The sequence below is a fragment of the Ammospiza nelsoni genome, chromosome Z, assembly GCF_027579445.1.
Source record: "Ammospiza nelsoni isolate bAmmNel1 chromosome Z, bAmmNel1.pri, whole genome shotgun sequence".
NCBI lineage: Eukaryota > Metazoa > Chordata > Aves > Passeriformes > Passerellidae > Ammospiza > Ammospiza nelsoni.
This window is the reverse complement of record NC_080669.1, coordinates 3,575,032-3,719,210: the sequence shown is the minus strand read 5'-3', so window position 1 is coordinate 3,719,210 and position 144,179 is coordinate 3,575,032. Positions and strand designations below refer to the sequence as shown.

General features: G+C 39.7%; 2 protein-coding genes across 2 annotated transcripts; one reads left to right on the top strand and one right to left on the bottom strand.

The window, feature by feature from the left end:
* Positions 1-80,783: 80,783 nt before the first annotated feature.
* On the top strand, positions 80,784-137,597 carry SLC12A2 (solute carrier family 12 member 2). The gene is made up of 27 exons (XM_059491830.1): positions 80,784-81,508; positions 97,497-97,616; positions 98,685-98,760; positions 99,293-99,388; positions 101,009-101,148; positions 101,902-102,012; positions 106,970-107,078; positions 107,486-107,613; positions 107,701-107,785; positions 111,733-111,887; positions 116,617-116,724; positions 117,325-117,448; positions 118,680-118,781; positions 119,875-120,030; positions 120,777-120,876; positions 121,681-121,792; positions 123,998-124,138; positions 124,336-124,442; positions 126,182-126,261; positions 127,573-127,710; positions 128,407-128,454; positions 129,943-130,065; positions 130,262-130,373; positions 130,901-130,987; positions 132,806-132,941; positions 133,640-133,707; positions 134,446-137,597. The coding sequence occupies exons 1-27, from the start codon at positions 81,008-81,010 to the stop codon at positions 134,579-134,581; spliced, it is 3,399 nt and encodes a 1,132-aa protein (XP_059347813.1). The 5' UTR covers positions 80,784-81,007; the 3' UTR covers positions 134,582-137,597.
* Positions 103,214-104,079, bottom strand: LOC132086234 (RCC1 and BTB domain-containing protein 1-like). The gene is given in 2 exon segments (XM_059491719.1): positions 103,214-103,464; positions 103,467-104,079. Coding segments are annotated over 2 exon segments (864 nt in total).
* Positions 137,598-144,179: the final 6,582 nt, after the last annotated feature.

The following is a 144,179-nucleotide window of genomic DNA, read 5'->3' as shown; positions in this document are numbered from 1 at the left end:
CACTTCACCTGGATATGAGGGTTTTATTTGACAGGGCAAAGACAAAAGGGCAGGATCTCTGACAATACCACCAGAATGAGAAAAGCTGTTCTCATAGCCTCTCCTGGGACCACAGATTACAACTGCTGTATTTGATATAGCAATCAAATATATCTGACATAGCCTGCACCACAGCTGAGCAAACAGTGAACAAAGTGAGAAGCCGGAAATCTTTATCAAGCAGCAGCTTTAGCCACAGCTTGGTTCTGCCCATGCCAGGAAGGAAGATGGTGGAAGAAAACAATTTCCCAGATATTGCTGCCACAGGTTTTGACATAAAATTAATTGCTGTGCAGATACAGTGATGCCTAAGCCAATTTCTCTGTGACTCCATATAGGATATATATTGATTTGTGTAAATGTGGGCACTTCACCTATGGCACCCACATTACAATGAAAAGCTAGAACTAAGCTCTGTTTTTGGAGGAGACTGCAGGAGAGTATGGTAAAGCAGGTGTGAGCTTTACAAAGTGTTGGGGTGCCTGAAAAATATTTTTATCTGTAACACCAAATATAGAGAGATTCTGAATTTCTGAATTTAACTTTGCGGTCATTATTCTAAGCAAACCAAGCCAGATCTAACATCTCATGTGAGTGAGTTGATATGCACAGGACATCATCCCAGCTGCTTCCTTCGTGGTGGCAAGGATGCTTTGGTTCATCTCAGTCAGGTTCCTGCAGTGCTGCTGCAATATCTGACACTCTGTTCCTAAGCACTGCTTTTTCTGTGAGGTTTCTCTTTGATAGACACTTAACAGCATTGACAGGATCCCTGAAACCCTTCAAAAGCAACAAAATCATAGGAGGCAGCCTGAACTGATCCCATGGTGTAACAGCACATGTGAGGGATTAAAAAAAAACAAAACAAACAAAAAAATCAAACTGTAACATTTCAGGGAAAATCTTGATCCTGATCCGGTTGAAATCATTAAGGCTTTTCTGCAGATGTCACTTGGAGGTAATTTGATACCAGGAAGAGATACTTAGAAGGTTAAAAAAAAAAAAAAATAGTTCTCCAACTAAATAATGTGTCCCCTTTTATTCCCCTATTTTTTCTTGTGTTCCTTAATCCTTGTTCTCTAAGTCCTATTGTATAATTATCATCTACTCAATTTTTGTCTGTTGCCCTTTTTTCAGTCGAGATTACCATAACTTTGTGAATTATTTACTTGAGAATTCTTGTTTTCTATTCCCAAAACAAAATAATTCCATATGCTTTGAGCACAACTTCGTACCAGAGTTAAAAGTGTACAGGAGCTTGCATAGGGTATTTTTAATAGTGTTTTGTCAACACTACTAGGATTGAAACCTTCTATTGCAAGCAAAAATATGTTTGTTCAACTTACAGATATCTTTTTATGTGTAGTTTATATTAAACACATTCAGGGCTTTTCCATGACTTTTGACTTTAGCGTGAGTGTGGCCTCTTTGCTGTTTGAGACCATAAAAACTTTTCTGTTTTTGCCAGCAGGACAAAGAACCAATATCTCCTCTACTCTGGCTTGTGCATTCATGTCATCTGAAGAATGCAAGTTCCATCAAATCAAACTGTTTACCTTCTTAAAGTGCTACACTGTGCTAAAGTGGCTTTACTGGTTAGTGTGTGCAATTACCTGTGATCTCTGCTAACTTAAAGGAAAAAGCAAAGAATCTATCCCCCATGCATTCCAGAAAAAAATATCCAAAAATGACTCAGCACTCTTCCATTTGAAACTCTGTTGGCTGCTGTTCCTTTTTTAGGAACAGGAATTTCTTTAGAAATCAGGAATAAATTGGATCAAAGCCCTTTTTTTATTTGTGACATTAGACTAAAACTCTGCCACTCACAAATTATTATGTGTCTTCATCCGTGCTTACTGTATTTAAAAATCGCATTCAAACTTTTGTCAGTAGTCAGAAATCTGAAATGAAATTGTGAGGGAAATGAGTAAAATGGTAGTTTCTATGCCATTCTGCTGTATTCACCATGATTAAGGACAGACAGAGCTGTACCTTTATGGAAGGTTTGGGGAAGCTGTTCTACATTTACATGGTTAAGGCTTTTGTTATGTAACATTCATAAAAATTTGTGGTTTTCTGCTGTCCCAAGACCATTCTAAGATGGTTCTTTGTCACAGCAAAGCACTGCAATCCTTCCACTACTCTATTTCACACAGTGCACTCATCACGACAAAACAAACCCAAATAACATGGAAGTTCTTAATTAGCCACATTAATAATAAAATCTAGGTGTCACTGAGAGGCTGCTTTAGGTGTGTCTTATTTGTCAGTCTGATGAGGAGCTAGATTTTGAATTCTTTGAGCCACAAAAAATCTTTAAAATGTGATGTAGATGGGAAAGGGTTACAGAGACTGTTGATATCCAACCCTTCTGCTCCTAAAAATTTAATCACTGTGAAGGAATTAGGTGAGGCTCGAAGAACTTGTTTGGCTGCAAAGTGTCATCAACACAGCCTGAATTGTTGCTTTTTTGTGCTGGACACAGACAGAAGCAGAGGGAGATGAAATCTTTCATTAGAACAGGAATGCATATAATTATGCAACAGCTTCTGTCAGTGACCTGACCTTTTCAGCTTGGTTTCTGTCTTCAGGTCAAAAGGTATTAGAAGTTTTCAACCTGTACATTAATGTGCCATTTTGTACTCATAGTGGGTCTTCGTGCTCTTTGCCCTCTGGATAATTAATGTGGTGTCCTGGCTCTGGTCTGTGAGCACAGGGAGTTTGAGTAAAAAACTGAATAAAAAATGATAGCTCTGGAGCTGGTCACAGTTTATTATGAACTGAAAAGATTAATTTATAGCCATTTTCTGTCCTTCCTGCTTAAAAAATCAAAGTGAACATAAAAGGAAAAAAAATAACCAACCAACCAACTAACCAACCAATAACAGCAACCTAACAAAAAACCAAACGAACAATCAGAAAGCCGAAAAAGCAACAATGAAAAACAAAACAAAAGCAACAAAACGCAAAACAAAACAAAAAACCCAACAAAACGAAAAGCCCCTCACCAAACAAACAAACAAACACAAGAAAAGAAGGTAAACGGTAACAATAATTATTATATATAGTATATATGTGGTATAGATTAAACCGTATGTGAACTGGTTCTGTTTTTTTTTTTCCCTCAGTTCATCATTCACTGAATTATTTCTTAACATTTTTTTTCAGCAAACAAATTCAATGCTTTTTGGTTGTCTGAGTAAAACAGATTCATGGATTCACGGTGGTTATACCACCTCTTTCTATCTCAAGAGTTGAATTTTTTGACACAACAGCCTCTCCAATGAGGTTTCAATTAACTTGAGCCACATTCATATCCCTCAACCAGTACAAAAATGAAATTATGAGTCTACTGATGAAGGACTTTGTGTTTTTTGGAAAAAAACCACCAACTCTCTCATCAGTATAAGAAGTTTAAAAGTGAATCTTGCTAGTGATGTCACAGTAATGGCCTGGAAGGACTGATTTACATGTTAAAAATGCACTCAAAATATTTTGCTAAGGGAAAATAATATGTTTTGCTGCCTGTAGGCTCTAAATCTGTGTAAATCACTGGAGAAAAGAGGAACCACCTTGAGCGCTAAAATTTTGGAGGCCTTGATTCTTGCTCACTACCTTTGGGAAATACACAATTCCACAACAAATTCAGTAGGAATTTCCCTTTTTTCTGAAGAGTTGTAGAAGTGGCTCAAATATGTTACTGCAGCACAGAAGACAAATTGCCAGAAGCAGGAGAAATATTAACTGTGCTAGTATTTGCAAAGATGCACTAGGTGCATTCTCGTAATACATATTATCTGGTTTTTTGTAGTTCTTACTATCAACTACATTCCTACCCAGCGTTACTCTTGGTTTCAGCAATTTCTGTCATTTACACTGTCATTTAATCAATTAATCTACTACATTTATTCCTGCTTAATGACTGTTTTGCTAGTGCTTAGTGCTTGCCCAAAATGATATTGCTTCTTCACTGTAAAACCTTTAAAATTGGTGCCAAGTTTAATGTGCTGCATGATTCAACCTTTGCTTCATCTCCTCATTCTCCTTCTCCCATTGTACACCTGTAAACGAAATCAATAAATCATCAGTTTCAAGATCTGGCCATTAAAAAAAAAATAAAATTGAAGGACAACATGTATTTCTACAATTATAGTTGCAGTTGCAATTCACAGTTCCCTTCTGGCAGGCTGGTGAGGACCTAAATGACAGATTTCTTGGTTATTTTTCTTCCAAGAAAAAGTGAGGCATCTTGCCATAGTTGCCCCCAAAAGCACGGATCTTAGGTGCCCAGTTTTTATCTCATGTAATATCACATCCTGTTCCTTTTTCATGCCACAAGACTGCATTTGCTTCAGAAATACCACATTTTCTTTGCTTTTGCTGAAAAGCTGGAACATCAGCAATGTTTTATTGGGCTGAAAGGAGAGCTGAATATTTGCTGAGGATCATTTCACAGACTTTCCACCAGTACAGAGGTCTTCTTCCAAGCTTAAGAATTGAACTTCACATCTGGGTGCGAAGGATGAAACAGGTTTTAAAACACTTGACTAAACCAGGTCTAGTCTAAATTGTGCATTCAGCTGTTCCCTGCTCCACTAAACAGCTGCTTAGCCCTGAAATGTTGCTGCCTAATTTCTTAGTTACTTCTTTCTGCCTTTATTGGGGGAATAAAATACTTTTTCGATAATTCTGCAGCCTCAAAATTGAGTCTTCAACCTCAGACTTACCACAGGAAGGCCTGGAAGCTGCCAGGTATTGACATTTTAAATATTCAACTGTGTTGTCCACAAAGCTCTTCTGCTGTAATCACTGTCCTGAATGGCGGTTCCTTCATCAAGCTTCTGATTCCACACACAGGAAATTAAAGTCATGACCATGTGCCACTGCTGTGGGAGAGAAAATTTAACATAGACTCCTGTCAGAAATGGATGATGGGAGAGAATCTTCCAGGGTCTTTGTGTGCCATAAAATCTGCACATGTGACATGTATTTAAACATTTCCATGGTGTTCAAGGTGTGCCTGGGAGAGAGGGAAAATTGTTTTCTTTCTTCATTGAAAGATAAATGTTTGTTTGTGCCACTTTCTGAATCGCTCACCCTCCAGGATCACCGCTGGCACAAAATAATGCGGGAAGCAAACTGGCTGCCCGAGGAGTTAAACACACAAAGAGCAGCAATTCCTTGTGCACTCTGCAGAAGTTTACCTCACTTGATAAATAAATAAATATATATATTATCAGTATTTAAAGTATGAAAGTCTGTTTGCTTTCTTCATTGTGAATAAGTGCAAGAAAACTCAGAAAAATCCATGCAAAATCAATTGCAAATATTGCTTTTATATATTTATTTTAAATACTGATTGTGTATATATTTATTTATCAAGTGAGGTAAAATTCTGCAGAGTGCACCTGGAATTGCTGCGTTTAACTCCTCGGGCAGCCAGTTTGCTTCCCGCATTATTTTGTGCCAGCAGTGATCCTGGAGGGTGAGCGATTCAGAAAGTGCCACAAACACAAAATCAATGTCAGAATGACAGAACTGTCAGGGCTGGAAATTACCTCTAGGACCACCAAGCCCAACCATTAACCCAGCACAGCTGTGTCCACCTGTCCCCAGGTGCCACATCCACACATTTGGGGTTTTTTTCGATTTCCAGGGATCATCATCCCAACGCTTCCCCTGGCAGCCTCTCCCAATGCCTCACCATCATTTCAGTGAAGAAATTGCTCCTAGTGTCCAGTCTAAACCTCCCCTGGCACAGGGCAAAGTCATTTCTTCTCATTCTGCTTCCACTCTCCTGCCAGGGAGCTGTAAAGAACCAAAATCACCCCTGAGCTTCCTTTTCTACATGTCAGATAATGGGGTATTGAGGAAGAAAAGGGCTCAAGGCTTGCCAGGTGTGATGCTGCCATTTTGCACTCCCCAGAACACATTAGAAACACAGGATGCCTTTCTTTGTCCTGGTTATCACAAGATATTTTGCTTTTTGCTACACACACCTTCAGAAACCTCAGAAAATATTTTTCCCTAAGTGGAATGTTGACTTTGGAAAGAACCAGAGAGGGAGTATCCATTAAAACTCTCTGCAATTTAGAGCTATATTTGTATTTCTAATTGTGCTAAATTCTTGGCTAATAAAATAATTATGAAAATACAGCATACTCAAACATACTCTTGAATTAAATTACATAAGTAAACACACATTCATTATTACTTAATTTTCTTGTTTATCCAGTCGAACTCATCAGATAGCTTACAAAGACAAGACAAACAGAAAGCAGACTATATGGTGTAGACTTTACTTTCTTTTTTTTAACCTAAAAATATTTATATAATTACTCCTGGCTAAATTGGCACTAAATGTTTTTACCTTTCATCATTTTAAATTAACAGCAAGCATCTTGAATTTAAATTAATTTGAATAAATTTTTAAAAATTACTCTAAAGCTCTTAAAAATTAACAGTGAAAAAAGTGAAGTAAAACAGCATCAAAACAGAAATTTAAATGGATGAAAATTTCCCATACATGCAGGAAAATGTTTACTTGACAGTGTCAGACATAGATGACATCTCAAGCATGTATTGCAACACTCAGTGAAGAAGAAAACATTTAATACAGTCATTTCATGGTTTTTAATGTGACAATTCTAACTGCTATGGCTTTTATGCTTATGTAATTTCTTTTTCATCAGACACCCTCATATGAAGGCTACCTCACCTAAATAACCTCCTAATTAATGTCCTGTATTAATTAGATGGTAATTGAAGCACTTATTCTGAGTCATCTTTAGAATGCTAACAGCAACAGCTTTTCTTTTTGTCTTTATTTGTAGTTTTTTCAATAGAAAGTCCTTCAAGGTGAATATGCAGTTCTGGGGTTTTCCTCTCTGCTTGCCATCATTTTTCCAGTGCATCAGAAAACAACTCTGCTGACACAGAAATTACAGCAAGGGAGGTGGAAGAGCAAATGAGATTTATTTGGGAAACTTCTTGAAAGTGACAGAGACAAGTCCTGCTAAAAAAAAAAATCATAATCCATTCCATAGCATTTGTTCCTCACAGCGAATCACTCTGAATGCAAAAAGAGCTGGAGAGGCCAGGAAAACTTTTCCACAAGGACAAAATGTCCTCACAGAGATTCTGCAGCCGGGAAAGAAAAGTCTCTCACTTCCTCCTCATGTGCACACCCCCATCAAGAAGCTTCTCATTAATCCTGATCTTGATGCTGATTTACCACAGAAACTTCAGTCAGGACCTGGTGTGCCCAGTTTGCAGCAAATGGCATCTTCAGTTGGCTGACAGCTCACATTTCATTGAAACCCTCTTCAGCTGAGGAACATCCACATTTTAAAACAGACCACTGGACTTTAAAATACACTTTACAGATTTTATCCCCATCATTTTCAAAGTGGACCAAGCTAACTTAAAAGTTTCTAGTACTGCAACTTTAACAAAAGGGGGAAAGCCTCCTTATCACTTGCTGCTTATCAGGGTAAGGATCTAAGATTTGGGATTTGGCCTCATTTTCTTGATTTTCAACCCTAAATAGTGCTGATCCTTTCTAACAACTACAAAAAAAATGTCAGATGTTTGAATATATAAGCATGTAATAATTAGTTTTAAGGATTTGGTCTACAAAGCAGGTTAGATAAATAATACTTTTCATAACTGAGACCTCTCTCTTTTATTTTTTTTTTGCATGTGTAATAAGATGTGACAGGTCCTGACAGCTGAGTGGAAAAACGTCTTTAAAGTTAACACAAAAAAAAAGAATGAAAAGGGAAAATAACATCTGTGTGTTTCTGTGAATGGAATTTAAGCTGGTATGGGAAAGGATTCTATGGTGCTTGTGATGTTTTCTTTGGCTGCCATCGCAGAAAATATTTCAGTGGTGAAACCAAAGGTTAAATGCAACCGGCAGGAAGTTATAAAGGTGAATTGCATAAGATGTTTCTGAATAACAGGAGTGTACAGCTCCAGCTATTGCTTCTGTTCAGAGTGCTTGGAAGCATTGTACAGTAGTAGGAGTATAAAAAATGCAAATTTTAGGGCTTAGGGTGATAAGTTTTTCGGCTTGAGATGGTACACATTTACAGGATTTAATTCAATTAATAAATCAAATGTTATATAACACACTTACAGTATTATAATTATAAATAGAATAAACAATATAATTGTAATACACTATATAATTGTAATTATAATATAATTAATATAATATAATATAATATAATATAATATAATATAATATAATATAATATAATATAATATAATTAAAATAATATAAATTATAGCATTTCATCAGCTATAACAGTGAATTATTATATGCTGCTTTTTCTTTTGCTAGACCTTCTTTTGAGTTCCTGCTGTTGAAGCAGTTTGGGAAGAAATGAAGGGAACTTGTATATGGCTATTACACTTGTTTGGAAGAGTAGAATGACGTGGCAAAGTGAATTTATTGACACTTCTGTACCTCTGCAGTTTCCATGGTGAACACACAGCACTGCTGCTGCTTCTCAGCTTTCTGCCCAAACCATTCTAGAGTTCACCTGCCACTAATTTAACCACTCAGCTTTTGAGATGTGAGCAGTGCTTCTAAAACACCCAGAATCGTTGCTTTTATTAATGCAATTATGTGAATTCAGATGGGAGGCTTTCCTTCCAACATGCCCATAGGCAGAGTACCCAGTGAGCTGAGACTTTTGATATTTCATGTACATTAAATACCAAACTGGGCATATTCCATGCAGCTGTCTCCAGCACATGTGATATTTCTGGGGGTGACCAAGGTGACAAGCAGTGCAAGGATGAAAAGCCACGTCTCTGAGCCTGTGAGAGGGGGTATTAAGCTTGCATGACAAGGTAATTTTAAAAATAAATGAGATCCAGGAGTCACACTGGTCACAAGGAATGCCTTTCAACACTGTGAAAAGCAAAATTGCACGTGCTGAGGTGTGTGACAGCTATTCAACACCTTAAAGGAGTAAGGGAATATTTTCCCACTGAAATTGGTGGAGAGAGGTCTATCAAGCAGATTCAGTTTATTTCCTGGCCATCTGCAAACATAAATAAAGAAATAAATTATCACCACATACTAGATGATATTTACTGGAGGTGGTTTTAACTCTCTAAAAATTTTAAACATTTGGCATCATTCTGACTACCATAGGCAGCTTCTCTCCGTTGTCTTTAACACCTTTTCGGTGCTAAGATTTTGCAGCTCTTCCAGCAGAAGAGTGAGAGAATCCTTCTTAGCATGACGGATCACACTGAAATTAGACTGAGATTAATGAGGTGTAACCGTGCAGAGATCACATTTCCTATAGCATTTTTCTTCCAAATACAAGGCCCACTGGGTTTTCTACTTGGCCCTGAGTCTAACAGGGTCCTAGCAAATTTTGGACATCACTTTAAAATGAGTAAGCACAAGAAAACTCAAAAAAATCCGTGCAAAATCAATTGCAAATACTGCTTTTACGTTTTTATTTTAAATACTGATTTTTTATATATTTATTTGTCATATCTTAGATTTTATATAAATATCAAAACCTGCTAAGACATGGTTTTCACACAACTGTTGGTTCAAGTGCACCATAACTTTAAATATCCTTTGATATATAAATTGATCTGTAGATGTAGTTATAGATCATGGCACATACAATGAAATAATTCTCAATATTAAGTCATTGGGCGTTTTTTCCCCCTACTAATTTTCACGTTCTATATGTGCAAATCATTGAGATGAATTTGCCCAGCTTTGTTCAGAGCTGGATTTGTCAACAGCCACTAACTAGAAGAGTTGTTTATTAAGTATTTGCCACAAAGCACATTGCTTACATAGCACAGTGTGGCATATGAAAATATATTTTAACTAACCAAACAGAACTGGTATTTATCACATCATGTATTTGGCATACAAATAATATCTAAAATGGTTTTATTGTCTACTATAATTACAAGGCGTTGTTCTTTACTGTGTTTTATCCCATTATCAACTGACAACTGCCTTTTAGTTTTATATAAAATAATAGCTCGTTTTACCATGTGAAGCTGTGAAAATGCACATTTTTTTCATTTAGCTCTGGAGGCATTGTCAGGGAGAATGGCTTTCAAGCTGTTCATTAAATAGATGATGCTTATTATTACTTCTAATCTGGACCACAGCAACACAGGGAATTAGTTTAAAGCAGCACCTAGCAACCTAATTTTTAGAACCACTCACTAAATTCCTCTTACATTAGCAGGAAGAGTACTTTTTACTACTGCTGACCATGGAGAAGTGGTAATTATATTGCTGCACTTCAGCCCATCCATCATCTGGACACTCTGCAAATGAGTCTCTTTGAGCCCATGTGTAACACCACCAGCTCTAGGTTTGGGTTTTGTTTGTGTTTGCTGTTTGTATGTTTGGTGTTTTTTCCCCAATTTGCTAAGTTGGTCCAACGTATTGCAGAATCCAAACAGAATTATTTCTTCTGCAGAACTTTTCATCTCAGGAAATATAATTTTTGTACTTAGATATTTACCTTTTCTTCATTGAAGCCAGGCTGTTGCAGAGCAGCTCTCTAGCAGAGACTCCCAAACTTGACAACACCAATAATAATAATTTCATAGGAGCCTCACTGTTTCTGGGAATGAAACTGCCTCTCTTTTTCTTAAAAACAACATCCACCCCACTCATAGGATGATTTGGGGAATCTGTGAAAGACTTTGCTTCTCTGGGCATCTCTTCTGTAAGATATTCTGCCAAAAAGATGCACAGGACTGGAGCTTGTTTTGAGAACTTGTAATAACAGATAAAGGATGATTGAGAATGATTCTGATACTCAAAGGCTTTGGTTTAAAATGGATGGAGGCAGATGCATGAAAATCGAGGTGTCTGATAAGAAGAAATCATATTTCTCACAGAGGTGCTGGCCTGTGTGGAATTATTGCTTGTGCTTTGCTCGCCTGTTTGCAGTGAAAAAAACCAAAAGATAAGGAATTGCCAGCCATGCAGCTCTGGGGCCTGAACCATCCCCAAGGATAATACAAAATAATTCCAGACACAGAAACAGCCAGAGGATTCAGGGGCAGGACAGAAAAAAGCTGTGAAAATACAGGCCTCCAATGAAATTAAATAAGAAAATTAAGTATACAGAGTCTACATGGGACTGAGGGAAAAAGAAGCGAAATTACAAGCAATTTTAAAGAGAAACTGAAGAAGGAAGACCAGGAATTTGAACCTGGTGAGCAAAACAAGACATGTCCAGTCCTTGACTGGAATTCAGCATTCCTCTCCAGGTGTTATATTTTCTGATGTTGCTGCCTGAAGCTGTCTGACATGCAATTTATAAAACAGCTAGGAGTTCTATCTTACCACCACAGTAAATTAAAATTTAGCTGACAGCTAAGAGCCACCTGGTTGTTGCATTTCTGCCTCCATCCATTTTAAACCAAAGCCTTTGAGTATCAGAATCATTCTCAATCATCCTTTATCTGTTATTACAAGTTCTCAAAACAAGCTCCAGTCCTGTGCATCTTTTGTTCCTTTAGGGTTCTTATATGTTATTTTTCTGTACTATATCTAGTCCTGTTGACAGCTGATACAGTTTTTTGCAGTGAAATTCACCTTCAATTCAGATGAATTGAATTAGGATTTTGCATTTTCCAGCTATGGATTTCATAATTATCTGGTAATTCCAGATGCATAAGCAAAAGCAGAAATTTGGAGTGTTTTGGGGGGAGGGGTGGGGGGAATGAACCAGTCTGCTTTTCCAAATTTACATTGCAATCTTTTGGTGTCTGTAAGGAAAAATATTTAAGAATAACATTGCTCACTGTGTTTTTAAGACATTTCGCTGTCAGGCCTTGAAATTATTCCAAAGTTTTCCATGAATTTCCTCACCTGTGAAGCTGTGTTGAATCTCACTAAGTGCCCAGAAACCTGTACCTGTGTGCTTCTCTATCTTGCCATTTGTGTGTTCATTTTTGTGGGGTTGTTTTTGTTTTTGGTTGGTTGGGGTTTTGGGTGTTTTTTTTTTTTTCTTTTTTCTTTTTTAAAGAAATCAAAATGTGGGAAAAAAAAAAAAACTGAGAACATGTCATCAGTGAGAGAGCTGAGCAGAGAACTGGCCTTGCCATCCTGCAGCCAAAGGTAAGGCCTCTGCGGCGGGAAGCAAACCCCTAGAGGTCACTGTAATCATAAACATTCACAGAAAAGATCCAGATTTGAGTAATGCCACGATTAGAACGAGCCATTTACAGCAAGGAGCTCGCAGTCAGATCTCGGGCCTGTCCCGAAGCGACCCCTCCGAAGCCAAGGAGGTCACAGGCCGTGGTTTGGCAGCACAGGCCATCCCTCCACAGCACCAAATTGTCAGAATTCCCAGGGCAGGGCTGGGGCTTGGCCTTGGTGTGGAGGGGAAGGCAGGCTGGCTGGGGAGAGGGAAAACAGAAAACAAGTGAGGAAGGAGAAGAAGCTGTGCTTGTCACAGGGGCTTGGGGAAGATGGCAAAGTTTGCTGAGCACAATGGGCCAGCAATGCATGTTACAGGAGTGAAGGCCTCATATCAGTGGCAGCTGCAGAGCAGACACTGTTTGGTCTGTGGATTGCAAACACTGACTCCAAAGAGGCTTTCTCATACATTAAATGGGAACAGATCACTTGGAAGTGATCATTCAACAAAAGAGAATTAAAAACTCCTGAAGCTCGTAACAAATGCTACAGCAAGGCTGAAATAAATGTTAGATGATCTGTCCAAAACAGAAAAAAAAATATGTTTCACAGCGTAAACTGAATTGTTCAAAGTCTCATTTTAATTTATAAACATTCCACACTACATATGGTTGAGAAGCAGTTGCTGATGCTGTGCACTAATCTTGAACATGTTGATGGAAACAAAATCCTGTTGATACCTGTACTCAGTGACTGTATCTGTGAAACCCAGATTAATTCACCACCAACCAATCCACTCTGACATGAAACAGAAGCACCTCTGCAGATGTCACAGGGGCTGTATCTAATTATGCAGCAGTTTATTTGGAGCTCTGGCTTGTACCTGGCTCTCTAAGGATCCACAACATAATTGTATTTATACCCAGGGGAATGTGCTATAATTTGAAAGCCAAGAGAAGAAAGTATGTGGCATAGAGGTGCTGGGAGATCACTGGTTTCATGTTTATGCTTTGCAGAACATGTAAAATTCATACAGACAATTTTCCAGTATAGTGAAGCCTTTAAAGGGTGTGTCCTTCATCAACAAAGCATAAAGCTGTTGGTTTTTTTTTTTTTTTCTGGTGCTGACAAGTGATGGAATACACAGACAGGTCTTGATTCAAGTTGCTGAACAAAACTCCCCCATGCCATTTGAGACACTGGAGCATTTGCAGAGTCCTGTCAGATATGATACCCCAGGAAAGCAAGGATTTCTGGATGTGCATGTGAATGCCAGTGAGGAATCCTAGGGTATCCCAAATGTCACTGGCTGCATTTGTTTGGACAACTGAATCAGACTTCCACTGCTCATACATTCCCTTAACACTGATGCTCGCTGGCAGCATATGAATTAATTAATTTTTGTCCCTTGTGTTGGTATGGACTTTTCTTATTACCTCATTACAGTAGTTCTTTGTGTTAACTTCATTAAGTTTTCAACACGACTTCTGAAAACAATGAAAATTCCAAAACAAATTGTATAAGATCTTAGATAACAATGGCTTCAAAAGAGAGCATTAATCAAGACCTAGCCCCTGGTGCCTGAATAACATTCAAAAGGAAACAACACTGTTTGTTTTGCCTTTTTTTTTTTTCCTTGATTCAGACTGTCCAAACTGAACTGAAGCCTGGGGCAAAATGAGCTGAAAGGGGAAAAAATGGAAACTTGAGTTTTAAAACAAAAGCGTGGGGGGGGGAAAGGAAGAAGGAAATAAAAAGAATATATATGTAATGCAATATTTCAATCAAAAGGAGCAAGAAGGCCCACATCAGATCCCATCCCAGCTTTACATGGAATTCTGGAGGATTGTGCTGATCCAACTGAGAGCAGAACTGGCCCAGTGCATGATTCTGGAAAAGCCACTGAATTTGCCTCAGAGGTATTTTTTAAATATAAAATTTTAAAATAGCCTAATGTCTGGTTTTGGAAAGTATAAATTAAAGGAAACTTTTGTGTTTTGAAACTTCCTGTCCTCTTTCTCATGTTTTGTGATTGAAATTACTCTTGTTATGACAAGACACTTGTTTCAAAAGCAACTCCACATGATTTCTATAACGGAGGCTCAACACTTTAACCAAGGGAATAAACAGCTAGAAAGAAGGCAATAAAACTGAAGAGACTGAAATTATTACTTAATAGGGGTAGAGGGCCCTTTCTATATACAGACATTTATGCAGGGCAACAGTGATTATTTTAGATCCTCTGTCTGGGCTGCCTGGTGAAATGGAATGAAAGACATTGATTAAAATCTTTAATTCTTCACTCGGAATTTGAGTTATCAAAGAGCACAAAGAATCTTTTTTAATATCTGCCTGTAAACAGCTACTGTGTGCTACTAGCTAATAAACTACAGGGTGCTTGCTGATAACCATTATATACAAAAGAAATATAACATAATATAAAAAATAAGCATAAAACATAATAATATTACAACAACCGTAGATATTTTAAAATATATAGGCTTTTTTCACAGACTCTTTTAAATCTTGTACAGAGCTTACAGAGCTTCCCTCTATCAAAAAAACCTTTTTTTTTTTAACGAGAGCTAGCATTATCTTGACTCTACCTTTTTTTTTTAATAATTATTACTGTATATAACAATTATTTTTTTTGTATATATATAATTGCCCCATTCTATTAGGAGAGGATCTAGACGAAAGCATGCAAGTAAAATGGTACCAAAAACTGATCCCAATGAGCCACAAATTTCATTTGGGACAAGGATCTACCAGGCATCTCTTCTGCCCTCAACCCAGCTCGCTCTTAGTTAAATAATGTAGAAACTGTAGAGGCTTCATCATGGAGAATCTGCATTCATAGTGCTTTTCCTGCAGTACTGCTGCAGCATCAGTAATTCATTAGCCACATTGGGTAGGCTGGTATTTTGTTTCATATTTGTCTGTATCTACACCTTGGAGGACTGGCAAATCTGACAACAGCATCAGCAATCTAAAGCACTTTTCTCCCTCATCTCAGCACTGATGTTCTGCTTAGAAAGAACAGCAGAATTTCAGGAGTTCCCCACTGAGGATTTGCCATGTCCCTTCACTGCAGCCACAGAAAATATTTGGAGAGAAAAAAGAAGAATTCAAGACAGAAGAATTTGCTGAATACTCTCAAACAGAGATGTGTTTGCACTGTCAGTTTGCACAAACCTCTTTCCACTTCTTTTGAGAGGAAAGATGGAGCTCTCCCTTGAGCATAAGTGGAACAATTGGTTCAAATAACATTTATTTAGTAGTACAACTATAGAGGCCCTGACGCTGCAAGAATATGAGGCAGAGCAAACTTTGTGAGGTAGTGTATTCCATTAGGCCAGCCCTTCAGTACATTTAGAAAAATACAACAAACTTGTGAGCACACAAGGCTTTCTGCAGGTTTGAAACTGCAGTCTTGACTCGAGCTCTTTCCTGTGTCCATGAATTGTCCTTAAGCCACACTGAGCCAGGCCTTGAATTTTAGAATATTTGTATGTTCCCTACCTATTCTGTTTAACTATCATTCCATGACTGGTTATGAAGGGTTTTCTGTCTAAAACACAGACTTTATTTTGATATATAGTCAAAATAAAGCCCAGAAGCGTCATTATATACTTGAAGATGCTTAGTTGAGGTTTTGGTTTGGGATTTCTGTTCTTTGCTTTATTAGGAGGGTTTGTTGGTTGGTTTTTGGTATTTGTGGGTTTGTGGTGTTTGTTACCTTTCCCTTTCCCTTTCCTTTCCTTTCCATTTTTTCTGATTTTTCCCTTGGGACTTCCACAGAGTTGGATAGTGTTATAAACGGCTTCCGCTTGGGTTCAGTGTTAATTGGTTCAAGGATAAAAATCTCATCTCTTAATTATTTACAATATTGTGCAGATATTTACCTGGACAGAAAGCTCAGGCAGAAGGGAGGACTGACTGCTCAGCTCAGAGTCCTGAGGTACCTTTAAAGATTAATAATTTGGACAAGCAGAATTCCCTCAGCCCCTGAACTGGAATGCTGGATGGTGCTGTGGGGTTTTTTTTGCCCCCTCTCAGATTTCTTTTTGCTGAGGCAATCCTGCTTGTCTTATACCTGTTGTAAGGCAGAAATTCTTCACACAGGCTCAAAATCCCTGAAGTGATAATTATGCTCTTACAATGACTGCAAACAGCTGTTGAAATAGGAGAAAGAAGAGGTGAGGGTGCATGACATATAAGATTCTAGAGCTTGCTATTCCTCAGATTCCCTTGGAGCAGAAGAAATGTTACAGCCCTGGGTTTTTGGGTTTTTAGGGGTTTTTTTGTTTGTTTTTTTCCCCTTTCTTGTCTTTTTTTTTCTTTTTTTTTTTTTTTTTTAATAGAAGCTGAATTTCTCATTCTTGTTTTTTCAGTTTTTTAGGAGCTCTCCCAGAGGAAAGGCGTGGGCTGCACAAATCCCCATCTGCCCCAGCTGTGATAACCTTCCTGCAGACACAGGACCAGAGCTGGGGACCAGGGGAAGGCATTTGAAATCCTGTCAAGCCAGAATTAAGCTGCCAAGCTCCAGAATTAAGCTGCAATCTTGTCCATCGAGGAGCTAGACAGCAGTGCAGGAAACTGGGATCCAGTTTGGGTCTCAGTTTCCATCAGATATTGGGATGAGGAGGGAGAAGCTGATTCCCGCACCTGGAAAGACAGCAAATGTGGAAGATAGAAGACACAAGTCTCCTCTCTCCAAAATATTACTTTCTTTGGGGGGAAAAAACCCCAAAAAACAAAACAAAACAACCAAACATGCAACTACAAAAAGAAATCCACCAAAACCCCCACAAAAATCAGAAACAAAAGGAAAAAAAATGAAACAAAACAAAAGAAAAAACCACAAAAACAAAAAAACCCCACCTCAAAAACTAAAAAGCAAACAAAAAAAAAACCCCAAAGGCAAACCACCCCAACCCACTTCATATTTACTACCGAAATAAAGTTTCAAAAGTTCAGATAGCATCCAAGTGCCTATTACTATAGAGTCTGATGAAGTAAAGTGGGGTTTAAGTCACTCCTATTCAGAAGTACAAAATTGTTATGAACATCTTTTGCTACCTCTATTTTCTTGATGCTGAAAATGAAGCAGAGTGTGACTGCTTCATGTAAGTCTCAAGTCCATAATTTGAGTAGGCAGGGCAGGGTTTGGAGTTTCAGTTGACAGATGCTCAAAAATCTGAGATCTGAGTTAAAAACTTGACAAGGACAGAATCTTGTTAAGATTTTTCAGGGTTTTCTATCTTCATGTGAAGCGGGAAAGAAATTTTTTTCATGTCTGTTCCCATTTTATCAAAAAATAATAGGTTACCTTTCTCTTCTTTGAGCTTTAAATCAATCCTCTGCCTTTTGGATTGAGCCCTCTTCAGGCTGGCTTTCATTTCAAAAGGTCTGCTATTCTTTTTTAAATTCAATTCCAATCTTGAAAATATTCCAATCAGTGTAATAGGTAGATCACACCAACATCTGAAACTGTTCTCTTTCACTGAAGAAGAAGAAAGCAGCATGATTTTATTAGCTTTATAATTTATTGAATTTCACAAATTATTCCAAGGTAATTCTGTTGGGAAGAAAGGAGAAATTAGATAATGTCCTTGTAGAATTGGCACAAGAAAGAATTGATGAAAATCCTCAGTTCTGTCTGCCACCTAAGTAAATAATCACAATTTTTTCCCTGTTTGGACATTTTAGATCTAGAAGTCACATGTGAAAATAGATTTTTTTTTTAATGGAAGAACTGTATAGATTTTGATGTAATTTAGGTGTCTGGCTATCTTCCCACTTGCTTTGTTGAAGAAAGAATAGACAGACAGGTGTAGTGCTTTTGAGGTAAATGAGGTTGTAACTGAAGTAGGTGAAGTTGAACCACAACAATGTGGTTCTTGGCCTGTGGTAACCATAACAGATAATAATGTAAAAGCTGATAGAATCATGTATTTTTACCTTTGGTGCCTGATAAATGCCAAGAACAATTATTCTTAGAACCCTATAAGATTGCCAGATACAGACAGGACAATTAATTTTTTTTTATTCCATAAAAAAAAAGGAGAGAAAGGTTTTTATAATAAAATAAAGAAGGAGATTTTGAGAGAAATTATGATCTAAGTAAACTTAGGGAACTGTCTGTCTAAATCTCAATATCTCAGCAGTAAAATAGACAAATAATTGTGAATTTCATGTTTTGTTTTTTTTAATGAAACAGGCATCTAACTAAAGAGGTCTCAACATAACCTTGTTTTGGTAGAGAAATGGGCTAAAAAGAATCACAGCGTCACTTGAATAAGCAGTGTCAGTTTGAACTTGTATTTGAAGATGGTAATTGAAAAATATGGGCTCAGAAATCCTATATCCAAAGTCCCGGACTCACTGCAGGATTCAGGAACAGTTTAAATGGAGCTGTGAAATGCAAACACTAAAAGACAGTGGTCATATTACTGATATTATAAATCTTCTGTTCATATCTGGCAATCAGGATTTATTTTGAGCCAGCAAAATCTGGCCCTGATTAGCTGAACCAATTTTGAGACTTTGGAAAGGATTAAATGTATTTTCCTTCTGACAAAGACCGATGATACCTCACCCAACCCAAATTCAAGAGAGAGATAAGCAAAGAGGTGAGAAGAGGAAAGATGGAGGGATTTGAGCAGGCCTGAGGCAAAGAGGCCCTGGGGGCATTTAGGCCTGGCATATATTAATTAGTTTTTGAACAAAGAAGAGCCCTGGGAAAGGGGCATGGCAGTGTTGTAAATCACTGTGGGTGTGACTTAGCAAGACATGTCTCTATTTTCCACGTATTTTAGTGGCATTTAAACAGATGCTTCTCTGTTTTCTTCAGCACTGGCAGTTTCCTAAAACAGGGACTTTGGTTCCTTTACTTTAGGAACATTTGAGGAAGAAGGTAGCAAGTTCATTTGTTACAGAAAACATTCACCTCTTGTCACAGACATGTTTTCTGAAAAATCCTTTCCTTGGGGTTTTTCCTCCTGAGAAGCTGAGAGGGCTCAGGAACAAAATGCAAACAATGGTTATCTGCTGCTGTGAATGCAACAGGTGCATCTGTGATTGGTCTCATGTGGCTGTTTCTGATTAATGGCCAATCACAGTCAGCTGGCTTGGAGAGAGAGTCTGAGCCACAAACCTTTGTTATCATTCTTTCTTTTTCTATTCTTAGCTAGCCTTCTGATGAAATCCGCTCTTCTGTTCTTTTAGTAAAGTCTTAATGTAATATATATCCTAAAATAATAAATCAAGCCTTCTGAAACATGGAGTCAGATCCTCGTCTGTCCCTCATCCTCAGACCCCTGTGAACACCGTCACAACCTCTGAGAAAGGAAAGGAAAAAGCAAACTTCCTCCTGACATTGAGCAAAGGGCTTAAATAGCTGTTTCATGAACATTTGCTCCAGGAGTCCTGGGCTGCATTTCTTTAGGAAGGGCTGCCTTGACCTTTAGAAGTTCTCCCAAGCTGAGCTGTGAACACCTTGTCCCTAGAGGCAGCCAGCGGGAAATTTCTGGAGCAGGGAGGAGTCTGGGGTGGGTAGGTGATATGGGGACAGCCTTTGCATCAACAGGAAAAACATTTTATCAAGAAAGATATTTTTCTGAATGTTTTTGAATTCTGTGTGGAATTCTGTATTTAGTTTGTTGGTCAAAAATCACAGAGACATGGAATGGTTTGGGTGGGAAAGGACCTGAAAATCCTATCTTGTCCAAGGCCTTCCACCAGACTTTGGTTTCTCCAAGCCATGGCCTTGAACCAGGCCAGGCAAGGCTTAAAAGTAACCTGAATGTGGTAAAGAAATAATTCTTGTTGCTCTCAAAATGGAGAGTTGGCAAGTTCTCAGAAATTCCCCTTGCCTGGCTTTCCTGAGTGAACTTGTGGGTACTGAAGATCCTTCAGGTATCCTGCTCAGGCCCGAACTTGAGGAAAAATAACAGTCTTATCAAGCAAAAATACTTAAGGGTAAAAAGTTCACAAAGCAGAAGAAATTAATGACTGTTTGTCCAAGCACTCCTGGGAACTGCTTTTTATAAGTGAATTTTAAAAAGTCAGAAGGCAGCAGACGACAGAAAATAAACACAAATGCTCTCACAGCAGCCAGGGATTATATTCTCCCCTTTGATGGTTGAAAGTGTCCAAACAACACTGCAGATGGTGCTAAAATGATGCCATTGAAAAGGGTGATAATATTATTGTTACTATTACTATTATTTTTCTTTTTTTTAATGCAAAGTTTCAAATCACTACATTGCATTTTTTAATAAATGTTTCTCTAGAGTTTTCAGGATAACAACATCAGGAAAAGATCTGCACTGGTCTAAATAGCTAAAATTAATTCGGGTATCACAGGCAAATTCTCATATTGGTTGCATGAGAGTTCAAGGAGAAATCAATTACAAAAGATGATCTTGACAGTAGAATTTTTTTACCTTCTGAGTTGTTGAGGATGAAGGACTAATGTTCACTGATTTAATTTATTAATTTATTAATAAATTAATGTATTAATTTAATTTATTACTGAGGTCATTAAATAACATGTAGTTTCTTTTAGAAAGGAAGTGAAGGCTGAAAATACCCCCCCCAAAGTTTAGTACTTAAAATGAAACTTTAAAAATTTAAGGGAAAGCTTTTTCTTTGTATACATGAGAAGAACATTCTCCGATGTGGTAGCTATTAACCAGTGATTTCTGATTCTGATTATTTTGTATTTTGAATATCTTTTGAATAAAAATATTTACTTTGAAGAGTCATATCCTAAATTCTCTATTCATTATTCCCCAGAATAAGTATGCATTTAAGCACTGGCATGTTAAAAGGGTAAAAAATTAAATAAATTTTAAAAAAAATAATAAATACAAGGGTGGACAAAGAAGCAGAGAGATCTGAAAAAATTAAACCCCAAAGTATTCAACAATTTATTTTCCACTTTTTGAAACACTGTTCATGTTTCATTTGTTCACATTGACACACCCTGCTGGACTCCCCGAATTTATGACATTTTATCCTCCCAAAACTCATCAAATTTGGCCCTGAGAGCTGCAGATGCTGCGCCACGCAGGCTGGGCTGTGTCACACCACCCAGCACCACCTCTGTGTACATGAAAACCCCTTTATCTTGGAAAGGAAGGGGTGATAAGATTACATGTCCTTCACAGAGGTCTAGAAAAAGTGTCTTTTCTTTCTGAGCCCTGCTCCAGGACTTGGCCCTTTCAGGTGTACAGACAGTGAACCTCTCTTCTTGGCATGTTGGATGTGCGAGTTACAGACAATAATTGAACAAAAGTATGCAATTATTGTATTCTCTGAGGAGTTACGCAATGAACATCAATTCCAGAGTTCACAGGAAAGGTCTGAGGACATCTCCACTAACACACAATGACATCAGAGACAAATTGGATTTTTTTTTTCCTTTGTTCCCCTAAATCACAGCAGCGCATGGTATGTTGGATATTGTTGCAGAATCTTAGTGAAGTTGCCTCAAGAGGTATTTTTTTCAAAAAGTAATGGTTGTAAGAGGAAAGGAGTGCCTTGTTTGGAGCAAAAGCTGTGTAATTGTTGCTTTTTCAGATGTCTGGCCACAGAGATCTCTGCTCCCTTCCCTGCACTGCAGGTCTGCAGATTTGCATCTTTAAAGTAGTGGAAACTATTTCTGAACAGGATTTTACCCCAGGAATGATTGTTCACATCAGCTGCACTGCTTTATTGTGTGAATGAGATGGCAGGAGATCCTCTCAAGGGCTAAATCTTATCCCAAGTTTACCAGGCACTGTATGGATTATAGACATGTTTCATGTAAACACGCAGGGGTAAGCGTACCTAAACACACAAGCATGTATATATATAAACATATAGTCACTGAAAATACATAAATATATATTCACTGAGAATGGGAACAGGCTGCCCAGGGCAGTGTTTGAGTCACCATTCCTGGGAGGGCTCCAAAAAGTGCAGATGTGGCACCTGGGGATGTGTTTTGGTGTGGATGTGGCAGTGCTGGGTGGGTGGCTGCACTCTATGAATCCAGAGGTTTTTCCCAGCCCAAACCACTCCGTGGTTCTCTGGAAAGCACACAACCACACAAGTGTGCAATTATTATACTGCATTTTCTATTTAAATAATATAGATAATGTATATTTTAAAATTAAAGACACATATATGCAAGGCCTCATACAATTGTCTTTTATTTAAATACAACCTGGCTTATTCTAAGCAGGAAAAGAACTTTTTCTACAGTGAAGATAAATAATTTTTGAGTTTCATGGATGGCAAATATTTACTAAGTGTGAATGGGAAGAGCAAGATACAATGCTTACAGCACCACGGTAATTTATTTTAGAGAGGGGTGTTACCAATTGAAAATTTCCCTATTCCAGGTTCCTACAGGCTGACTACGTTATTCACTTTATTCTTTAAAAATAATGCATAATTCATAACAACACTTTCAAATTTGCTTTAATCTGCATTTATGAGATGAAGTATATGCAGCTGTGAACAGTCTTTCATTTAGCTTCAAAATAATCTGGCATTAAGCAATAGTTTGCAGGGGTTTATTAACAGAAGTTACAGATGATTTTGATCAATTTGTTTGTCTGTTTATTACACAGTATTGCTTTACTCCTGTAGTGTGTTATTTTCTTCTTTCTTTCTTCTGTGCCAGGTGCAGAATTAAATCAAATAGCACGTGCTATAAATAAATGAAAAAAAAAATTAAAAAATTAAAATCTGCTTGCCTTCCTTCATTGCTGCTTTGTTCCCCAGTCAGCACTGCTTTATTGGAACAAGCTTGGTCTGGTTAAAGTCTTCCACTAGTGCAGTGCAAGAGTAATTCACGGCTGAACACTCTCGGTGTAACTTTACACCAGAATTCACAGGCCTTTTGTTTGTTGTGGTTTGGAACAGCAGTGGGAGGACAACTGAACCAACATCCCCATAATTTATTCCTTGGTTCTGGAGAAATGACCAAACATCTGAGCTCTGGGGAGAAAGAGATTAGGTTTTTATTGTTAAAGACACGGGAATAGATGAAGAAGTCTGCTAGTGATCAGAATGTTATACTAAAATCAAAGGTTTTCATTGGGAGAGAGAAAACCCTTAAAAGACTGAAATCAGTTACTAGGATGATTCTCCACCCTACTGAACATTACATTATTTGATTACTATTTACTATTTATTTATTATTTATTTACCATTTACTATTTATTATTTTATTACTAATTACAATATTCTTTCCCCACATCTAAGTGCATCTAAGAAGTGATGGGGTTTAAGGCTTCATCCGTGGATATCCACGAAAATAATTTTAACCATTCCTGACATTCAGAACACACATTCTGGGTAAATACCTTATGTTCTCCCCTCTCTTCCTAAACCCTTGCTGAGACTGAACCTCCTGTGCTATGTTTCTAGTTAAAATAACACTCTGGGATTTTCCTAGCCAAAACCAGAGAATAGCACCCTTGTCTTCAGCACTGCAGCTTCACCTCTGTTGTGTCTTTGAAAAGTGACATTCTCATTTAATTGGGCTGATATTTGCACGTACTGTGTGCTTTTCACCAGTAATGTTCTTTCCTATTATGACTGGATGAAAAATCTTCCACGAATTTTCCAGTTTCTCCATGGAAAAAGGATTTCTGATTTGTTTTTTTGAAAAATTCTGCTGCTCGTGAAAACATTCCAGTATCAAACTGCAGAAGGTCACAGAGGGAAGCTCCTGGCAAGTGCCTGAGTTTCACCTTACATAATCATCTTGATCTTCTCCCTGGCTGGGCTTCCTAACCTTGAGACCACCAGAACCTTTTCCCCAAGAGGAAAAACCAAAGTGAGGATTCACAGATGAAACTCAAGTTGTCTCTAGGGAGAGATGTGGGAAAGTTCAGCCTCTGAGGTAAAAATGCTGTGTGGAACACTGGAAAAGCCTGCTTTGGAGTTTTCCAGCCCAAACTGGAGATTTTCACTGTAGAGAAATGGGGAAGCAGAGAGGCTCACCCTGTCCTGCTCTCACCTAATCATCTCACAGATATTATTTCCATCAGCACTGCTAAACAAAGGCAGTTTGGGGAGAATGTGTGAAAGTTTCTTCATTTTCGTCCATTTGGTCTCACAAATCCTGTGCATCCTGCAGCCATCAGTGTAAATGTTAGTCCCACACCTTTGAGAGAACATTCCAATCTCTGTTTCATAGATTAGCCTGTTTGAGAAGAGATATCCTTACCTGTCCTCCCAAGGGTCACACAGGGGCAGGTGAAGGGCACTGGAGAGGAAACTAAGACACTTTTCATTCATGAACCAAGCCTTTCTGAGACAGGTTAAAGAGAAATAATGCAGACAGCAACCCCAAGCCTGGTTTGGGGGCTTTGTTTGGAGACTTTTCAAGGCAGAACACCAGCAGGGAATGCTTACAAGACGTATCCCATGCTCCTGTGACACACCACACTAATGTTAAATCTTTAATCTGTGCACACAAGCGTGCCTGGCTGGAACACCCACACATGGTCTCTGCACTTCTCACACCTCATATTGGGGAAGGGACATAAAGTTTTGAGTTACGCTCCTTAAATCCCCCACTTTGGGGGCTTTCACGAGGACTGGGGGCCATTTGGGTTCTGAGCTGGAATAGCTATTGACCAGCCATTCTGTGGCTGAGGGAAGGGATTCTGTCTCCTTTGCTGTGGCACAGGGCTGAGCGCGGCCTGGCCCTGTGGCCCTCAGGCCCTGTGGCACCCAGGCCTGACAGGGCCTGCAGAGAGCTCCTGGCAGGCCACAGCCCTGGCCTGGCAGCTCTGGCTGATTCAGATTGCTCAGTCCTGCAGGTGAGTTCTGCTGCGCCCGGCTTTCCCCATCAGATCGTTGATTTGTGAGTCACAAATGGAGCTGACTCAAGCAAACCTCACAGTTGTGTCCCCACACTCACTCACACCTGAGAGGATGGAGAGAGGCAGAGTGGGGGACGCTCAGTCACCAGTGCAGATCTAGATTACATCTGGGCATTTGTGTTTGGAACATTATTGCCTTCCTCAGCATTTTAGAGAGTTTCATCACTGCTGAACGATCTGATGAACATGATATGGTCAATTTCCAAGGTACAGAGCAGGGATTCCATTGGAATGATCCCAGCATGACAAGGAATTAAAGCAAGGCTTATATTTTGAACATTTGGTTTTGTTGTTTTTTTGGTTTTTTCCATTCTTTGTATTTTCTTCTAGAAAGTTTTCTCCCTATCCCACACTCTGGTGTGGAACTGATTTTTATCTGAATTTCCAACCTTTGCTTCATGAGCAATGGTGAGTAAACCATCAAATTTCTTTACTGCTCTGTCTGGACCACAGACAGTGATAGAGATCTCTTACTGTGGAGATATCTCTTGCAGGGCAGCTGCTCTCCCTCGCTGTGAAATCTGCCATGCACTCCTCCCCAGCTGCATCCACTGCATGATTAATGATGTTTGATGCCTGGCCATGGAATCTACACCTTGAACATATGTCCCTCTCACCATCCTTTTTCTCTTTCACACTCTTTGGACAGCACTAGCAAAAATGTTTTACAATCTCTTGTGTCATTTACCTTACAGTCTTCCTTTTTCCTTCCTTCCTTTTAAAATAAAAGTATTGTCTATGTGCTTCTTTTCTCTGTTCCTTCTTTCTGCCTCTCTGCTTGATTTGGGGTTGGGAATTTGGTTTGGAGCTTTCTGCCATTCCCAATCAGACCTTTAAGTACATTAAATGATATTTTCTGCATTTTGTCATTGCATATCCTCGTTCCACACCACTCTTGATGGCTGTCAGCCCAGACAGTTTTCCTTTTTGGTGACTTTTCTATCAAAAGGATGAATATGCAGTGGGAGCCTGGTACAGCCACTGTCATACAGCTTTGGCGGAATTAAAACCTGTCCATTTACACTTTACATCCAGTGTTTTCACTAAAGCCCCCATTCTCTGGGGCTAAATGCCAGATAAAAATGCGAATTTTCACCTGCTGCATGTTCACAGTTAGGAAAGAGAAGCATTGAACATGAAGGCTTGTTGCAGAAATGTAAAGACTGTGATTTTTGTTAAAACTTTGGGGTTGAGAGCTCTATTTCTGAAGGCATCTGACAATACCTTTGTCCTTGACAGAGGCTTCTGGAGGTCACCTGGCAACTCAAGCACAGCAAATCTTGTCTGTGACCGTTCCTGACACTGACGACCTCAAAGAAAAAAAATATCAAGGTATGTAAATAAATCGCAGGAGCCAAGGGTTTAGATTAAAAAAAAAAAACATTGTACAATATAATAAAGCCATGCTCTTATGCGTGACAGGGCCCTTTCACACTTTATCCTCCTGAACTCCTGGTTAAAAGAGTAGCTCGGCCTCAGAAACATATCATGTACTTCCCTTCCCTTCCCTTCCCTTCCCTTCCCTTCCCTTCCCTTCCCTTCCCTTCCCTTCCCTTCCCTTCCCTTCCCTTCCCTTCCCTTCCCTTCCCTTCCCTTCCCTTCCCTTCCCTTCCCTTCCCTTCCCTTCCCTTCCCTTCTTCTTTATTAACGAAAATATTTAGATAAAAAAGGGGTCCTTATTTCCTAACAGTTCATCCGCCTCTCCTGTTTATTCTCTACCTGGTGTCACAGTGCTCTGAGCCTTGGCAGTGTAATAATTTCCACAGCAGTCCTGCTGGGATGTCACAAGCAGAGGATTAGGATTTCAGACCCTTAATAAGTTAAAAAAGAAAGATGAATGCTTAAACAAAGGCTCTGTCTTCATGTAAATATCCTCAATAATGTACAATAAGGAAAGAAAAACAGGGGAAATGTCTAATGACTAAGCAGAGCTGTGCAAGAACAGTTTAGCCTGTAAAAACTTTTCCACAAACTCCCAGATGGGCTTCAGGAATGCCATTGCCTTTTGTCTTCACTCTCCACCAGAAAGCTGCCTCTGTATTTTTTTTGGGCAGAAGAAACTGCTTGGAAAAGCTTCAGACTGGCCTGAATAAAATTTTAATGACTTTTTTTTTTTTTTTTTTTTTTTTTTTTTTTTTTTTTTTTTTTTTTTTCACAGCTAAATGGCAGGATCCCACCTAAAACAAAGGCCTGGATTCCCAACACAAGCACAGAGGATTCCTGTGAGACGGAAGCAGAGCAAGGTGGGTCTGAGATGGGCTGGGCAGAGCCAGGCTGTGCTGCTGTGATTCATATTGAGGGCTTGGGGCTGTGAAAAGAACATCAGATGTGGTTCTGAGGGAGCCCTCAGTGGTTTTTGTAGGGTTATTGTCACCTGCATGGTGGATCACACCAAAACAGGGAGGTGGGTTAGCCAAGCATACCAATAACTGAGCTCCTAAAGATCTCAGTTCCAAGCACTGCGGAGCCTACAAAGCAATTAGAGAAATTTGAATTTGAAACCATGAACTCAAACCTCCAGGTGTAGCTCACCTACCTCAGAAGCAAGCTAAAATAACCCCTAGGGGCCAGATTGTGCCATCAGGATTCCCATGAGGAAGTTGTTTGTTCTCCAAGTAAATCTCTCGGAAACCCATCCTGTTCAGAGCAGCAAAATCTGCTGTGAAAGAGATACCAGTGAACAGCCATGTGGCAAAAAGAAAGAATCCTATGAAAAATTATGCTTCCACGTTTAGGTTCTCTAACAGAGTTACTAAAATAAGGTTCTAAATGTATTTTTACTGTTACCAGAATAATATTTCAGTGATAGCTCTCCAAGTCACAGCATTCCAAGTTTTCGTAGGATGGTACAACCACAGTCCTCGAAAAACCTTAATTTTTTCTCTGAGACTAAATCATACTGATATAAACCCCAAAATTCTGAGATCTTAAAAAAATAATGTCCTGTTTTCCATGGAACATGTTCCACTGCAATTCTGCACATCCTGCAGGCAGATAATTTTATGCTCTGGCTAAAAGAAGCAGCACAGTTCTTAAAAAGACTAGTATTTTAAACACTATATTTTGTTTTCCACCAATGGTAGTGTCTTAGGTTAAACACTTCTCTCCAAAGCACTGCATTGCTTACCTATCTGTCTCTGAGGAAGTCCCAAATTCTTGAAAATAAAGCCCAGAAATAAAAAGTGGCCATTGAGTACTCTGGCTATGCCCTTGTTGCAGCAGGTTTTCAGGACTGCATTTGCATTTTGTGTGTGTGTTACATGGACCAATTAGTAATACCCTGATGAGTTTTCTTTTAGGTGCCTGTAGCAAGACATTGTGTAATTTGTTCAAGCTGTGGTTTCATTTGCACATGCAGTCATTACAGCTATATTTGCAAATTAAGCAGGTATTCATGTGCACACGTGGGATAACCTTAGACACTTATTTCTTTTACTGTTTGGACTATATTTTTATTTTCAGGTCAGCATTTATCCAGTTTGCAAAAGTCTTCCTTCTGGATGGGGGCAATTGTAGCCTGCAAAGTACTTACCTACCCCGGAAAATGAGTTTGCTGGCATTTTTACAGCTCCATCTCTACACCAAGTTGTAGAATATAGTGATGTCAAAAAACTCTCTCCACTGTAAGTTGCATTTCTTGGTGGTTGGGGTGCAAAGCCCTCCAGAGCTGAGCTATTCTCTCTGGTATTTTACCTGTTGCAGCATTGTCTAATCAACCAGACATTTCCACAGCTTTTGGGGTGGATTTCTGGATTTCTGACACTGAATTCTGGATTTTCAATGGGTTATAGTACAAGTTGAAAGCTACCCCCTTTTCCCCTATGCTATGCTACCCTATCATTAGACACACACAGCTAGGAAAATCAGGACAAAATGAGAATTTAGTGCCACAGGGGGCATGTAGGGATTTGGATGGCTTTCTTTGGGTGGGTGTTTTTTGGGTTGTGGTTTGAGTTGGGTTTTTTTTTTCTTCTTTTACAAGAAATTGTGAGAAATTAATTTATTGCTGCATCAAAGGCAAGAGGAGGAATGACAGGTGGGGTGAATAAGTAACTCCAAATTGTTTTCCCCTGTGTGCTGTGCCAGAGTGGAACAATCTGTCACCTGCAGATCAATTACACCTTGGCAAGTGGTGGCAGGTTCCAACTGCCACGGTATGTGGCCCTAAATAATGTTTTTACACTTAATAAGTGCAAAAAACACTCTGTGCAGGCACCCCCTGTGGATTAATTGTGTGTCATTGTGCACTCTCAGGGCCTTTCAGGTGCAAGACCACCACTCATGCATCACCCAAAGCATGCTGTGAAATCCCTGGTGTGAAAAAACTCCGTGGGTTTGTTCCACGGGGGGAAATTTTGGTAAAGAACACGAGGTTTTGGGTGTTTTTGTTCACAGCATCCTAATCCAGGCAGCAGTAAACACTTCAAAGCCCCCAGCCCTTCCAGAATCAGCCCTGGGAAACAGGATATGGGACTTAGCATGCTGAGTAGTGAAAAAAAAAAAAAAAAAAAAAAAAAAAAAAAAAAAAAAAAAAAGCACCACTTTTATGTAGACAACGTTAAAATAACAGGAAAGCCAACTTCTTGCAGAGCCAAGGATCCCCAAGGACTTTAAACAGGAATTGTCTTTCTGCAGTTGCACATCTGCAGGTGCAGATGGAAACATCTTGGAGTAGGAGCCACAAAGGAGATTTTTTTCCACTATGGGTGATGGAAAAATGTGTGTTTTGAAAGTCAGAGGAACTCCCATAGGATTTTAGGGTGTTCCTGTTTTAAGCTGGATAACCTGCCACCACAAAATCCTGCCCAGCTCAGGATACATTTAATTTCTTGTTCCTGAAAGACTGGGCTTCAAAACTACTGCTTATGTGTCTGTGAGGCTGAGGGGCTACAGGGAACACAAAATCAGTTTAAAATCCCTTTGTAGGTGTGCAAGGACCTGAAAAGGTGCTAACAGGGAATGCAGCTGCAAGGGTAAAATTGCTACAGATTTTTTAAAATCCATTATGAAAAAAATCTATGAATTCCACAGCCTTGTGATGGTAATATGCACCCCAAAACTGAACTTTGCCTGCAGCTTCCACTGAGGAAGCAGGCTCAGAAGTGCACAGAGAGGGGGATTCAGAGAGCAGGAGTTTCTTTTGGGAAGGTAAAATGGAGCTGTTACACAGCACAAAGCTGGGAAGTTCTTTATTTTCTGACTGAAGAGTAAATTCTCGGATGGCCAGAGGAGCTGGATTTAGGCTAGGCATTACAATAACAGCCCCTCTGACAGCTCATTTTTGATCATGGTTTGGTTTTGGGGGGGTTTTTTGTTTGTTTTTTAGGGATTTTGTTTGTTTGATTTTGTTTGTTTTGTTTGTTTTTGGTTTTGTTTTTGTTTAGATGAATGAAAGATTCTTAGAAGAAGGGTTCTGTCATTTTTAGGACTCACTGTTGTCACTCTCTTTTGTAGGCCACAAGTCAATTTCTAGGACACATAACTATTACTTTATTTTCAAGCTTTTAACAAATGCATTGCATTTATCAAAAGCATTGCAAGTGATCAACCAATTGATTATCTTTACCATAGGAAATGAATGGCCCCTCATTTGCAATGTTCCTCAAAAAGTATTGCATGATTTGTGGATCAATATAACACCATCCTAAGCCATTTCATGGAATATTTTCATGAAACAGATAGATGTGAGATAAATACTTTTACAAAAATATTTTCTGTCGTTTTTCTTAGTGCAGACAATAAAATCCAAATACCAGTCAATTAAAGCCTTCACAGTGTGGTAAGAAAAAAAAAAATTATGCCTTTAATAACAGAAGATTTGCACTACAGGAATTAATGGTTTTATTAAAAGGAGCCAGCATGAATACTAGACCTCTAAAGATACATCTTTTTTTTCAAAGGCAGAGTGTGTATGTCAGTAATTTACTTCAGAGTTGCCTACAGCAATGACATTTTTACAGTGTTTACTATTAAATTTCAAATTCATTTTTAAATTTATTTAATATATTAAACATTTAAAGTGTTTATTAAATCTGGTCTGGAGGGACTGCTGAGGTTAGCCATGAATTAAGCTGGAGGAGGTGCAAATGACCTCTGTGTGCTGAGCAAGCTGTGATGGGGGTCCAAACACTTGTTTAACACTGCTGGAAACCTCAATGAAACATCACATTTTGCTTTTTCACCACCAGCAGACCTGCAGGAGTTTGTTACACACTGCTTTGCTTCCCAAGCGCTGTGTGGCTGTGCCAGAAAGAGAATTCCTTATATTGCCCCTTTAATTTGGACTCCAACCTTTTCTATTTCCTCATGTTTGCATTCTAATATCTTCAATGAAAAACTGGGGTTTTTTGTTACCTTAGAACTCCCAGGTGCTCTAATAATGCAAATAACAATATAGTGGAGCAGGAATTCTCTCATTTTTCTTACAAGAGGGGGAAAGGGATGAAAGGCTGTAAATAAACAGCTTTATCACACCAAACCACATGAGGAAGATGGAGACAGCCTCTTTGCCAGGGCTGCAGTGACAGGGAAAGTGGCACGGTTTGAAGCTGAGAGTTTTAGGCTGGGTGTGAGGAATGCATTTTGGTGGGGTGAGGGCAGTGAGGCACCGGGACAAGATCCCAGGGAAGCTGTGGACGGATGCTCCATCATTGGATGTGCTCAGTGTCAGGATGGAGTGGCCGTCCATGACCTGCTGAAAAACATCCCTGCCCATGCCAAATGATCTCCAAAAACCCCCTCTAAACTGAGCCACAACATAAACTAAGGCATAACATAAATTCACTTTCTTTTCCTACGTCAGCTCCCTGATTCTCCATTCGCAACATCCAGCACCCTCCAGTTCTGGTCCCCTCTTTGCTCCCCCATAACTTTGGGAAAATGCCTTGACCTGGAAGGCTCAGGTGAGTCATTGCTGCTGAGGAACAAGGTGGTTAGCCAGGCCACGCTGCATGAAGGTGCATTTTTGTATTTATTCCATTGACTGTCTGATTCATGAGCAGGCTGAAGCAATCAGGTGCTCACCCAGCAGTGTTGAACAATAGGAACACTGAGTACATTTCCAATGTAAAACACCACCTGAGGTTTCCTTGCCTTCTAACAAAACTTATCACAGATCTCAAAATAAAACAAAATGTCTATTGATGGTTTTTTTTTTCTTCCCTGGCCCCCAAAGAATGCTGAATTGCACAGGTAAAATAAAACATGCATTTGACTTTGAGATTGTACTGAAACACGATATTGCTGCGACCTTCTTTTGCACTTGTTGCTAAGAGGGGAAATTGCACACAAAGAAGAAAGCCTCTAGAACAGTTTATTGCTACACAAATTTAATTCCATGTAAACATAGGGAAGGTGGCATGTTGATATGTTTACTATAAAATTCTCAGTACATATGGTGGGAAGGACACAGGTTTGCAGCTTGGGGAAAGCCAGTTCCTTCTGGCAGGGCCTGGAGCTTTCTAGGAGGAGATTTTATAGCACTGACCTTTATTTATGGTTTGTGGCCTTGTATCCTGTCTGCTGAAACGTTCAGCATGTCTTATCTGAAGCTCTGCTTCAACTATTACACTAGAAAGAAAATTTCACACAGACAGCTAAATTGCACAAGCAATTTATTGAGTGGTGGGTCTTTTTTGAGTTTCCCACTGAAGCCAATTTAAAGTGTAGATATAAGGAGGGTTTTTTCAGTTGGTATTAAAAAAAACAAAGCATTAGTGAACCACATTGTTAAATGGTGAAGTCTACCATAATTGAATTATAGAAGTAATTGCATATAGAAATATAGAAATAAAATCTCTGGTACACTGAGGGAAACTGTACTTCTGTAGAGAGTTGAAGATACTTTCCCTGATTCCCATGTGACTTCAAAAAATGGGTAGTAATTGGGTTACGTTTTCCTCTTGTTGTGGTTTTCTGGTTTTAAGCTCCCCCAAGCATTTTGCATTTCTGCCCTAGGTGTGTGAAACCTGTGACTAGTTCAAATCTATCAGCACTGCTGTGGATTATCCAGCCCCGTCCTGGCTAAAACAAACTCTGATCTCACATTGATGTGGCAGGTTCATGGGACCCTTCAGCCCCAACTAGTTCCACTAGATCCACAGCATTCTTATGCTCAGACAGGGGCTGCTCTGAAGAGACTCTGAGTCAGAACTGGTTTCTTCACCTTTTTGGTTTTTTTTTTTTTCAGACAACAAACTTGTTTTAGAACAAGCAGGGAAGCCAAAACTTTAGAAGTCCCAAGAACCAACCAATAAAGGAACTCACAAAATCTGCTATGATAAGGGCCCATTCTTCAAGGTGATTCAGGTCAAGGTGGCAGCTAAGAAATTGTGTTTCCCTCACTGGTTTAGATGTTTAAGTCCCTTGCACCCACATTTATTGTACTTCGACATCAGAACACCGGCAGTGATTCTTTTATAATTCACATTTTGTTTACGAAGTTTTTTTGAATGCGTGATTTCTGTGAACCCTATACTGACCGAATTTCATATGTTTTCCTTCCTGCTAGGCTTCCCCTTTTTGTTCCTTAACTTTCCTCTAGGAAAAGAGTATGGAAAAAATAAAGTGGGATACTGGATTTAAAGAGCTTCACCTTTTTCATTGTTTAAGAAGCCAATAAATCATCAAATATTCAACCTCATTCTATGGTAGACTTTAAAGGTTCAATATCTCTTCCAAATTCCTCTCTCTCAGTATCATAATTGTCAGCTGTTTACAGCAGTGATAACAATCTGTCTTCACATAAAAAATATGGATAAAAGATAATAAGAGCTCTTCAGACACAGCTGCTCCAAGTTTTACCTTAAGTTTTCCAGCAGGAACCCACACTTGTCAGCTTCAATTGCAGCTCTTTAACCTGGGTTGGGATTTTCTTTTTTAACTTTTCTAGGAATATGAGTAGCAAAGTCACCAGAGGAAAAGGAAATTTCTCACTTATGCCAAGCGAAATGGAACAGACCTGTTTTTTTAAAGTTTATTTTAAAGGAAAGCCTGCCAGAATAGGTCTGTAGAGATCTCAGACTGGGCAGGGAGAGACATCAGACTTTGTTTCCCTCTGCTGTCATTTTACTCAGGTTTCGCTGTAGCTTTAGAACAGAAAGCAACTGGAACAAAGAGGAAAGAGAAAAGAAGATGCAGCAGCTGGTAGCAGATCTGGAGTCCAAGGCTGTTCACCTTGCTAAAATCTTTTGGAAATATTTATCAGATGTACCAAATGGTAATAAGGTCAGGATAAATCTCACTGAAACTTCTGGGAAATGGAGGTTTCTTAGCTGAAAGTACCCAGTTTGTAATGTGGTACCAAGCCAGATAATGTCCACATAGCTCTCAGGAGCAAAATATTCAGTAGTTATTGTATGCTGCATTCAGCAATAAATAGGAGTTCTTCTGCTCAATTGTATCATTTAGAAATAGAAAATGGGCAAATGTCAAAGCCAAATCAGGAAGCTGAGGCTTAAGGATAAGTTTATTCATGCAATTAGCGAGGTATGAATAACCTTGGGTGAGGGAGACACGGCATCAGTTAAACTGGAAGAAATTCAGGCACCACACTCATTAGGGAAAGCACTGAAAAACAAACAGAAATTCTGGAGCTCAAAGTTACTAAGCAACTGCCTAAAGGACGAATTATTAGACTATGCATATGCATTTATCCTTGTTTGTCCTACTTGTTGAATTCACTGCAAAGTTATTGCTAAGCAATAAACTAACACGGGAAATTTCTCAGGTATTATCTCAATTTTATTCCCAATGCTTTTTATTTGCCTGGAATGCATTTCATTAACACTTTGTAAATGTTTATGACATTTAAAAAAGACAGCCTATGCAAACTGTGGTGTGATAATTCCAGTCAAGTGGGCAAATTCCCTAAGGATGTGAAGACTACAGTGCTGCATGAAAAAGCACACAAGATCTGTACTTTCTCTCATGTCTGTGGCTGGCCAAAAAAAAGGAAATGGAAATACCAATTACTGCTCTACCTTGCTCAGACAGTGTGGTGGGAGTAATACCTGGGGAGGATTTTTTGAAAGAGGAATTTCAATAAATCCAGAACCACACTGCGTGTGACCCTGGGGCAGAACTGAGCCACTGAGCTGACCAAGAGCCTCACAAATGTGATGGATCAGTCAGAGCTGCTGTCTGAGCACTTTCCTTCTTTTCCTCAGGTGATTTAAATCCCACAGGATGGACAGAGGTATGGTCCTGACCACAGCTCATCAGCAGGAAAAAAAGGGAGGGATGTTCCTCCTTGCAAATCAACAGAATTTTTTTTGTGGGCTCAGGGAAAAATTTTGATTGTTGTTTCTGCCATTTCATGGCTGAGCATAAAACTTATTACAACATGAAATCTCATTCATTCTCTGCAGTCTCTAAGGACAACTTTTATCTCCAGGAGAGCAATCCTTCCTCATGACAGCAGCAGTCTTTCTGCTGTACATTTAATTTAGACTCTCCCACAGACTCCACAGTCTCTCCTAGAGACTGAATTTGTGTCTCCCGCCTCCTATTTGTGATCATATTTAAATCTTTTTTACTGATCTACAAGCTTCTTAAGATCCATAACTTATTTCATTTAGTCACACAGTTTGGTGAGGAAAATCTAGGTAGACTCTGTATCATTTTAGGACACAGAAATTCAGTTGTGTGAAGAAGGACGTTATGAGATATTAAAACACTGAATGGACCCCATTCAAGTGACAGTTTAATTTTGTCACATGCCATGAAATGATATATCAAATTGGCCCCCTCTGGACTTTAGGAGGCAGCTGAGACTGTATAGCATCAAATTGAAGGTTGGTAGAAAAATTATGTAATTGATTTTCCACTAAAGAAAGCTGCTATGACAGAAATTTCTTTGTTAAACAAATGATAGCACTTTTGATCTTTTGGGTTTTTTGTAAAAAAAAAATATTGGAAAATGTTAAAAAGTATCCAAAGGCTCATTTTTATATTTTAAATGTATGTTTTATTGATAATTTCAAACTATTTGCTTTTGGATTTTCTTACAAGGTTTCAAAGGAATTTGAATTCCAAATAAAATGTTTTACTTTTATTAAAGTAAAATACTTATGTGGATTCAGTTTGGTCTTTCCAGACATGTGAATGTATTCATGAGCTTAAAAATCAATTTTCTGACAAGGCATAACTAAGACTATGGCAGAAAATATGAATTCATATATAATAATATAATAATTAGCAAGATCAGTAATCTCACATAAAGCCGTGAGTCACTTCAGTTAGTCAAAGAATAAATACCCTGTAGCCATGTAAAAATTTAGTAAATTCACAGTAAAGTATGTTCAAAACAAGTTTACTTTCACAGGAAAGTAAGAGCTATTTCAGAGTCAGCCCTCCTGGAGTGAAAAAATCATCATTTTCAAAGCCAACACCATCGGGTTATGCTCAAATGGTGATAGTCACAAAAGGCTGTGAACTACAACTTCATTGATGGGTCTTGCATCGATTCCACCTTGAGTCTGGAAAAACTGAGGCCCAAAGCAGGTGAAATGTACAGCACAAAGAGACCTTTAGATTTCTGTGTATTTTAGAGGCGAGCAAGCATCAATGTTGCTGTTGGACAGACACAAGAGGTGTGACTTCAGCAAGTCTGAGAGCTGCTCTTCGGGGAGGAGCTGCTCTGAAAGCCCTGACATCCCAACAGAAAAAAGTACAGCCCAGAACAGCCTGCCTGGGTTTGGTACAGCAGCCCCACAAAAACCCCAAAGCGCAATATTTAAAATTTTTAGCATGGATTATTGCTGCTTATCGCCTGGGCCCTGGTGAAGCACAGAGTTTAAGCACAATCTAATCCCTCTGCCTTGAATGAGCTTTGAGTCAGTTGCTTTTTTGTGTTCATGCCCTTTATTGTAAGTGTTTTCTGATGCAAAGCAGAGCCCAAGTTGGTTGTACTGCCTACTTGCATACAAATGCTGTGGTTGTTGTTTCATATGGTTAGCTACCAAATGCTGAAGCAGGGAACCTGTCCAAAGATTCCAAAGCAGCATCATATCACACTCCTTATTGGCCAGCATCCCTTGTACACAGCATAATATACGTGGAAATGTGATTCCTGCCAGGAATTTGGTGCTCTAAAACTTTCCTTACTCTTTGGAGCATCACCTACCCTCTGAAATCTCTTCGGAGCAAATACACAAAAGAAACATCCTGCCTAAACAAAAAAATGTTCATTCTGATTTTCCTGTGATTTAAAAAGATAATGTGTAGGTTTGTGACTGGGATTGCTTCATCAGCAGACCCCAGTGTAAAATTTGCTCATTGAGGAAAAATTCAGCAGGTTAATCTAAATGTTTAGTCGAGTCAGATGGTTAAAAAACAACAAAACAAAACCACGCAAAACCACCCCTCTGTCTGTATAGTCCCTGTGTAGGACATCTAGAAAATATCTTCAAAAAGAATTAATAAGACATATAAATGTTAAGTTGAGCATTTCTGCAGATCTACCACGATTTTATTTCACAGTCACAACCAGCTGAACACAAAATATGAGGTTTTCTCTGTTTAGAATAAACAATTGTTCTGATTGTACCCTACTCTTAATAATTTTTTCCTCTTTGTTCAGTGTGAAATGAGATCATCCCATACATACAGACATGCTAATGACTCATTTCAACACTTGAAGGAAGAAAAGCTCAAATGAAAGCATTGCACAAAGAGACTTTGGCAGTAGGTCTGAACCACAGCAATGTAGCTATGAACATAATTTTGGGGGAAGAAAAACCCTTTTAATCATATTTGGCTTATGATTTGGCTTGTGATTTGAATGTTTTTCTCATTGATTTCATTCCTACAGGTCACAAGGCAGTGAGAGCAAAAGTGAGAATGGTCGAGTTCTATCAGTAACCTTGGAAAATAAGACAACTCATGAACTTGACAATTATTTCTTTCTACTTAATCATGATGGAAAAGTACCAATTCCCAAAGATGTGGCCAAATAAATGGTGTGCAGAGGGGGTATATGGGAAAGGCAGCTGAAATACACAAGCAAATATAAACCACTTTGCAAAACTTAGAAAGTGCTGTCTAGAGTTGAAAAATTAGTGTTGTCATTAATACTGAAGTCCTAAGTAAGTTTGCCAGATCAGTGTGAGAACCATGTAAATTATTAAGCTTTCTCTGAGCCTTGAATAAAAGAACTGTTCATTTTAAAGAATATGTCCCTGAAAGGATATGTTTGCACAAGGGGACAAAGAGCTTTACACTTTGCTTTGTTTTGTTTCCTCTGAAGAAAGTATATGTCCATTGTGAGAAAACAGGAAAAAAAAAGCAACATAGGAAGGAAGAAGAGACCCAAAAATTGCTTTGATATGTGTAAAATGATCTGTTTGTATAACAAAAGAAAGCAAGTCCAGAGAAGGACCACAAAGGGGATCAGAAGGCTGGGGGATCAGGCTGGGAGAGCTTGGGGTGTCCAGCCTGGAGAGGAGAAGGCTCCAGGAAAACCTCAGAGCCCCTGGCAAGGCCTAAAAGGGGCTCCAGGAGAGCTGGAGAGGGACTGGGGACAAGGCACGGAGGGACAGGACACAGGGAATGGCTTCACACAGAGAGAGCGTAGATTGAGACTGGATATTAGAAGATGAGGAGGAAATTGTTCCCTGTGGGACTGCTGAGGCCCCTGGCACAGCTGGGGCTGCCCCTGCATCCCTGGCAGTGCCCGAGGCCAGGCTGGACACTGGGACAGGGGAAGGTGTCCCTGCCATGGCAGGGGCGTGGAACCACAGGAGCTTCCAGGCCTTTTCCAACTCAAACCATTACATGATCCCTTGGAAACACCAGATTCACATGGGTGGATCTCTGCTGACCACCAATGGTACTACCCATATTTACTCATATTTATGTGTTTAAATTAAAGAAAATGGGGTTTGATCTTAGGAATTTTGAAATAATTGTAAATTTTGGAATAAATTTGCAAAGCCTTCCCCTTTTGTTTTGTGTTCACTGGATTCATCTCGTGGAGAGTAGAAGAACAGATAAGGGGGGGAAAAGCCTTGGTTATGGGCTCTCTCCCAGACCCTTTTCAACTTATTTTGGAGTTTTGCATGCTCTTCTGGAGGCAAGGGTTAGCAATATATTCCTGTAAGTGTAGTTTCCTCACTGTTGTGTGTACAAAAGTGCATTTCTTGCAGAACTCACAACGGAAAAACCAAAATACAGTGCCTTCAATTAACCATGCTTTAGCCATCTTTATTGCTGTTTTTCTTTGAAGGCAGCTATCACCTAAGCACATTGCAGTTTTGTTTTTAAGTCACTGAAAGAACTCAAGACGTGGATAGAAATCTCAGTGTGACTTTCAATAGCTGACATTTATCTTTAAATTAATTAGATGTGCAGGGGGGATTGCAAATTTTGTGTGGGTGTATAAATTTAGATACTCCTAAAACCCCTAAATACCAGCACCTTGATAAATACCAGTATCAGTTTTCAGGGACATCCTTCCAGGAAGTAATAAGCTCTCCTTGTACAACAAAATTAACTTTTATCTGACATTTACTGCACATGGTCACTGGTTTAAGGAAATGGGTTATTTCAGGCTACAAACTGGGAAAAACAAAGAAGTTTGTAGGATTGCTGCACAGATTATGTAGGAAATAAAAACATATTTCAGAGATGATTCAACATCTAGGCACTTAAGCCCTACTATCAAATGTAAATTATTGAAATATGTATACTGCCATTCGTTCAAATTAAAGCAATGCATGGAGAACATACAGATTGAGTTTTATTTTTTAACCCTTGCAAGAAGAGGGGCTCAGGCAGATGTTTTTGCCAGATGTAGGATGGAATGGGATAATAAATAAGAATAAGCAAACAGCTCCCATCCACTGAGAACTTTAGTCCTGCTTGCAATCTTTGTGGGTCTTGCAGCTCTCAGGATATCTTGTCTCTCTCTCTCTCTGAAAATCTCCCCCCACATGAGGTCCAACGAGTGGTGGGATTGTTACTGATTGTGATCCAAACCTGCAAGCACCACACCACCTGGGACCAGTGACCATTTCCCACTTTACCTCCAATACCTGTGAGATTATTTTCACTTCAGGCAGCCACTGGTGTCACACAGCTGTAGGTCAGTAAAGACACTTCCCTCTTGTATTCCCTCTTGCCCACACCAAGGCAATAGGTCCCTCTCTCTTTCCCTTCTCAGCCCAAGGCATGGGAATTTCCACACAGCTTCCATCCCCAAGGGACCACCCATCCCAAGCTGCTGACAACATTTACTAGATACTGTGCATTTCCCAAAGAGGAATGAAGCCACATTCTTTGACCTTTCATTTTGCTCTCACAGCAGCTCTGTTACAATGCACGGTCCTGCCTAGCTGGGTTCTGCAAGACTGGCTGTAAAACCAGTTTTAAGGGTGGGTGTTTACAGGTGGCATTGCTTGCTCGCTCATTGACTTCTCAAACAGCCAGAATCCAGGAACTGAGTATCACAGTTATGAGTTTAAAAATAAACAATTGGGATTATTGTCCTGTTTTCCCCTGCCCTCCATCCCCTCTGTGTCCACCAAAAGCATCATGGTGCCACAATGTGAAGCCAGGAGCTGCCACATCCTGAATTCTGCACGCAGCTCTGAGTGCTTCATATTGAAAACCAGCAGGATGATAAAAGGCTGACATAGCCCAGATAAAGGATAAGATCCATGAACAGGAGTGGCAGGGAACTGGGAACATACACACTGAAGCTCCTCAGGCAGCAGACCACAAAAATCACAGGGAACATGCAGGTAGACTTGATTGCTTCTTCAAATAAGAGAGTTAGGAAACATCCCGCAACACACCAAACAGAACTACAGCCTTGCAGGTTCAGCTAAAGCAAAAAAGGAAACATGAAAATTTTCCAAAAGCGTCCATAAAAACTTAATGGAAGAACAATCCAGCAAGAGCTATGAAATATAGTGGAGAAGACCTTGGAGGGGCAATTACTGGAGACTGTGACTTTTCTGGGAAAGTACTTGTCCTCGGTTGTTATTTTAGGTATCCAGTGTTGAGGGCCATTTCCTTTATTACTCCAGTTATTTTTGGGCTTTTCTGCAGATTTTGAAAACACAACGCCGACACTGTTTGCTGCTGTCATAACTTTTTTTTTTTTAATTTCCACAAGTATCACGGCATCTATCATGGTGATTGCTGCCTGCCTTGTCACTGCAGACATAGTACCACACTCTTTCCCAAAAACAAGGGGCTCCCAGCACTGCAGGCTTAATTCACTCAGGTCCTTTGGCAACAACCTTCTTTGTCCCTCTGGGTAACTGGGAAGTCCCAGTCCCTCTCCTCCATTTTGCTACACTGGTCATACTTTATATCTGACTTATTTGTGCTTATGTGGCAAAATCAGTGAAGCAAACCCCACAGACAAGAACTGCCAGTCATGGAACAGCTTCCCTTCACAACAAATCACTGTATTTCTTTAGCATATTCATTCTTACACATTTTGGGGCTTATTAAAGACTCCATGCAAGCAGCTATTTCTTTGTACACCTTACACAGCCCATTTCCTCCTGTTTGCAGGTAGAGTGTAGCCAGAACTCATCTCCTTGCTCCTTGGGCAGCTTCCACTTCCCACAGTCTGGAAAATAGCAGATTGAGGGGTTACCATGGAAGCCACTCCAATCAAACTTGGTATTTAATGTGATCCTACTAATTTACAGTGCCAGGAAGGTCAAGTGAGAAGCTTTACGAAGAGCTGTATGACTGAGGAGCTGTCAGAAAAAAATAAATAAATCTGCCTGGTGGTGGTGGTGACTTCTGCTGAGTGGAGCCTTGCATCCAATGGGAAGAGGAAAGCCCCAAGACGATTAAACAGAGTGGCAAAATAAGCAAATTAGGTGGAAAACTAAGCAAGTTAGGTGTCTTACACAGTAGAGCCTTCAGCACTTCTCATACCCACACACCAAAAACTATTGACTGCAAGGCCTGACAGGAAAAAACTGCAGATTTTTTCTGAGCTTCCCTGCAAAAAACTAAGGAAAGACTTCTGGAACTGTGTCCAAGGTGAGTAGAGAGGGTCTGGTTTTTTCAGCACAACACATGCACTCCCTCCTCTGTGCTAACCTGTGGTATGTGGAGTATTGGTGCCCAACTATAGACTGATCTGAAAGTTTTCTTGCCTGAAGAAAAGTACAGAAATAAAGAAATCCCACATTTAATGTTATGTTAACTCCCAATCAACTCCCCAATAGCTATTCTCCCATTTAAAAATATTTTTTTCATCTGCTGTGAACGTAGTAATAGAGTTTTTCACATTGTGTTTTTTACTTTTGGTATTGCCTAAGGATCCAAGGAAAAAGGCACCAGCTTACCGCTTAAAAGAGTGAGCCATTCATTTTACCTGCCAGGGATGAAGACAGAAAAGTCTCCTCACACTTTTTTTTAGCTTTGAAAGGGATAAATTATTTCTATTTTTTCCCATTCCTGTGAACTGAGAGTGGTAGTACTCCTGTATTTAATGAAACGGGCACAAAGAAATATCCAAAGATTAGACTGAGACCAACCTCCTGTTTTGACTTTGACTTGGCAACCTCGCTCAAACTAACAGGAAACACTGGAAAACCTTCTCACCAGCCTTCTTTTCCTTTGATAAACCCTCATATACATAAATACACAAAAACTTCACCACCGGCCATAGGTGCAGCTGCACGCAGACCTTGTGGGGCAGGCACGTTCCCTGGAGTGCTGGAACCAAATCCCTACGGTGTGATCACAAATTGTGTCACTCCTCGGAACAACCCCTTTTGCTGCAGAACTCTTTGTTTCAGCCCTGCTGCCTCCTTGAGACATCCAGTCATGGGAAAGGGGCGATTAAAATCCTCCTCCTAACACACTCTGGGAAGAGTCCTTTCAGTTGCTGCCATGGCTACAAGATATAAGCCAAGTTCATTGTTTGTTATGATTGTAGCTTTGTAGCTGAGCCTGGGTTTTTTGGTTTTGTTTTTTTGGTTGGGTTTTTTTTTTTTTTTTTTTTTTTTTTTTAGTTTTTTTTTTCTTTTTTTAATCGACAGCTGTTGCATATCAGGGAAATTAAATCATGTTTGAGGCAGATATGAAATGTAGGATTTTTCTAATTCAGGTGAGTCATGCTGGCATTTCTGTCTTCTCTGTGGTGTAATGTCTGATCTCCATTATCTCCACGCTTTAAACCCAGAATAACACACCTAATTGTGCTGCACCACAAAAAGGGGTACCAGAGTAACTTCACACGAAGAGCTTGAAATAAACTGGTAGTTACAGAAGTGAGTTAAGTCTGCATGCTTGCAAACTTTGACATTTTACAGATGCGTTTTCTGAAACTAATGACATTGCTGGCAATCCGCACTTGTGCTTTATTTAAGTCGTATTATCCTCTGAATTAATCAGATTTATCAGATTTATTCTCTGTGGATTTAGTATCAGTCACTCAAAAGCAACTTCAAAAACAAGATCAACAAGGAGACATGATGTAAAAAATAAGGTCCCCTCTCTTTATAACTGCTAGGTTCGATTTGGTTATTTTTGTGGATATTTCTATTTAAATAAGTTATTTCTAAGTACCTGGATTATAAAAAAATCTTTAAATGAGACTTCTATATGTAGGGTCACTTCCAAGCATGGTGAAACCACACCACAGGATGCAAGAAGCTGGTCCAGAGCCTTTTTCTTGAGGTTCTTTTCAGGCAAAACCAGAGATAAACCCAACTGCTAAAGTAATTTAAAACAGATCCCGAATTGCTTTATTGTGTATGAACTGGAATAACTTCCTTAAGTGACTAAATGCAGATCAAAATTGCAGCAGCAATGTAGCAGGACTTTGATGCAGAGCAGAAGCCAAAGCAGTAAATGTGATATGGTGTGATTCTGGATCCCAGACTAATTCTTCTGGGTAGCTTTAACTTAACAAAACGCAGAGAGCTAAAATACAAAAGGCTCAACAGGTAATATTTTGCTTTTTATTTACTTTCTCTTTTTTAAAGCCCCTTTTCAAGTGTAGCCCTGTACAATGGATAACAATGGTTATTCAGGTACTCATCACAAAAGTGAAATATTGCGAAGACTTGTATTTCCCTGCAGGAAACTTTCCTTGCTTCTGTATTCTCCTTTCAAAAATGGTGTAAAACACAGCGCTTCACATCTCTAGATGAAATTTGAGTGGTCTCCAAACATCTACTTCCTTTAAAAAAAAAAAAAAAAATTATGTATATACACACATATAATTGAAACTGTGCTTATCTCCCATTTCATGTGGACAGTCATGTAATACGTGTTCTTAAATGCATCCATGACCTCAGTTAAACCTTACAGGGCACGCTCTTATTTTCCATCATTTCCTTTCTGACAGAGCTGACACCAAGCCAAGGGAGCAAGAGAGAATCCCTATCTTGATGTATAAAGAAATAATTAAGGGCATTACTTTGCCGGGGACAAATCATCCAGTTTCAGAAAAGCATATGGAATGAAACACTTCAGAAAGGATGTCGGAGCTAATTATCTCTTTGCTTTCAGGACTTAACATATTGCAATATTTCCGAATGTAAACAGACTGAAGGTTTGTTAATAGGGAGAATACTGGATGACAAATTCTTGGGTGAAATTATTTACAGGAAGATAGGAAATGAGTCAGGATTCTCAGGAAAAAATAGCTATCTTACAGGCATCTGAAAAAATGTCCAAAGGGTTTTTTTAGATGGAGAAAGGAAAGGGAAATGTATCAATAGGAGTTACAAATCACAAATTCCTAGCTTCCTTCTTAGCTGCATACCGACTTTGTCTTAAGTTTTGTCTTAAACTTCTAGTGCTAGGCACCAATGGGCAAAAGAGAAAGATTGTTGGCTTTATTCTGTATATTAAGGACTCCTTGATGCAAGCAACAAACAGAACTTGAATAAGTAATTTGGTCTGCTTCTGAAATTCTTTGGAAATATCAATAGCACTGCACAGAAAAGGTTTCTGAAAGCTGCTTCAGGAGCTTTTGATATGCAATGCAGAATGCATTTTCATATGCTAAGCAGAATAACAGAATAATTAGTATGTGGTGTCTATAGTTTAGCATGCTCAGAAGAATCCAAAATGTTCATGGAGAGAATAAGGAACGTATCAGAGCAAACAATCGCTAAGTGACATTATTTAAACTTTGGTATTTAAAAAAAAAAAGGCTTTCTGGTTAAGGAAAATAAGATTTCAATAGTGTCATGCATTACATTCTTTGTGGATGACTTGCCATTTCCATGCAGCAGCACATGAGGTGGATGTCTTTCTGCATGCTCCACTCTCTTCCTTGCCTTGCTGCCCAAAAATACTGAAGAGTCTGTAACTCTCTAGGACCAAATGAGCACATTCCAGTCAGAAATTTGAGGTGGAAGAAGGGCGGGGGGATACTGTGGATACTTTTTATTTTGCTGAGCAATTGAGAAGAATCCCCTTTCGTAAAACAGGAGTTTGAAGGTGTCACTGAGCGTGGATCTGCTGCAGAGGGGTCTGGACAGGCCGGATCCATGGGATGAGGGACAACCAGGGGCAGTGCTGAATCCTTCCCTCGGCTCACAACAACCCCATGGAGCTCCAGGCTGGGGGAAATGGGACGGAAAATATCACCGACAAGGGTCTCTGTACAAATCACAAATGGGATGATAATGCTGAGGAACTGCCTCGAGCTGTTTGATTTTCCAGCATCATCACTCTCATTACATGGCTATGACAATGGGAAGATGCCAGCAGCTCACATCCCAGGCAGCAGACACAGAACTTAATGTTACAACTCACTTTGTAAGTTTTTTGACCAATCACACAAACCAAAGGTGCATTGACAATAGTTCTATCCAACCACTATAAGCACACGTACGTTTGGTTAAACAATGCTTGCTTATTTCAAATACAATACCTGCTTGTGAGCCTTAAAACACAATGCACAGACCTCTATTATTAAGCTTAAAACTTCCTAATATCTTGCTAGATATACTTATCTGCAGCTTAGGGAGCTTTTCTAGACAAGTGTTAATACACACACCATTGTTCTATTTGTCCTTTGATTTCTTTGCCTTACCTTTCTTCTTACATAATTTTTCTGCTGACCTATCTCATGGCTGCTGCTTAGCTCCAATCACAGTCCCGCTGTCTCTGAGGCCTGCCTTTGCAGCTTTCCCCAAACCTTCTGGTTTTGTGGGTTCCCACAGGAAAAGGCCCCGGGGGCGCTGTGCCAGCAGCCGGACACAGCCCAGGGGTGCCCGGGGGCGCAGAGGCCGATGGCCCCGGGGCTGTGCCGGCCTGGGGCGGCAGCGGGAGCGGGGCAGGGCCCGTCCCTGGGCCGGCCCTGCTGAGGCCGCGCCTCGAGGGCTGCGGCACCTCCGGGCCCTCACACGGGCAATGGAGGGGCTGCGGCGTGGCCGGGGCGGGGAACGGAGCTGGGAAGGGAACGGAGCCCCAGGAGGGGCTGAGGGAGCCGGGAAGGGGCTGAGCCTGGAGCAAAGGAGGCTCAGGGGGCCCTTGTGGCTCTGCACAGCTCCTGCCAGGAGGGCACAGCCGGGGGGTGTCACCGTGATATTCTCTGAAAAATCCCCTCACCGGGATCTTTTCTCCTGAGAAGCTGGGAAGCTTCAGCTTCTCCATGTTGTCCTTCTCTGGAATGTGATTTGGAGAATTGTTTACCCAGCATGTTAATTGTTTTTAATTAATGGCCAATCACAGCCAACTGTGTCAGACTCTGAATCTGTCACAGGTTTTTATTATTCATTCTTTTCTAGCTTTCTGATGTCTCCTTTCTCTTCTTTAGTATAGTTTTACTATATAATTTTCTTTTAGCATAATATAATATCATAGTATAATAAATCAGTTTTCTGAGACCGTGGAGTCAATTCTCATCCCTCACCTCGTCCTGGGGCCCTCACACCAGCACAAAGGGGGGGTCGGGCTGTGCTCCAGGGAACAGGGACAGCAGCAGAGTTTGGAACGGCCTCAGACTGGGACAGGGCAGGTTTAGATTGGAATTTAGGAAACTTCTCTTCACCCAAAGGGTTGTCAGGCCTTGGCACAGGCTGCCCAGAGAAGTGGTTGAGTCACCATCCCTGGAGGGATTTGAAAAAAAAAACCTTCGGATGTGGCGCCTGGGGACATGAATTACTGCTGGCCTTGACAGTGCTGGGTCGGTGATTGGACTCAGTGTTTTTAAGGGTATTTCCCAGCCTAACTGATTCTATGTTTCCAAAAACATGAACCCAGGGAGAAAGAGTTCGCTTTTCCAGGTAGTCTAATTAAGTTTAAGGAACAGCACACTGTTCAAACGGTTTTACTGACATGGTGGCAGTAAAAGTTGTCACTGCGCAAAGGAAAGTGAGTCAGGATCTCTGTGTAGAGGAGCTTCCATGCTGCACAGAGCAGCTGCTTCCAAGGCCTTTTCCCAGATTTGGAAAATCTGGGTGTTTTTCAAGTAAACTGTTGTCATTTGCTTTAAAAATTCACTTTTTGAGATTAACCAGATCCATTCTGTCATTTTTATTTCCGTTTTAGAAGGTCAGATTATAGCCCCACAGCCCACAAAACCACTCACTTAAATCAACTGGAGAACATCTTCTCTCAGTCCCAGGAGAGCCCCAACTTCCACAACTCTAAATCATTGTTCTCAAGCTCTTTGAAAATAAGGTAGTGATTCCCTGGAAAAATAAGTACATGCCAATCAAGTCTCACTGACTGAGGCCTTTTTTTATAGTGCCCATAACTTAGTTTATTACAATCCTCAGGTACACATAATTCAGCAGTAAAAACGCAGGCCAAGAGGCTTTAAAGAGAAATAAATTTCCATATAAGCTGAGAAAAAGCATATGCAGATGATTAATGAAGTTTAGTTGGTGTTTTGTTGGCCGTTTGTTTGTTTCTTTGTTTGATTGGTTTGGGTTGGATTTGGGTTGGTTTTTTTGGTTGGTTGTTTTTGTTTAACACAGACATGCTTAGGTTAAATTCTTATGATTATATTTGCTGCTGTTCCCCAAAGTGCATGTTTAAATTCAGGACTGCTCCAGCATAAAAATACCTCCAGTTTTGATTGTGAGAGACACATCTTCTCTTGTGTGATGGTCTCAGGTTATGATTTGGCAAAACAGGCCGAAAATCACGTAATTTATTCTCTGTACTCTTCTTATACATATATGTTATTCCAGTTAGGTTGCTTCTTAGCTTAGTTCAGCTTAGATTACTTATTTCTAAAAGTGCAGAAAAGTATTGTGGTTATGTAACCTGTATTTTAGGTAGTCCATGCTCTTTTGTGAGTATCGTTAATTGAAAAGAAATGTTTAGGATATTTTTATAGAGAATAGCTCAATCCCTTCTTTTGTAGTTCCCAGAATGGATGATTATGACAAAATGAATATTCAGCCAGTATACTTAAGCAATCATTTGCATTATTTACTGTCCATCATTGATACTACACTACACACAGAGAAAGATTAATTTCCTCCTAGATTTTTTCTAGTAGTCTCATGATTTTAGGACACATGATTTCAATATGATTTTTAATATTATTGCATTATTCTCCAAGGTCCTCTGTCTATTTGCTTTTGCAAGTTTTTAAAATGTCTATTTCATTTTGGGGTACTTATAACCTTATTTCAAAATCCTGAAAAATATTTAGGATATATTTGTATCTAAGTCTGGAAGCCAATGCAAGTGTGTGGAGCCAAAGTCCTGGTCTCTGAAAAATCTGTCTAAGGCAAGCATTTCATAAGTTTTCCTCCTTAAATTAATGTCATAGATTATGCTGTTCTTTCAGCCATGTAGGCTGAAACAACAATAGCTCTCATTAATTAGTTAATGAGAAGGATAAGAAAGAAAAGAACCAGCTTATCACAAATACATTCAACAGTTTAGTCATAATAAGGTGCTCTTATCACCATGTGACCTTTCAGTATACAGGACTGAGCCAAAAGGTCAGATGCTATTGAAATTTCTCTTCCACACGGAAGAGAATTTGTTTTACCCTCCAATTTCTCACAAGGTGAAACTTGTCAACCAAATTCAGTTCAAATATCTGATTCTAGGCTCCTGGTGTTCCAACATTTTTGCCTTTTTTGCTGAGAAAGTCTACAAGGATTAGAAAAATTTCTCTGAAGCTGCTGTGAAATGGAGTAATTTTCATCTATAATGGTATTTCAGCCCAAAGTTCCTACAAGTGCCAGACTTCTCTTTTCAACTTTGAATCAAGAGCATGGTCTGTTTCACCAGTTTGATTTAAAGGCCAGAAAGTTGTTTAAGACTGCTGACCATCCCAAAATCTTGATACAGCTTAAATAATGGTGGTGAGGGGGGAGAACAGCTAGTTTTAATGATATGAATAAAGCTTTTTGAATCATCTTGGCTTGTACAAATGGAGGTTTTTCAATATTATAGCACCATTTCAAAATTTCAAGAAGGACTGAGTTCTTATTCTGTTACTGCAAACACAGTAAAAAACAGTCTGACATCTGGTCTAACCTGAGATAACAGGAAAACCGTGGAGAGAACATGGAAAGTCACAGAAAAGAAGTGATATCTAGTTGCTATATAACCACCTGTTGATGATCTTAATGTGTTTATCTACTTCATATTAGCTTTCTTGTTATTTATTTCCCTTTATGTATGGTTATATGTATTGTCCATCTATAATAGCCATGTCTGAGAAGATTTTCCCAGCATAACAACCTGCACAGAGCTATCAAATAAAGTAAACTGTTTTACAGATAACTAATTTAAAGATCCATATTCATGCTCGTCACAAACAAACCCCAAAACCCAAAAAAAACAACCAAAAAAAATCAAAACCCAACCAAGCAAACAAAAAAACCCACACAACCCCCCACAAACCTGGGAACGTTGAGGGCAGGTTTAAAACTTTGTCTTACTAAGAGTAGTATACCATATGATTTCTGTAACATCCATCATCAATGAAGTCTCACATTACTGCAGTATATTCAGTGGAGCATGACAATTTCATTTCTCATGAAAGATAAACCAGACAGACCTGTGCAGCTGGCAAAAATTATAAAAATTAGAAGATGTAAAAAAACCCTCAGGTTCATTTTGGCCTTCTGCCTCTTAAGGAGAAAGTGAGTCCAGCAATATAAATTTTCCACAAAATTAGGACTGCAAAATAAGGGAATATATGAATCATAGAAGTTGTACTTAATCTTTTATTATGCTCGCATTTTCCCTCAGGACTGCAAGGCATTGTGCTTCTGGAATTAGGATACTAGACTCAAAAAAGAAAATGAGATATTCTTCCTGACCTCCTGCTCAGGAAGTTACTAGAATGGTATTTATTTTCAGTGACTAAACCCTGGGTTAACCATGGCCCAGATTAGCAGGGCAAATCACCTCTCCCAGCTGAAAGTGTTCTGCTTTACCCTGTCAGTAACCAAGCACATTTTTCAACACGTAAGAACCTTGAATTGCAGTAATTAATTAATGAGACACCGCAGTTGAAGAAAACGTGTCCCGTCGATTAAACTCTTGGATGGGCATCAATGGATTCACTGCTGGGACGTATTAACTTTTAATTATCATGGCTGCGCGCTCCATTGCAGGGAGGTGATTGCAGGTGGCGGAGTGAGAAGCGTCCAGCCTCCTGGAATTAACAGAGTGCTCCCTGAATGCAGGAGCGCTGCAGAGGGGAAGAGGAGGGCACATCTGAAGGCCCTGACTCACGGCTGGCACTCAGTCTGACCTCTCTGTCTTGCAGCACGAAATGGAGAGGACAGGCTGGGTGTTCTCTGGCTTTAGAAGGGGTGCTGCTGTGGCAAATTGACAGGCAAAAGGTGATCCAGCCCACAGGGGGAAACAGGGAGGTGTGGTTTCGGTAGTTTTAGAGGAATTGGATGGTCTGACAAAAATGTCTTTCACTGACAAAATGGAGATATTTGAAAATTGACTGGAAAAGAATTGTCAGATACATTTCCCTTCTCTCTTTTCTTTCTCCTCTCTCACCCCAGAACTCTCCTCCTCCCACTGAAGACAACATAGTATTTACAACTTGTTTTTCCTGTTTCCATTTGAATCCTTTTCAAAGTGAGGGCAGATTGATAAAAGACACAGTATATAAGACTTGCAATATTTTCCTTCCATTTTCATATTTTTATAGTTTGTGAGTGACCTACTCTGCCACACTGAGCTGGATATTCATTACATTTCCTGAATATATGCATATATGCAAATTCAGTGGAATTATTTGGATATGAGTAGGGGTCTTTTGAGGGTCTTTGGTGATCATTTAGGAACATCCAATTCCCCAGATTTCCCTTTTATGGTTCCAGATCATCTAATGAATCTTTTCTTCTTGAGAATATCTCAAGTATGTGAGCAGGTGAAGATGTACTTCTGTTACCATTCTTTGCTCTGACACACAATCCCAAAACTAAGAAGTCTACTACTACATTTTATCACATATTAATCACTGATGTAGGTACAAAACATTATTGCGTTAAAGTTAAAAGAATTTTTCAACATCTTCCCCCACTGCTGCATAGACTCTTTTTTAAAGAACATGTTGGATAACACCATCAACATTGTTTTTAATTAGTTCCTTGGTTTTGCTTTTTTCTCCCTGCTTTTTTATCTAAAAATTATTTATGTTATTTTATGTTATGTTTCTGCTTTCAGTGATTTTCTTCTAAATTTTTGTTCTGTTAGGAGAAGAAAACCCCAAAACTTCTGAAAAAAAGCTAAAATTGGTTGATAATTACCATTCAGGAAATATGCCTGGATTGCTGTACACATGTAGCACCTACTGCTGTCCCCATTTGGTATGAGGTTGGTGACAGAACTGTTGTTTTCTTTATTCTGGAAATGGCTCCAAATGACCAAGCAGGAGCTTCTAAGCTCCTGAACTGTTCTCCAGAATGTCATCCCTTGGTCAAAGCACAGATTTTCTCATCAGATCTTCTTCCACCCCATGGTACAAGCACATGTCCAAGCAATTCCTTCAAAATGTGAGCATATTCTCTCTGGGAAATCCAGAGTGTACCTTTTTTTAACTGTTTTTGTGGCAAGATTAGAAGAGCAAAGAAAACATTTTATGTTTCCTTAAGGTTTTTTTTTTTTTTATTTCCTCTCCAGAAAACTGCCATTTCGACGACATTCCACACAGATTTCCACTTCCAGGGCCAGAAAAAGTTCTTTTACTTGGCATTATTTGGTATTTTGAGTAGACACATGGTTACAAATCATTTTTTCTCTAACAAAGGAGGAGCTGGAATCCTGATGTTCAGAATATGCCAGAGTGTTGAAAAGATAAATACCGCTGCTCCATTAACATCGTAATGAACTTACAGAGAAGCCCATCAGATGTCTTAGACTCATGTTTCACACATGCTGAAAAGCCTTATGTTTCTTTTGCATTCCTTTGAAGCCCTTACATGCAGAAGACCATCACAGGATTTGGGTTTTTTTAAACCTGGAATATTGAGAGCAGTTGCAAGTGTGACTCCAGGCATGATGCTGACTGCTGGTACCTGGCAGAGCAGAGAGAAAACAAAGTGCCAGGCCTTTGCCATGGACACCACCTGCTCCAGGCACTGCCGGCCTTGCACTCTCCTGGTCCTGCTGCAGACATGGCAGGGAGAAGGAGGAAAGGGAGCTGGGGAAGGACAGAAAGATTTCGAGGCAAAAGCTCTAAAAACAAACTGCAGTTTCCTTCCAGCCCGGGGAGTACACCAGAAATGTCCCTGCCTGAAACAAAGCAGAGGGAGGAAGGGTGAGGTTGAATTTCGTGTTTTACAGTCTGTATCAAATCCACATGAGCATTTGTTGTGGATCTGGCCTGGAACATAGTTATTTCTGCAGCAGCACAGAAGAGATCAACTCGTTTCGGCATTTGCTTCACAAAATAGTTTTGCAGTTTCACAGGTACACTCTGAGATGGACCATTTCCAAGGTCCTTTAAATCTATGAGACATAGGACAACTATGAAGGAACACAACTTTCAATCTAAACCCTTCTGGCAGTGATTTTCAAAATTCTTTGAAAGACTTGGTGGAAATTTAGTGTTAAATTCAAATTTTTAAAAAATGCTTGCATTGTAATTTCAGCAATTGAATTTTATAATGCTATCAGACTCAGTGTTTAATAAAATGAGATGAAGGCATTTAATTTTTCCCAGTTCAGGTGGGGCAATTAGCTGTAGGGTGATGATAAAGAAATTGCTCCTCTGTGATGTCAGCATACCACAGCCTAGAAGGCTAAAAACATTTATGGAAATTTTGTCTCCTGACACCAAGTCATGGATCCTGGGAATAATAATACTGTGCACTGATATATTTTTAAATCAGAGCATCCCATGGGTCAAGGTTGAAAGACATAACCAATATTACTGCCCAGGGCAGACTGGGAGCTGCAGAAAGGGTTTTTCAGGGAGAACCTCCCACTGGGTCAGCAGGTGTGGAAGGGACCCCCCTGGATTTCTAAACTCCTTCTCAGAGTGAGGCTGGAACCAATCCTAACCCCAGACTCAGCCAACAACTTGTGTCTGAACGATTGTATGGGTGTAACTGAACCTTTGGATTAAGGATGGCACACCAGACGTGTATGTGAAAGTAAGTTATTTATTATAGTTGCCAGGTGAATAATTGTTTGCACCTGGTGGGTAAATACAATGCTTATTCTTCAAAAATCACTGGCCTATGGAACCACACAATGCTCATTCTGTAGGAAGAAGGCATGGAAGGCAACCAGCCCAGCTGTGCCAAGTTTCACCAGTTCACTGGGCAGTCAGGTGTGACTTGGGGTCACCAACCAGGGACCACCACAGAGACCCCCAGGACAGAAGAATGCATGAGCATAGGGGAGGGAACACCTCCATGCCAATGATTTCAGGGAAATTATTATCATTTGTATGTTTTTCCTGGGAAAACCTATGAATATGTATGTAAAATACAGTGTATAAACAGGAGATTTTCCTGCACTCAGCAGGCTCAGTATTTCAGAGGAGATTTTGTGCATCCTGCTGAATAAAGAATGGCTGCTTCTTAATTCTACATTGGTATTAAGGAGTTTTTATTTTTACCTATTTTTGTAAGATTATGATAATGATTGGACTACAACATCTCAATCAGAATTCTTTGCTACACAATACAGGTAGCTATGGCTACTGTATAGCATAGTGCACTATTTTTGAAATAATATCGAAGCAATTGTAGTGAAGTTAGAAAAATCAGTTTTTAACTAGAGTTTGGTGTTGCCCATCCACACCCAGATGGGGGTAAATGTCTGCCTTTAGCCTCAAGAGATAACCTGGAGGGGAGTCCCCTCTCCAGGGAGGAGTCTCCACACACGCTCCAAGGAGGGTGTGTGATAATATCCTGCCTTTTAAAAATGGACTTAAAAATGGACTTTAAAAATGGACTGGGCTTTTACAGTATCAGGGGATGGACTGTCAGCCAGATGTCCCCGGGCCAGCTGTCCCCAGCTCAGCAGCCTCCGATAAGTTATCAGTAGTATCACTTGCTGTTCCCTTATCAGGTGCTTCACCACGCCTGCCACAGCCTCACCTAGCTCTCAGGATGTTTGAGTTTTGCCAGTGATGAGTCGGGCTAGTCTCAGCATTGTTCAACACTAAAAGCACGGAGACACCCCCTTCTCCGTCCACCGCTGACCGGGTGTTGTCATAGTTGTTTTACCCCCGCTCCAGGCAGAGCATCCTGCTGCAACTACTCCTTTACTCCTCATACTTTTTTCCTCTGGAGCGCCGTAAGTGCTGGATGTGGGTTGGAATACTTCTCAGAATGGTTTTCCCCTCTCATTCTGATTGTATGGACGGAGGAGCACTTACAGAGAAGTTGTTTCTTTTGTTGCTTGTGCTTTTTGTGGGTTTTTTTGTTGTTTTTTTTTTTTTTTTCCTTAAAGATACTTATGAGCTGAGAGCAACGTTTCCACCTGCAGAAAGCTCAGCCAACTGGAGTGCTTGGATTCTGGGAGAAGAAATAGTTCTGATTTAATCACTTACAATGATGTTGTCAATGTGCAAACAAGCTTTCTAACAGAAGACTGTCATACCAGGAAAGCTGCTTGGCAGCTTTGTTATTTTTTACCAATAAAAAATGGTATCTTAAGGACACTTGTGTTGCTTAAGGTAAAGCAAGTGTTGTAAGGCACAATAGAGACTTTGAAAAGCAGCATTGGCTTGTTGTGATTATAATTCAAATTTGTGTCACTTCAGTTGTCACAGACTCAGAAAAGCTTTAGAAACTTGAGTCATCCTGGATGGCATCCAAATCTCCTACATACAACCTGTAAAAAATGGTTCTTTATAAATATATATCTGAAATATGCTACCCATTTTCTGGAGTGACTGTTTGATATTCTGTTGTCTTTGTGTTGTAAGAGCCTTATGCATGGCAAATAATACATAATTTCTTACTGTTTTCCTAGTAAGACCTTAAAATCCTTGAAACAGGTAGGAGTCAGCTTCCTAATAACACACACTACTGAGAAAACTAAGAAATTATTAGGAAGTCACTGCTATTCTGGTACATGGTGCCTCAGACATTCCTGTAGACTGGAATTCAACTTTTTATATAAGCACTGAGTGAATATGAATGAAATATTCTCCAAGTACTTAAAACAGCCCAGCTCTGCCATTGAGCACTGGACCTCCTGGGCAATTTCCCATCAGTGACTCCACATGAAAAGTGGGAACCAGAAGCAAATCAGACTCTCAGAACCCTAAAGAGCACCCAGTATTGACATTTTAACAGCTGTAGCAGGTGTTGAACAATATTAAAAAGGCAGAATTTAGTTTTTGGATCAAAGCTGGAGGAATCTGTGTTTTGCTATCTCTCTACCATTCTTGGGAACATTGCTTTACTAGATGTTATTTAAAATCAGAAATAGAAGCTTTTTGTGTTTCCCTGGTACATACCACAGACAATAAATTTGTCACTTGAAATCATCTGAGATCTGACCTCTACAGGACCTAACAGTGTGAGCTTTATATCCCTTTTTGCTCCCTCATCAGGTACCACTCACTGCCAACCCAGCTTGCCACTGAAGGAATTTGGGTTGTTTAAACATCCTGAAGTTTGTGTTTGTTTTGTTGACATTCAGAGGGCGTTCTCAAATGAAATATGGGACCCTGGTAAAACACTAACATCCAACCTTATCAGCAGTGTACCGATTTTCTCACGTTGTTTCTGGGTCTTCGAACTCTGAATCAAACGTGCTTTTATAGTATCTAACACAAATAATCCTCGCAGAAACTTATGAACTGCTGGATTCTTCTAAAAATTATGCTGGCAAATATTTAAGGGGGGAAAGTGTCCTCTTTAGAAACTTGTTTGCTCACCTACTACCTTGTCATAACCTCCCTTTTAATTGCTGTGCATTTATTGGATTCTGACAAAGAGTTGCAAAACATACCTCTGATGATTGCATACATTCAAACACATTTGGATAGCACTTGCCTCAAGCAATCAGTGCTGTGAAAGCAATCCTTATGTAAAAGGGGTGCAAAAACCCTGTAAACTGAAGAGGAGACAATGTTCTGTCATCTTCAGAAACACACAGTCAGTCAAACAATAACACCAACCATGCTAAAACAGTGGAAAAACCCCAAGCATTGTACGTCAGCATTCCAGCGTCTTTCACAAATGATTCTTGCAGCTTTGTGACAAGAAGACACAAGACATCAATCTTCTCCCTATCGGCAACAATAAAATAATATGCCACTTGGGACATGTAATTTATCTTTTCTGTCTCACGTGCAGGAAATGTTTTCTGCATGCACTAAAATGCTCTGAAATGCACACGTTACAGTGCTGTGCCAGTGGAAAAACCTCATTGGTTTAGTATCATAATGGTGATAAGTGAGGAGTAAGGTATGCCAGGGTAGATTTCTCTGCTGTATTTAGACATCTGGAAAAACTATTTGCACAGAGTCATCTAAACAGTTGACTCGGTTGCCTTAATGGGTCATCATTCTTTTCCTCCTGCGAGGAGGTCACCAGCACTCACAGATCAGCCTGGCGTCACCATCACTGCTGGCACCTGGCTCCTCTGGCAGCAGAAGGCCCCAAGGAGGTGCCGGTCATGCCAGAGGGGAAAGAATGAGGGGAAGGAGTGCAACGCAAATTATAACTCAGGGAAAAGGCGGTGGAAGTCGCCAACGTGATTAAACCAAAGAATTCCTCAACCCAAGAACGGTCAAGGGCCTGCTTCTGTCACAAGCATCTGTTAGGACACTGGTGTGTCTCAAGAACACTTGCAGTGCACGGTGGGCTCTGCCTGAAACACCCATTAAAGAACAATATTGGCAAGTGTGTGACTGGCTGCCCAGCAGTTCCAACGTGTGTCCCCCTCTCCGCGTGCCTGCGCTGCCTCTTGCTTGAATTTAGTAATGAAGAAGATTAAAGCTGTCAGTTACATATAAGGGTTAAGAACTCCAACAGGATTTATGATCCCTGTGCAGTCTCCAGGGAGAATAAGCAGACTGCTCCCTGCCAAAACACTCCTAAGCTGCCCTGCAGTGAGGAGCATTACAGGAAAAGTACCAGCTAGACAGGGGGAGGGGGAAAAAGTAAGGAATAGGGAAATGCAGCTGTCAGCACCTTACCTGCTGTGTGTATTCCCTGTTCTTACTTCACTGTACTTCCTCTTTTCTTTCAAGAAATGTATTTAATTGACTGAAATTTAATGCAAAGTTTAATTAAATCAAGTTACGGAGTATTCATACATCCTCTGCTGCATATAGAAACTTCCTTAGAATAATGAATTTAAGGAACTCAGAAATAATGAACTGCTAAGAATAGTGAGCTACTAATGAAGATAGCTCTTTTCTCAAATTGCTTATTCATTGCTTAAACCAATATTAATAGTTTACTACTGATGGATGAGACAATTATTATTGTTTTAGCACTCTCCTGGAGAATAGTGTTTATCAAACTGTAATGAAAGGTTACAGTATTTTAGTATCTGAAAATCCCAAAAAAATAATTTCCTTTCAGCTCTTCTCCTCTAGGTATTAATAAAAGCAAACCTTCTGGAATTATCACAGGTCAGTCTCTTGTCAAAACATAATCATATCATCTGCCTTTTTGCACAAATCTACTAGTCAGCAGAGGTCTTTCAATCACTTATTTCTCAAAGTCATCATGAAGGGGTTTTCGAGAGGACAGAAACCTCAGATGAGGGAAAAAAAAAAATTCTGTGATTTGACTGCAGATCTGCAGCTGAGGCCAACAGCTTATGAGCCGCAGCTGTGTGAAGCCTCCAGCTGGAGGAACACGCATCTCTGCAAACATCAGAACCATCCCTCCACCGTGGCTCACCCCGCCGAGCAGTCCACGCTTCCACAGCTGCATCAGACTGTGGCAAAGGTGATGATAAAGGTTTACAAGAGCTTAAGCTCACCCACACGCTTAATCACGCCGTTCGCGTAATTTGGGCTGGCGTTCCTAAAAACCGCCCCGTTGGCACCAAACCTGCCGCACACGGTCAGTGGGGGTCAGCCCGGCCTTGAACGTGGAGCTGGGACAGGGGAGAGGGGTGTTTTTCACTGCACAGCTTTTTCCCCGTTAGCGATGAAGAAGCAGAGTTTTGTCAGCCCCGAAAAAGAGAGGAGCACAAGCCAGAGGGAGGGTTTCGCTCTCTGGCACAGGGAAGGGCCATGACGACTGCAGCTGAGTAGCCTTTTCAGGCATAATGCTGCGTGTCCTCACTTGTGCAGCAATTTATATCTTGTTTGCATAAGGTGTGTGAATGAGATGCATCTTTCCTGTGAAACGGGAGCATTTCTGAACAGTTATGTAATAAAGGTATTAGCGTGCCTGTCTGTGTGCATAATGCCAGAGGAAAGGGAGAATTGTGGCTGAAACTGGAGGAAAAATTAAAAGGCTTCAAGCTTCTTATAACTCCAAATTTCTGTACATCTTTTGGTCATCTTTTGGACCTCTTCACATCATAAAACACTGGCATATAGGGAATGCAGTGGGGTACAAATTGTGCATAACCAACCAACTGTGGCTCTGAGCCCCAAACATTGCCAAAACTGGGTAAGGAGGGCAAGAATTTGATACCTGTGCATATTAGATTGACTCCAAAACATACACTCTTAGTATATCCTCAGTCTGAAGTAATTTTCTTACCATTTTATTGGGTGTTTTAATCAAATGACCATCCATGAGTTACAATTAATGTAACAAAAAACCCAGCAGATCACTTAGAGATGCAGCTCTACCTGGACTTCAGCACAGTTTGGGTTAAATTGGCTGCCAGAATGACTCATTGAACCTGGATCATTACATTGGAAAAGAGCTCTTCTGGAAGGAAATTAATGAGCTGAAGGTACAATCTAGCAAGACCCAGGATACCAGTATCAGTTCCAAGCAGAAAAAAGGCGGTTTCTTTATGGAATACATGTATTTTTGGATAGCACTAAGACAGTGCCATAAGGAACTGTAGGAGGAGAGCAGATTACAAGCCAGGATCTCAGAAAAAGTCAAAGGCAGGAAACAAGCCGAAGAAGCTGTGGGGAGCCTGTCTAGATCCAAAAGTCTCTTTGGAGAGACAGAAGTTAGAAACTGAGAAGGCACAGAAAGAGAAAGACAAGTTAATATATCTTCAAATTATATAATGCTTCTATTGTTATCCCCGTCCTTTCCATGCCAGAGCTAACAACTTCATAGATCTTACGACCCATTTTTTGTGAGGAAATTAACTGAAGCAGTACTTCAGCACCCCCTTTCTCCTTTTAGCTCCAGTGCCGAGCTCCTGTGTCAGTCCTGCCACTCGAGCAGCCGACTTGTTCCTTTTCCAGGCAATGCAGGACATTTTAGCCTTGTGTGAATCCCTTTCCAGCATGGCTCTGCCTCCATGTGGCCCAGAAGCCCCAGGCAGATGGCTGACAGCAGCTCGCTGCGTTTTGTCTCTAGCCACTCACTGAATACCTAAAAAATTCAAAGCAAGAATAAATGCAGTGAAGTGACAGCAAAATTATCAGGAATAGAGTTCCTTCCAGCATCTCACTGTTAGACACTAAAATCACTGTAAAACAAGGCAAAAAAATCTTATTGTTTCTTGTTTCCTCAAGCCTCAGGGTTTGGTTTTTTGCTTAAGTTTAGCAGTAGTCTCATAGTCAGGTGACAGTAATTCCCTGTAATCCCTGACAAATTCTTCTGAAGTTTTCCTGTTCTGGAGTATGTAATTAGCTTCTCTCAGCTAATTTTACCCGTTTGAAAGTTAGATGTCCTCCATAAGATTTAGGTGGCTTCTCCAATGGAAAGACAGGCACTTCCCATCTATCTGACATTTTTATCTTCAGGTGGCTGAATCATTCACTGGAGATGCTTATCTCTCTCCATTAGTGCACTGTGAGAATAGGCAGGTAATTTAAAATTGATGTTTAAATTTAGATGGTTAAAATTCAAATAAATCAGTCTGTTAGTCAATAGATTAAAAAAAAAACATTGTGGACAAACAATCTTTATTAAAAGCATTTATCATTAACCCACTAGTGTCCAGAATATATTCAGAGTACATGGACTAGACCATTTTCTTTTTCTGGTCAATATTAAGACCATTCTGCCTATGTTGGCAAGAGTTGGAAAGAGGAATGTGATAATTTTTAAATCAAAGCCCTGTTTATTGGCAGTGCTCCATCTCAGATGCATGAGATTAATTTTCCTATGTTGAGTTCTGATACTACATTCCCATGTCCTTATGTTTCTATCCTAGGGTGCTGTGTTGAATTATGCTGAATTCTGATACTCTGCTGAAATGTACAGGAGCCGTGACTATCACAGGAATAACAGTTTCTAGATATCTTGACTTGGCTTTTCAGGATCAGGGGATGCTTTTGAAATCCCCTGAATGATCCTTTGAATGATAATTCGAGGTGATCCCCAAAGACAACAGCAAACCTAATAACAAAGCCTATTCTTTCTCAATTTGCTGTTTAAAATATGAGGGTTTTTTCCCTGTTTTCTAGGATTAGTTTTCTACCACAGAATTGGAGAATTATAATCACAGAATACCAACACCTTGTGCAGCACGTATTAAAGGCAGCCCTGGATGCACGGATGAAATTCCCAGAGGCATTCACACACCAGCGTAATATTTGGTTAGCTCCCATACTTTACATATTTCCTCCTTTATTTTCATTTTTTTTCCCCCATGAATCATTAACTGAAAGCATTATTTTCTTACCAATAACAAAAAAAAAGCAAACTTTATTTGATCAGGACCTTGACTCATGACCTTGTCCAGGCAGCAAAGTGAAATCTTGGGGCTGTGGACTCAAGGAACAGAAAACTTCCGTGGCTTGATCCCTGCACAGAGATAAGCGCTGCAGCATCCAGGAAATGCCTGTCTTCCCCAAATTTGCTTGTTTGTGTTATTTGGAGCTATCTGCCATCTTGGTACAAAGTGATTTCATCCCAGAAACTTGCAACCCCTCACAGCCAAGTGTCAAAGAATGCAAACAGTAAGGCAGAGAGTGTGGAAGTTTAATATTTACTTAGTGTTTTAAAACAGAATATCTATTCCAACATACGTAGGGGTTCAGATGCTGTGGAAAAAGCAGAACTCTCATCTGAGGAGCCCCAGCTATTCTTATCTTGTACTTTCCCTCTTCTGTTTTTCAGCTTTAATGAGATTTCACAAGCAATTCTGTTTCCACATCAATTTACACACTGCCATATCCTTGTCAGAATAACTTTTTGTAATTTTTTCTTTTTTCTGTCTGGAACATTATGGAGAGGAGAGTTAATTGGAGGATGTGTGTAACTTCAAACACGTGTAGATTAGTATAAAGTTTGATAGTTTCTTGCTTATGTTTCCCATGACTTACAGAATTGGGAAACAGGCCCAAATCAATAAGTTAGGCACATGAACTGTGTAAATATGTCCACATCCCAATGAGAAGCATTAAGTGTTAGGGGATTGGACACTAGGCAGTTTTTTGTTGATATATTGCACATCAAAACAGCCTGTAAAAAGGATAATATGTATGTGGCAATCTCATGGTGCCTGTTTTCAGAAATTAGAATACTAACATTCAGTAGGTCTTTATTTGTAGTTAATCCGTGTAAGTACAGGTTTAGTCTTTTATTATTCAAGATCCTGGCACCAGATATTCAGACACTACTTTGTAAATCCATCCCTTTATGTTCCAGGTTGTAGTTCAGAATAACCCAAGCCCAAAGCACCATCTCAGGCACTGGCATTTTGATATTTCTCTTGGAGTTGCGTACAGTATTTGGGAAAGCTGTTTCTCAAAGGAATGGCCTTTCAGAAGATAAAGTGAGCACAAGCTTGAAAGAAAAGCTTAGGAGAGGAGCTTATGACTAATCTGATTCACCCAGCTGATAGTCATGTCTCTTTCTCAAGATAATCAGCCTTCAATCCTTTCCTGGTGGTAGTAATCATTCAAGAAGCTTAGTTTGGACCTGCTAAACCCCTGTCCTTGTCATTCACCGCACTGGCTTCCTCTTGTGTATTCCTTAAATTCCAAGTGCTTTCTGCACCAGTCCCCAGCTGTCTCTCACTGTTACGGACCTGTCCTCCCTGATGGCTGTTAAGTAATAGTTATCAGGCATGTTGTAAGAGAGTCAGCTTAGATAAGGAAAGGCTGCCTGGGGCTGCTGTTGTGGCCGTTTCAGCTGTGGCACCCACAACAGTCCACCTCACATGTGGCTGGACTGAGAACTCCTAATCCTCACCCCGGTAACAAGGTTATCCTGAGAGCCAGCTCCTGGATGTCAGCAACATCCAGCCCAGCCAACACCCAGGCTAAATCCACTGGAAACTTGTGTCATCTGCTTCTGACCCCACTGAGCTCTTTGCTTTTAGCCTCTCCATCTGTGTTCTGGGCTCCAGCCTTTGTGAATCCTTTGAGAGATGGTTCGTGACACCTGGAAGGTTGGTTTAATGAATTCTGCCCTTTCAGCCTAACTAAACAATCCACTTTGGGGCTCTTGGGACATTTACAGTTGGGTTTTCCATAGTGTTTTAGTGCTGGGGAGGCACATTGTGGTTTCTAAATACTAAAAGGTAGAAAGAAGAATGGTAGAGGAGAATCATCTAAGTAATTCTGAAGTTTTGTGCTGGGCCAAGATGGGAAAAAACCCATGAAATTGCTATCATAACTTGCATGTCAGCCTTTCCTCATCTATTAATTTTTTTTTGCTCCAGTAATGACTATAAAGTCAGCAGGAACAGGTCCTTATCGTTGTATAAAATTCAATATGTAGAAATATATATTGTTGCTTTTTTTAGTGCTTTATATCTGAAGTATATTTGGAGCCTCTCTGAGGTACATGATGTCCTGCTTGCAGCCAGACAGCCAGTATGGAGATCAAGCGTTCTGTGCTATGCAAAACTGACATTCTGAGAACATTGCACCTCCTCAACATTAGCCTGAAAGCAATTTACCAGAGTACAAACCTGCATATCATCAAATAAGAAAGATCTTACTTGTTAATGTGGGAGTAAAGTGATAGGATGATTAGGATAAACTCTAAATGACCAGAATCATTCTGTTTAAGACAGATCAGCTTAATCCAAGTAAACTTCAGGTTTAAAAATGCTCTGTAGCACCTTGTATGACGTGATGCTTCAGATCCACCTTGTCCATATCAACACTTGAATGATCATCCTGCGCTTGAGTTTTAACACTTAAAACACTTGAATTTTAATCCTCCAACAGGATTAAAAAACCTTCTCACTGCTGCTTAGGAAAATTTTCAGGATACATGCTTCCATCTCTGCTTTCACCCATTATTTTGTATTATAAAGACATTATTATGAAGACATGTCGAGTAAATTGTTCACATCTGGATCACAGGCATTGGGGTGGCCCTGCCCATGGGGTGGGAAGGAACATGTGGTGCTTGCAAAGCAAAAGCAGTGGCACAGGCACAGGAGAACTGATCCTGGCAAAGGTTTCCCAGGGAATCACCTGACCAAGGGGACAGGCTCTGAGAACATTTCATTGTCATTATTGCTGTTAAAGTGTGAGAGTTGTTTCCAACTCCCTGACTACTGGACATCTCCAGAATAGTTTAGTACCCTCAATATTGCTCACACACAGCTCTGTGAGCTCTCAGCCTAAGGGACATTCTTTTGTCTCCCTCTGTAAATATTTAATTACTGGCTACAAGCACAATACCCAGTTGACATAAGCATGCACACATCCTGGTGTCTACATTTCCATTACCTTACAGTCACACAATATTTTGTGTGTATCGTGCCTTTTTTTTTTTAACATTATGTATCATGTAAAAATCACTATGCATCATACTGGGTATTTTCACAAAGATATGAGAAAATCCATACATAAACTAATAATGCTTGGTAATTAAAATTTAATTTAATAATACTGAAAATGTATTCATAGGCATGAGAAAAATACTTTTTAGAAAGCCCTCTTAAAATTCAGAGATCTAATTTATAGAAATCGGACTTAGAGAAAATATATTCCTGCATTTTGGAATACAACAATGCATGAAAATCCCTACACTGCATTGTAACTCCAAGCTCTGCTGTAGTATGCAAGATTTTATGAAGAGATGTCAAGTAAACTGTTCATATCTGCATCACAGCAATACAGCAAATATAACCCAAGGTTCAAAACACAGCAGAATGCACATAAAATCTCAGCAATTCTACCTGAGAGATATTTGTAAAGAAGTAGTTTGTTTGGATGTGGGACAGCTTGTTCCATGTTTAATATTTTCAATAGAAAACAAGGTGAAAAGAAATGTGAAAGCCTTTAATTTCATGACAGTGTGGAAAAGATATCACCATCTTTGGCTTTACTGTTATTAAAATCACTGTTTCTGCAGAGAACCATTTAGACTCATGTGCAACAAACTTCTTCAGCAAATGCCAGCATTTAGGCACCAACAAATTATATTCCTGATCAACAAAGCATCTACTCAACTTTGACAGAGTTTAGATTTGTATAAAAATTGCAAGTTTAAGTGTGTGGCTCAAACTGGCTGCTCTTCTGACAAATAATTTTATGTCACATGAATGTAAATACCATAAATTAAACTGAAGCTGATGTCATTCACTTTTAATTTTAACCTTGCTCATGCAACACTTTGAGGTTATTCTACTGAAATTAAGTTTTGTTATCATGAGGGTTAGATTTAAATTTTAACTTTGAAAAAATCCCAACCAACAACATATTTCAATCCACAGGTAATGCTAGTTTCTAATGCAGATTTCTAGCTTTTAACAATATAGAGGATACTGTTTAAGTCTAAATTCCACCAAAACTTAGTACTAAGCAGCACACTGCAAACAAAGGAAAATGTTGTATTCCTCAAAGTGCAAGTTGTCAAAGTACTTCATAGTTCTAATAATAGCTTTCTGGCATTAACAACCCAGAACACATCCGCTGAATATCTGTTAATTGTGTTTTTGAATTGCTTATGGCTACACCAGAGGATATATTCCAGGCTCTGATTTCTATTAATAGATGCCTGCTTTGGAAAGCACAAACCTCCCTCTGTCCTATCCAACCTCTCCAGGGCTAAGGACAGCAAGTCCCCATCTTTTAGACCACCTACTCTCCATAAAATAAAACAATCTGCTGCTCTCCTATAATGTACCGGGAATATCCTCGTGGATGCACAAGGTGCAGGTCTGTAGGTTCTGTGAAGCCCTTTGTGAGTCCTTAAATGCAGAAGCTTAATTAATCTGAGCCAGCAGTTGTATTTACTGCTGTCATGGACTCCAGCACTCTGCAATCCTTCAGGAATAGGTGAGGTTCAGTTCAAAGGGATGTTTATCGCAGTTATCTAAATGTATTGAGATTAGGCTCCACTGTAAATAGAATAAAATGAACTTTCTTACTAGGCATCTATTAATTTCTAAAATTTCTCTTTTGATCAGTCGGAAACAATTCAAGTGCAATCAGAGCCCGAGCCAAAACCTGGGACTGTGGAGCTATGAAGTTTACACAATGTTTTGATAACAACTGTTGAGTTTCAGAAAGTTCTGACAAAAACTCATGTCTGCAATTTAGCTTTTCAGCTTTATTGAACTGACTGAATCTAAAGAAGGTAAGTTTTCTCCCCACTTTTGGGACCCTGAAAATCTAACTGCTAGTCCATATTACAGGAGAACAAATAATCAGTCCCACCATCACTGTGAAATCCCCTTCTGTTTCTACACCCATAAGGCAGAAAGATAGTTTGTGAATTACCTGCTTCGACATGAGTGTTTCATATAGAAAATAAAAGATTTCTTTTTAAAAGTCAGAAGTCGTAAAGAGGGCAACATGATTTTATCCTGAAAATGCCATGGAATGACCTCCTCAGGAGATGTAATATTGTAGCAACAAAACCAGATCTTCAAAAATTTTAAGTATTTATTAATAAAATATTATAACTATAGTGGCAGCAACACAATTAAATTAATTGCTCTTTTTGTTTAACAAGGAGACAGTATTTTAATAAGTACTACCCTGTTTTTCCAAAAACGTCCCTGAAAAGTACCTACTGACTGCAGACACAAACATTTACGTGTTGCAGCTCGTGGCACAGATAAAAAAAAAAATTCCATGAAAACATATTACGTAGGTATTGACAAGTTGGATAAGAATGCAAAGACTGATCCAGGAACATGTATCTGCTCCTTTTGGCGTGGAATGAGCCTGACATTACACCTGCCCTGGCTAGGTGAAAGATTGCCTAGATATGAAAAAGCAGACCAAACACCAACAATGACGCCTGCGTGCGAGGCTGGAGAACGTTGTGGTGTGAGGGTAGGGCAGACACAAATGTCTGCTCAAAACCTCTCCAAGGGCAGGGAATCAAAGCTGCTTAAACACCAGATGAGAGAGAGGCAGTGGGAAATCTACTGTCGTGGCTTTTATTGGACAAGCAAATATTCTGAATGGCATTGGGACCATCAATTTGTCTTACCCCAAAGCTACAGTTACACACCCTCTGAAACATCTGTTTTCCTTCCTCCTCACCCTGGCCATTATTATTCTCTCATGATCTGAGTCCATTGCACATTTTTCTTGGTCAAATCAGCCTCTCTACATCACCTTGGGGTGTAATAACCCTACTGGCTTCTTTTCAAGAGGGGGAAAAATCAAGAAGAAAAATGCACACACTGGATCCAGAAGGAGAACTTCTACTGTCCAGAAGAAAAAGTTTCATCTCAGAAGGCTAGCTAAGCTAAGAATAGAATGGAAAAGAATGAAAACAAAGGTCTGTGGCTCGGACAGAGAGAGAGCCAGCTCTGCTGTAATTCCAAACTTCCACATGAGACCAATCATGGATCCACCTGTTGCATTCCACAGCAGCAGATAAACATTGTTCACATTTTGTTCCTGAGGCCTCTCAGGAGGAAAAATCCTAAAGAAGGGTTTTTAATGAAAAGATGTCTGCGAGAGGTGACAAAATTGTGCCCTCTCCTCTCCTTGCCTGGCAGCATCAGCAATCCTGAGCTTTGGTGCAAACCTCTTGGGTTGCATGCCAGCTGCCTAATTTTGCACAGTTTAAGAACCTGTCTGGGCAATCTGCTCTGCACAGCCAGCAGAAGGAGTCAGGAGCTCTGCAGGGAGGGCTGGAGCAGCCAGCTGCCTCCTACAAGCTCTCCCGCACACCAGTTCCAGGCTGGCTCTGGGAAGATGAGGTTCCTCAGCTGAACAGAATAATTCGCTTCATGTGAACTGAGGCTTCCGTGCAGTAAAACAAATTATTTCCCTCAGAGAATAGGATTGCAAAACTGAAGGGCTCTCAGAGTTAACCTTTAACTGGAATGGCTAACCCAGTGCTCTGTCTACTGAGGGCAGGCAAGTTCCTAGTGTTCCCATCAGAAGGGGAGGACAAGGTGCTTTGGCACAGACAGACTGTAGGATGCTGGCACTGGGAGACAATTCTTGTGGGAGCTCTGGAAGAGGGTGTTCTATTGCTGTCTTCAGGCAATTCCCACCCAGGCCAGTCCTGCAAAAGAGAAATGAGGAACAAAAGCAGCAAATTTGTTCGCAGAGGGTGGATTTTTGCTGGCTAAAACTCATGTTTATGGTGGTGGCTCTGAAATATGGGGAGCAAAAGAAAGACCTGGCTCTAGGTGACTGTGGGGAGGGAGCAGGAGAAAGCAGAGGAGGAAAAAGAACAGCTTTACCCTGGCAGGAGAAGAATGGCGAGAAGGAGAGGAAAGAATTTCCCCTGCATACTTTCCCAAGTAGGAATACCACTGAGGAAGCATCTGATTTAGTTGTCTGAAGGTTGTTTGCATCCTGGAATCTTTGGCAATAACTTGACATTCAAAGTAGCTACTCCTATATTTACCAGCCAAGTAAAAAACAAAGTACAGGATTTCTTTTGCAAGATTAAGAAGGCAACAAATTATTGAGACCAAATTAATCACATGGCTTATAACGTTTCTGGCAAATGTCTATGTGTAATTTTCTAATATTATACTACCTAAATCAGACTGTCATCATTAATTTATATTTAACTAAAGAACCCTGCTTTCCTGCATAATAAGTAAATAAATAAATGGGGTTTTGAGTTTTCATTTCCAACAAGGTTTTAATGTAAGAGTGGTAATGTCTTATCTTCCCTATGAATTCATAGTTCCTGTGAATTACTGGGGTACCTCTCAGCTGGTGCATTGTGATGACCCTCTAAATCTTTTTCTGAAAATTCATTATTTTGAAGAAATGCCACTTTACATTTAGAAAATAAGTGTTAGGAAAATACAACTAGCAGAAAGGTATTAACTTACAGACCCAGTAAAACTCAGAACAGGATAAAGGGGTATCTATTACCAAACCTGAAAAGAATTTGAATAAAGGTTACAATATTTCACAGACAGATCAGGACTAAAACAGATTGATAATGTATTTTGAGCTGAGGAGCGGTTTGGGTTTTTTTTAATAATAAGAGTAAATTAGCAAAGCATTTAATTTAATTTACTCAGTTTTTTTCAATTAGATTTTAAAAAAGCAGCACAACATAAATGTAAGTTAAAGACAATCTCATTGCAGAACAATGGGAAAAATATCCAGAAGAACCTAAGTTTTTTCTTAGTATTTTGTTTGGCCCTGATATCTGCAGAATAAGTCAACTGGGAAAAAATAGGTCTTGAATTTGACCCATGTCCAAGTCAGAATGAAGGTGAAGAAATCAAGAGTGACTTCAATTGTGTGTGTGAAATGTTTAGTGTTCAATCTGACATTAGCCAGATTAAAAACAAGAATTTTGGTACATCTGGATAGTACAGAAAGAGGGATAGCAACAGCTGCACAAATTTAAAACATACTATGTATCATAACCTTTTGTCCCGGATTTTTAAACTTTCTGCCTTTAGCCCTGACCTTTCCTTCCTGTGCGTACTGGATAAACAGAAAACAAAATTTTTACTGTGGACTTTCAGGGAATCATATTTGTATTTATGATTCAGTTATCTTAAAGTCATTAATCCACTAAAGTATTATTTATCAAACAAATAATTCTTTTCCAGAACTATAAAAACTACATTATGTGAAGTAGTCATAGCTAACATAGCACTTTTAATGTAATTTTATTTTTTCATTTCATTGTTCAAGGTGGTAAAATTATTATATCACATCATGTTTTGAAGTCATCCTGGTTTCTTTGAGAAAGGTAATTCCTTCTCTTTGGGAAAAAATTGATTTATTGCAGTTTTTCAATTTTGGTAAAAAAGCTGAAATATCAGAAATCTGACTGAAGATGAAAACACAAGCAAAATTATTAGATTATGAAGTCAAAGTTGCAGTTTTCACAGAGCACTGCTAAGTGTAAGGTTTCGGGTAATCTTATTAGGGAAGGCCTTTCTGGTGTCTTAAATGATATTTAATAATGTCTGCACTTTAGTATGAAGATAAAATAGTAATATTTTGCAAATTGACAAGACAATTTATTTGTATCTAGTTGCCAAATGCTTGAAATGTCAACACTTCAACCTGTTGACAGAGAATTAAGGAATGAGTGGAGCAACAAGCCTTCCAAAATGCCAGTTTCAGCATTTACCTATTTTGCTCATTTAAAAAAGAGAAGACCTGCTCTCCTGTTGGAACATGAAAATATATATGTCACTATTGTATCTAAACAAACACAACTGTTAGCTTAGCAGAGGAAAGGTGCCCTCAATATTGTAATAAACGTAGGAACTTTGAAAAAATGCCCACATTTTCCTATCTACAATTACATTTCTGAAATGTATACTTCGCTTCCCATTAAATATGCTGTGTGTTACTTCCTGCAAAAGTTTCCCCCAAAGAGCATGCAGAATTCTCCCTTATATTTAATGCAAGAGCGTGTTACAATGCTATGGATGGATGACAGTGTGTGCTCACCCAAGGAGCAGGATTAGTGGGGTCAAATGGAAAAACACAATATCGACCATAAGAGAATGTTTTCTGGGGGTCACTGCCCGTGCCTCTCAACTAGGCTCAGTTGCTAGAAAACTAAATCCAGGTAAATTCAATGTAAATATCATTACTCAGTTCTATATCTGTTTTTTATTAAATACACTTCCTTTAAAAAAAGAGAAAAAAACCAACCACATTAATAACTTCAGTGACAATATTTAAATATATCTGATGACAGGGGAGGTGTTCAATCTAGAACTCCAACCTCCTTGTTAGTGTCTGTATTTTTTACCTCTTTTCTTTTTTTTTTCCCTATGCTCCAAACTGCAAAATGAAGGATTTCTTTCAGCAACCCACCTCTGTTTGGCACGTCTCTCAAACAAACTGCTTGACCTTAGTGTACCTCAGCAACTTTAATGCTAAATTCATTCTTCAGTGCCTTGCTGAATAGCACAGGAGACAAACTCATGCTTACATAATTTGCCAAGTTGGATGTCTAGCTATATATATAAAACAGCTATTCAACTGAATATTTGTTTCAATACAGTACAGATCATTAAGATTGCTTTAAAATTTAGTGATCTAGAGTACTGAAAACTTTAATCTGGGATCAGATATCTTTCAACCTGCTAAAGCTCAAGATCTACTGCTGAAGAAGGCTGACAGGAAAGACAGCAGAGAACAGGACAAGGAATATGAAACAGGATAGTAGCAATATCTTTAGGAGAAACAAGCAGATAGGGATTCAGAATTTCTCACATAAATGAGACAAGGCAGTGGCAGAATGGAGGCAAATCCTTGTCAAAGATGAGTCTTTGCTGTGGCAGGTAGCTGGTCGCACAAGGAGCAAGGTTTGTCTTTACGGGGCAAATAGAAGCACAAATGGAACGAAGAATGAGTTATCATTTCCATTACAAAACAGAACAAAAATATTCTTGGAAGAGATCATACCATAAAGGGACAGGAAGAAAAACTGCTGCTTGCTGACAGAGTAAAGAGATAAGAAAAAGCACTGCCAAAAGACAAAATTAGTTATTTTTGCATTTTGATGTTCTAGTTGAGAAGGATAATCAGATTTCAAAAGCAGAGGATTTTCAAAAGTAGAGGGTGTGCAGAGAGAAATACTGCAGGACAGTATTTCTACTGCATTTTCTTCCAGTCCATCCTGAAGATTAGAGAGTGCCTAGGATATTAATTCCCTTTGACATAAATGGGTGATGACAATAGAATGTGATGTGTGGGGGTGATGTTTGCCATATGTTTTTTGACACTGTTGAAGGAGTTATTTCTGAAACTGGATAAAACAGATTTTACAATATGACATGTGGGATGGGAATGAGCTATAGTTACAGCAGAAGTTCTCCCTCGGTCTGAATGATCTGCCTAAAGGATGTTTTGAAAATATGAACCAGTAAATCGATCAAAGCAGCAGCAAGTCAGTGTCTGTTTCAATAGTGCTTTAGGTAGCTTTCATCAAGGGAAAAGCAAATTATAAAAGAAGATTCTCTTTTGAACATTTCTACCAGCATTTGTATCATATTTTGTGCTGCCAGTTCAGTTTCCCAGCATGTATAAAGGTGCCTGACGTCCACTTTCTCCACCAGATGCCTCTGAATAGGGGTGTTTTCCTAGGAGCAGGAGCACCACATGAGGTAAATTAATGCAAACATCATCTGGAAATCCAGTCTCTGAAGGGACCAGTGCCAGTTGCAAGCATGAGGAAATTCAGATAGCAATTTATGCACTGATTTTGAGGAGGAATTCTGTCTAATCCTTGCTAAGTGTTCACATTTATTTTGACAGAAAAAGATTAAGAGCTCTAATATTTTCCTCTGCCTGAAAACTGCTGATGTTTTATTGGTCATTTGAATGGCTAGTCCCTTCTTCACACCCACCTAAGTCTATGGCATCTGCAAGCTTATTATCCTGCATGTCATCATTTTTTAACTTAATTGATAGTTCTATTACAGTTGAGAGATTGACTGTAGCTCCCTATTTTCCCCTCTTCCAGTGCCTTACAGCATTTTGCACACATGTATTAAGTTCTTTCCTATTTGACCCATCATAGGAACCACAGCCTTTTTCAGTCTCTCATTTTTCCACTTCCAAGCACTTTTATTTCTATTTTCTCGAAAACTGGAAATTTTTGTCTATTGTGGGTTTTTTTTTAAATGCAGACTAATCAAACTGTATGATTTCAAATGGAGATGAGTGGCTGACTGGATATTATTATAACAATTTCATAGAATAATAAAGTAACAGAATCATAGAATGGCTTGAGTTGAAAGGGATCTTAAGGATCATCTCACTCAGCGCCCTGGCATGGACAGGGACACCTTCCACTATCCTAGGTTGCTCCAAGCTCTGTCCAACCTGGCTTCCAGGCTTGGAGCAGCCACAGCTCCTCTGGGCACCCTGTTCCATGGCCTCACCACCCTCATAGGTTTCATCCCTTTTTCACCTTTTTGCACTATGATGGGGTTTTCTTTTTTTTTTTTTTTTCCTTTGAAACAATCATGTTTACTTGGAAGTGTCATATACATGTTAGCGACATGCTATCTTTTTCAATTAATTTTCATAAACACTAAATTTCCTTAGCATTCCCAGGGACCATTCATTCAGGTCACCCTGAACTTATCCTAGGGAAAGAGTTCAAAGGCATTTTTAATGATAAGAAGAGAAGCATTTGGATTCTAGCCCTAAAAAAAGATATGGGGCTACTTTTTTTTTTTTTTTTTTTTTTTTTTTTTTTTTAATAAAACCTTGGTGTAATGATTTTCAGAGATTAGTGATAAACTCTTTGAAAGGATGCAGGTGAGTCACTATCGGAGCATTCAAAGGCTTCAATAGCAAATACAAAAATACCTCAAGAAAAAAGAACACTTGACCAAAATACTTAGTATTGTTCAGGAATACAATATACAGCAACTTATCCTGCCAACATATCTTTAAAAGTTACACAAAGGACTTTACAACTAGTATCTGTAATGCAATCTGTATTTCTTACCCTGAAAGCAAGGGAAAAACAAGCTCATTGCTACAAAACTGTGTTTTCAGCTTCCACTGCTTATAAGATTAGAATGGATTTGACTGCCTTCTGTATTAGAAATTTCCCCAATGAATCCGTGGGTGGAACAAAAATGTGGAAATGAAAACTGAGAGGGTATTGTGTGTTCAAAATAATCCACCTCCACTCTCACACAGTAGAGTCGATTTGGGCTGTCATCTCTCTATGCCTCAGTTTTCCCATCTGTGAAATGGTTCAAGTCAGAATATGTTCTTTTACCACTGTATCTTCTCACACCTTGGTTCCTTTGTGCTCCCACACTAATTTCCTGTTCTGGAGATGAGAGGAGAGAAGAGTTATTAAAAATGATTATGAACAAGCTTCCTTGATTTGCTCCCAGTGGCTGCACTCCAAAGGCTGGACACATGCTCCCTGTGCAGACATCCTCAGGGATGTGGTAAAGGTTCACCTTCCCTGCCTGGTCCCCAAGGATCTCATCCTCTGATGCCAAATATGTAGCATGCACATCACAATCATCATACTTCCTGAAGAACTGAATATGAAATGAAGTTATGGAGTAAGAGATTACTTTGGTGACACACGATAGAAGTAGTGCAATCCTCGTTTCCCATAATCTTAACTTCCTGAACATGTAAACTCTACAAACCTGTACATTAACATGAAAAAAAATCTATAAAACTGGATTAACTACACTTGCTGCTGATGGTATATGGAACACATTCTGTTCATCATATCAGAGGAGGGTATCAAGATTTCCATTCAAACAATTGGACTTTTCCCTCCACCCAGACCACTCACTTTTAAGGTGTTACAAGGCAGGACAAAACCAAGGAATTTTCTAAACAATTAAGTAGTCAAAGTGAAAAAAAACAAAACCAAAAGGATGACTGTAGCATAAATTATTGGTAACTTCCACTCAATTTTGATAATGAGTGTTTATAGAATATGAAAAAAAAAATTAATGGACCGACTGTCATAGTACAAGAAGAATGAAAAGGACTGAAAATTAATTGTATTAGTAGAATGTGGTTGGCTGGCTTGAGCTTCTGGAAATATAGATATCTGTGGACACTGGTGGGCTGCTGGCCAACCTATCTCCTTTGGCTTCTTTATAAAACAGGTGTTTGCTCCACAGGACACGCGTTTCAGCAGATAATGAATGGGACACAAAGACATAGAAGCTATTTTATCTTCTGGAAACATAATGAAGTAACTAAAGAAAAAAAAAAAAAAGGCCCAACCAACCAAAAAAAAAAAAAAAAAAACCAAAAAAAACCCAAAAAAACAAACCAGCAACAACAACTAAAAACTTTGAATAGGAAAAATGAGAAACAGAAATCTTTTGGCTATATCCCTGAAGGGTAACACATTTCCTTATCCCTGTGCTCTGGCCATCTCATGACTACAGGCTACAGTCTCCAGAAGTTTTATGTGAGAGACAACTTCTTGTTTGTAGTTTTAGAGAGCAAAGAGATGAACTGAGGAAGGAACTGAAATATGCAAAATGGACTTTGCTCACACAGAGGTGTCAGAAAGAAACTATCAGAACAGGTTCCTAGCTCACAGAGAAATAAAATAGGAGGCTCTCTGGTGAGATGGACTGTATGAGTTCAGTCCTGAGCAGCTCAGCTTCTTGGTTTGGAATCAAAATTAGTGCTCTGTAGTCTGGACTGAAGTTACTGAGTATTCAGGCTGCCCACTTTACATTTCAGCAGCACCTCAGTGATTGCCTGCAGCTTCATCTGTGATAAAATTCCTTAGAGACTGAGACATAGAAAATACTAAAACTTTACAATGAAAGAAACACAACAAAAAAACCAAAATCACAAAGAACATAATCTTATTTTGAAAATACATTATACTGCACAAAAGGCCTGTGTGTTGTCTTATTTCCAGAATTGTTGAAGTAAGTTCATCTATATTCTCAAATCATTCCTGATGCATCTGCCTATGGTGACAGCACTTTAAAATAATTAATTCCATCTCCCTTTGAATAATTTCTTTTTCCTAACACATGTACGTACACAATGCAATTTTAAAATGCTGGGCAAAAAGAGGAGTGAGTCAGACAGTAAGTGCTCTGAATGATATGTGGTAATTGAAGTTCGTAATTATAAGGTCTGTCTTTGCATTTAATCTCCCTGTGTCACATGCACACCTTGGCAGTGGTTTCTAGAGCCTGTGGGCTCTGCTGGTCTCAACCAGACTGTTACGGGCACGGGATAAAAGGCAGTTTCTTGGGTACCAAGACAACCAGAACTTTAAAGATAAACCAGTACCCTAAAACTAGACATGGGAGCTCGCGCTCAGGGCAGAGAGCAGGTGCTGAATATCCTTCCCCCAGCTACCAAAATCACACAGCATCTTGCAGAAACTTACATTTCTGGATGGACAGGAGATGTACCCTGCACTTCTCTCGTAAGCAAATGCATTGGTGGCAGAGTATTGAAGAAGCTATCCAAAAGTGTTATCTTGCACGTCAGTCTTCAGAGAATGCTAAAAACACTAAAATTTTAGGACTAGCATAATTGTGGTGGTAGTCTCACTCCCACCAGCTCCATAAAAGCAAGGACAGTGAAATACTGAAGACACACAAGGACACATCTAAGGCATGAACAGAACAAAAAAGGCCCCTGGAAGAGATTTTCCAGCACCACATCCGGCTGCCAGCAAACGGATTTCATTTCTAAGTGTCTTAATCATAGGATTTATCTGGCAGCCTTTCAAAAGTGTTGCTGCAATTACCTTTTTTTTCTTGTAAGCTAGGATTAGTGTAATACAAATACAGGTAAGTTACCACATGACAATACTGTATTTGTTAGGACTTCATCCAGATTTCTTGGAAAATAAATTATTACTTAAACCTGATTTGGAGGAACACCTGTAATAATTATAAAGGACACAATAAACAGTGCAGTAGGAGAACACAAATGTTAACTCTACCTCTATTTTCTAATGAGCACTAAGGAAAAATAGAAGGAAAGAAATAATATAAAGGAAATGAAGAAAAAAGCAGAACAAAGAATCAGGTTGTGTATGAGCTGAAGAAATGAAGAAAACAACCCTTTTAGATCCTAAGGTTCTGTAATAAGGTTCTGCATTAAGGAACATCTAGGTAGATGACAATCCAAGAGGGCAAATACCCTCGTTATGGTTCAAGTAGCACATGCACAGATCCTGCTCTACAATTGTAGCACTGAAGAACTGCATAGAAGCAGTGGCTTGAGCTTACTCTACAGGACCAAAAAGCACAAAAAAAAAAAAAAAATCCCCAAATACAACTATGCTCACTAAAAAAAAACAACAAAAAAACCTCCCAAAAAAACAAAATGAGGAAACTGATCTACGACAAAGCTCATGTAGAGACTAAAAGGAGTTGAATTCTTACGGGTGCCAATTGCTGGGAAAAAAAATTACGGAGAGATGACAAATTTCTATCCTCAAAAAATAATGTCTTGAGAAAGGTTGAGAGGAAGTTGGCACAAACAAACAGCAGGAATAAGGCAAGTTACTAGAGAAAACCTTTTCTGTGCAAAAGCTGAAATGTATTAAAACCAAGTCAAAACAGATCATGAGCATGAGATGAGTGCTGCAATACAGAAAAATATACAGAAAAAAATTAAATTAGTACATAGATATGGAACAGCAAGCCCATCAAGAGCTTAAGGCCAGTGGATGATGATGATGATGATGATGATGATTGATGATGATGATATAAAGGGCCCTTGGAGAAGAAAAGGTCCTATCCAGTTGGCAAAATGAGTTGCTGTCGTATGCTTGCACTTTGGAAGAGAAAGACTTAAAATTACAGTTCTTCTGCCTGGCAAAGAGGCACACAGGAGTGAGATCTAGTCTAAATGACCAGAACAATCATAATGGCATAAACTGTTTGCATTTTCCAGTGTTTCACATTAATTATCAAATAAGCCCTATGAAGTATCTGGAAATGGCAAGCTCAAAGAAGAAAAAGTTTGTCAAAAGATACCGAAAACCTCCACAGCTCCTCCCTCCTCCTTTCTAAAGAAAAAAAAAAAAACAATTACTAATGTTCTGTGGTAAACAATCTTGGCCAGAATAGAAGTAATTTAGTGCTAGCTTTTATTTAATGTGTTATGCTATTTCCTTTACCAATAACACCCAAACTCTACTGCAGTGCTTTTTTAAGCAGTGCTATGTCAGAAACCATTTCATTATGAGCTTAAAGTGAATACTCTTTTATTTTTTCCCCTCAAAGCATATTTCTTACTATTGATGACATTTTGATTGGCAGTTAATGGGAATTTGTGTGTCCTTTATTCTTCTCTCCAGCTACAGAGTCTCTCACCCTTCTCATGGGTTACAGGAAGTCCCAGAACCCTGATGAAATCTCGGTTCATTTTCCTCTTGCTGTTGTTGCCACTTCTCATACTGTGGTAATTCCTCATCTTTTTGACTCTTTTAATTCTGAGAGGCTTCCATTTTCCTCATCCATCTTTTCCTCAAGTCCTCCATTCCCTTGTCTTTCTTGGTGGCTGAGGTAGCATCCTCAACTTTTTGTTTTCTTCAAAGCCAGTATTTAGCGTTATCTCACATTCACAAAACCATGGAATCACAGAAATGTTAAGAACTGACACCAGGCAGGCCATGGGCCTTGCCCAACATAGCCAACACACCTCCACTCATCCATTAAGAGTGTCCTTTAAAATATCTAAATATTGCCGTACCATCCCACCAGCATCAACTGTATAACATCCATGGGATTTCACGAGCTGCTTCTCTCTGCTGCTTTCGCTTATTTATACAGGGAACTGACAGAAATTGCCATTTCCAAGTCTAAACTGTTTCCAAACACCTTATCACATGACATTCTATGCAGACGTTGATCAAGAACTGTTTATGTCTGCCTATGAAAAATGTACGGTGGATTTTCTTTGCACATCATCTGTTGTTTAGGTGCTGCTTACTTTCAGTTCTGGACAGAAATCTTTTAACTTGAATAGTTTTCTTCATCATCTGCTGTTTTACAAGTCTTTGCACCCTGACAAAAGTAAAAAAACTTCACCATGGCCTATTCTTTTATTTTCTCGCTTGTACAGAGATTTTTTTCTTTACACTCTGAAAATTTGCCAAATGTTTCAAATATTTTCTCTTTTTTTCTTTTTAAATTTGTGAGTCTATCAAATGATGTCTCAAGCTATTTTGAAGTATGATTTTTTCTGTTTTTCCACAACAGTGTTTAAACAAAGAAGGATCAGTGTACCCATCTTTTTAACCTACTGAGGCATCCTTAGCTTTTTTAGGCATGTACACATCCCTAGAATTGAAATACTTCTTCCTCTAATTGTTATGGAAAAGCGAGCTTTGTTTTATAGTTCCAGTCATTTTCTGTTGGATGACGTCACTAGGTTTGTTGTTCATTGAAATAAAACAGTAGAGATGTGGTGAGCTAAAAAATGGCTGTTGGCACTCAGAGTTTGCTAGGCAGAGAGGGAAAATATACAGAACTTCACGTCAGGGGAAAAAATAAAAGATTTGGAACCCAGAAGTACCAGCTAAAATGTCACTGACATAAAGAGGTGACATTGCTCAAGAGGCCTGGCTGAAGTGAATGTTTGCTTGATGATTTGTAGCAACCTAAATAAGGTGAAACTGTTTTGGAGACATAGCCCACCTCCTCTGGTGATATTCTGGTGAGATGCTACCTCAGACAACAGAAATAAACAATGAAAAATCACTGGTGAGCCCCTGTTTAAATTCTGACTATGGAAGCTGAAGTATTTTACTCCCACCTGAGGTTCCTTTTCACAAAGAGCCAACTTCATATGCTTTAATGGATTATCCAGGCACTTATGTTCCAGTGAGAGCGAGGAGGCAGAACGACTTCAGTTTTCAAATTAAAGAACCATATATGCTTTTGGAGAAAGAATACCTTTAAGAAAACAGGGACAAAAAGCTGCAGCAGAGGAGACAGAAAAAGGCATTACTGACATTAGATCTATTATGCAAGTGGTTTTTATGGTGCAATTGGCAGAGATCCAGAGGCTGGAAGGTAAGAAAGGGGGATCCAGGACGGGGTGTGAAGGAGTCCAGGGTGAGGTGAGGGGTTCAGGGGGTGTCTGAGGAACCAGGGGGTGTGTGAAGGGGCCCAGGGTGTGTGCAGTGCAGGGGGTGTGTGAAGAACCAAGGAATGTGTGAGCAGGTCCAGGGGCAATGAGGATCATGGGGGCACTGGAGCTTCTCTGATGAGGACAGGTGAGTGAGCTGGGCCTGTTCAGCCTGGAGAAGAGGCAGCTGAGAAAAAACCTCATCCTTGTTTATAAATATGAGAAGGGGGTGCCAGGGAGATGGAGAGAGGCTCGGTTTGGTGATGGTCAAGCAGCAGGGCGAAAGAAAGAGCAGGAACTGATGCACAGGAACATTCCACCTGAGCATGAAGAGCTTCTCCCCTGTGCAGTGACCGAGCACGGGAACAGATTGTCCAGGGAGGGTGTGGAGTCTCTGTCTCTGGAGACATTCCAGAGCCGTATGGTCACAATCCGGTGCCATGTGCTTTGGGATGGCCCTGCCGAGGAGCAGGGAGACCGGACCAGATGACCTCATGTGGTCCCTTCCAGCCTAACCCAGTCCTGTGGTTCTGTGGGGTGGCTGAGGAACTGTGGGGTGTGTGAAGAACTGGGGGTTTGTTAGGGGATCTGGGTGTATGTGAGGGACCGGGGGGGGGGGGGGTGTGTGAGCAACAGGAGGGATGTGAGGCGATCTAGGGGTATATGAGGGGTACAAGGAGCTGTATGAGGCACCAAAGCATGTGAGAGCTCTGGGGGTGTGTGTGAGGGGAACTGGGGTGTCTATGAGGGGCCCAGGGAGTGGGTGAGACGTCTGGGTGTGGGTATGTGTAATGGAGCAAGGGGTTTCTGAGGAGATCTGGGGGTGTATATGAGTCCGACAGTGCGTGTGTGGGACTGGATGGGGAACTGAGGGGATCTGGGGGTGTGCATGGGAGGTCAGGGGTGCGTGAGGGCTCCGGGGGTGTCTGAGGGGATCTGGGGGTGTGCATGGGAAGTCCGGGGCTGCGTGAGGGGCCGGGCGGGTCCCTGAGGGGTCTCGGGGGCTCCCGATGGGTCCGGGCTCTGTGAGGCACCGCGCGGCTCCGAGCGCCCCCCCGCTCCTCTCGCGAGACGTGGCGGCGGCCGGCGGGGCTGTGCCGGGCGGGATCGCGGTGCGGCCCCCCCCCCCGCTCCTCCCAGCGGCGCCGCGGGGCGGATGCGGCGGGGCCGCCATAGTGCGGGCGGGAGGAGCCGCCGCCGCCCGGCCGGGGACGCGCTCCCGCCGCCCCCTCCGCCGCAGCCGGGAGCGGGCGGAGCCTGCGCGGCGCCGCCGGTTTTTTCCCCCCCGCATCCCTCCCGCCGCGCCAGCCGAGAAAGCGACCGCGCTCCTGCCTGGGCAGAGCGGGATCGGGCGGAGGGACCGGAGGCACCGTCACCTGGCGCTGCGGCGGGGGCGGGGCGCGGCGCTGTGTCTGCGGCAGCCCCGGGGCGCTGCTCGGCCGCTTAAAGCAGCGGAGCCGCCGGCCAGGAGGGGCGTTCGGAGCAGTGGCCGCCGCAGAGCGAGGGGAAGGCATGGAGGACAAGGATCTGGCAGCGGGGTCCGCGGGGGATGAGGGCTCCAAGGATGCGCTGGGCAAGCCGCTGGGTCCCACGCCGAGCCAGAGCCGCTTCCAGGTGGACTTGGTGGCCGAGGGGCCCCGCAAGTCGTGCGGAGACATCGGCGCGGCGAGTAAGGGAGGCGAGGAAGCCAAGGGCAGGTTTCGGGTGAACTTCGTGGACCCGTCCGCCGGCGGCGAGAGCCCCGGCGAGCCCGGGGGAGGCAGCTCGGAGGGCGGCAACGTGAGCGGCGTCCAGAACGGCGGCGACACGGTGATGAGCGAGGGCAGCCTGCACTCGGGCGGGCACCACCACTACTACTATGATACCCATACCAACACCTACTACCTGCGCACCTTCGGCCACAACACCATGGACGCCGTGCCCCGCATCGACCACTACCGGCACACGGCCGCCGACCTGGGCGAGAAGCTGCTCCGGCCCAGCCTGGCCGAGCTGCACGATGAGCTGGACAAGGTGAGAGCGGCCCTCGGGCTTCCCCGGCGCCGGGGGTGCGGCGGCTTTTCAGAGTGTGTCGGCAGAAAAGCTTAAAAAAAAAAAAAAAGAAAAAAGCCGAAAGCTCGCCGAGCCTCGAGCAGGCGCAAGTAGCGCGGGTGCATAGCTTGCGTCTCAGTTCTGTTATATATATATTTTTTTTTTTTTTTTTTTTTTTTTTGTCTTTTCGTGACGCAGCGGTATCCATCCCCCCCCACCACACGTGCTTTTGGGAGATGGTCCCCCAGTGCAAGAGGCATTTAGAGCTGTAGGTCTGTTCTCCCCGTCACTGAGCGGGGATCTCTTACAGGTTTTCCACTTCCAAATCGCCTCCAGCAGCTAGGGTATTGATTCGGATAGGGTATTAACTCGGGGGCTGGCCGTGGGAATCAGTCTGGGAAGAGAAGTGAAAACATTTGATAGAGACGCTAAAAAAAAAAGAAAAAAAAAAGGTAAATAAATAAGGATGCGCTCGCTTTGGTATCGGCCGGAGGTTTGTGTGTGCGGCGCCGAGGCAGAGCCCGCTGGATCCGATGGGATCCGGGTCGGATGCTGCTGGATCTGCACGGGCACGGAGCCTGAGCGAGCCCTCCCAGCGCTGCTCCGTGCCTCCCGGCCGCCGTCAAGGCTTGAAACATTTCGGAGCTGTGCGTCTGAAGCTTTTTTTCTATTTTGGACTACGAGTCCGTGTGTTATTTGAGACGGGTTGACAGTGAGAGCCTTCTTTGCATTGCAGGCTGCCTTGGCTAGAAGACCAGCTTTAGCTGAACGTAGAATTAATTTCCTAGACATTTTTCTTGTTTTTAAACTATCATCACTAAGCTAACTCCAGATAAAGATTAACCTCTGGCAGTGCTGTTTTCCTCACAGTTTGAAAATGGGTGTATGGCTGTGCTCAGGAGCCTGTGCTTTGAGTGAGGTCTTTCTGCTGGGTTTAGGGAAATAAAGAAATGCATGGCCCACATTCCAAGGAAACGAATATTTTGTTTCCAGAACTTTTTTTTGCATCCCACTTTTCACCCCTTATAGGTGGAGTTCCTTGAGGAAAGGTGTGTTCTTTCCAGATTTACTCGTTTCTCACCATTATTGGGCTGCTCAGTGCATCAGCACTGATATGTGGGGTTTGGGGTTTTTTTAGGGAGTGTTGGTGATCGTTTAAGTGTATTTTTGACACTGACTGTGGAAGTGTTCCACTAGAAGTAACTGGTTGGTGTATTGCAAAGATACTTGTTTGTGACATCTGAGATAAGATGTCAGATTCTAATTACTAACCATCGCTGCAAATTACTCCTGCCTTCCAGGTCCGCTTTTGATGGAGCTAAATGATGATCTGTGGTCTCATTCTAAGTTAGTATGAAATCGAAATTGTCGGTTTTTGCCATGTGTGCCATAAATGAAACACATGTATGTGTGCTCATAGTGCATGTGAAACCACGCTGGTTTTCTGTCCTCCTGCTCCCCCAAATTTCTGACGCCTGGTCCATGATGGGATGACCAGGTGTTGGATACTCAGCATTGTAAGCAGAACATTTCTCAGATTTCTAAGGCTGGCAGATGGCATTTTCAATGTGTTCATATTCCAGCACTGTGGAAAGCTCTTTGATACCATTAAGATATTTCAGTGCAGGATAGAACATATTGTGGAATTACAATTTCTAAAATTGTAATTTCTTTATTAAGAAGAAGTTAATGGCAAGGAATTATCTTTGTAGTCTGTGGCACAGAGGAGTGGTAGACAACCTAATTACAGGATCATTACCAAAACAGTTCCATAGTGAGCATTAATTAAGTCAAATTATTAATTTCTTAAATGTCATTAATTTGTTCTCCAGTGTGGATAGATGTGCATGTGAAGATACTTCCTTTTTTAAAGCCATGCCCTGTCTACTTGGGCCCCTCCTCTCATTAAATAAATGTTGGGGTGGAATATGGAATTTTGGTTGCACTTGATATTAAGTATTAATTTTTTTAAAAGGTCACAATATAAACTTCAGAATTTTAAGTTGAAGTTCAGTGGAGTAACCCAAGTTTTCTGTCACAGGATGTTTAATGTCCAAAGCAGTTAAGGTGTTAGCAGCTACTTAGGCTTATAAGAAGAAGGGAAGCCATTATTTTTGCTTCCAGCTTCGCAAAACACTTTCCAGATAAAGCTGTGAACACAAAAGCTTTTAATAAGGGTGTGTTGTGCATGCTAATAGCATTGGATACCTGCATTCCTGGCAATCTCATGTCAATCTCACGGGACTATCAAGCACATCCCATCTCTGATTGTGTGCTTGGTTTGCGAACACAGAGCCCTGATAACTTATAAATCAAGATGATGCTGTACTTTTATGTGGAAGATGTTCTCAAAGCTGTTGTGCCTTTTTTTTTTTTTTTTTTTTTTTTTTTTTTTTTTTTTTTTTTTTACTGTTGCCAGGGGGCTTTTTGTGACTTCAGTTCCTGCTGACTAGCAGGTCCCTGCTGTTGAGTAGTGCTGTGCATTTGGGAAAGTGGCTTGAAGAATTAACCTTGCCCTTTAGCTGTGGGTTCTGTACCAATTTATCGGGTACAGCATGTCTGTGCAAGGCAGCTGGTACATCCCAGCACCTTCACAATAAAGTTTGCACAGCCCATTGTTGTGCCTCTGTGCTTGACCCAGTGCATCAGGAGTGGCAGATACTTTGTGTAAAGAGCGATCCAGGGCTGTTTACCAGCGGTATGGTTCGCTGCTTTGAATGCAGCTATTTTATCCAGCAGTTAGAGTTCCTGCTATTCTGTTTGCTTTTAATAAGTAGATAAATGTGAGGCAGCGTTGAGCATTGTTGATGCCAGTGCCCAATATAGAACAGATTTTTTTCTTTTCCTTTAGCTTTGTTTAGAAGCTTCATCTGTCTAACACTTCTGTTGATTCTGTTCTCGCAGAAAAGCAGTGTTGGAAGAAGAGTGACTGTTTGGGGAAGACACACACTTGTACCGGAGGGGTCCCATTTCCAAAGGGTTTGTCCTGCAGTCCTGGTGGGCTAAGTGTTTGTGTGGTCATTCCAACAGTGGCTCTTCTCATAGGAAAGGGATTCTTGTTGAAACTGGCTGTGGAAACATAGCTAGGTGATGCTGCAGTACTCTGAGGTGGATGAATTGCATAACACTGCCCTTGGTTGATCATATTAAACTCCAGGTGAGGGGTCTTGCATTAGTATGTCATTGACTGCAGATAACTAAGGTGATCAGCCTGCTCCTTACCCAGTTGGTATGTGTTGATTTCTCTCTGCTTTAGAGAGATGAGAGAGAGAATTTGGTGATGCTGTTGCAGTTGCTGTCTTGTAAAGCGAATGTGTTGCAGGAGCTCTGGTCTCCAGAGATGTTGGGGTGAGAGGGTGTTTATTAGCAAAAAAGTGGGAGGGAAGTCAGCCTACCATGACATGCAGGTTTTTCTTGCAGTGGTGTCCCCTGCCCTCTTGAGGGGGATCTGTCTTCAGACCATGGGAAGATTAAAAACATTCTTTTGTTAATTTTTTGCCTGTCCTACAGCTTGTCTTGGGTCAGCTACATCTGTAGATCAAGATACAGCCTGTAGAAATACTGCCCGCCTGCCTTTGTGCCCCTCAGTTTATCAATACCATGTCACAATATCACAGACATTATTGTTCTGACAAGTCTGTACTGTTAGGGTATTCAGACCTGCGCACTGTAGCCCACTGAAATAATTTAGGATTTTTCTGTATAGCATTGAGTGGTTTGGGGAGATTCTGTTTTTGTTTTTTTTCCTTTAAGACTAGATCTCGCTGTGTATGAGTGGTTCTGATTTGATCTCTGCGCAGTCCCTCGCAGCCGTGGTGAGTGGATGTGGTGTGAACCAAGCCCTCTGCTGGCAGCTCTGCTCTGCTGCTTGTTAAAACACCCACCGGGAGCTCTGGCAGGGCAAGGAGCTGATCTCAGAGCAGGATCCTTGCACCACCTCCACCCCATCCCCATCAGCATCAAATTATTAATAAAAAACAAAAAGAAATCCCAAGGTATTTAAAAACACAAGTGTGCTTTGCTTCCTCCCGCACAAAAAGTCTGTGCACCTGTCATTTGAATTTGGAGACAGGTGTGAGAAAAAGGGCGATTACTGGTAGTCCTGATACAAATTGAGGGGTTTTTGGTTTTTGTTTGTTTTTAGTCAAGTTGGGTGGCTGTAATTGTCTTCAGTTGTCTTTTGGGCTTTGTTAAGTATTTTCTCAAATGCTGCAGTTTTTTCTCTGACCCGATGACTTCAAATGTTTAACATAAGCACAGTAAAAAGGTCTATGTTTGGCACTGCTTTCTAAGAAATTTGAATTCTGTCTTGAGAATGTTGAACAACTGCTGCATCTCTAATAATCGTTTAGTTGTATTTTCTTTCAATTCGTGGTTTATGTTTGCTTAGCCTGTAATAAAAGCAGAACTGAGCTAAAGATGCATAAAAGGCTAAAAGATGATTGTAGGATATCAAGGTAGCTGACCCTGCTCCTTTCTTCCCTCTCACAGAAGACTGAGACCCTCTTGCAGATGGTTTTTATTGAACCACCTTGCTGAGTCTTTTCTGCAGTCTGGAGGTTTCTTTTTTTTTTTTCACTTCTGGTTATTTTTAATTTAAATTACATTTCCTTCTTTCTGTCCTTCATATATGTGAGCAGAATTTGAATCTTCTTTCTGAAGTTCAGTGTACTAAAATTAAACAAGGGAAGCTCTCTTAGTCTTGGTCCCAGTGCTGTTGTGTGTCCCAGAAGCCTATAATTGGTATCTGTTCTTTCATCACTTTTAAACAGCAGTGACCTTAATGCACCTGTACTCAGTGAGGCTTTACTTGCACCGTGCAGAAGAATGTTTTTATGCTTTTTCAGCCTGTGTCAGGAATCCTCATTTTGCTTACACTGATACCCCACTTATGCCCAACCGTCTTTATCAGGGAAAAAATGAGTGTACTGCTCTGTTTGCAGCAGTAAATAATATTACTGTTCCAGGGGTTGTATTTTATAAAAACCTTGTATAATTTTATTTTTTTTGTTGCTTGATGCTTGTTTCTCTTGAATATTTGTTAAGTCTTTAGTCCAGAACACCCATGGAATGCTAAAAAACATGACCTGTGTTCAGCAAACTGCTAATATTGTTCTTACTGCTTTTTTCCCCCCCCCATGTCCCAGGGAAGCTGGAAATAACTGAACCTTTAGCAGCCTATATAGCTCACAGCACAAGTGTGGACTGCTGCTGAAAGGAGTGAACTTTTTGCTGTCACAGATCTTAGTTGGATCTGATACAGATCTGATCTGGTTTACAGAAAGCCTACACCCCCTGTGCTGCAAAATCTTGTACTGCATGTGGTGATTCAGTTCCCTGATCCAACACTTAAGGGTTCTCATCAGTCTTCTCACTGCACACAGGCATCAATAAAAACGTTTGAGTGTGCACTCCTAATATAAATATATTCATTTGCTTTAAAATTTTATATACATGTGTGTTGCAGACATTTCTCCACAGAAATCCTTTCTTTCAGATTTCTGCGTCTTTGGGAGGCCAGAGGCCCCCGAAGAGAAGGTAAACAATTATTATCAGCTGCTGGGGAATGCAACAGGGACACCTTGATTGGCTCATTTTCTATGTTTATAATTAAGAGCCAATCACCAGTGCAAGCTAGGGGACTTGAGTCCTTGAACACAACTTTGTTGTAGATTCTTTTCTACCTCTTCTTAGCTTAGCTAGCAGCTCTGCAAAACCTCTCTCTATATTCTATTTAGTATAGTCATAATGTATTATATAATATCTTAATAAATCAAGCCTTCTGATTCAAGAAAAAAGATTCACCGTCTATCTATCACCAGCCGCGGTAATACATGTGCTTTACAAATATAAATTATATATGCTGTACAAATAATGTGTATAGCACAGAGTAAAACTTCAATAGTGATATAATGATGAAATTCACACTTTCTTTTTTTTCTCTTTATTACCATTACAAAAAAAAGGTGTCACGCTCCCACTGGACTGTTTCGGAGCTGGTTAAAGAGGAAGGCTGCAGAATTCGCCTTCACATTAACTTTTTTTCTCTTTTGGTACTGTACTTGAATTAGATGTCAAATGATTTTTATTCTTGAAGAACATTCTTGCAGAGGAGGAGCTTGGCAAGATCAGTATCTTGGAGTAATTTTAAACCACTATACTACATCTTCTATTGAATTCTTGAGATTTTTTCCTAAAGCCTCATATAATATTCATTCATGAGCAACCCCAAACCCATTTTCCCCACTTCTTGGTATAGGTAATAGCAATTACACTATGGTCATTGATCTCTATTAAATTTTTTTAAATTAGTTGACTTCAAATTATTTGCTTTTCAGAGTTTTGGGAGCTATCCAGTTTTTGCAGTTTAAATCCAGAATGATCTTTGATTTATTTCTGTACTTCACTCTGTTGATTATACCTCACAGACTTACTGACATTTCATTTATGCATAAAAAATAACCTTGGATGTATGGTCTGTGCCTTGTAAACGTGACTGATTTAAGGATAAGGTGACAAAAAGAGTAAAGAAATTCTAAAAAAATTAAAGTTCCATTTTAATAAGAGGGGTTTTCTCTTGCATCTGCATTTTGTTAGCTAACTTCCCTTCATTGAATCCACTGCTCCTACTTCAGATGATTCAGTTGTTTGGGTTTTTTTAAATTCAAAGAAAATAGCTCTGTCTGTTTCAGCTGTGAAGGAGCTGTGATGCTACTCAACTTGGTCTGTCAGTCTGCATGGCAGGGACTCCTAAGACTGTTCTGAGTAATACTGCTTTTGAACTGGAAGCAGTTTGGCAACTTTGGCTGAAATGTGGTGCTGTGCCAGTGCCAGCGAGTGCTTTTCTGTGTGAACGTACCAGCCCTGCTCACTCCTGGCTCAGGGCTGTGCTGTAGCTGCACTCAGCATTTCAGAAGATGACATTAAAAATTCAGGTGGTACTTTAAATTATTTTTTTAGGATTACTTCAATGGGCTTTTGGTCTGTTGCAAGCCAACAGGTAAAATGTAATTTTTCAGGAACTTACTACATTGGAGCTAGACTTTTTATAGAAATGGGATATTTTCTTGGGGTTTTACTATTGCTGCATATTGCTGCTCCTGTTTCCTACTTCTTGAATAGAAAGTGCACCATGTTTTGCAGAAGTAGATGAAAACCAAAAGCTGTTAAGAGCAAGAATGCCTCAAACTAACCTTTGTTTTTGGGGTGGGGAATAGATGACTTGTGTGTGGTTTTGGCTGAGGTTGAGTTTATTTCCTTCCCAGTAGCTGGTGTGGGGTTCTGTTTTGGGTCTGTGCTGGACACAGGGTTGATAATTCAGAAGTGTCTTTCTTTTTGCCGGGCATGATGTGCAGAGAGCCAAGGCCTTTGCTGCTCCTCCTGTGGCCACGCTGGTGAGGAGGCTGGGGGTGCATGGGAGGGGACACAGCCAGGACAGTGACCCAGGCTGACCCAAGGGGTCTTCCAGACCAGGTGACAACGTTCTCAGTGTAAAAACTGGCAGGAGAAGGAGGAAGGGGACATGGGGAGTGATGGTGTGTTTATCTTCCCAACACCCTGCTCTGGAGGGGGCTGCCCAGCCATGGGAAGCAGGGCATTCATTCCTTGTTCTGCTTTGCTTGTGTGTGTGGCTGTTGCCTTCCCTGTTGAACCGTGTTCATCTCAACCTGTGAATTTTTACCCTTCAGTTCTCTCCCCAGTCCTGCTGGTGGAGGAATGAGTGAGTGGCTGCTTGGGGCTGGGCTGCTGGAGTTAAAACTGTGGTGACTTGGAAATCTAATGTGTCCAAAGCGACAAGACTGAAATGGATTCTCTTTTATACCTAATAGCAGAACATTGTATTTCTTGGACTACACTTGAGTATGCTAAACTTCTCTGCAGGAGGCTTCCTAATTGGATTTACTTCAGCTCTTATGCAATCAAGTGCTGCATCTGCTTCATTCTGGAGTGTTTCAGGCTTCTGTGTTTCAGATACTCATGTGAAAACCACCTGTGTTCAGAGCCTGGATCCACTTTTCCTGTGAAGTGTGTCCTTCCAGGACAATGGATATCCAAAGGAATATTGCAGTCAGTGCACAGTAAGGAATAATTGCTTCTGTAGATCATTCAGAGTGCAGAGTGGTGGTTCTGGGAAGGGTGGCACACGTCAGTGGAGAAATGAAGGTGCATTCTTGAGGTGTGCAGTAGACTGCATCCCTTTCTTTCCCTTACACTGAAGGGGTTGGTTGCCCCTACACTTGAGAGGAAGTCGTGCCTCCTGCAACTTTCTGCTAACCAGAACTGCAGAGACTGGAAAGGGAAATTTGGGCTTTTTTTTTGCAGGGGAAGTTTGGTTTTTTGGCAGGAAGGCCTTATTTTAGCTACAAAATTTCTGGGAGTGCAGACCATAAGCATTTGGGTTTTCCAGCCTGCAAAGCTACTGAACAAAGGTATTTTCTCATTTCTTTCTAATTTTCATGATCAGTCCAGAATTTTCATACCCTCCTGTGCTTAGGAGGGATGTATGAATCAAGATGTAAAGATGTGGGGAAGTTTTCTTTATTTTGCAGAGTGCTCTCATTCTTTAATTAATGTTTATGCTAGGGGGGAAAAGCGAATATTATTTATATTTCTGATAGGATACTGGTCTTGCATACCTGTAGGTGTCAACAAAACTTTGCTGCTTTATCACATGTCAAAACTGCTTCAGAGAGATGCAGCCTTCACGTAATAAGCTTAGAGATTTGTCAAGAAAACTGTGTTCCAGTAAGACATTAAAGTAGTGCTAATCTTCATCAACAAATCTCTTTATTTGTAAGTATACCACCTTGAAAGAAAGGATTTACAACTAAGCTGAAATCAATTGCCTGAGTAAGTTTCCTGATTAAGTCTTGCTAAATTAGTTAATGCATCATACTACATGGAAGAGCTGGGGAATGAGTTGATGATTATCCCTTTAGAAGAATTAAAGTAAAAATGGCTTTTAAAATCATTATATATACAATATATATATGCACACACATAAAAAACCACACTGTTTAAATGTTTCTCTATTAAAAGCAGTGTGCAAGACAGAAATATAAGCTGATGGCAGAGGCACATAGCTAATCCTTCAGTTGACATGTTAATTGCAACTATAAATTTCTTCTGTTTAAAATTGCTCTGCTGCAATCACAGTACAACACTCTTTAATTTCAGCTTAAGATAACATTAATGTTCAGTTTGATGCAATCTCTTTTAAAATCTCTGGAAGTGGATGCCAAAGGCATTTGCTACTACATTTTAATGTATAATTGTAGAGAAGGTAATATAGTGAAAGCATTTAAGTTTTGGTCTCTTGGCTGCAAACCTACAAAGGATTTCCTTTGATTGAGGTGAGTAACCAATGATTGTAAACTGTTCATGTTTGAATCCACGGAATCCCAAGTTTTAAGAACTGACTGTGTTTTTTCTGGGCAGTTTATCTCCTGCTGTTCTAGGTAACTTCTGGATGCCATTTAATGGCTTAGTAGGCTTTTTTGAAGTTATGACTGTAAAGACACCAGGGTGGGAATTAGGGCACATTTGCTAATAGAATTCATAATTCATTCCTGTTTTATAACCGAGTAGTAAAATATCTAATATGACTGCTGAAATTTCTCAACTGCTGTCAACAGCAATGACTAGTCATTGTTCCCTGATAGTATTATTTTTTTTTTAGTTAGTTCTTTAAAGAAAATGCTAAGAATGTGTTAGGCAGACTGAGGTGTCTTGAACATGTCTTTGTGCCATGTTTTCTTTCTGTGTGCTACCTGACTGGGTTTTCCTCCCCCCGGGAGCAATGATGATCAGTCAAGCTTTCCATTAACTCCTGAAAAACCTGAGCATCTGAATCTTTCTCGTTAGCTTGGTTTACTGTTTTTAACTAATAAATAATCAGAAATCTGTCAGTTGCTCCACGTGTTCTCTGGAAGATACTGGCTTTCTGAGTAGCAGTTTCTAAGTGAGGGATAACCCTGTCTTAAGTGCCAGAGATTCAGATTGTTATATCTTTGAGAATTTACATTTTCATTGCTCTTTCATCAGTTGAGAGTTGTGCATGCTTGTTCTTAGTTTCCATACTTGTCACCATCTTTATTCCAGCAGACCAGAAAATACTGACCAGTCAGGTTGTTCTTTAAGAGAATGTTTCTTAGAGTAAGATTTTTAAAAAGTCATTACCTGTGATACTTCCTCCCTTTGGAGTTGTTTGTTTCCCTTACAGGAATAAAAACCACTTGAAAACTGTCAGACTTGGCAGAGCTGTTGTCCAAGTTTAGTGTTAAAAACTCTCTGTGATTTGTAGTTTACGAGCAAAGTTAGAAATAGTATCCCAGCCTCTCTTGAGAAGTGATTTCCTGAAAAAATGGTTGCAAACAGTAGTTGGTGTCACCAGCTTGAGTCAAAGACTGGTGAAAACTTCTATTCCCTCCTGTATATTTAAGTACTGAAGTACTCTGGAATCTCAGGCAACCAAACCCAAGGCTTTTATTGATAAAGGACTTATAAGACTGACTGGTGTCCCTGGGCAACAATGTGATTAAAACCATTCAGTGGAGATTTAGGTGTTTAGGAAAGGAAGTTCAGTCCTCTTGATCTCTTTCAGGACTGTGCAGATAAAGCAGTAAAAGATAAAAACAGCTTATCAAACTGACTTGTAGACAAAAACTGGGAATTTTATGATTACAAACAATAACACGCTGCAAAAGAAATGTTTAAAGAACAGATACATTTGGTACGGCTTGGTGTCCTCCAGACTGCATTTAATACCTAGCTTATTATTTATTCTTTATCAGACAGCATCACACTTGTACCAGTACAGACTGTTTTCAAAAGTTCTGTTATATAAGAGGTAAACACCATAGCAACAGGATTATTCTATTATTCATAGTTATTCTATGCATGAAATACATTTAGCGCTTCTAAAGTCTTTTATTCAGCTCCTTGGAGGTGTCACAGGTGGTTGGAAATAGAGTCCAAAAGTTCATCTGCTCTTTGAAGGAAATGATCTTTGGTAGTGTTTAAAAAACCTTTGAAGTGTTACCATCATTTGAGGCAAAATGTCTACTAATTCTTATGTAGCTGGATAGCTTTCTCTCTTCTGTCATTTTTACTGTATCTGTGCTCTGGCTAAAGTGTCCTTTAGCTAGGAACCAAAAAAATCAAAGCAAATGTTTATAAACTTTTTTCATGTGTGTTTTGAACTGTGTTAATTCTGAAAAAAAAACCAGGTTTTGTAGCCATAGTCTTAATAGTGTGCAGGACTGGAATTGGGATATATGGGAGTATAATCTCTTCAAATAATTATTCTTCCTCTGAGACACATGGTCAGCTGCATCTGGATCAATACATTTTACTGCTTTTTTCCTTTCCACAGAACAAGGAACATCTTAAAATGGCAATGCCTACAAAATTAACCTTTGGGAGACGAAAACAAGAAATTGTGGTTGTAAGGGCTCGTGAGCAGGTTGCAGTGGAGCTGAGCCACAGTGAGGGACTGCAGGAGATCTGTGAGAGCATGGAACTGTTCTGTCAGTACTCTCTGGGCAAAGATGGTTCTCAGGGTAGCTTCCTTTATTCTTTTTTCTGTTCTCAGTAAGCATGAGAGAGCTATGCTCATTAACAGAGTATAGGTATGTAATCAGAATGAAGTATGTATCAGCATATAGTATCGGAATTTAGAATGCAGGTACAAAGCAGTTTCAAGTGTAAGCAGCTTGACTAGATGTAGTGGAAGGCCATTTTTATGTTTCTTTGCAGAAGGTGCAGCTTGAAAAGATTAGGCTCTTGATTTTTAGCATTATGATAATATAAACTATTGAAACCAGCTTCAGTGCTGTATCCTGCCAAGACGAGAAGAAACTGCTTTTGTGAAGCCTTTCCAGGGAGATTCTGTGAGAAGAACCATGCCATATTACATGGCTTGTGCTAAATCTGTAGCTGGCCAAATGTGAGGAATGGGAAAAGCAGTTAAATGCTGTAGTCTGAGGTGCTTCTCTGGCCTCCTGTTTTTGCACAGGACTAATAACAGTGGGAGGGATTAGCTAAAGAAGTCAGTGACTACTTGGAACATGCCAAATCAGGCAGTTCACAGTGACAGCAATCTGCCTGGAGATCCAGAAAATAGTCTTACATACAAACTTGCTGGTGGTCCTGCCCTTTACTTGTGGCTTCCAAGTTGTGATTCTTGAAAAGAAACAAGACTTCATGTGTGTTTATTCTGGTATTACCTCATACGGTGCAACATAGCCCAAGTATGTTGCCATTAAGATGGGATTTAGATAAGTTCACCACAAAAAAAAAAAAAAAAAAAAAAAAATTATGCTGCATGTATCAAGAACTCATAAATGAAGCAGTTTTTACTGAACTTTTTGATGGACCAGTGTATTACAGGCTGTTTGTGAAAAATCTCAGATCTCCTCTACCAAAATATCAAGTATTTTCTCATTACTAATTTATGTCTAATATATGTGGAGGCTATTCACAGTTGTCACAAATAACATATTGTTATCATCCAACACTGGAGATGAAATAGAAGATTATCTGTGTAGGAGCAGAAATTAACTGTTGCTTGTCTGAAGTCCTGTCAGTGTGTGACAGAATTGTCAGCTTGTAAACATACCTTATTTTTCCCATAACAACGTACATGAACACCATTACTCTTTTTGGACTGATTATTTTGTTTTAAGAATTGTGTTAATAAGATTGTTTATGGTCTGAAATGCTAAACCCCCTTTTCTTTCCCCTTCTGTTACACCCCCTCCAAACCCACAGTGTGTTAGTGTTTTTTACTGTTTATGAAGATCTTATCGTGCATGTATTGGCTGTTCTAAAATAGTGCTGGGGCAGTTTTTTCCATTCAGTGTCTGACTTGAGTAGAAGCATTGTTTCCTCATGAACACGAGCATGAAAAATACTACGCCTGCTTGATTTACAGCTGAGACCACAGTGGTTCTTTCTTAAGGTCGCCTTAGAGGGCTGAACTTGGAGCCTTCTGGAGTGAAATTCCTTTGTGCCCACACTCTGTAATATCTGTTCTCAGTGCTGCTTTATTGGGCACCCACCAGCACTGATAACCAGGAATAACCTTTCAGTTATTACATTTTGCTTGTGCCTCAAAATATTTTCCTAAGAAATATTGCACGGTGTGGAGAGACGAGACATACAGAACAAAACTTGCCTGTGTTCACAGTGTGCAGTATCTTGGAGCTGATCTGGTAACTGATAACTCAGAATACCAGTTGTGACCCATTATCTCCTCCCCAGCACACAACAGGCTGAGCTGTGGGCTTGTTTGAGCACTGCAGGGAAATGTGTAGCTGCCACATGGTGGTTGAGGTTTTGGGGTGACATTTGGGGAAATGTGTGCAGGTTTTACCAATACTTGGCCCACCATGCTCACATGATGAAGTATATGATCCTTTCTTAGACTAGATACAAATATTTCTCTACCTTCTTACCGAACCTGTCCTTGCAGCAAACAAACTCCAAGCTTGTTAAAAAAAAAAAAAAAAAAAAACCAAACAAAAACCCAAGGTATTAACCAAACCACTTTATTCACATTTCACTATTTTAAGACATGAAGATAAAGATTCCGCCTACCATTCCTTGATCCTCCCTGACCAGTCTTCTCAGAGAATAATTTTGTTATTTCTTATTACTGACATGATGCGTGTTGTTGTAATAGCAGATGTTATCTAACGTTGGCAAGTTTTTTTGGCCAAAGCTTAAAAATTGTTTAGATAATTTGAATGTGACTCCTTTTATGTAATGGTTTAAAATAGAGTTTGTTCCAAGTATAATGTGGTGGTTTTCTGTGAGGAATAAGAATGGGTTTTATATGAGCAAGTAATTAGTGGTTGTACTGTCTCATGCTTGATTGGAGGTTCTGGCATAGTGATGAACATGTTTATAATCTGCCCCTTGTTTTAATGCATCTTTTTTCTCTCTGTTCCCTCCCCACTCCTGAAAGGAGTCATAAAGGGATATATTAATGCTTAGAGGGATTTTTACATTTTGTTTTGCACTTCTAAGCTATTGGAGCAGGGTAGGTGGTCGGCTCATCCTCTTCTGGCATGAACCTCAGGCTTGAGTAGGAGACGTTTTCTTAGTTCTGGTTCAGGCAGGTCAGCATTTCTGAAATGCAGCAGCATTGTAATTCTCCTTTTGGTCCTCACTGTTCTTCTTATCACTCTAAATGATTATGTGCCACTACTTGATTTGGCTAAATGATTATGTGCCACTACTTGATTTGGTATTCAGTGCCTGAATACCAATAATCAGCAATCAGTAGATTCATCTGGTCAAAGGCTGTGCAAATCTCTCAACAATTACAGCCATTACAGCAGGAAAGCTGCAGTTCAGCAAACTGGGTAACTCCTGGTCAGGTTTCTATTTGTCCTCTGTTTAGTGTATATAATACATACACACACACACAAAAATATTTTTTATATATATATAAACACATGAGGTGTCTTTTTTTTTTAAATTGTAATCCCTTCAGGATGCAATATAATGTGCTCTTTAAGAGAGAAAACTGTTAAAGGTAATGATCTGGAAACTGGTCTTGATTCTGCCTAACAGTGGAAGGCTTGTGCCTTACAGGATGACCAGATGTGTTGCAGGTGTATCTGTTTCTATGGGAATTTCATAATTCCACATCAGTGAGAGAGGCACTGGCATGAGCCTGTGCTACTGACCTTTGGATAAGGTTGACATAATCTGTTTTTAAAAATCTGGTTTTTAAAAACCAGACTGTATGGTTGTAAAGTATATTTACTGCTGATAGTGAGAGCATATGAGGCACCATAACTGACAGGTGTAGAAATATTTCCTCCGAACCCTGTGCTGAGGATGTATCTGGTACTAATATATCAAGAGTAGAAAGAATTCGGTAAAATACCTCACCCTAACCTTTATTAGTCTTTCCCTGCATACACTTGAAAGCCTTATTTGTGTCCATTCTGTTTTGTGTCTTACTTAGCAAATGTGGGTTTTGCTCTTTACGTTGTTGGGATTGAATCTCTAATTGTTAAAACGTTTTCTAAGCCCTGGGATGCAGGCTACTTTGCAGTATCCTGCTTGAGCTGGTTTGTTGGACGTTGTTCAGGGTCTTTCTACTGTATCCATTCTTAATACTTGTTTCCTTGGATAAACTACTTAGAGTGCTTCTTGCTTTCTTACAGCAAGTGTAGGAAATATTTGAGTTTAAATGTTCTGGTGCTTGCCTGGCTTGGCAAAGCAAAATTGCCTTTAAAGCAAGCATATATGTGTGTGTATACACGTATATTTTCAATTTATGTTTAAAGTTGAGGTTTTCTGCATCTTTGAAGTTGAGAGTTGAATTGTAAATAAAAGACATAAGTTGGCCTTTGTCCATGGGGCTGGTTTTGTCTCCATCTGTGATCCTTCCCATTTAAATGGTGAGCAGTATTTGGGAAGAGACTTCTCTTCCCTCCTTTTCCCTGACATGCCAATCTCCCATCCTTCTTTCTGGCAGCATCACCTTACAAGGAGTAGTAGAATAGTTTGCAGGGAAATGAATAATTTATTTCCTGAAAAATTGATCAAATGACAGCTATGTCAGAACCACAGGAAATGCTACAGCAGAGACCAGTAACTTGTGGTAGAGCAGTCTGTGCTTTCACATAAGAAGTAAAATTTCTTGTGCATTTGAAATCTTCCAGCTCTTTTTCTACAGACCAGATGTTTGACTTTTTTGGGGATCTGGAGCTGTTTCTTGAATATACTTATCACATTGGCTGTTAACAGTTTGCTCTTGTAAGTTTGTTGTATGTTCCTTTAAATCTGAGATACGCATCATGCAAGGGGTATAAAGGAGCAGCTCAAAACTTCTGACATATCTTTCTTTTTGTTTTTCTGTAAAAGATTTTTTTTTTTTTTTACAAGATAAGTTTCACATGGCCACTCTACTCTGTCAGTGACACAAAAACTTTTTTTTGTGTTTTCAAAGGAGCCCTTTGAGGATGGCTACGCAAATGGTGAGGAGGGCACACCAGCTGGGGATGCAGCTGCTGCTTACACACCTGACAGCAAAGGGGTGGTCAAATTTGGCTGGATAAAAGGTGTGCTGGTAAGTTTGATATATGGTTCTTCAGTTTTTTACAGGTGCTGATCTATTCTTACAAATCTTTCCAACTGCCTTCTTTGTTGACAGGCATTGTGATAGTGCAGTATAAAGATTACGTGCGTGAGAGATGTGATAAATGCCGTAATTTTATGAAGGGTTTCTCCTATTTCAACTGAGTTTTAAGGCAATAAGTACTTCAGGGCTTTAAGTTCTGAAGGGTTTACGGTTTCTTAACACAGCTGTTAACATATTTTACATTGCATGATTTCCAAGAAGGAAAAAGATACTGTAGTAGAAAAATGCATGCTGTACTTCAGTGGTTTGGAGAGGTTATCTCCTTTTCTGTAGGACTGATATATTACTCTTTAGGGAAGAGAGAGACCCAAGATCTGTTTTTAGTCTCCTGTCTAAATTCTGAACAAAGCAAACTCTTATTTTTATTGAGACCTAAGAGTTGTAAATACAAGAATTTAAATAAAAAATGCATACCTCTCCATCCTTTTATTGTGCATATGTGTTTTAAGACACAAAAGGTAGAGAAATGCTGACTTGCAGCAGGGTTTTTGTTCTTTTAAGAAGAGTAAGTTATTTAGTAGGGTGTTGCTTTAGTGCATGGTTTGGTTTTTTTTTGAGAGAGAGAGAGGTTTGTGGGAGATGCAGACTGGGGTTTTAGACCTCATGATATTATAGACACTTCTGTATATTTTAATTCATCTATTCTGTAGTGTGAATTTTGGATCCTAAAGGTTAGAATCTAAATTACTATTATTGTTTGCTTGCAGCATACTGCAAGTGTAGATATTGAGCTACTCTTAACTCTGTGTTTAAGGTAGTAACTTTTAAATAATATTTAAAGTCCTTTTTTTAAAACCAGTCCTAAACTTTTATGATAACATCATATTCTTGTGAAATAATTTGAAAAGGGAGGAAATACTGCAATTTTAAAAGTGAGGAAATACAGCAAGATAATTTCAAGAACATTAAAAACTGAAAGGAAGAATTAATGGAAATTACTGCAGATGCAATCTGTGTTATATTTCTAATCTATGTTACATTTCTGCTTTATCCTAGGTACGATGTATGTTAAATATTTGGGGTGTGATGCTATTCATCAGACTATCATGGATTGTAGGACAAGCTGGGATAGGTATGGATACTAGTGCTGTAATTTTATTTCAGTGACTTTCAGATGTGATCCACAAGAGATATTGATCCTGAGCTTTTACTTCAAACAGGAATAGGAAATTACCTTAATATTGCCAATTTTTATGGTAATTTATCTTATCAAAAACTTCAACCAGTTACTTAGACCTTTTTATTTAGATACAAGGCAAGTACTTGAAAATTTACATTTGTAAGTCTTCAGTGAACTTCAGAGATAAACTTTTGATCTCTTATTATTAAACTCTGCATATGGACTGTGTAGTATATAAGCAAATCTTTCCAAAGGCTTAACTTAAATGGTGGATTGATCTGTAGAATAGAGTTCTTACCTTGCTGATTAAAGAGAATCTTTGCCCAATTACATTTTTATCCTTATGGGCAAAGAGGAAGCCTTTTGCTTGAAAGTAAATTTGTGTTCTACTTGCAAGACTTGAGTATTTAGATGAAATTAAGTTGAAGGTTTGTACTCTTTAATACTGCAGGGCTTACAGTGTTTTCATCTCTTTTCCCAAAAGGTCTCTCTGTCTTGGTTATTGGAATGGCCACTGTTGTGACAACTATTACAGGACTGTCTACGTCAGCGATAGCCACAAATGGGTTTGTAAGAGGAGGTAATGCTATTTTCATGAGGTTTTTAAAGCTTTCCTCACTCTGGAGTGCACACTTCATTGTTGCCGAGGAGCAAAGCCTTCCTTGGGTTCTGTGTGTGATTAAACAGTCACGTAATTAACAAAGTCAATAGGTAGCCCAGTATTTAGATTTAAACTAGTTTAAATCTAAACTAGTTTAGATTTAACCCTTCTGTTATGCTGTAAAAGGAGCTTTATTATTGGTGTAAATTTTTGTAACACAGATGTTTTTAAGGCTACGTATCCAGCTATGGAGTAGGGTCTTAATATTCTCCTGAGCTGCACGGGTTGGTTAAGAGTGTGTTCGTGTGTGTTCATGTTCTGAAATAAACCTTCACACAAGTAACTCTGCAAACTCTGTTAGCTCCAGCTTTCCTGAGGGTGATGGTTTTCATTCTCTCCCATGGTTTATGTGGTGTTGTCAGCTATTTTTGGAAATGGTTGGTGCCTCTGACATGATCAGACTGCTTCATGACATTACAAGACTGCTGCCAGGAAAAAAAGGTGGTGGGATTAAAGTAGGAGGTTATAAAACTATCTTCATTAATACTAAGAATGAAGAGAAAAGCCTCACTATCACAAAGTAAACGGACCCAGTGTGAAAAATCAGCTATGACTGTTAGCATTATGTCAAGCTTAAGTTTCTGAATGCCTTTCTGGTCTTTAATTATATTATGTATATCAGGTTTTTCCATTCATATCGGAGCTTTTTCTTTTAAGTCGTTCCTGAAAAACAGTACTTCATTAGGAAATTTGAAGTCCTGAATTGGAAGAACTGTAAGATTTCATAGGAACATTTTTTCCTATGAAAATAATATATTACAGTAAATTTTTTTAATGTTACATAAGAAATACAGAAGATGGCAAAGCTGGGTACATATACAGAATTTCTACAAAAAGTCCAGTGCAGTGAAGTTAAATATTTTCTGTTGCAGATTTTTTACATGCTCTCAGTTATTTCAGACTGGAGCTGGAGGGTTTTGTTGCTTCTAGAAAGTTTAACCTTAATTTTGAGGAATAAGCCTTTGCTACATTTTCTAAACTTCACCTTCCTGTAATACTCCAGATACTCAGATTTTCATTTGTCATGTGGGATTTGTTGTTTTCATTCCGCTCAAAAGTACAAAGAGCAGGCTCTTGAGAGTCCATTGGAGGGCAGAAAATTCATTTAACAGCAGAGCTTTTAGGAACAGGTCTTGGAAGTTTAGAACTTTAGTGGATTTATTGCAGTCTGCTTTGCTTGATCTTGACTGCACAAGTGCTTTGGGCAGTTTGAAGTAAAAAGCCCAGTTATACTGCAGCTTGTGTTCTACAGTTTTTAACCATAAAACTAGTTGCATACCTAATATGTAATAATATGATGTGGTGCATCATTTGTAGTTGTTTCCGCCTGGTCTCTTTTCCTAAGAACTTGAAATACATTCCTGAAACTTCAGCACATCTGTCCCTAAAATACGTGAGTTAAGGGTTATTTTCTAATACATCAGGGAATAAAGAGTGAGTAGATTCTGACTTGTGTAAATGTTAAAGGGCTGATGACTGTCTGTTACAAGCTATATCATGTAGAGGACTTCTTTGTCATTTGTATTTTTTTTCTTTCAGGAGGAGCATATTACTTAATTTCCAGAAGTCTGGGGCCAGAGTTTGGTGGTGCCATAGGTCTGATTTTTGCATTTGCCAATGCTGTGGCAGTGGCAATGTATGTTGTTGGTTTTGCAGAGACTGTTGTCGAGTTACTCAAGGTATGTGGATGACGCTGCTTATATTGATTATACTTTATAGATAAAGTTTTACACCTCATATAGAATGTTTGAGTATATAAAGTATATACTTACTGTTTTTTTGATTCATCTGATCACAAAATGGTGTGGTTTGGAAGAGACATTTCAAGGTCACCTAGTTCATCCCCTGTCCAAGTAGAATCACAGAATGGTTTGGGTTGAAAGGGACCCTAAAGACCACCCAGTGCCATCCCCTGCCATGGGCAGGGACACCTTTCACTATCCCAGGGTGCTCCAAGCCCCATCAGCCTGGCCTTGGACATTTCCAGGGATCCAGGGGTAGCCACAGCTGCTCTGTGCCAGGGCCTGCCCACCCTCACTGTAAAATATTTCTTTCTTACATCTAACCTAAATCAGCCATCTTTGAGTTTAAAACCATTATTCCTTGTTCTGTCACCACAAGTCCTATCCAAAAGTCTGTTCCCATATTTCTTGTAAGCCCCCTTTAAATATTAAGTGATGGCAGTAAGGTCTCCCTGAGCTCCCTTTTCTCCAGGCTGAACAGCCCCTATCGTTTCCATTTGGAAGATTCATTGATTTAAAAACAAGGCAAAACCCAAATTACCTGTGTCCTTAAAGGGAATTTACAATCAGTAAATTTGTGGTGAGCAGGTAAACTACTAATAAATTATAGTGAATAGAATGCTGTTCTTTAGGGAAGGTATTTACCTGATGAAATATATGACTGTGTATATTTTTTGTTTGTTTTGTTAGGAAAATGGAACGTTGATGATCGATGAAATGAATGATATCAGAATCATAGGGGCTATCACAGTGGTTATACTGCTGGGTATTTCCATTGCAGGAATGGAGTGGGAAGCAAAAGTAAGGAATTCCCTTTTTATTTTTTTTTAATTATCTGCCTCACAATTTTGCTTCCATTTTTGTACCTTAGCTGTCTGATTTATTTTTAGTGTATTCAGTGTATTCAGTATTGCATGATGGTACATTAGAACCAAGTTGACTTTTATGCAGTAGCTCTTGGTCTGGCACTAGCATGTGCAGCTCTGAGCAGCATTTCAAATCTTAAACAACTTCACTGGAAGCTTAAGCATCTATGAGAACCTAAACTCCAGCATAATCCACTCGTAATGACATTGTCAAATAGATTAATGGCATTTTCCTCTTCTGGGCAGTTACAGCACAAGAGAAGGTAAGAATTTCAGCATGGGGATTTTTCCTTGCTGTGAACTTCAGGCAAATTCTGAGGATGAAAAACAATGGGCTGGCTTCCCTTCTCTTTCACTCTCTTCTGGTTTGATTTTCACCTGGAAACAGCCAGACAGTGGGATGCACTCCCTAGACCCAGCGCAGAGAAGGGTTTTGAACATTTGTGGTGATGAATCTGTGGGAGGGAAAACCTCACTCTTAGGTCAGCTCTGACTGAAGAGGTCTTAACAGAGAAGCTCTTCTGCCTTACCAGTTTTCTGCTTAGCATTATGAGGCACTGTAGCTTGCTCTCTGTTTCCTGCACTTTGTAGGCTTTTTATAAATATCTGTCCTTAATTTGCTCAAAAAAAAAAAACAAAATTGAGAAGAGCCTCTCACTTGGGCTTCCTTCCCAATGTATATTGATATCACAATAGCTCCTATTTTCTTGTCTGAGAGGCAGCTGAAGGAGCCTCCTCATGAAGTATTGTAAGTTTCTTGTGCTTCTTCATCAAGATGATGATGCTGTTTATAATAACAATGAGAGGATTGTTTTTATCATTGTTGCTTCCAAGAAATAGGGCTCCTAGAAGAAGTGAGTGACCATCGAGTGCATTGCTTTGATCTGCTGGGGAGAAAAGAAACTTACAGAAATTGACCTGGTCATGAACTTCTTTAGAAACTCTTTACCTTTCTCAAGTAGCCCTTCACTCTCTATAACTTGAATTTGTGATGCTCTCTTTATACACCCAACTGCAAACAGTGCTGGCCTCCGTGGGGGAGGCTGAACCCTGACGGATTGCTTGAGCCTAGGGTTCGGGGCTGACGTGTGCTGTGTGGGGCGCTGGAGTGGGCGTCCCATCCCTAAAGTCGGTATCTACATGGTGACCCTGGCGTAGGGCACCTGACTGATGATGAGGCAGACCACCCTTTCTTTTTCCATCATGATCTGCACAGGGCTGAGCTGGTTACTTTTATTGCCAGTCCCCAGCTGCCCGTAAGTGTTAGCTCCCCAGGCACAGAGCAAGCCCTCATCTGTTAGTGCTAGAGTGTGCACATAACCGCAGGCAATCTGGAGCACGCAGACGCTGTGCAGCGCTGCCACTCTGCACGGGGTCAGCTGGTTCCATTGTTCCCCAGCCCAAGCTGCCCATTGCCATTGTAGCCCCAGCCATAAACCTCACCATTGTTTACTACAGCCATGGAGGAGGTCTGGCCACAAGCGATGCCAACCACAATTTTGCCCTGCAAGCAGTTGGAAACTCTGCGAGGAGTTGTAGATCCAGATCCAACTTGACCAACAGTTATTGAAGCATACAGATCTCCATCCAATGAGAGCGCCATGGAATGATGAGAGCCACAAGCTACTTCCACCACTTTCTTTATTAAGAGATTTGTGCAAACTTGAACGGGAGTAATGCCCTGATTGGTTGTGCCATTTCCAAGTTGGCTGTAACCATTATGTCCCCAAGCATACACTTCACCATCTTCAGTACAAAGAACAACATGGGGACCACTTCCATAACTGAGACTGGAGATCTTCTTTCCACATAAGGCTTCCAATTTCTTTGGTACTATGGTGCTCTGATTATCTCCAGTTCCCAAACAATTACTGCAATTCAGTCCAAAAACAAATACCTCGTTGTTGTGCGTGATGTAAATGGCTTCGTTGGCCGACGTGCCGAACACGCACGCTTTGTGAATGGAAGTGATTTCTTGGGGGAAAGCATCTAGCGGAGACATGGCACCCCTGAGAGGATCGAGTCAGACAATGGGACTCATTTCAAGAACAGCCTTATCAACACCTGGGCTAGAGAACATGGCATTGAGTGGGTGTACCATATCCCCTACCATGCACCAGCTGCAGGAAAAGTGGAGAGGTACAATGGACTGTTAAAAACCCAGTTGAAAGCTTTGGGGATCTTTCAAGAATTGGGAGCAGCATCTGGCAAAAGCCACCTGGTTAGTTAACACCCGAGGTTCCACCAACCGAGCAGGTCCTGCCCAGTCTGAGTCCCTGAATGTAATAGAAGGAGACAAAGTCCCAGTGGTACATATCAGAGGTTTGTTAGGGAAGACTGTGTGGATCAATTCTGCCTCGAGTACAGACAAACCCATTCGTGGGGTTGTCTTTGCTCAGGGACCAGGTTGCACGTGGTGGATCAGGCAAAGAGATGGAACAACACGATGTGTACCTCAGGGAGATCTGATTGTGGGGTAAGAATGATAGGGGATAAGGGGTGGAATGTCCTGGGGTGACGTTATGATGCTTGTATCCCCATTCATCTGTTCTGTGCCTTTAAGACCGGCTCTGAAGAGTGGAAGTTTTGTTTGGGTTTCTCTTATCAGGGACACAGAGACGAGCAGTACATAGGGATGTTTTGGCTTCTTGCTTTCAGCTTGCTGCTTTGCTTGCTCCCTTTTCTGCTCTCGCTTCTGCACTGCTTTGGCCTCTGCTCATTAGCTAGTTCTAGGTAAACAGTCCACATTCCTTCCTGGACTGTTTCTCTTCTCCTGTTCCTGTGACCATCTCGAACCTGCTCCGAACTGGGACTGGGAACACCGAGGGTTTGCACTGTTCTGCTGCAGCAGCTGCCCCAGCGCCGGAGGGACTGAGAACAGAGCAACCACCCCCGAAAGAGACTTTCTGATGTTGTCATCTTTCTCAGAGCGGTGTCATCGAGTATTGTTCATTTTGTGTGCTGGGGGGTGCTGGGCCAGTCAAATAAACAGGTTCTTTCCACCTCTCTCCAAGGAATTTTTCCTGAACCGGTTGGGGGGAGGGGCCGTGTGGGTTTTGTTTTCTGGAGGGGCCCTCCTTTGCAGATTCTTTAACAAATTTGCCCTAAACCAGGACACCTCCTTATTCTGAACTGTTTTGAAAGAATTTTTTGTTAATGATCTTCTGGCTGCTGCCACTTGAAGTCACCAAGTAGTATCTTCATTTTGCTGTGTAGCATGAGCATTTATATAAAAATAGTTTGCATGAAAATACCCCTGTTTAATGTTTCTACATCAAACCTGAAATGTGGTATTACTGCAGTGCCATCCTTATTTTAGGGGTAGCTTTTAAAAGTCCTGTCTTCTATGTAAAAGTCAAGATTTGGTTTCTCTGTCATGAAAGGAGGCAAGTGGGAGCAATGATTGGCAATGGAACCTGTCAAACAGGCATTTCATGTGGGCTAACAGAACTCAGCATAGCAAAGCATCAGTGTCTCCATCTTGATCTGTGGTGTTCTCTTATGCCTTAGCCAGGTCTTAGAGAAAATGGAGCAGGGAAATCTGTAATAATGCCTTTGAACCAGATCTAAAAGTGAGGAGAGACTGGGATTGATTCCAGGGAAATTTGCTTTTAAAAATGGGTTTTTAGAGTTTGTGGTATTCACTTCTCAGCTCCTTGTGTTGAAGTCTTAGAAGCCCATTCTTTCAGACTTGGGAATTTGAGTATGATATTCAGCAAACATCCCTAGCTTCAGGGAGAAGCTTCCTTAGTTACTGGAAAAATCCACTTGTGGCAATTGCTCTGTGATTACTTCATGTTTATGTTTCTGTCTTACTGAAGACTTCTGTAAGCACCCAGCTGTATCCTCACACCCCTCACCTATTCTTGAGGCTTTACAAAGATTTAAATACAGGACACAAACTGTTTTTCTTCAGGTGGACTTTTCAGTCTGCTGCAGGCCATTTTGCTCTGTTTATTACAGTTCCACCCTTTTTTCCTGAGAGGCTGAGTGAACTGAAAACTTTATTTTGAAGGCATGAACAGTGCCGCACTGATATTGCATATTAGTTCCTGATCCCAGGCCTGGAAAAGGTCTGTGAATAGCTTTCCCCAAGCTACTGGCATTCCTTTCTAAGGAATCAAATCACCCAAAAGATAACAGCAGTGTGATTGCTTATTTTAATGGAAGACCTGAACCATCCCTACAGTGCCTAGATTTATCTTTGCACACACTTTAGAGGTGGGATGGTTTAAAATACTTCTTGTTCAACTTACAGGGTTTATAATAGTTCTGCAGAAAAGTGACTAAAAATCTAGGTTGTAATAAAAGAAGTGTCAAAACTAGGAATTAACAAGTAATTGTTGCAGTTTGCAATTTAATTTCCTTATTAAGGATTGAAAACATGAGAATGTAGCAAAATAAAGTATTTCCTCGCATAAAATAGGAAACAAGACCTGTTTCATTCTGGATGTAATAAATTTTTTAGAAAATACTACATACTAAAGTATAAGACCAAGGATGACCATGGCTAGTAATGCAGTAGTAGCATTTGTTTGGCATTTGGCTATTTTCATGTAAATTTCTTGAATCTCCTCAAATACGTTCCTTCTGGAAGGCTTAAATGTAAAGAAATTAGTCCTTTTAAGCATTTTGTCTCTGCAAATATATTTTTGAGGTATTTAGTAATAATAAACCTTTTTGATTAGGCATAGAACTTGGAAATTATTCCTATTTCATAATTAAAAATCGTTGTACAAGTTCTCTCCAGCTTTCCTGATTTTTTTGCAGAGAACATGCTGAGAAGGTGAAACTGAATTTGGAATCAAGTAAACATTTACATTTTATAGCACAGCACTTGATACTATGAAAAGAACAAGTTCTCCTGTCTGACAGCAGTCATTGTGTTTCAGGCACAGATAGTCCTGCTGGTGATCCTCATTCTTGCTATTGGAGACTTTGTCATAGGAACATTTATTCCTCTGGAGAGCAAGAAGCCCAAAGGTTTCTTTGGTTACAATGGTATGTTGGAACAGTTTACAGTATGGTAAACAATTCCTTCCTTTCCAAAATAAGCTGCTATTATTAAACATCTAGTATATCTTACAGTTTTGTTTAACTATGGAGACTTTTCCTGATTGCTTGTCACTTCTGCAGTTGGGTCAAAACTTGAGTATTACTTAATATTGAATATATATTAAATTTTTAAGAGCTGGATTATACTGTAAGTATTTTTTCTACATTTAAATCTGCTTAAGTTCACTGTGTTGACTTTGAGTTGAAGTGATGAATTAGGGCTTAAATGTTCTACATTTAGTTTTAAGAAGGTCCTGTAACTGTCAGCTTTTTTACTGGTCTGATAGTGGCTGGAATGGCTTCATACTTCAGCTTCCATGTGAATATTGACAGACTTCAATCTTCCCCTGCAGCCGACATATTCATGGAGAATTTTGGGCCGGATTTCCGACAAGAGGAAACCTTCTTTTCTGTGTTTGCTATTTTCTTCCCTGCTGCAACTGGCATACTTGCTGGTGCAAATATCTCGGGGGACCTGGCGGTGAGTAGCGAATTAAAGACATTTTCCGTGACCACTCGAGTGTGCATTGACCTCTGTCATCACTGTCCACTGACGTTTTTCTTTCAGGATCCTCAGTCAGCCATACCTAAAGGAACACTGTTGGCCATCTTAATCACTACATTGGTTTACGCAGGAATTGCAGTGTCTGTAGGTAAATAGAGAATGTTTTTAACTTTATCCTTTCACGTTTGTTCTGAGGATGTGTTTTGATTTGGTTTTATGTAATTTGTTATGCAGAGTTGTTATGTAATTGACTTTCCTGCACGGGAAAGTAATAGCCAAAGATTTCTTGTTTTTGCTGTTGGGAGATTCAGTTTTCAGCTGGTTTTATAATTTTGTGAAATAACTGATGCTTTTCTAAGAAAAGTGACTGCTTCAGGCAGAAGATCACAGTAGACTTCTATCGGTGTTGCCTCATTGTTGCAGTTATTTACATTAAAGGATTTACAGTTTAGCAGTGGGATAATCCCTGGATTAGAAAAGCGTGTTTTCAGGAAATACCCACTGAAAAAACACCTGTGTTGTTTTGAGGATTATGGTAATCAGCCACATACCTGCAGGGAGCTGTGGGATGATCAGACAGCACTGTGGTGAGCATGTTTGAGCAGTAATTCCCCAGCTGAGGGAGGAGACCAAGAAAAGCCTTCAGTTCTCATCAGCCCACTTTTGGAAGTGTCGTGTTCTGCTGTAAAGAGGAGAAATAATCAGAGACTGATCTGAGTCTTCTCTTCCCAGTCTTTCCCAGCCCACAGTTGATTGAAGTCCTCTGTAGAAGTCGCCCTGGGGTTGGTACCAGTCTTGCTGTAGAGTACCAGTGGTTTACTATGTTTTCCCCACGTATAAAATAATTCTAGTAACCTTAAGATTACAGGATTGTAATTGAATCATTCACATTTCTTGCCTGTGATTGGAAACATTTTTTTAGTCATGTCACATAAACTAGTTTCTGACAGCAATAATAATTTTTCTTACGTGAAAGACCTTGTTTTATAATAGCTGTGGTGCCTTTTGAATGAAATTCTCATTTCTGAGAGGACCATTGATCTTACCACTAATGATACTTCCTTTCAAAGATACCAGTCTTGCTGGTCTGCCTTTGTTGGCTAACGTGGGAGTGTAGCTCTGCCAAATAGTTGCTCTGTAGTGATTGTGCTTTATGCAGCAGAATGAGCTACCCTCATTTCCTAATTAGATTGACTGCTAAGACCTCTTGCTACCAAATTTGAATCCTTTGGAACCTCAATCCACACAAGACTCAAATTATTGTTAATACTTGCTTATTAATGGAATACTTTGATCAGCTTCCAAACGTGAAAAGTGCAGTATAAAAACTGACAAAAGAAGCAGTTTGCAAAACCAACTGGACGTGAAATTGATTCATCTGAAATGTTCTGCCATGTACTGACTTACACTTTGAATTCTGCTCATTAGAAAAAGGCAGCAGGAGTCAGAGATCATGGGTGAAATTCAGCTCCTTTTGAGGCGTTGGATCAGGAGTATAGGACAAACAAAAACGCTTTTATTCCTTTCCCAGAGAGTGGTCTAAGCAAGTCACTAAAGATGTGAAGGGGTAGTAAGTGTTGCAGAGTAGTCATACCTGAAGAGGAGGAAGATGTTCTGAACTTAACTCACTATTTGTATGCTCTGTAGTAAGTAAGAAGGCTAAACTGAGTAGAAAAGAAAGAAGGAAAACTACTGATCCTGCTGCTAGAGCTGGGCAGCTATTTCAGAAGGATAACTGAGACATTGGTATGCATAATTCAGTTTCATAATTCAGCAAAGGACTGAGGCAGACAAGCAGGTGGCATGAGAAGGCAGATTTCACAGACAAATTTGCTTTAAAAATCGTGGAAGATACATTTCAAAGAACTACATTTATGACTTTAAGAACAAGGGAAGCTCTAACAAAAAAAAAAAAAAGCCAAAGGTCTGAGTCGCATTGTGACCTGCTTCCTGTAGTTATGAAAGTAAAACTAATTCACAAAAGCCAAACTGTAATTGTTTGCAGCACTAGTAAAATTAAACACTCTGAACTGCACTCTGAAGGGCTGTAGTAATTCTGGAATTCATATATTAAGGAGATAATTTGGTAGAGATTGCTGTAAACTTTCTCATGCTTAAAGCCTGGCAAAGCTCTATTTCAATTTGGCAGGAATATGCTTGTAAATGCCTGTGAAAAGGTGAAATCTTATTTTCACAGGAGGGAAGACCTAAAGACCTTAGGGAAAAAACTGCCAGAATCATATAAATAAATACAACTTTTCTGAATGAGTCTTACAGAAAATAACATTTATTATTGTTACTTTATATAAGTGTCTTCTGCTGAGAACAGAGCCTGCCTGCCTGTTCTACATTCTCTCTCAGTAAGGCCCACATTTGGTTTGTTCCTACTGCCATGTCTCTTTCTGCCACATTTTGATTGCATGTGTGAAAGTCCTGCCAAAGCTGAGTTTGGACTTTGACAGAATGAGGAAGAGGAGGGCTGTGATAGTGCACTGTAGGTATTTAATGAGTTGTTCAGTATAATTGGCCTGCCACTACAATCTTGTCACCAACAAAATGCTGTTTACAAATAGTTCAGCTGAGAAGTGTGTTGTCAAATCCATTTTATGCTGCTTGAGTGGCTGGGGCAGATACCTGAATAGTGAAGAAAGGGAAACATTTTCCTCTTACAAAGCTCTTACTCCCAGTTAAACAAGAAAACAATTAAAAAAAACCTCAGCTCCTCCACATACTCACAAGAAAAGCATAAGACTGGTGTGTGGTGTAGGAAACTTATTGTAATTTCACCAATTACAATTAGGCATAATAAGTAACTAAAAAAGAAATGAGGAGTGGAAGGATTAATTAATGTCCACCTACTGGGACCAGGTGTTGTGGTGGGCTGTTAATCAAGTTCTGCTGTCTCACAAGAATTTAAATATGGTATAACTAATCAGGAATTAATTTTCCCCGTGGAAGAGAGACAACATACGTAGATGCCTAGGAATATTACTGAATAAACTTAAACTTGCAGCAGATCTTTGCCTTCTTAATTTTTACAAATAGTTAATTTAGGTCCTTAGCTGTCATGGGGTTTTGTTGCAAGGCAGTTCTTGTCATTCAGATTCCTGAAAGATTAAAGTAAAGGAGTTTTATTGAGTTTTATTGACTCTGTGGACTTTTCCCCACTCCTTATTTAATTCCAGTCCCCAAAGTATTTCCTGGTGTTCAAACAGTTTGATTACCTCTACTATTAGACTACAGAATGTTAAATAATACTTAGTCTTATCTACTTGTTGTCATATATGAGACAAAACCCCCTTGAAATAGAAGACTTAAACTAATGGGTACTGAAATACCATTTTCTTAATACTTACAGGCAGAAATACTGTTTCTCCAGCATTTTCTTGACCAGCAAAATTAAAATGTAATAATGGATGAACAAAAGACAGTGGTTAAGGTGATGATTATAAAAGAACGTGGGAGAAATGATACTCTGTGTCTGTTTTTCACCAAGAAACCACCTGAAAAATACCATGGTCACATAGGAGGTGGCTTACTTAAACATTGGGAAATGGCTTGCAACAGCCTTTCATGAAACTTTTTTTTTAATGGCTGAGTCATAGTGACTGGAAAAAAAACAGCTGCAACAGAATTTATACCTCTCTGCAAACATCTATACACACAAAACAAATCTGCACTCCTCTAGGAAAATTGACTGCAAGAGAAAGTATAAAATCATAAAACTATAAAATGGCTTGGGTGGGAAGGGACTTTGAAGATCACCCAGTGTCCAGCCTGGCCTCGGGCATGCCAGGGATTGTGCTCTTAAATTCCTGCAAGTCTATTGGCATGCTTTTCCTCCGTGCTAAAACTTTGTTTCTTCCTACAATCAGATATATTAAAAAACTAAAGGTTGTTTTCAGGCAAGGGAGCAGGTGCTCTGTTTGTGTTTGTTTTTCGTAGTGAGGATGAGCTTAGTACTGTAGCATCTTGAAATGTGGTATTTTAATGTTGCTCTGTTAGATAATGCTTACATAAAAAGGAATTAACACCTGTGCTTAACTTCAGGTTCAGTTTGTTAATGCTTTTTTGTTACTGTTGTGTCCATTGCAGGTTCCTGTGTAGTTCGAGATGCCACAGGGAATGTCAACGACACCATTGTTAACGAGCTGGCAAACTGCACTAGTGCAGCCTGCAAACTCAATTATGACTTCTCATCCTGTCAGTCTCAGGCAGGGTGTCACTATGGGCTGATGAACAATTTCCAGGTATAAAACTGCCTCCTTAGTCTGTATATCGGGTTTTGTGTTCAGATTTTTTTTTATTTTTTCGGGGGGGGAGATTTTTTTTTCTTTATTTTGGTTTGGTTTTTTGGTGTTTTTGTTTGTTTGGTGGGGTTTTTTTGGCTTTTTTTGTTGATTTGGTGTCTTGGTGGTGTTTTTTTGTTTTTGGGGGTTTTTTTTTGTTGTTTTTGGCTGAATTTTTTTGCGTGATTTTGTTCATTTTTTGTTTGTTTGTTGTTTTGGGGGAGCTGTGCAGAGGCTTTTTTTGCTGGTTTTGGGTTTCTTGGTTGGTTTTTTGGGTTGGTTGGGGTTTCTGATTGCCTGTTGTTTTGGCAGGTCTTGTTTGTTTTTTCCTTGGATTTGTTGGCTTGTGCTTTTTTAGTTGCTTGTTAGGTAAAGTCATAAGCTATACATACATAATGACCTCCATAAATGCAAATTTAATCTGGAATAGGTGTGTGGTACACTTTAGCTGGTATGCAAAATAATGAATACCTTTTGAAAACTCTTAGGTGTTTATACACAGGTGGCATAAATATTTACTCTTTTTCTGAGGAAATTGTTTGGATTTAGGTGGTGGTGCTGCAGCTTGCTTTAGGTACCTGAATGTCATCATTCACCAGTGAGGGTAAATGTACTGATTTTTCAGTAATGGTGCTGATTAATCATAGATAGCCTCTGTCAGTAATTTGCTTGCTAAATTTTAAAGGTTTTTTAGAAAATACAGTGATTTTTTTTTTAAAGACTGTTTTTACTTGTTTGTCACAGCTTCCCCTTTAATGGTAACAAGGTCATGAATTTTCATTAAACATGATGTTACAGTATTTAAAAATCCTCTGCAAGTTACGGGGTAATTTACAGTCTTTCACCACAGCCAGCTGGGTTGTTCATGAGCTACTGGTAAGGGTTTGAAAGAATCCAAGGGAAAATGAATTTACTGCTCACTGATTCCATTTCACTTTATGGTAGTCCCATCTTTGCCCAAAGTTTTTCTAACATGTGTACAAAAAGTTGGCCAGAGATTGAGGTGAAATCCACTAATGAAATTGTTATAGTGTAATAATGTGAGTATCATCCATGGGGTTAACTTTGTTCTTGTTCAGGGAAGTCAGAATCGCTGTTGTGGGATTGACAAATTTGCAAAATCTGATGACTTTCATTGTTTGTTTTAAGCTCAAAAGAACCAACATATTGTCAAATATGCAGCTGTGAATAGCCTGTAACTGGTTGCCTCTGTGTCTTTAAGTCATGACTGTTGCAGGGTTCTTATCATAAATGTTACTTGTACTTCAGGGTATTTCTGTCTCCCAGATTATTCTTGCCTCTCTCTGTGGAAAAAAGAGTTTCTGTCAATTAGGAAAAGTCACTTTGAAGGTCAGAGGCAGCACAGAGAATGTGGTGCCCCTCACACCCCCCTGCTTTGTTGCAGTTTTGAGAACCTTCTCTGAAATTTCATTTTTGTAGTACCCAGTGGGACTTCCCCTTGCTGTTTTTTCTCTCACCCTCCCAGCTTTTTCTGTGCATCTCTGAGAAGAGTCTTATTCTGTCTTCTCAAAAGGTGTCAGAAGGAAAATATTTGTGAGAGAGGCTGTTTGTCTAATGAGACTCTTGTCCATTTCATAACTGAGCTGCTCACAGTTTTGTATCTCTGACTGTTAGCTCTAAGGAGAGATACTGTTTTTTCATATGCAGTGCAGGGTGTGTGTGGGAAGGGAGGTGTCCACACTTGTGCACTTCTCAGGTTCTTTTCTGTATGGTAAATAACTGAGAAAAATACTGCACAAACTAAAATTAATCCCTGAGGTGAGCGAAGATTGTTGTGTTTCTCTTCCAGCTTGAAAGCAGGCAGGTTCTGGGGCAGAAAGTGCCAGTTTGTGTTCACAGTGTAATGACTTCATTGCTTCAGGACACTCTGTGCTGCAGTCAGTTCTTTTCCAAAGAATTGATCTGAAGTTCTGCTGGGTCAGCTCAGGGTGTGGGTCTGTTCAGGCAGCACATGGATGACCTGTAGTATGATTTACCTGTGGAAATCTTAGATTAGGAACTCTAAATGAGCACAGGGGGTGAGACAGGCTGTCAGACCTGCCTAGAAAGACCATCTTTAGTTTCTGTTACAGTGAATTGTAGCTCCTCACAGGCTTCTGATATTTCTGTTCAGTAGTTATTCTGTGCCCAGGCTGTCACCTGGTAGAAGAGTATTTGCAAAAATTTGTTCTGGGCTTTATAGCCTCAGCCTACAGCTTCCCAACAAAAAGTTACAGCTTTGGGTAATTAATGTGCAGATATTTTTTTCAACTTTGGATGAAAGTTGAAAGTAGAATGAAACTCGGTTGTTTTAATACAGCATTTTTGTTTTGCTCCAGAGTGGTGGACCAAGGAACTGAATTGTATCAAAATATGGTATTTCATGATCCCAAATGTTTGAAATTTAGGAAACTGCCTTAACTGTAAATGCCAGGCAAACATAATGAGGCCCTTATCAGCAGGAGCTGTATGTCTGTGTCAGCACACCAGTGGTTGCAGGGCCACTGTTCCCTTTTACTCTGCAGGGATGAAAATCTCAGTGCTATTTCAGCTGCCTTTGTGGGCTCCTTGGTTCATGGTCAGGAGATCTGGATTGTGTAGGGGATGGAGGGAGGGGAGTTCAATGCCATGGCACACTGATTCTGCTGGATCTGGTTCCCCCTGTGTTCTCCTGGCTTAGAGAAGCTTCCTAAAGGCGCTTAACTATCCTAAGGCATAACTTGCTAGCTTTTAAAATGCCAAACATTAATGGCGTAGGCTTTGCTGGGATATCTCTCAAATTTATAAAACAGGGTAATAGTCAGAAATAGTGTCAATAATTGGAGGCATTGGACAGAACCAAGAAAGAGAATGTAAAATATGAGTCGGTTGTCAGAAGCAAATAGCAAGTTGAGGCAAGTGTAGTGAAGTAAAGGCATCAAAATATTTTACATGTGAGAAGAAAAGTGAGGGAAACTCGTATACAGATTCCCTCTATAATGAGGGAAGATTGATTACACCATCCTTGCAGGGAAAAAAAAATTACATTCTGCTTCTATAAAAATTAATGTGCATTTGTTAATTATGTTGCTATAGCAAAAGTTTCTTTCTACAATATTAGTACAGCATTTACACCTCTTAAATTTTATTCTGTTACATAATATAGGGTTATTAGAAACTACCATTTAAAACTGTAAATTTTTCTATTGCTTATAAAATTTAAACTACCATTTAAACTACCATTTAAAACTGTAAATTTTTCTGTTGCTTATAAAATTAAATTTCTGTTGCTTATAAAGAGATAGCTTAATAGATGTGTTGTTAGTCTTAGTCCTCTATGATTATAGGCCTGGCATGCCTTTTTTTTTTTTTTTTTGTTATAAACTTGCAAGTAGGCTTCAGGAAGTTCTCTCCTTCATTTGTTACACTATTCTGACAGACACTTTAGTCTCATTTTTTATTAAATTTGTTTTTTCGAGCGAGGCATGCCTTGGACTGACCTGTGAAACCTGTTGTAGTGCACAGACTGAGCTGACTGAGAGGCCCAGCTGTCATTGTCAGTCTGGTCTGGAGAAATCCACTAAATTTTACCATTAATTTAGTGAACAAAACTTCATCAGTCATCTATACATTATGTCTGAGAACATCTGACCTAGTAAGATTATTTAGACAGCAAGATTTTACCATTTCAGGTGACAATAACTTTAAAACAGGAGACTTCTGCGTGCTTTTTTCTTGCCTTCCTTTGGTTGCTCTATTGATAATTTAAATGAGATTGCTTGGGTGAAAAAGGCAGCGAAGCAGTGCAAATGATGCAGAACCACATTGTGCTTGAAAAGCACCCTGATGAGTTTGGTCTGTTGACTAAAATTCTTCAGCACTGGCTGTCTTAGAGCAACTTCAGCTTTTTTTCTTTAAAGGAAAGTATTCTATGAAACCATGAACATTTTTTAATTACACAGTTGTGTATCGTAAATCACATGATAGATGCAAAACTGCATCTAGCTATGGTACAGATATATTCTGTAGAAAAGTGGAGTCACAGAGTGGTTTAGGTTGGAAGGGAACTTGAAGATGATCTTCCAATCCACATGGCATGGACAGGGGTGGCACTCACTTTTTATAATCTCCCTCTTTTCTTAAGGCCCCTTGAGGTACTGGAAGGTACCAGCTCATTACTCATCCAGCTTACATTTGACTTCTGTCACTGAGATTAGACATGTGCTGGGATTTGATCTTGGGGAGATAGGAAGCAAGTTTGTCTTGACCTACAGGTTTTGACTGGAGGGAAAAAAGCCTAACTTAAAATGACAGAGATTGTGAGGAATGTGGTTTTCACATGTTTTATCACTTGAGGTTTCTGAGACCATGTTAGTCAGCAGTAGATTAGTTGGAATATGTTATGCATTCCAAAGTATTTCTTCTTCCATTGCTTCCTTCTAATCTTCCTATGTGCCCATGAAGACTTTGGCTCTTGATAATTTGAGCTTCAAATTATATTGTATGAAAAGCCACCGGCTCTTGTCCTGAAATCAGGATGCATTTATATTCCCTGAGCTATCTCTAGCTCATTTATATGAATGCATAATATTCAGACAGCTTTTAAGTGAAGAGTGTGTAGTATTTTTTTTCTGTTTGTGTAGTTATGGTGCCATCTGTTTGTTTAGTGTACTTTTTTACATATTTTAAAAAAAAAAATTTTGGTTTTCAGGTCATGAGCATGGTATCAGGGTTTGCACCACTGATTACTGCAGGTATTTTCTCAGCCACGCTGTCATCTGCATTAGCATCTCTTGTGAGTGCCCCTAAGATCTTCCAGGTAAGTAAGGGAAGAAAACAGTAATATTTTGAAGAATAATTAATTTTGAGTCATGATTTTTGGAAGGGGGCTGTGACATGCTGCCGTCATTATCCATATCAGATGACATCAGTGGATTGTTCTAATATTTACCTGTTGTTTAGAATGGGAGAACAGTTTGTTACTGATTGTTGGGGTTCCTGAGTGTATTTTGCTCTATCTTCTTTTTAACTATTGAGTCTCCTCTGTCTTACTTTGGATTAAAAGAAGTTAAGTGGGGTGTCAGTTGTATTGATGCAGAGAACTAGTGTGTATATTGGGCAAAGTTTCCACTTCCTGAGAAAATAAATTATGTAAAAAAAGACTTTGTGATTTTAAGACAGTAGTCAAGTAAAATAGACAGTTACAGAACAGCAAATTTGCTTCTTGCAGGTGGACATTACTTAAGGATAGAAAAGTGGAAATGCAAAATGTCGAGATGCAATGACAGTTGAGAATACAATTAGTCTATGGTGGTTATAAACGATCCAGAAGTGTTCAGAAAGATACTATGTAATGGAACATGGCATGAGCAAAATGCATGTTGACTCTTGATTATTTTTTTTTAAATTTTTCCCTTAGGCTTTGTGCAAGGACAGCATTTATCCAGGATTTCAGATGTTTGCTAAAGGCTATGGGAAGAACAATGAGCCACTGAGAGGATATATTCTAACATTTTTAATTGCTCTTGGATTCATACTAATCGGTTAGTTTGAAATTTTAGTAATTCTCAATCCCCTTTTGTCCTTTAGAAAGCATTCCAGTTGTGACCTTGAACTTGTCCTTTTTAAAGCATGTTGTAAACTTGATGACAGGGTCCTAGAGATCTAATGCACAGCTTAATTCTAAGTCAGCATTCTAAATCTGGTTATTTTGAGGCTTACTTTCTCCTATCTTCTAGATACAACTCTGTCAAGAGCTGCAGTAAATTTTAACTGCACTTCTCTTTTTAATCATAGGTATCTGTCTTAAGGTGCTGCCAGTCAATAGAAATACATCCTTTGCTTGAGAGAGTGTTAACGTCCTGTAAATATGAAAGTTTATTTCAGATTTTTAATAATGGCAGCTTCAGTAAAATGCAAACTTGCATGAGCAATGTTATTTAAAATGTACTTTTCTGTTAAGTTACAAATGGTAGAGCTGAGTGCCGACACTGCTGTTGCTAGAGGTTCTCTAGGTTGTAATTAATTGCACATGTTCTCTGTAGGTGGCAAACTAATTGTGCTGTGTCCATCTATGAGTCCTGTGCCAGTGTGTTTAACTTCTTTTCCCAGTTTGCTCTGTCCTCCTTCTCTCACATCTGCTTGAGGCAGAGATACCCCCTTGGGGTCCCTGCTGAGCCATGCTGACTGGAAGCTTGATTGCGGCTAGAAACTTGCAGACTAGGATGGCACATTCTGCATTTTGATCACTTTTGGGTTTGTTTTTTTTTTTTTTAATGATGGTGAGAGTACGCATAAAAATATTTTGTACCATGTGCCTCAAGGAAAGGAGAGAGCATCGGGTTTTTCCCTCTCACTGAAGGGGGTGTAAGCACCACTGTTGTGATGGTGTTGGTCTGTAATATTTAGACCTTCTGGAATTCTTCAGAACCCAGTGTGTTAGTGCGCTGTTTGATCCAAGCCCTGCTGGGAATGAAATTTTCTCAATTAATGATCTTGAGAAAGTATGCAGTGCTTCCAGATGGCTTCTAGAACACTTGGTAGTGCTTATATTTTTGAGGCTGAAAGCTACACTTCTTAACTGTTAAAAGAAAACTTAGTAAATAGGAGGTCATTGATATAAATTCTGTCAGCAAAAGGGTAAACTGCATTTCCTTAGAATATATCAAAAAATGAAATTCTTTACAGCAGAATTTTTTCACTGTAATCTTCAAAACCATTGAGTGATACCTTTGATAACTCCTTGCTTTCTTTTTTTTGTTTTTCATTTTGCAGCTGAACTGAATGTCATTGCTCCAATTATTTCTAATTTCTTCTTGGCCTCATATGCCTTGATTAACTTCTCTGTATTCCATGCTTCTCTTGCAAAATCTCCAGGTAGGAACTACTCATGGCATTAAAAGCTTAATATGTTGTATTCATGGGTCTTCTGAAGTTCTGAGAGCTGGGTGATCCAGTAGGGCTTGGGGGCTACTGATTTTGTCATCTTTGCTGAGGGAACACAAGATAATTCAGAATTGATTCGTAAACTCAGGAAGAAAACATTTTTGCTAATTCAGTAGCTGGTGCTGGCAAACCACCTTTTGTTGTCTTCAGTTTTTGTTGATGTTTCATATTTCAGACAAGAAGAAACAGGAATTGCTGGTGGTAATGCCCCATTTTTATAGTCCTTAGTGTGGGTTAAATTACAGAAATAAGCCAAAATAAGCTTATTTTATATATAAATAAAATAAGCCAAAACCTGGTACCTGCAGAACAGATGTACATTATAAATCCCAGTCCACATGCAGTTGTACTGTAATAACTCCCCTAAGAGCTTAAGTTACTGAATGGGTAGATTTGCTTTTTTTCTTCTCAGAAGGTGGGTATAACTGTTTGCACAACAGTTCTAACTTTAATAACTCTAATACACTTGTTAATCTTGGATGTGTTCATGGAGGATTTTAGGATAAACTTGTGGCAAATAATGTGAAACTGGCAGTTTAGTACTTGGATGTACCCAATTTCTGTTTGGATATACCTGTCCTTTTCATGTAGTGAGAACTCCTATGTGAAAACAGTAAAATGCACAACTATAAACCGTAGTAAGAAACTGAGGTATGAGAGGATGATTTATGCTCTTCTACCTTTGAAAGGAAAAATCTAATGTCACACAACCTGGTTCAATAGACATACTAGCACAAGCATCCTCAAACTTCCATCTGAGCTGTGCTCTTAGGGGGAAAAATTAGGAGCATTTACATATCCGTGTGAGAAAGCTGGAAATTCATTTGAAAGGTGTTGGAAAATGGAAAGCATAAATGTGCCAGTCTGCATTTACATCACTGAAACTCAGATGTTCACATGCAATGGATGCAGAGTACCAGGGAGGGGAAGGGAAAAAAGTGCAGTGCCTTCCTTCTTTTACATTTTAAATTCAAATTAATTTTCCCCCTCTTTTTCCTACCCTCCTAAATTTTATTTTGACTAGGTTGGCGGCCTGCTTTTAAATACTACAATATGTGGATTTCTCTCATTGGAGCTATTCTGTGCTGCATTGTAATGTTTGTCATTAATTGGTGGGCAGCACTTTTAACGTATGTTATAGTCCTTGGGCTTTACATCTATGTCACTTACAAGAAGCCAGGTATGTACAGGGGCTTCTTTTGGTTGTGGAGGGGGGAAAGAAAGGAAAATATATGGCCTTGGCAGGGAAAAACCCCAGCAACTTCTTTCTGTTTGGACCACTAGATTAAATTTCTGTTTCAGCCTTTTTAGTTGTAATTAAATGGAATTTTTCCCGCATAGTCACTGCTGGTCCCCCTCCTCCCAAATTATGAAGATGCCACGTAGGCATAGCTGTCTGAATGGTAATTGGATGAAAAGGTGCATATGGAAAATGGTAAATTCATTGTGCCTATCAAGAGATGTGTATGGGAGGAAAAAGATGATAGTGGAGTCTTACTTTTCCTCATAAAAATAGTAATCTGAAAGGATCTGCTTAATCTAGCAGTTTTCCACTGAAAGTATCTGACTTTGTTTAGGCAGTGTTTTGAGATTCAGTTTTTTCTTTGCTGTGGTATAAAATCACTCAGCACAGCATTTTTTCCTCAAGTGGTGTTCTTTTGTGAAGTTGTAACTTCTGTGAAGTTGTTGTGGTCTTGGAAATGTGGAGACAAAAAAAAGCTACTCCCTTCCTTAACTATTTTGCTTAAACTTCTACAGAAATGTTATCTTTAGATATAATTGCCTGTTAAGCTGTAGGGTTTGTTGACTAGCAAGGTGTAGCTTAAATCTGTGGGTTTAGTCAATGTCCAGCATTTATTTTGTGATCATGAAGCTTTACAATGGACAACTGTAAATAACACGTCGGAACCTCAAATCTTTGAACAGATGTGAACTGGGGATCCTCGACTCAAGCCTTGACTTACCTGAATGCTCTGCAGCATTCCATTCGGCTCTCAGGAGTGGAAGATCACGTGAAAAACTTCAGGTAACACTGAAAGATGGGAAATTCTGTTCTCTAGGCTGCTGTCACAAGGTTTGCTGTCAGGGTTTCCATCCATTGTTCATCTCCTGTGATTCATCCAAGTAAATGGAATTGCAGATTGAGTGGGGTTGTGAGTACAGGTGCCATCCTCTGAGGTTATGAAGATCATGGCAGCACCACAGTTTTCAACAAAGCACCCATGAAAATGAAATGGAGCAGCTAAGGAGGTTGAGAGAGATTACTTTGGGGATTCATATGGTATCACCAATTATTTATGATGATGTTGGAAAGTGATCTCCTGTAATGACTTCGGAAGTTTGGACACTTCCTCTTTTATAATTGATTTAAAAGTTGCCTTTGACTTACTTGCACTGGGTTGGCTCTGCCTTCTGAAGGAAGGTAATGTAAGAAATGAGCAGATGATTCCAGGATTTCTGCTGGACACAAAAAAATATAAGCTGCAGAATGCAAGGGATGTGACTTACTAGTGGGGAAGAAAAACTTCATCCCTATTACCTAGTCTTGTCTAAAATCTGTTCTTGAACTTTTTAAATGTGTAGATTTTCAGATTTAATGGGATTACTGAATTTTTATGCAATTAGTCATAGATCTGCTGACAGCTGGGTAACAACTGAACTTTTCTTAATTTAACATAGTCTTGTAAAAGTGGATGAGTTTATTACATTTGCAGTGATGAATATGTTGTTACAGCTAATATTTGGAAGAACCTTTTCTGTTACTGAAAACCCCCAGAACTCCAGATTAATTCTAATTCCAATCTTCTTTTCCCCCCCTTCATAATTCTAGACCTCAGTGCTTAATTATGACAGGTGCTCCAAATGCACGTCCCGCTTTGCTTCACCTTGTCCATGCTTTTACCAAGAATGTGGGCTTGATGATCTGTGGCCATGTACATATGGTAAGTTTATTCTGTCTTTATAAAGTTACTTTGGTGGTGTTTTTCTTCTCTCAGATTTGTTGTTTGGTTTGGGTTTTTTAACGTGTTTGACTTCATTTGTGGCTCATGTTTAAGTTTTGGTTTGTTTATTTGTTTGGATTTTTGGTTTTGGGGTTTTTTTTTAATGAAAGCATCATTAGGCATTAAAAAATGCATGAAGAGATTTACTGGTAAGTTTTGCTAATGGGTCATCACTATGCCAGTTAGGCGTACTACAGGGAAAATTTGTAAAAAATCAGTACCTTTGATAATTTGATACCTAAACTCTGAAGGACCTTTTACTTTTAATTGAAGTGAACATTGGGAGATTGATTCTTTTGTAGAGTTCTGACAAAAAGCCTGACAGAAAAGAAACCTTCTTGAGCAGGAACTCAATATCAGTTTAGTTACTAGTTATCAATAGCTAAAAATTGCTTTTAACCTTCCAAGTAGCTTTTTATTCCTTCAGTTATCAGATTAATTTATTGTCAAGTGTTTCCTCTTCCCTTTCTGACCAGCCCTTGATAATTGACTAAGTATCCTTGGATGTTTTGGTCAGAATACCAAGTGAGGATGTGTTTGCAGAGGTTCTGCAAGGATATAATTCTGACAGTTCTTACTACTTAGTGTCTTACGTGGCAGACTGGAGTGGTTTTTTGATGGTGGGAAGGAAGCAATTTTCAAGTTATTTTTCTTCAGAATCAGCTTGTCATGAGTTGTGTTGATTGAGATACAGGGTTGCTTTCATACAGTGATCTGTACCAAAACTTCCATTTAGCTACGGAGAGGCTCTGGCATCTCTGATAAATTTAGATAAATGCATTTTACCACACTGGAATTGTGTGGTTTTGCTTCATATCTTAAGGCCAAACTTCTGTCACATCACTAGGAGCATTTTAGCAAGTGCGTGACTAAGAGATGTAATGCAGGACTGGCACATGTCACCTACCCAGACTTGTGCAAGGCCTTCAGCCCAGTCCTGTGTGACAATTGACATGTCCAAACTGAGGAGACCTGGGTTTGAAGGGTGTGGGATTGAGTGGATGAGGAGCTGGCTGGAAGGACACAGGCAGGGAGTTGTGATCAGTGATTCCATGTCCAGCTGGAGCCTGGTGATGAGTGGTGTCCCTCAGGCTTTGTCTGGGACTGGGACATCCTTCATAGGTGACATGGACAGGGAGAGCAGGGCCACCCTCGAAAGGTTTGCAGCTCACACCAGGCTCAGGACACACCTGGAAGACATTGAAAAAACATGTATTACTCTTAAATGTTTTTAAATTTATTACACTTACCAAGTGTGACTAATCTAATGAACAGATTAAAGCAAATCAAGTTAATGCAGTCCACGTACAGATACTCTGTCTTGAAAAGCTTTTAATTTCTGTCTATATAAACTTCATATTTCAGTGAATACGAAAGGAGAAACAGAGGACTGCTAGGGAGATAGGATATCACAGATGTAATCACTGCCATTTAAAAGTAGGGCTGTACAGGAAAGAATAAGCTGGTGTCATCCTTCTTGCAGGAAAGCAGCTCTGAAGATTCTTTGGGAGCATGTTCTTTCCCTATTTAAAATGACTTTCTTAAAGGAAGGGTGGCACCACCTCATTCTTCAGTAGCTTTGACCATTTGGTTGAGTCTGTGTCCTCCTGCAAAAACTGGGCTGCTTTGTTCTTGATTATTCCTTGTCCTGTATTCTGCATTTTGATACCTAGGAGGAACACAAAAGATTCACCCCAACAGAAATAACATAAAGGAACTATTTAAAGAGGAGGTGACTTTGACTGCAGGATACAAAGACTCCCATAAAGTGTAGTATTAAGTCATCCTGCATTTGTGTGTATTTTTTTACAAAGCCCTTTTCTTTTAAAACCACGTTCATGCTTTGGAGGACAAGCTGATTCCCACCCCCTGGGGAAGAGGGTTGTGCTCGGCAGGAACAAGGTTGATAAAGTTTGAGCAATCCTCTTCCTGAAGATGGTAAAAGTTCTTCACTTTTTGCTGCTGATAGTGCCTGCTATTTTGTGGTTTGGGGTGTTGTTGAAAGTGTTCAAGCATGTTTTGAGGTTCTGTGAATCTGAATTTGTTTCTAGCAATTACTAAAAATTGGGAGGGGCTTTTTTACTCCCATTACTCCTATTCCTAATTCTTGTTCCCCATCCCTGTTATTATTTTCTTCTTTGAAAGGGTCCTCGGAGGCAAGCCATGAAGGAGCTGTCAACTGATTTGGCCAAATATCAGCGATGGCTAATTAAAAACAAGATGAAAGCTTTCTATGCACCAGTGCATGCAGAGGACTTGAGGGATGGAGGACAATACTTAATGCAGGTATTTAAAAAAAAGGCTGCATTGCTGAAGATGCCCATCAAAATCAGAAGGGGCTTTATACTTAGAAATACATTCCTTTTGCAAAATTACCTTCAAGCTTTGATGAAAATATTATTCTCTTAAGCAGAAAACAGAACCTTTAGTTGTGTCAGTAACCTGTTATTTTATAAAATACTTCTTCTTCTTGTTCTTCTTAGGCTGCTGGTTTGGGTAGAATGAGACCTAACACCCTTGTTGTTGGATTTAAGAAAAACTGGAGACAGGGTGATATGAGAGATGTTGAGACCTACATAAATTTATTCCAGTAAGTAGAAAATACAAAGTTTAGCTGCTACATTCCATTTCAGTATGTTTGGTAGTAAGAAAGTTCCTAGTTACATGAAGTCTCTTTCAAGTGGACCTGGGTTTTCCATTCAGCAACCTTGAACACCTTGGGACCTTTCTGATATGAAAATTAACAAGCAAATCTATATAGTTTAAGCAGATTAGAAATCTCCATAATAACTTTCTGCATCAAAAAAGAGTTGTGGCAGAGGTCTGAGGTTTGAGAGCTACTGTCTGAAAAGGAGGAGAATCACTTTGCTCACAAGATGCACAGCACTGACACACAGGCTAATACAGAAAGGAGAAAGGAAATCCCAGAGTAACTTGACAGTGTTGAAAGGCAGACCAGTTGTGGTTGAAGACTTAAAGAGTAACTTGTGCTGCTACTCAAACATTTAAGGAAAAAAACAATGCTTATTTTACTTAGAGGTTTTTGTGTTCAGCTGAAGTGCTGGTTAACCCACTTCCTTTGTGCTTTGTATTTCTCATTTTCTGTGCTTTTAAAAGAGAGAGGGGATGGGGCTTTAAGCTTTACAGGCAGATATTAGGAAAGGACCAAAAAAAGTCATCTCACCTAGGTCTCTATGAGAAAAGCAGGGGCACCAAATACAGTGGAAAAATAAGGAAACACATTGGTTAGTTTTTCTTTTTTTTCCTATTTTGTTTTGGGATGGCTTTTGCAGGAAGATCTGTCAAGGTCAGCAAGTCATGTGGTTCCCCACATCCCTAAAGAAACCTCAGGAGGTAATAACTGCAGGTCAAATGTCTTTCTGGAAAACTAAAAGTTTCTGAAGCACACAAAATAGAAACACATCTAATCTCTACAAATCTAACACATTAAATAATGAAATTAAAATGTTCACTAATAGACAAAACAAATCTCAAATCAACCTCAATTTTTCTTGCACTTATTATAGAATATATTGATACATCAAACATTTCTAATCAAGTCTTACCATCTCTAAAGCACAGTGTTTAATTAGTGAAATCCTGAGAAATTTCTGTCTGTGGAAATGATGTGGGAGGGAGTTCTCTGATTTATGGTTGTTTGCACTGAACAAGTTATTTATATGTAAAGGATGGTGATTAATGACTAATGCAAACTGTATGATATGGTTAAGTTCATCTTTTTCTTGTCTTATATTTTGGGTTGTTACTAATTTTACTCCACCTTTACTCAGCAGTTTTTTCAGGGTTTTTGCTCTTTTCTACAGTAATGAAGTTCTGCCACTTTATATTTGAGTGGAGTGAGTTTCAGTTTTTTCAGATGTAATGCTAACTTACAGCTAGTTTGATATTAAATTGCATCATCTTAGGTGTTTTCAATACCCAGACGTTTTGGAAAGATGTCAGAAATGTTTAGTCCTCAGATCAAAAACATCTACTCAAACCCCTTTCTTGATGGATGGAGATAAGAATCTAAATTTCTTGGTGGATCTTACTACCTCTGCAGAACTTGAGTGACCTATTCATTATGATTTTATTTAATCACTGTTTACGTAGTGTAGAGATGGAGTAGAAGGAATAGGTATCCTTTCTAAATACTGTTTTTCCTAAAATGATGTTCAGGTAATGTTTTGGATTTGAAGCTAAAGCAAGTTTATAATTTGAGACTTCCAAAGGCAGTGCTCATTCACTGGAATTTGTTCAGGGAGGGTGCATTTTTCATTTGGAAAAGAAAAAGGTTTAAAATATTTTATTTTTATCGCTTTTGTTTAGTGATGCCTTTGATGTTCAGTATGGTGTAGTCGTCATTCGCCTCAAGGAGGGCCTGGACATTTCTCACCTTCAGGCCCAAGGTATGACTTTGTTCCATGTGGCAAATTTGCTGTTCTAATTCCCTTCTAAAACTGCATTCTGAAAATATTGAAGCTCAGTTAAAAAATCAACAAAACATCTCTACGGTGGTACAATAAAATTCAGTGAAATTAGTTAAGTCTGAACTGTAAGATAGTAACCCATGATCAGCAGCAGAACTTGGATTTTCTGTGTTTCACATTTTTGTGTTTGCACATTTTATACAACTGCTTCCAGAAGAACTGCTGCTTTCCTGAAACTAATTAGTGATGCTGGCAAGTTGGCATCAAATATTTGGGGCTCAAGCCCAGAAGTTGTAAAATCACAACAAATACTGCACTATGCAGGGATGCCATTGAGTTTGGTGTGGGTTTCCAACCCCTACAGACAAGTTTAGGGACTCTGATTCAAATTTGGAAATGTTTTTTATGTAGAAGACTTGGTTGTGCTTTCTGAGTAGAGTTCTTAAGTGGAGTGGTGAAATTTTAGTTACATTCCAAGCCTGTGAGCTTTGGTGCCCTGATTTGATCGTGAGTAATTTATTTGTGGCTTGCACCATGCGCTGCTGCTGCTACCATGAGTAGAAAACAAAAGCAACAACATCCCCCTGAAAGAGGAGGATCCTTTGCTGGCAAAGGTTAATGTTTTAGTATTTTTAGTCCCAAAGAGTAATGTTTTGGTATTGGAGAGAGTCAAGGAGCCTGTCAGCATGTGCAGGAGGGCAGAGGAGTGTGAGAAATGGCAAGGAGTGAACCTGCAGTGTGGAAACAACACTGCTGAGAAAGCTGGGAATGTAACCCCAGGCTGTCAGCAGGATCTTGGTGCCCACTGGGGACTTGGTGAGTTTGCTTCAGCTCTGGCAGCTGCTCACAGAAGCCAAACCTGGGAAAAAAGGCTTGACAGTGAGACAGACACATTGGTGTGCGCTGTGCCTGAGGCTCATCTTCCTCTCGGAGTTAAAAGCAGAAACAAAAAAAACATTTCACCAAGTGATTTCTTTCTTTTTCATTTTCTGGTTGTAGTTCCAGAGTGTTACCTAGCCCTGGTTGTAGGTGGTGTGGTTGCAATCAGCTACCACAACCTGGGAAAGGAGCAGAAATGACAGCTCTGCTCAGGGGGAGCCTCTTTATGCTCTGAAGAAGTTCACAGGATATTTTTGTGTTGGTTTTCCCCCCTCCTGCCCTCTTCGCTGTGGTCTAGCAGTTGCAGCAGCATGTAATTAATTTCAAACCGACTCAGAACAGGCACATACCTCTGTTGATACAATTTGTAGCAATTCAGTGGTTTCTAATAGGCTTTTTGCTTTCACAAAGATTTGCTGTCATCGCAAGAGAAGTCTCCCTGTGCCAAGGATGTCATAGTGAAAGTGGATTACAGCAAGAAGTCTGAGACAGACACTTCCATAGCTTTTGCTCCATCAGCCAGTGACAGAGCTCCCACCTCACGCAAAGGTAACTGCTAGTGAGCAATGAGCCTGGAATTCTCATTCTTTCTCTCTCTCATTCCTCCTCTGTTCCACTCTCTCTCTCTGCCCACAGATTATTTAGGGGATTTTTGTGTGTGTGTGGAATAGAAGAGTAGTTATGCTTTTATAGATGTTGATGTCTAATCTCTTAAGTACTTTGTCTCAGATGTTACCAGTATGTAGAATAAATATTTGTTTTAAGACCCCTAAATAAACCAGGAGGTAGCCAATGACCTAAAATAGATTTTTTTTTTTTTTTGTAACTGAGTTTGAGAGACAGTCAAAAGTGTTTGAGGATTGTGCCCTACATCTTACAAGGGATGGGAAGGCTGCTAAATTTATGGAGGTTTTTAAATCTCAGACTAGAATATTATGTGCATATTAACAGATACAAATCATTCAAGATACTTTGATATGACAATAAACAGCTTTATTATTTTCTTACAAAGCAAAAGCCTTAATAGTTAGATGGGTAGTGGAGGTAGATATAATTTTTTTTTTGAAGTAGAAATGAATCTTAGGATTTGGTAGACTGCATTTGTGTGCTTTTCTCTGTGCAAAAAAACCTGCTTCATTTCACGTCTTTGCTTTCTATTTTTTTTTTAATTTACATTTGTATTGTGTTCATTAATATCACAAAGGAAATTAACCTTTTTATTTTGTATCTTTAAAAACCTTCCAGAGGAGGATGAGGATGGAAAGACTCCAACACAACCACTGTTGAATAAAGGCAGGCATTTTCCATCTTTTTGTGTTAAATCATTCTTTCACATTGTTGATTTTAGTTTTCCTTTTGTAATTCTTTCTACACCTAAGTACCAGAGAGGAAAATACCAACCATGCAATGTTTATTTGCTTCTTCATATCTGCTTTAGAATGTGCGTCATCCTTAGGGCCTAGGCTCTGGGGGAAAAAAAGGCAACATTGTGGAAATTCCCAGAAGAGGTTGCTACTGAGACAGGATTGTGCATAAGTGTAGGAAATAAAAAAAAAAAAAAAAAAAAAAAAAAACAAGAAAAATTAAAAAGCTCTTTTGGTAAAGTAACATTTGAAATGTATTAATGGCCTTTCTGCTTTCTCAGCTGTGTGTGTCAGGTCTGGCTCCTTGCTTGGTTCAGGAGCATCTGATGGTGCAGTGGAAGTGCTCTCAGTTTATTCAGTGTACCTTCCAGAGCCATGGTTGTTGCTCTGTTATTTGCAAATAGTTAAATAGCCTCAAAACTAAGGCTTGGTACAGCTACCCACTGAGGTGAACATGTTGAAATAATGCAAAGTGTTCTTTCAAATCAGCATTTTGAGGAATTAACTGAGCAGTTTTCACTAACTTGTTCTGAGTTAATCAGGTATTTTTGCCTTAACTGCAATTAATCTGAAGTGTTTTGACATTGTCTTTGTAATTTCAGCAGCTGGGAGCTTCTGTGTTTTAATAATGGAGAGTGAGATTATATCTTGAAGCACAGGATGGCAGTTTGGAAGAAGTCCCAGTATGCAATAAAGTAGTACATTAATGTAAATCAGCCACAGATGTGCTCTAAATTTAAAAAATTCCTAATAAAATAAGGACAGAGACAAATGTCCAACTCCTGGCTCTTGCTCAGACTGAGGTTTTAATTAAGAGAAAGAGGTCAGGGATTTTTTCCTGCAATTCAAAAATGGGATCTGTATTATTCTAACTGAAAATGCTATTATTGTCTTGTCCTCAGTAAATCAAATAACTTTGTTATGCAAAGCAGTACTATTTGCAAAAGGGCCCAATATGCATAAATAGCTTTTAATTTTACCACATGCTTAAAGAAATCTGGATTTAAGGAGAGAATTACTTAGGACAAGACATTTACTTATAAAATCACTTACCTGCATATCTTTAGGGAAGTTCTGTCATTTGCAAGAGGTAGAGTGTGTGGCCTAAAGCTCTGGGGCAAAGCTAATTAAATTGTGCAGGCAAAAGTCTGCACGGAGGCCTCACACATCCTTTATTTCTCAGATGCCTGCTAAAAGACTTCAGCTGCTGAAATTATGAGCTTCTAGACCCCCTAAATACAGCCAGTTCAGTTTATATCCAATCCATCAAAATTTGGAGTTGGGTTGGGGGGTGTAAAGGAAAATTTTAATTTAAAAGTAGGTATATCACAAAATGTTAAGAGTTGCATTTGATGATTTTCAATGTGATTAAGCGAAACACCTCAAAACCAAAATTTCACTATATGTTTTTTTCCAGATTCAAAGAGCTCCTCCTCTCCTTTAAATGTGACCGACCAAAGACTTCTTGATGCCAGCTCTCAGTTCCAGAAGAAACAAGGCAAGAGCAATATTGACGTCTGGTGGCTCTTTGATGATGGAGGTAATGTGTTTCATCATTTAAAACCTTTAATTGCTGATAAAAAAAATACTGGAGTATTCTGGATTAGTTGTTAATATATATCTGTAAGTCAGTTCATATAAAATCTGTACTGTGTAATTTTACACTGTAAAACTGTGTAAAAAAAAAAAAACTCTACAATTTTCTAAATTTGTCTGAAATTCTGTTCAAAACACAGGTTTGACACTGTTGATTCCTTACCTTATCACAACCAAGAAGAAGTGGAAGGACTGCAAGATCAGGGTGTTCATTGGTGGAAAAATAAACAGGATTGATCATGACAGAAGAGCGTAAGTTTGCCTCAAAAATTACATTTCAAATGCTAATACAGCATGTTACACATTGGATTACTTCTCTTCCTGCCTGCCTTATTTCAGTTGTTCTTTGCTGGAGGTGTGATCATATTCTGTTGCCTTTCTAAAGAAAAAGGTTTTGTTTCCCCCAGATTGTCTTTGGATGAGTTACCTCAAACTATTTTTTTTGCAGTACTATCTGACACTATTTCCAAATATCTTCTGAGATTATCTTCAAGAGAGAGCTCTTCTCTTATTTAAAAGTCATAAAACTGTTTGTGTTTTTTTTTTTCCCAAAGCATGTTGTTGATTTATAGTCATATGCCAAGTCAATTTGATTTTTATCCTTGTTACATTTAAGGTGCCTTTTTTTTTGGGTGTGGGGGGTGTTTTGTTGGTGTTTTTTTTTTTGTTGTTTGTTTGTTTCTTAAACCAGTGGTTTTTATTACCAAGCAACTATCTGTTTAACCTTTGAAAAAGTTAAAATTATGATCATGTATAAAAGCTTGTTTTTTCTGATGCAGGATGGCCACTTTGCTCAGCAAATTTCGGATAGACTTCTCAGATATTATGGTCCTTGGGGATATTAATACTAAGCCAAAGAAAGAAAAGTAAGTCGCAAAACACATCTTGTCTGTTCATTGAATTTGTGATTTCTTTAATTTAGAACACTTAATTCTTTCCTACATATGTTATGGTAGAGAAGATCCTGTGTTACTCAGTGTTTCACAAAAATGTGGGAAATTAATTAACAGTAACTCTCATGTCCAAGAATATAGAAATCTTTATTTTTTAAATCTCTGGCCCTTAGATTGTAATAATAAATTCAGAAAAATTAAGTTTTTAAAAAAACACAACTCTGAATTGTCTGAGCAATCTTCTTTAAGAGATGTTCACCAAAACTTAAATGATCTGAATCTCTTAATGTCTTAGTTTAGGTAACAAAGCTTGGTCTTGAAATATCCTGATTTGGATTTTTCTTTTTTTTTCCTTCTCATTTTTTAACTTGGTTGGACTTTCAGTGTACACAGGAATGATCATACATATGATATTTCATACTTTCAAGTTCAAAAAAGCATTAATTGTAGATGGCTTTCAGCACAAATTTAGAACAGAATGTGTATGATCTAAAAATACTTTGCTTTGCCATTATCATCCTTTCCCTTCAGGTCTTCTTGAGTATGCTGAAGTTGTAAAAATATCTTTTATTTGGGCATGCTTTTATCTGAAAGTCTTGATACACCGTGGAATTTGGAAAGTGTTATTTTAGAACTTGGCTAAATGCTAAAGTTAATGTGAGTTCTTTTGTACCCTTTTTAGTAGTTTTTTCTTAAGTGTATAGAATACCTTGAGCAAGTAAAATAAAGGAAAACAAAATATTTCTGGCACTCTGATGCTTTTGGATATGCAGTTTCCAGGAGCCTGCTGCTGTCAAAGGTGTAAACTCATTTATGCATCACAGCTGAGATCCTGGAACCATGTGGAATTATTTTTGTTTATTAGAAGTAATCCGTGGATTACTTCTGAGAGCATTTTTCTGTCTCTGTGGATACATCTCCACAAGATATCCAGAATATTCCTAAATACCATTTAGGTATTAACAACAGCTGGGAACCAAGTGGAGGAAGATTTATTTTCAACAGGTGCTGTGCTGTATAATAATGTTATTATTAGATCTGCTTTTTGCTCAGCCAAAGAATAGCAAATCACATTTGTTTCCTTTCTTTGGATTAAGGTGAAGTCACTGTACAGTAAAGACCACCAAGGGTAGATATAAAGATATTTTGTTTGTGATGTGGGTGTTTCCTGGAGGAAATGTAGGTAAAAAAAGTAAGGCAATGTGGCTTCTTCTTTCCAGCAGAAATTAACTCCTCCTTGACCTTCAGAAGGTTTTATTCTGAAATTCTTGCTCTAAAGTCCTGATAAATCACAGTGTTCCTATTCTTACAAGTGCAGCAGGAAGACTAACTTGGATATCTGTGTTTTTTTCATTTGAATGTGGCTCTTGGACTGTACTGGAAAGAGATAAAAGAAACAAAAAGAACAAAGCCAGAATCCAAACAGAAATACCTGAGACCTGATAGCTGATTTTTACTGGAACATGCAAATTCCTCCTCCTTCCAAGTTAGTTCTGAAGAATGTGCTCCCAGTTATTGTACCTTTTTTAAGGATGGTACTGTTGAGCTTTTAAAATTAGAGGTAAATTTCTGACCTGAGTAAAGTTTTAATTGTGTGGCGAATTGTTTGCTGAATCACAACATCTGTGTGTGCAAAAAGCTGATTTGAGGTTCTAACTGCAACAAGCAGGCGAAAAAAAACCTTTTGTTCATTTTTACATACCAGTAAAACTTAATTGCTGGTACCATGAAAATAATTATTGATGTAAAATCTCCTGTCTGCTCTAATTTTTGTTCATTTGATCTTTCCAGTATTGCAGCTTTTGAGGAAATGATAGAGCCCTTCCGACTCCACGAGGATGATAAAGAACAAGAAGTTGCAGATAAAATGAAGGAAGATGAACCATGGAGGATAACAGATAATGAGCTTGAGCTTTACAAAACAAAGGTTCTGGCTTTTTTTAGAATGTTACCTCAGCTAAATCTTCCTTCTCCTACTTCATTTGTGGTCGTGATGAGTTAATTCCTGTTATGCTCTCTTTTCCATAGCAGTTTTTTAATGAATAGCAGATAAAAAGTAGCATCTAAAACCATTTAGATGGTTCACAAAGGCAAAAAGGTTCTGTATTTAAGTATGAGCAGGGCCCAGGCTGCTTTCCTACAGTATTTCCACATTTAGTTTAGAATCATTCATCTCCAGACAGGTGTTTGAGGTGTTTGTCTTTTTTTTTTTTTTTTATCAAGCTAATAATTATTATTTTTGAAAAACAGCACTAAAACCAAGCAACACTTTGTGGTGCAGAGGAGCAGTTGAAGGTTTGACATCTTTCCCAAGCTATTGTGCGGCACAGAGACAAAAGTACAAAAGTATTTCTTCTCAGGTGTTTCTTTGCATGAGAAAATAAATTACATCCTGTAGCAGGGAAGCACTTGGCTCACTTACACATTCTGAGCTGCTGCTTGCTTTTTTCCCAACCTTACAACCATTGGTTTTCAATAATGAGGAGTTTCCACATTGAGATGGAAATACCTGCTTTTTATTTCATTCCAGGTGGTGATAGTGTTTTCCCTGTCTTTATTTTTTTAAAGAATTTTTTGTAGTTTTTAAACAAAAGCTGTTCCTAACAAGCTTGATTTTATTTACAGACTTACCGACAGATTAGGTTAAACGAGTTGCTGAAAGAACATTCAAGTACAGCTAACATAATTGTCATGTAAGTAAATTATTTTAACTTGTGGTGCTACCTGAATAGATATGGAGCAGTAATTCACAATATAAATGGAAATACAGATCAGGAACAGGTCTTTGCCTTGGCGTATTCAAGATTTCAGTTCTGACTATATTTATTTTTTAGAAGTATGGAGCCACCATTCTGCTGAAGAAAAAAATGTTCTTTTTAGTGTTGTGCTTTTGATTTTGCTGCTTTAGTTGATCACATCCACATTTGTGGTGCAGCTCAGGACTCTCAAATTCTTTCTACTCCTGTGTGCAGTTACTCCCCTCGTTCTCAAGTCCTTCCTTTGATTTCCTTTTCTAGGGGATCTCTCTGTATAAAATTGAGTCATTATCTTGCTCACAGATTTTTTGGGGATTACTTTCGGTGTGAACAAGCAAGAGGCAGATTTTTTGGTGGGTTGTAGATTTCTTACTGCTGTATTTTAAAATGCTGAGGATGAGTAAATGTCCTCAGCTTAGGAGGATTCTGCATGAAGCTGCCTGAATATTAAATGGTGTTAACAGGCCAAAACTGAGCGGGGAAATAGATGGAAATGTTTCAGGCACAAACTTTCAACTCATTAATTGTAAGGAGGGTAAAAAATAAAATTAAAAATATTAGGAAATTTGACTTAACAATTAGATCTTTCTAGAATCGTCTGTCGTATTCATGATGACGCTGTGGCTGGCCCGGTGTCCATGCTGAGTGCAGTTGTGTTTCCCTTGTGGCCTGCAGGAGCTTGCCCGTGGCACGGAAAGGGGCAGTCTCCAGCGCCCTGTACATGGCCTGGCTGGAAGTGCTCTCCAAGGACCTGCCTCCAATCCTGCTGGTGCGTGGCAACCACCAGAGCGTCCTCACCTTCTACTCGTAGGGCGCTGCCGCGGCTCAGCTCTGGCGGAACGGTACTGCAGCGCCCAGGGAGAGTGGCTGCGTGCTCTACAGCTCATCGACATCACTAAGGCAAAAAGTGACTCTTCTTTCACCATTCACTGACTTGAAAGCACACAAGGAAAGTCACTGTATTTCTAAAAGTTGTGACATCTTCAGTTTTATTCTATATTTTCTGTAATTTAATCTTGCTTAATGGGGGAGGATTCCTTGTTAGACTGAAGAACAAGACGAGCTTTTTGTTTGCTATTTGAATAGCAGCAATAAAATGTTGTATTTTTGATCAATGAAAGGATTATAGATTTATAAAAGCCTTTTAGCCTTGAGGTGCCTTCTGAAATTAACCAAATCTCACCCATACATCCTATTTTGTAAATTTATATAGAATGTCAAAATCTGCCTTCAACTAAGAGTTTCGATCAGACTTCCTTTAGTTTTTAGTCTATTCCACATTACAATAAAAATGAATGCTGCTTTTCAGTCTTCCATTGAGCTATTAGTTCTTAGTACTGTATGTTTTCTATTGTCAGAAAGTGTTTTGGTTTTTTGATTTTTTTGGTTTTGTTTTTTTTTTTTTTTTTCCATTATTATATCTGTTAGATTTAAAGGTGAGAATTGGGGCAGGTCAATTGAACTAAAGCAAATCCTTGATGTTACTGCCGCTAAGTTTTGTAACAGTTAAAACTAATTCTGCTTGAAGAGAGGGTCCTTTTTTCTCAGATTTGACAGTGTGCACTCCTTTGGCAGTAGTCTGAGACAGAGAGCTGATTTTATCTACCTTGGCAGAGGGTCGTACACTCTTGGTCTTAGCTCTGCTGTGAAATCAGGCTCATCTTGCTGGCTGAGGCTTCCTACCTTAATACAAATTGGAAGAAAATAAAAGACCTGTCCTAGTTCTTGGCCTCTTATGTTTTAGTGTCACTTTCAAACTTATTTTTGAAACAAAACTCGACTTAAGGCTTGAATGGGGATAATATAAGCAATGTGATGCTATCTAACAGAAACCAGTAAACACTATGTGGAATTGTGCTATCCAGTATGAAATGTAAAAGCTGCAGTTCTCTCGCATTTTTCAACAAATGGTTAAACGGACCACTAAGTTCTTAGGGGAGATGTTTTTAGGTCAATTCATTCAGTTGTCAGCAAATGAATTAGTCTTATTAAATAATACTCAGGTTTTATCGTCTAGCAGTTTTGATCTGTTCCATACATCCTACTTTATACATTTTCTATGTTCAATAAAGAAACTGCCAGTCTTATGTGCCCTTTCATTGTATATTTGGGAAAGTTCATAATTTAGTCTACTGCAAACACCTGCAAAAGAAATTGAGCCTTTGTATAAAGGTTAGTAATGTGAACTGTTTTTTAAATTCCTAATATTTTTTTGGATAGAAAGGATTGCCTAAAAACATTTCACAAGCTTGTGATGTTAACATTGGACATGCTACTGGATCAGTTTACCAGTGGGTGAGTGACTTTCATTTAAGGATGCACAGAAAAGGTTTTTTGGTTGGTTTGGTTTTTTGTTGGTTTTTTTTTTTTTTTCCTTTTTTTTTTTTTTTTTTTTTTTGTTGTTCATTTGTTTGGTTTGAGGTTTTTTTCTTTTTTGTTTTTTGTTTTTTTTTTTTTGTTTTGTTTTTTTTTTTGTTAAATACAGGATCAAATTGAAATGTAACTGTTCCTTTTGAAGGACAAAGTGTAATCATTGCGTGGCAAGGTAGAGCTTCAACTTCTTGTGATTAAAGATAAAAATACACTGTGCAGTGTACACTGTTGTCAAGTTCTTGGTAAACTGCTAGAAATCCTTCTTTTTTTCTCTCTCTTTTTATTTTTTATTTTTAATTTTTGCTGTTTCTGTTAATTGGATTTGAGACTGTGGAATCATTTCACTTTTTCAAAACTTCTAGAGAAAAACAAACATGCATGTCTTGCTGCTAAGTGTGAGATAACTGATGCCAGCATGAGCCCAGCTTGTTGTGATAAAACATTGTAAGACAAGACAGACAGTGTGGGGGCAGAGTGATGTTTCCTTCCAGCTTGAGGGGATGTGGATCAAACGTACCAACATAAATATCACCGGGTTTACAGTGTTTTGTAGGGGATAAGGTGGTCACATTGTGCATATGGAATCTTTGCCACGTTTCTCCTTGTTTTGTGGGTAACATTCTTTTGAGCAGATGGACAGTACGGCATGGACTTAGTGCTGCTATCTTAAAAAAAAATACAAAAATAAAACGTGCACAGGTACACTTATTTAAAAAAGGTTTATTGGCCCATTCAGGAAACCGTTGCTTGTGATCTGTAAACACAACACAGAAACCAAATGAAGTGTGTGTATACATGCATATATGTGTATAAAATTATATAAAGTATATCTAAATATGCATAATGGGGATAGTTAAGGTCATGTCTGTGAAATACCATAGGATGCTTTTTCACATGCACTCTCAGGAGTCCACTAATACTAGGGATGAGGGCAAGGTCCAAGATTATTTGCTCACTTAAATTTGAACAGTAAATGGTAATTGTCTGCAACAGATGTCAGTTAGTGGCAGTCACTCCAACTCCTTGCTTTGATTTTGAAGCCAAATTTTACTTAGGTTCCAATCATCATTAATTAAATGGAAAATTAAATCACTTACACATGGCAATTCATACCTTCTTATAGATTAGGTTCCTTCGTATGGGTTTAGAAAGACAATAATAGCTGGTGAAAATCAATTATTTATTTGCTCACTTGTATTTAGGTTTCCTTTTACATACATTCTTTTTATATGCTTTTTTTTCTGACATTACATATTTAAAAAAATAACTAAAAATAATTTAAAAGATTTGAGCATTAGTGGGTTGTGGCCCACTTGGTTTGAGGATGTAAGATTTGACACTGTACTGTAACTGTCCCACACAAATGCTTTTCTAATGTTTTAACATAATTATTGCAGTTAATACTTTGTACCAGGGGGATGTCACTGCAATAAAAGAAGTGAATTCAATACAAATGTCTTGTCTAACAAAGCTTTTTTTTTTCCTTTTTCGTTTTTTTTTTTTTTTTTTTTAATGGGATGGGAATAATGTTCATAATTCAACAGGGTAAAGCTGAATTTGGTTCCTGATGTGAATATGCTTATTGCTTCCATCTAAAAATTACCTTTGTAGTGGAATTTGCACAGGACCAGTGGAGCTTAAAGCAGTTCATGTGTCTGGTGTAAGACCAAAACCATGTTGTTTTTTGGGGAGGAATGTTTGCCTCTCATAGGTCTAGAAGAAAATAAGAAACTAACCATGTAAAATTGTAAAACCTTGTAAAGTTTGCCATGGCTGACCCATCCTGAGCCCCTGGTGTGTCTCAGCTGCAGTGGTGGTATCTGAAAATCTGCTCCAGTCCGTTTTGCCCCTGAATACACACAAAGACTCTGTTAACTCCTCTTTCTCCCATTAAAATAAAAGTCCACTGAGACATGGAATGTGTTGCAAAAAGAGCTTCTCAGACTGTTGCAAAGTTGCTTTTTAAGCAAGACATGTTTGTCCCCAAATTCAGTACACTCAACTAAGAAGTACTTTGAAGTTTAAAAGCATAAAGAAGGGTGGGTTCTGTTGTTAAAATCCTACAGAACTCTGAAAAACTTCAAAATCTCGTCAGTTTTGGTATTTGACCCCTGCTACAGTGAGAGCTGTTTTGCGTGTCCGTTGTCAGTCGTGTTTAAACCTCAGGAGTGAGGTTTGGAGGCCACTGGGAAGGGAAAGCTTGTTCAGAATTCCCTGACAGCTCCCATGGCATTGGCTGCACCCTGGTTTATTCTGTGAAGAGGCAGAGCAGGTTTGCAGCAGCTTTTCCTGCATCCTCCTGTTTGCCGGGAGCAGTGTGAAGAGGTGGGTCTGAGTGATGACCTTGCCTTGTGCTGAATTCACACCTTAGTGACCTCAGGCATGCGTTTGAGGGTAAAAAATAAGGATTTGATCAAGGTTGACCCCGTCACTTTGCAGAAGAGTGAAGGGTCACAGTGCAGAGAACGAATGCTGTGATTTTGGTTTAAAGCAGGCGAGCAGCACAGCCCTCAGCCCGGTGCTTGTTCTTAACCGGCCTCACTAACAAATCTCACACAGCCCCAGTGTAAATCCCAAACCCTGGTTTGTGTTCCAGCTGGGCTGGGAGCCACACAGGCAGCGAGTGGAGCACCTCAAACCCTTCCTGCTGTTCCGCCTTCGTGTGCTGCTGAGCAGCTCTCCAGAGTTAACTCTGACTTACAGGTGACGGAGGCTGGACAGGAGAGCTGATCCAAAGCCTTGAGGGTTAACATTGTGGTAAATAGGTATGATTCGTGCTGATAAAAATTGAAACATAATCAATATTGATACGGTTATTAATAATTGGGAATAATAAAACAGTTTAAAGTTGTAATGCCAAAGAAGAGAGGGAGGGGAGGGGCTCCACCACCCTCCCTCCCGGCAGATGTTCGCAAGAACAGGAGGAAAGAAGCTGAAGATACAGTTGCTAAAAATGAGCAGAAAGGAAGCAAAACCTGGTTGGGTCCCAAAAAATGCTAATTATAAGGGATTTATTGCCTTGATATGTAGATGTAGTGATACGTTAGTCTTGGCCTAGACTGTACTGGCTCGGTGCGCATGTGTAGCCCAAAGGTGAATTAAAGGACACAGAGGAAGATTACGAAATCTTCATCAGAAGACTCCCAAAGACTTGTGTGACCACCGAAATGAGTGATGGCACATGCGCGGTAAAGTTGGTGATGAGAGCGGAGATAGAAATATGATGAACCGAAAATGGAGGAGATGGCATTTGCACATGGCATCTAAGGGGGGAATCTGTACTTGGCAAGCTCGTACGTGATGTGGCAAGGGTCCCAGAACCCCGCACTCTGTACCCCGGGGTTATCTTTCACTTATGCGCTAATATTAGAACCAAATTTTCCCTTATTTTAATAAAATTATATTGTATACAATTTTATATATTTTTAAATCTTAACTATTCAATTAAAATTGCTACTACTTTTAATATTGTTTGGGGTTTTTTTATGATGGGATAATTGGGCAAACTTAACAACATGGAAGGAGGAAACGGTGAAGCAGCAACAGGGAAATGTTTCATTCTGCAAACAGCGCCAGGGAAGATGTTTCTCCTGAAGCACAGGAGGCTTCCTACACCCAGAGGAGCCTCTGGTGCTGACAGGCTGTGCTCCATCCCTGGGGCTCCTCGGGACAGCTGCACCCACAGAAGTCACCAAGGAGCCTGTGCTGGCTGTGGCACCCCTGTCCTTACAGACCTGAGAGCAATCTCTGTCCCTCCTGTGATCTGCCTGCTGTCTCTTCCAGAAAACATTGTGTCACAGGGCTTGCAAGGGTTTGCAGGGTGAAGAGAGAGACGAGAATGTTGACCTCATGTTCAGAAGGCTTGATTTATTATTTTATGATACACATTACATTATAACTACACTAAAAAGAAATAGAAGGAAAGATCTCAGAAGGCTAGCTAAGCTAAGAATAGAAAAGGAATGAGTAACAAAGGTCTGTGGCTCAGCAGAGAGCGAGACCCAGCTCTGCCGTGAGTGGTCATAAATCCAAACATCCACAGGACACCAATCACGGATGCACCTGTTGCATTCCACAGCAGCAGATAACCATTGTTTACATTTTGTTGCTGAGGCCACAGCTTCTCAGAAGGGGGAAAAATCCTAAAGAAAGGATTTTTATGAAAAGATGTCTGTGACAACACTGCCTTTCCATCCCCTCTCTGCACCCTGCCTGCACAGCCAGCCTTAACTGCACCTCACAACACAACAGGGAGCAGGGAAAGGGAATCCCTGAGGATTTAAACTGTCAGGCCGTGTTAAATTAAACTTTTCAACACATCTTGCTCTAAAGATTTCTCAGTAGTGAGCCAATCTACAGAGAGAAAACGGTGAAGGCCTGCAGGGAAATGTCAGCCTGCTCTGCCCTGCTGACAATGACGCAAAAATGAAAGTAAAGCGGCCTGTGCTGTGGCCCTCGCAGCCCTCTCACCCCTGTTGACAGCAATTAAAGGCAGTGGCCCCTGGCTCTGAGGGATTTTTGTCACAATCCTTCTCCCTGGGACCTGGGGAAAGCTGCAGCCCAAGGGAACTCCAGCGTGTCCAGGTGCGTGCCCGGCAGCCCCGCAGATCCATCCACAGTGATGGTAAAACTCCTGCTCATGCAACACCGCTCTTGGCGAGGGAAATCCTATTCCCGTGCCGTCTCTAGGAGTTCCAGCTGAAATCCCATCACCAGGTGGCACCGCTGCCTTTCAGCATTCCGTGTAAAGCCTGACGTTGCTCTGCCGAACGCACTCTTCCCGCCCTGTTCCATTGGATTCATTCTTTAAACAACTTAGTACTTTGAATTAACAACAGATATCGGCATATTAACATTGTTTTCCATATTTTGTTTTTTTTTATAATTTTGACTGGATTGGAAGGGTTTAATATTAATTCTGCCAGGCCCTGTGGGGAAAAATGCTGTGGTTTTGGTTCTGAGAGATGCAGGAACCTTCAAGCAGAAGCTGCCTGATGAGCTCCAACATCCTTTTCACCAACTCTGCTTTTCTCAGTGGCTCTTTCCAGCTGTGTTAACCTGAGAGGGCAGAAGGAGAAATGCTGCAGGCAGAGGGAGAGGAGATGTTAGAACACACTGGCATGTCCCATCTGGTTCCAGAGTGATCCATGACATTCCAATAAGGCTTTTTACTTCATAACTAAAAAATGACAACTGTCTGCCACTTCCAACTACTTAAAAAAAACCCAAAACCAAAAAAAAACTGGACAAAAGAAATTGCTTTGTGTCGTCCTGAAATATTCTGGCTGTTATACTGGCTGTTTAAAGTACTGAAGGAAACTGAATCCTGAAGCACGAGACACATTTTCAAGTCAATTTAGCTTGAAAATAACTTTGTCACCCGGCTGAACAGTTTTACAGCTACTAAACCTTGGAACATCTCTGCAAATTAAATTTGTCTATGCAAAGCAGATGGTAACATGGAGTCAGTCACGAGCAAAGTATTTCCACAGGCTCTGGCTGAAAATCAAAGAGCTGGGATTAGCCTTGAAATATCCTCCCTGTGAGGTTACTCATTTTTTTTCATTCAGGTGGTTTCACCACAGCATTGCAAATTACAGGGGACTCCTGAACAATTCCACTGCACTGCTGTTACCAATTGCATAAAACAACATTTACAGCAGTATTAAATACAATTGCACATCAAGTAAGGGGTGGGACACCTGTGCAAAAAAAATAATTTTGTAAACCCTTGGGGGTGATTTAATGCAGCTCCTCCCTCATGGGTTGCAGTGCTGAAGAAAAATTGAATCCAAACCACTTGGTAAGGTGCAGAAATGCCAGCACAAAAGTCAGGCTTGCAGTTTAAGCACCTGGAAAGCGTGGCAGGCCATGGCACAGGGCCTGCCAAGGAGAGCAGAGTCAACCAAGGGCAGCTCTTTGCAGAATTAACGGGTGAAATCAGGGCTAACCACGCACTGGCGTGGGCTTCCACGTGGGGCTCTGGCTAAATCTGGCAGATTTCAATTTATGGGGCGCTGCTGAGAGTCTTTGTTCTCATCACAGCCTTTCCGTATCCTTCCAGCATTAACAGCAGTAACTCGGGCACGGCAGGATTTAGGAGGGAAAAGTTCTGCCTTTGGCAAATGCATGGCAAACCTTACCGAGCGCTCTTGATTCATGATATTTTTATTTTCATTGTATTGCAGGGCTCGGGAGTAGCTTTCATGTTCTTGCCATGTTTGCATGGATCTAGAAAAATGAGGTTTGATTCTCAGTGAGACTTGGAAGTGCAAGGCTACGATTCCCTCTCCAGCCAGAGCACAGATCTCACTTTTTCCATCCTGTTGGCCAACCCTCAGACCCATCAGGCATTCCAGAAAACCCACCCAGCCCGGGACACGAAACATTCCAGCATCGATTTGTGGGTTTGGAAATGCACCCGTGCGCCATCACTCCAAGTGCATCACAGTCAAGAAGTTTTCACTTCTCCCAGGATTAAACAAGGGTGGTAATAAAACCAATCCTCTCCTACTGCAGCTTTGGCTGGATGTAGTCAGTCTCTAAATAAAAGGCTGTAAGCTCTGAGCTGGTAGTTTTGTCATTGTTCTGATAGTAATTAACCATATTCTGTGGCAGCTTTTATGCCAGGAAAACAACTTAGTGGTAGATTTGGAATTCCTTTCATCCTAAAGGATAAAATCCTTTTTTTTTTTTTAACTTTGAGTGGGGGTTTGGGAGGTTTTTTTTTTTGTTTGTTTGTTGTTTTGCAATAATAATAATAATAATAATAATAATAATAATAATAATAATAATAATAATAATAATAATAATAATAATAATAATAATAAATCTTCTATTAAATATATTTATTATATATTTCATATATTTATATTTTATATATTTATTTATATTTTATATATAATTATATATTTTATATATAATTATATATATTTATAGTAATAATAATAATAATTACTATTACTATTACTATTACTATTACTATTACTATTACTATTACTATTACTATTACTATTACTATTTCTCTTTCTTTTAGTGGGAAACACCTAATTTTTTTCAACCAAATCAAATACATAAACCAGCTTGTTCCTTCCGTCCCTGAGCACAAGTGAAGATACTTCCCAAACCCAAACAAAAGCAGGCGAAGCTGTGTGTGGTTTCACTGGCTTCTCTGCAGTACCTGTACAGTCCTTTTGAGCTGGCCTGTGGTGTGTGCAGCTCGGAGGAACAACAATGCTCCCCCCAAGATCTCAGGTTTTCCTGATGGTTCCAGTAGAAGTGAGGCTGCTCGGGCCACACTGTCTGACAGCTTTTGGAAACTGGTGCCGTTTGTGAGCTCCCTCCTGCAGTTTTTGGGGCACAGGCTGCAGTTTTCTAGGAGGCTTCTTGTTTTAAGAAACAGAAATGTTCCTGTTTCTTAAGAGGCGTAGGAGAAATTTGTCCACTTTCCCACTTGTGGGAGGGGGCACACACATTTCAGGTGTGTTCCGGGGCACTCAAACCCTCCTGCCAGAACAGAAAGGAACAGAATAGGAACAGAATAGGGACAGAACAGCAACAGTCACCTGCAGAAGTGCTGGAGGCATCTCGGGTCTCAGCTGAGAGCTGTGGCAATTTGTGTGTCTGCCACTCGAGCAGCTGTGAGAGGAGCTGTTGGAGGCACCTGGCCAAGATGAACCCCTGAGAACGAGATCCTGCGGTTCTCAGCTCTGCTCTGGAGCAACACCAAAAGCGCTGTAAGGAAATAACACATCAGGACAGGGAGGGTGCTGGAATGCCTTCTCTGCATACTAAATTTCATTTTTTCTAAAGCACTTTGTACTGTGGAAGGTCTTAAAGTGGTTTTCCTCTTTTTCTTCTCACTGTTTTTTTGGTTTTTTGGGGTTTTTTTGCCTCTCTCTTTATTTCAACATAAACCATTTAGTTACAGAATGCTTGACATTTGATCACTGAAAATCTGGGGTTTTCACAGCTTGTGTGGGCCATACTCTAGATTCTACTTCCTCTTATTTTTAGCAGATCTTGGTTTTTCTCTG

Bases quoted from the DNA above. Each gene is read 5' to 3' on its own strand.
- SLC12A2 (XM_059491830.1), top strand. From the start codon at position 81,008: ATGGAGGACAAGGATCTGGCAGCGGGGTCCGCGGGGGATGAGGGCTCC. The intron at 98,761-99,292 runs GTATGGATACTA...TTTTCCCAAAAG, and splicing joins TGTAGGACAAGCTGGGATAG to GTCTCTCTGTCTTGGTTATT. The intron at 130,988-132,805 runs GTAAGTCGCAAA...TGATCTTTCCAG, and splicing joins ACTAAGCCAAAGAAAGAAAA to TATTGCAGCTTTTGAGGAAA.